Source organism: Polypterus senegalus, chromosome 5 (assembly GCF_016835505.1).
Source record: "Polypterus senegalus isolate Bchr_013 chromosome 5, ASM1683550v1, whole genome shotgun sequence".
Taxonomy (NCBI): Eukaryota; Metazoa; Chordata; class Cladistia; order Polypteriformes; family Polypteridae; genus Polypterus; species Polypterus senegalus.
Window position 1 is genome coordinate 172,497,504 of NC_053158.1, and position 144,179 is coordinate 172,641,682.

A 144,179-nucleotide genomic window follows, 5' to 3' on the forward strand; every position below is an offset into this window, starting at 1 on the left:
TGACCAGAAATTCATGTGAATGAAGATTAAGGAGAGACATTACAAATGGTACCATACATAGGCTATAATTTAGCAAAGTGAAACACTGCCACAGTCTATAATGACAAGTGTCAATGAGAACATGGATCCAGGCAGGAGTCTACAGATAGCAGCATGTTAGTAAAAGCATTTAACAGGTTTATGTTTAGAGAATAAATGAGCTGATTTAGTGGAGCAAAATCACTCCAGGAGAGAGTCTGCTCCAAAACATTTTTGGTTTTCTACTGTAAAAGTCTAGTACTTCTAATAAACATAGTGTGTCTGAATAGTGACCTCTTGATTGAGGAGACTATGCAGCACAGGGAATTATATCAGTAATTAAAAAATAAAGGGAACATTAATAATAATAATAATAATAATAATAATGTACCATCACTAGGCTGGACATTGTGTTCCATGGCAAGATGAGCAAGTCATGCGTCTTTATCGATGTGACAATCCCAGATGACAACAACATCCTGAGCAAGGAGGCAGAGAAGGCAGAGAAGATCATCAAATATAAAAATCTAGATATCGAAGTCAGACGCATGTGTAACATGAGGACAAGGGTGGCTAAAGTAGTCGTAGGCACACAGGCAACCATCAAGACCAGGGGCCTCATGTATAAATGGTGATTATGCACAAAAATGTTGTGTATGCCCGTTTCCATGCTCACTTCGAGATGTATAAAAACTAAACTTGGAGTAAAGTTACACACATTTTCATGGCAGGGTCTCTCCTTATGTACGTGCATTTCTGCTTTTTTTGCAAACTGGCAGCACCCAGCATCAAAGCAGTGCTACTCTTTCTGAGCTCTGCTTTTCTTTTTTAGATTCAAACCTATGATGTGGGTTTTATCAAATGTACCAAAATTAATTGTATATTGTTTACAAAGTTAATTTATTTGATTGTAATCATTCTGTAACAGTATAATGGTGCACAGACTGGCCAAACTATTCCAACTACCACTGCTGTTTTAGCATTGTTAGAAGACATCGCAAATGGAAAAATTTGAAGAGAGCACGTATTTATAGATGATGATGACTCACTTCTAAGTTGATTTCGATTTCAAAGAGCTATCCTCTTGGAGCTGTGTACTGAACTGGCACTGGTTTTACAAAGGCAGACTTTAAGGAATTGTGCTCTACCTGCTACTTTGTAAGTTCTGTCCACTCTCGGGTTTTAAACACAGGAGCTCTTCAACATGAACTTACTAAATGATCGGGTATTTCTCAGTCATCACTGAGTGATGCCATGCCAGCTGTATAGGATGGTATTATCTGCTTGTCATTCAAATATATAAAATTTCCCTACACAATTTTTTCATGTGCTTTTTACATTGTCTTTTAACCAATCACTGAACGGAAGGTGATATTTATATTGATTTGCATATTAAAATATTAACAATTCTGGGAGGAGTAGGGGTGGGGAGGCAGGCGTGTGCACGTGTGTTACATTTCACACTGACCAGGATTTATGGGGTGGAAGTGCGTGGAAGTTGGCTTACGCATTGTTTTGTGCATCTAAATATTTTTGTGCGTACGCACATTTCCACTTTTGTCTGTATGCCATGTTTTAGTGTGAATTCTACGCACGGCGTTATACATGATGCCCCAGGTTCTAAGAGCAGCTGGACAAACTGTTGTGTCGAGTCAAGAGAAACAGATCCAGAAGGTTGTACTCTTTGGTACAGCCGGCATTCTTTGACAAGTCCTAAGCTGAATAACAAGCTAAATTCACAGCCTGAGAGGTCTGGTTGACCTCTGGCAAATGCCCTAGAGGTCTGACAGGTAATAATAATAATAATGTGTACAAGAGTTAACTTTCAGTAGATTTAAATAAGACTCAATTAAACGTATCAGCAGATCAACATTGTCAAGTTTATTTTACTCTTTTCCCATCAGAGTCATTGGAAACTGCAGTCTCATCTTCAGTTTGCATTTCCAAGCAAGACCTAATTAGAGATTACTTTAGATTCTGAAATATTTATTAATCAAAAGTTAAACAACTAAATCCTGAAATCCTTCACACATTCAATTACACGTTGTATGACAATGTGTCACTGTTCAGTCATCTTAGTTATGCAACACACATAACATATCCACAGCTCGAGAGGTGTTTTTAATCAGCTAAATTTCATTCTCCACGACTTTCTTTCACCATTCCATTGCCTTCAATTTGAATTGAAAAGGTGTGATATGTCTGTGTCACTTCCCTTGAAAAATGCTGTATGAAATAACTTGCTTTTTGATTACTACTTGCTCCCTGCCGAAGACCTTCTGCGTGTCAGAAAATTCAGCTCCAGCACACATCCGGAGATACACTGAAATAAATGATGTTCATGTACCAAGAAATCAAAAATGGGCTTCTTATTTCATCTCTTGTCTTTTGTTGCTTTTGAACTTCAGTAAGAATCATTCTGCATCCTTCCTGGAATGAATTTGGACACAAAAATTGATATTGATGACATTGATTATTTCTGAATTGTCTAAATATTATTAATAATAGTGTCAAATCTGGACCTTTGCGTACCGGCTGCTCATTCCTATATCAGAACAGGTCCTTGGTTAACTGGAATTGCAGCCTCTCATTTCCTTGCCTTTACTTTAAGGGACAACTGAGTTTGGGATAAACATTCTCATTCTGTTCTTTACCACGTTTTTAGAAAACAAGCTACCTAGGCTCGGCTTAAGAAATGATTAAGGTGAAATATATAATGGTAATACACAATGCATGTAAATTAAACAGTTAAAAAAAAAAATGTTAGAAATCTAAAAAGCCCTTATTGACCATGAAGAAATATCATGACAGTAGTCCTGACTATCATATACATAACCATAGGGATAATGTCTCCTTTTTATGACCTACAGTTTATTAATTAAACTGCTTATTCTATTCTGTAATGCCACAAAAAGCTCAAACTAATTAGTAGTAATGTAATAAGAAACCTATTCAAAGTAATTAAATAAAAGCTTAAAACCTTTTGCTAATTGTTACAAAAAAAAAAATAAGTAAGAAAATGTAATTAAAAAGTATATTCACAGAATGATGTGTTTTCTTCATATATATTGTTACATTTTATGTATATATTATTAAATTAGAGACAAGGGAAAAGAAATTACTGAATTGCAGGACAAAATGCCTTAGGATCAACATCGTTTTAAGGTTAAATCTTTTTAAAAATAAAAAAGATTAACATGTTTTTTCAGAATTGAATAATAAAAAAGACTGGAGGGTTTGGAATAGACAGACTTCTCCCTAGAAGATAGAAGAGACTGGAAGAAACTCAGCATCAGGGCTATAAGAATGAGAATAAAGATGTTAGCTTACTGTATATACAACACGGTACTTGTGATCTTCTTGTATTCTAATTCACCATGTGTCTAAATAAATATCATAAAATCTTTTTAACATTAATTAAGCTGTGATTTAATAATTTTACTTGGCCTAAGAGGTGTAGGTGGGCGTGTCAATCAGTGTAAAGCAGGGTTAGGGATAAAAACTACAGGACAATAGGGACGTCAGGCCTACAACAAGTAAATAAATATGCTAAATTCCCACTCCCAGTCTGAGACCCACTGGTCTGTAACTGCAGGTTGAACCTTAGCATTGACCACAAGACAAATGCCCATTCTCAAAGAAGGACTATAACATACAATAAATTAAATCTATTATGAAAAAAATCTTGGAAGGAGATGAGACGCGATTGTCTCAGAGACACTTTTACATCCCGTGTGACGGGTCTTCTTGCCAAGCGATGTAACCATGCCCGGGACCAGAAACACTGTGAGACAAGAGCTTATGTAAAGAGATTTGAAAAAGTCCTGTTTGGTTATGTCAGACACATTTCTTGTAGAGAGAAGGAAACAATATTCACTCACAGGCAGTTATACTTTGCGTTGTCAAGATGTAATTCCAATGCGATATTGATGGAAAGGTAAAAGCAAAAAAAGATTGAATATATGGACATAGGTGATATGACAGAGGTGCACCACGCGAAATGCAGATCACACGGCACAGCTGCAGCAGCAAGCCAGCAGCTTATCACGTCTCCTTGGGGTGCGTTCAGCCCCCCTCTTCACAACGTGAGCGGCAGAGATGCAAAGTGGTTGGCGCATAGTGAAGACGGTGAGCGAAGCGATCAGGGGGTGAAGTCCCCTATTTCATATTAAAATATTTATTTATAAATATAAATTTATTATTTATATTTATAATTATTTATTCAAAATGGGTTAAAAATTTCGGGGCTACCTATACATTTCCCTATGAGATACAGAACACTAACAACCAAAGTGGTTTTCGCAAACAAATTATTTGCTAAAGTCAGTGTCTGGTGCTCAATACCATTTAAAGTTTTGTGTTAATTAACCTCAAAAAAAAATCCTGTATCCAGCCATTTCAACAAATTTCAAGACTTCCTTTAGATTAAAATTTTTACTTTCCATAAATAGGTGGAACATAGATAAATATCATAACATAGATATATATAAATAGAGACATTCAAGTAAGAGGTTTAAATTAAGTCATCAATGGATTTATACATTTAGACATTTTTTGACCTTCCGATCCAATGTCTTAGTTGTATTTATGAATGAATGAGTAGTAATTTCCTTAAGCTAAATAAAGAAAAAACAGAAGGTTCCATTTTTCATGTAAATTCAGATGAGAGGCTGCTGATGAGGCCTCATTGAAACAGAAGCCACCATCTTGGGGACAGGTTTTGCTAAGTCAGGAAACCAAACAAGAACATATATAATTGGAGATTATGTTGCGTTTAATGAAAATGGTTTATTTATAGTAAGATGTACACTACTGTATTTAAGCACATTGATTGATAAGTTAATAGTAACGCTCAACAAGATCACATATATTTTCAGCTGTTGTAGTGGGGTAGAAATCAGGACTGGTAGTACAAGGCAGAGGAACTGCCACACCATAGAGAAAGAAACCCAAAAGGTCTTACCAATAAAAGAAAATAGGCTCTGGTGACATTGATACGTATTATAGTAAAGGAAAGGGTGGAATACTGCCAGGAAGTCCATGTGTTATAATGACTGCTCAGGCAGTTGGTTACTTCAGAGTAATAACTGTTGGAGAGCTCAGTGGGGAACAAATAGCAACACTGAATGATTTTATTTTCAAAAGTTTTGCTTCCAGAAAAAAAAAATTGTTGATTATGATAGACACCTTCAAGCTGCGCTCAATTATAATTTCAGATTGACTATCATGTAGGAAATTGGAGAAACATAAAATTACCTTTTACTGAATTTAGCATGTTCAATCACTTAATGATGATGACACATTGCATTAGTTCAGTGAAGCTGAAAATGTTTTGCTGCTGATTTTCCTTTGTGTTCAACATCTGATGCTTCTTGTTTCAGTTTCCAACAATAGTCAGCAGGCACTGATAGATTCTAATTGCAAGGTCTCCAGGACTCTGAACAAATCCAAATTGTATTATGTAATATCAGCTCCTGTTGAATTCTGCTCTTTACTTGTAATATTTCCATTGCACTATTATATTGTATTGAGGATTACTTGAGTTCTGTTCTTTGTATTGTATTGTATTGTATTGACCCCCTTCTCTTTGACACCCACTGCACGACCAACCTACCTGGAAAGTGGTCTCTCTTTGAACTGCCTTTCCCAAGTTTTCTTCAATTTTTTTCCCTACATGGTTTTTTTTTTGAGTTTTACTTGTCTTCTTAGAGAGTTAAGACTGGGGGACTGTCAAAAGACAGGGCCTGATAAAACCCATTGTGGCACTTCTTATATGATTTTAGGGTTTTACAAAAATAAATCGTATTGTATTGTATGGTGCCTTGATCAGGTGGTGGTGGCACAGATTGCCACCACAGAAAACCAGTAAAAGAACAGCAGAGAAAGTAGGGGTTAGTACGAATTATGGAGCCATGATAAAAACGATAATTAAATGCATATAAAGAATATCATGGTTACACTAAAATGAAGCTATAAGAAAGCTATGTTAAAACAATGGGTTTTAGCAGTTTTTTAAAGTGTTCCACATATTAGCCTGGCAAATTTCTATCTGTAAGCTATTCCAGATTTTAGATCCATAACAGCAGAAGGCTACCTCACCACTTCTTCTAAGTTTAGCTCTTGGAATTATAAGCAGACACTAATTTGAAGATCTAAGGTTATGATTTGGAGTGTAAAGTGAAAGGCATTCCTAAATATAGGATGGAGCGAGATTATTTAAGGCTTTGTAAACCAGAAGCAGTATTTTGAAGTCAATTCTAAATGACATAGGTAACTAATGTAGTGACATCAAAACTGGAGAGATGTGCTCAGATTTTCTTTTACTAGTTAAGATTCTGGCAGCTGCATTCTGCACTCGTTGCAACCGATTGATGTCTGTTTTTGGGTAGTCCTGAGAGGAGTGCGTTACAGTAATCTAGTCAACTAAAAACAAAAGCGTGATGTAATTTTTCAGCATCTTGCAAAATTATATGTGATCTAACTATTTCTTAAATGAAAAAATGCTGTCCTGCATATGTCCTACATGTCAGACAATATCACAGAAATAGGCAATTGCAATAACATGGTATGCAATAAGAAAATGCAAGGGTGATTTTTGTGATCAAGAGGCCAAAATCCAAATGATATACCCAAAAGTGTTCAGGACATAAAATATTTGTTATCCAGTGTAATTTAATAGAAGCTCATGTCTCCATTAGAAGACAGTATGCTGCTCTCTATAGTATATGTGAACCTGTAATATATATCGGAGAGAACAATCTACCTGGGAGTAGCTCAGAGATGCAATTGAAATTTAAAGGGCTACTTGTAGCTGTTGGGGTTACTCTAGAACATTTTCCAAAGGACAATCCTGTTTCTGAAAATGGCAATGAAGAATTTCCCCAAAAGCAACCCAGAAATTGAGCTTAAGACTGCTTTGAGCACACAGGACAGTTACAATATTGATCAGGTCAAGGGTTTAACTAGCAGGACAAAAGCAAGTGTCAGGATTTAGGAGAGAAAGAGTAATAGTTGGAGAGACTGGTGTATAATGAGTTGGGTAATTGATCAGTGTTGCCAAGGAGGACATGGTTTACCTGCTTAGTTGAGCATATTAATTGCACATTTTTCTTGTATTGTGTCTTCTTACTGTTCTTATATTTCCAATAAAGTGTTTATAATCTGTTGTTTTGGTCTCATTGGCATTATTTGGATTCATGGATGGTTCAAAAGCATTTTCTCTCTTCTGCATTTAAATCTAGGATGAAAATGGGCAAAATGTTTTACGCAACAGCTATTAAAACTTTGAGTGGATATTCAAATGATAAATAACCTGAGGATACCATATAATTTGAAAATGAATAAGAATATAGAAATCCTGCACTGGTTTTATGTGCTTTTACTAAACATGTCTTATCTGAGACAAATGACAAGGCACATGTTCTATAAGATGAACGCTGGGAAGTCTGATAAGTTCTATGGGCCACATGTTTTCCAGCTTCTGTTTTATAGTTACATGAAGTGGATTGATTTGGAAAAAACTATTATAAATCAAATGTCAGGCTGGATTAAAAAGTTTTGAAGACTGGAATTTACAAATTCTGATCCAGGAGCATAATAACTGCATCAAGGGATAGGAATACATAATTAATGATGGTAATTAACACGTTTCTACACTGTGACTGGGAACAAAGCCAGACTGAATTTTTAATAAACTGCTTATTTAACTGAGGCTGGAGATAGTATGCTTTTTTGTGAGACTTTAGAAAGAAACAAGTGTTCAAAAGAAATGTATAGTTTTGTTATTGGAAGAAAACCAGGGTTGGTGCCTTCCTTACACATTGTGTTGCCAGGAGAGACTTTGGTCTCTCAGGTGGTCCACATGGTGACCTTGTTATCTTTCCAAGGCTAACTTCCTAACAGATAGGGTCAACTTTAACATTACCAACAAAGGAGTACTCTGTCTTTATTATAGGCATTAACATGTTGCAATACTCTCATTAAAACCTAACATTTGGATTTACAATCCAAAAGTCCCTCTTTATCAACACTTCTGTCCAAACAAAATCCTTCATTAGGATTCATCCTTCATTCCTTTGTTAGGTAGAATGCCCAGAGGGGACTGGGCGGTCTCGTGGTCTGGAATCCCTACAGATTTTATTTTTTTCTCCAGCCGTCTGGAGTTTTTTTGTTTTTTCTGTCCCCCCTGGCCATTGGACCTTACTCTTATTCTATGTTAATTAATGTTGACTTATTTTGTTTTCTGATTGTGTCTTTTATTTTTCTATTCTTTATTATGTAAAGCACTTTGAGCTACTGTTTGTATGAAAATGTGCTATAGAAATAAATGTTGTTGTTCATTATGCAAAATTCTTTTTATCAGTCCACCTTGACACCCAATTGGGGAGCTGACCCCTGGCAATGGCAGTCCTTTATCTCTATGCATCTGCTGATGCACAATGCTCTTGCTGCATCAGTTCCCTCTGTCTGCCATACAGTGCATCCAGAAAGTATTCACAACGCATCACTTTTTCCACATTTTGTTATGTTACAGCCTTATTCCAAAATGGATTAATTTTTTTCCTCAGAATTCTACACACCACACCCCATAATGACAATGTGAAAAAAGTTTACTTGAGATTTTTGCAAATTTATTAAAAATAAAAAAATTGAGAAAGCACATGTACATAAGTATTCACAGCCTTTGCCATGAAGCTCAAAATTGAGCTCAGGTGCATCCTGTTTCCCCTGATCATCCTTGAGATGTTTCTGCAGCTTAATTGGAGTCCACCTGTGGTAAATTCAGTTGATTGGACATGATTTGGAAAGGCACACACCTGTCTATATACGGTCCCACAGTTGACAGTTCATGTCAGAGCACAAACCAAGCATGAAGTCAAAGGAATTGTCTGTAGACCTCCGAGACAGGATTGTCTCGAGGCACAAATCTGGGGAAGGTTACAGAAAAATGTCTGCTGCTTTGAAGGTCCCAATGAGCACAGTGGCCTCCATCATCCGTAAGTAGAAGAAATTCGAAACCATCAGGACTCTTCCTAGAGCTGGCCGGCCATCTAAACTGAGCGATCAGGGGAGAAGGGCCTTAGTCAGGAGGTGACCAAGAACCCGATGGTCACTCTGTCAGAGCTCCAGAGGTCCTCTGTGGAGAGAGGAGAACCTTCCAGAAGGACAACCATCTCTGCAGCAATCCACCAATCAGGCCTGTATGGTAGAGTGGCCAGACGGAAGCCACTCCTTAGTAAAAGGCACATGACAGCCCGCCTGGAGTTTGTCAAAAGGCACCTGAAGGTCTCTCAGACCATGAGAAACAAAATTCTCTGGTCTGATGAGACAAAGATTGAATGCTTTGGTGTGAATGCCAGGCGTCACGTTTGGAGGAAACCAGGCACCGCTCATCACCAGGCCAATACCATCCTTTCAGCAGGACAACGACCCTAAGCACACAGCCAAGGTATCAAAGGAGTGGCTTCAGGACAACTCTGTGAATGTCCTTGAGTGGCCCAGCCAGAGTCCAGACTTGAATCCGATTGAACGTCTCTGGAGAGACCTTTAAATGGCTGTGCACCGACGCTTCCCATCCAACCTGATGGAGCTTGAGAGGTGCTGCAAAGAGGAATGGGCGAAACTGGCCAAGGATAGGTGTGCCAAGCTTGTGGCATCATATTCAAAAAGACTTGAGGCTGTAATTGCTGCCAAAGGTGCATCGACAAAGTATTGAGCAAAGGCTGTGAATAGTTATGTACATGGGATTTCTCAGTTTTTTTATTTTTAATAAATTTGCAAAAACCTCAAGCAAACGTTTTTCACGTTGTCATTATGGGGTGTTGTGTGTAGAATTCTGAGGAAAAAAATGAATTTAACCCATTTTGGAATAAGGCTGTAACATAATAAAATGTGGAAAAAGTGGTGCGCTGTGAATACTTTCCGGATGCACTGTATCTCCACCTTCAAGTCCAATGGTTTATTATGGATCACTGGCTGAAATCTAAGACTATGAAATGTAAATTCAGCAATAATAGGTTTCAGTGAGTATATTGTAACATCCCAAATGATATCAAAAGAGATGTATTGAAACTGGACCTGGTAGAAGTCTTTAGGTAAGGTGTAGAGACCTGCAGGTAAAATGGTAAAAACAAATAAAAATGAGCCCATGGGGTAGCTCAGGGTTTTTCTGCCAACTTGGAGTAGGTCTGCGAGAAGAAGGGTGCAACATAGAAAGTGACTCTGGGGAAGGCAGCGAATGTTTGACAAGGTCCTGTTCATGCTGGGGTTGGTGGCTGGGAAAAACAAACAGCACAATTAGAGCAGGTGCAGTGCAGACATTTAAATTAGGATAGTGTTTTCCTGTAAACTAACCAGTTACTGCATGAAACATTCATATTTGCACTTCTGGTTGTTATAGTATTTTTACACTACATGCATTATAATAATTAGAAATACTGTACTGTAACATAGAATTTATAATAATAATTGGCTGTTGGGTGCAAGTGGTCCACTGTAACTTTGACTTTAACAAAGTAGTCCTTGGTATAAAACATTTTGAGGAAGCACTGCTCTATAACAAGTAACACAGTTTGCCATGTGTAAAAACTGGCAGTAACAAATGAACACCAAGAATGTGTAAATTTTGCACAGCCATGGAGACCGAGGAAATGGCACATGTGTTTACAAGTCGAAATGTCTCTATTATATAAAAAAATCTTGAGACGAAACAAAACTTTTTCAGAGAGATGATAATTTCAAGTCCTGTGAGAGGAGGCTTTGTGCCAAGAGATAACTTGAAAACCTAACAGGCCCAAGCTGGGGTGGAAAAAAAAGACAAGTAGAATGTCAGAAAAAGGTTAAAAAAATGTTGGCATGATACACATGCAGAGCAGGTTAGAGATTATGAAAATACTAAAATTCGAAAGTCTCAAAAAACTGATAGTAAAGATCGCATTGGTGCTAACAAACGGAAATTATTACTCGGTGAAATAACGGAACAGCGTAAAGATCAAGATCAATATAGACATAGGTGATACGACAGAAGTATGTAGATATTGCTTGGCTTTAAAGTTTAAGTCGGAGACTTGTAGATCATCTGGTTGCAGATCATGAAGTTGCTATCAGGGAAAAGTAGTGTTTCTTCCCAATGAAAAGGCGTATCCGCGAGAAATAAAAGATTTGTTATTTGGTAAAAGTGAAATCCACAAACACTACAGGCAAAATATCCGAAGCTACAATACTGTAATCTGTTCGCATTCACTTCATTCAATGCTCAAAACGTAGATTTGCATGATTCAGGACCATATGCTACGAGAATTTGTGGTCCCGCAATTATTAAAGCTACTACAAGTTTAATTTCAAAGAAACCATAATTCTGTTAGGTTTATATTTATGATCACTGAGAAGCAACGTAATAGAGAATTGAAAGAGTTGAACAATTGGATGTATTAGAAATTCTACAGCCAAAAATGGATACAAATACATAAGTCCAAAAGTATCGCACTTTACACAAAATTTATCTGAAAAACAGGGACAAAGAAGTTTTCTTGGATTTCTATATGAATCCGAAAGATCACGCTCGCATACTGTATATAATAAAACAACATGTGACAAATTGTTAGCGACAATAGTTTCGAAAGACGGAGATATCAAAGACAGAGTTGATATTCGTGTTTATGCAAAAGCGCAGCATGATTTGTCGCAAGCAGCAGTTCCGGGAAATGACTAGCGCGTAGGGCCCGCACAGGGGTTGGCGAGCAAAGCGAGCAGGGGCAGAGCCCCCTAGTAGTACAAATATTAATGCAGTAACATTGTCAGACACACATATCTACATCAGCCTTAAAATCTGTATTCTGTATGCAGATTGTCCATACTGAAGTTTCTGGTGTATGTTTACTACAATCTACACATTCACGGCATTTGTTTCCACATGTTGCGTAATACATTCTTTTCTGGATGTTGTGGAAGTTTTATGCCACATCCTGCTTGGGAATATACAGTACAGGCAAGATTCAAAGTTGTGAAATCTAAAGTGTCATCCATGAGCCATGCATTGATAGAAGGGTGAGCTCATCAACTCGATGTAGAAACACCATCTTGGTTGATAATACTAGGAGATCACTTTCTTTTAGTCAGCATCCAGAACTTATAACTATAGATGAGGGGTGGGTTGTAGTATGACTGGTAAATCAAGCTTTGTCCAAAGACTTAAATCCTGCAATAATACCAGAATCTGTAACTGTACAGCATTCACAAAACTACTGCTGCAACACTAATGTGTTAGTCACTCTTACAATCATTTCTTCCCTAACTCATGAACAAGAACCTCTACTTGGGGCAGAGGCTTGTCCCTTAGTGAATGCTGGAGAACACTGTATAATGCAACCAAGAGGACAACTTAAACCATGTACAGAGGAAATACAATTTTAAAGTTTCTAAATTGGACACACCCTGTCTACTGTAGTTTGATATTCTTTTTATGAAATTAACAAGCAGGAAAAGAGACAAGATAGAGCAAAGTCCAATGCCTGCATTGAAGAGACTTAATGTCAAGTATGCCGTCACAACTCTACTCTATAAATGCAGAAACTGAATGATGCGCAGAAGTGGCTCTGGAATCCAATATTGTTAAAGTAACTTTCAGAAGGTGTAATAGTGAACACGGATATAAGGATTTTTTATGTGGACAGCATTAGCAAAGCCCAATGAACCTTAAACAATAGGAAAAGTGTAAAGAGTTAGCCTGATGTTCCATGGCCAGGATGTAATCAGTTTTTTCTACTGGATCCAAAGTTTAGGTATTGCCATGCCAGTACATAGTCAAAACTGAACACCCCCTTGATAACATTGCACAGAAGACCTCTTTTACTTAACAGCTTCCTTCATCACTGGTGTACTCCAACGGGGTCCTAGGGTTGCTGCAGTTACAAATAACAATCTTCTAGGCCATAGTTCCTTGCAACTGTCTTTACTACTGATGTCTTATGCAGTGTGGGACACTTCATCTGTGAGATACACATGCATACCATTTTATATTGTGCACAGCTGTGTTACATGGATATTGCTGGCTTAATTCAGGAGTGGTTTTTTTTGATGCATCAGGAGTGTGAGATATAAAGTCCTCTGGTAAACTGAAAAGATTTTAAAGTGATTTGTTAAGCAGTCATGCATTGTGGTATAAGAGGTTTTGTGTCACTTTTGATATACTGTATTTTCTTTCCATTAAGGGCAGCAACACACATGAAGTTTGCCAAGAGATAAAGGAGTAGACATATCTGCTGAACAGTAATTGTATAAAGTTCTGAGATAATGCAGTTCTGAAATTCTGTGAAGTACGGGACAAATGTGGCAACAGAAAATTGTGTTTATTCTGCAGAATCATGTAATAATGGTGTTCCATAACATTATGCTCATTCTGCCTTTAAATTAAAAATCATGCAGCATAAGATGAAAGTGTTTATATATAGCATTTAAGTTACAGTGATGGGCTATGATGTCATCTCTTGCTGTTAAGGTCCATTTGGTACTTCATGTAACTAGATGCACAGTCCCTTTATTTGCAGTTTTGTCTTAAGATGTGTTACATTAGGAAAATTAAGTACATGCACAGTATAGGTGGTGGTGTGTCTTTTCTGATAATGTGACATAATCAGCAATCATGGACAAACACTTTTTGTCATGTCGGTGAATACTGTAATGCTGCTGAAGTGAAAAAACGTATGAAATTCTGTCTGGTAAAGTGCCTCTTCGGCCCTTTGTGAGCCACTGCCCACCACAAGGTCTGTGCATGTCACTGCCTGGCATCTCTGAGAGTAAGGCAGAAAACAGCTCTAGACAGGTAGCCAGTCGATCATAATGCACAGTACTTTGGGATTAAAATGGAAATATATTATACATTTATTTAAATAACCAGTAATGGCGCACTGCAAGATAATGTGCAGTGAATAAACTTGACTTGAACATTCATAGTTTTCATACTCTTTCTCTGTATGTTTAGCATTCATTTGCTCAGAGGTTGATGCGCTTGCTGCTTCCTGAGCAGCTCTTCTTTTCTCCACCCTAGAGGCCCACTTCTTCTCATCTTTCGTCGGCATCTTTCGCGTTAAAACTGATTAAGTCAGTGTTTGTGTTGCAATTACTTAGTATGTTTTCCTTAATTTTTCAATTAAGCGGACACTTAACTCTTCAATCTGCCTCAAGAATGATTTAAGATATGAAGAAGTAGGAATTAGAATGGTGCCTGTACGCATGTGCCACACGGCCGCCCTGCTGGCCTCTGCCGAGAGTTGATTCTAGAATAAAATAAAATGAGGAATAACCTTGGCGGTCAATCGTCACCCCAAAAGTGGATAGTAGATGTCGTGTAGTATACGTGTACCAAATTTCATGTCAATAAGTCAAACGGTTTGTGAGCTACAGATGATTTAAAATCCTGGACAAACGGACAGCCATTGTAGCATATTATATAAGAAGAGTGTATGCATTAAATCAGTTTGTATTCTTGTATGACACAATTTATGTCACCAGTTGCTGTTATACTGAAGATTTCAGCAATAACTAGCAATGTACACACAATCCAACAATTCAGCTGAAACTTCTATGGTCCGGTTAATTGGGGTATATTGTGAATCAGCCGAGCATGTCATTATAATACTTAGCTAGCATATCAGATACTTGCAAAAAAGCATGGGATGAAACTCAATAGCATAGTGTGCTAATTTGTCTTTATATCTACCACAGAAATGTTAGATATCCACTAACCTCTACATGTGGTGGGATATTTGCCTCCAGTGCTGGAACAAGGTGCCTTTAATTCTGAAGACTATCTTTGTAAGTTTGGCAGGAACTTTGATCTTGAACCCCATACAGAGCTGGCTCTTCCCTTATGCAAGATGTACTTGGAAATGTCCCCGACAACTACAAATAAGACACGCCCACTTTGTAAACAGATGGTTTTGTTGGCGTTGTCAGGGTCTGTGTGTTCTTGGGTGTATTTCCAGCAGTTTCAACTAATGATGAACAGTGCAAGGCTAAGAAGGCCACATTGTACATGGGCTAGAAATTCTCATCACGAAGGGTCTTGCAAGAGGTTTAAGTCTACTCTGGCAATATTAGGTGGAAGGCAAGAACTCATCAGGATGAGAAACCAGGCCATTCCAAAAGACATTTCTATTTCCCCATACTTATTCACGCAGTTTAGAGATGCATGCCTAAACCTGAATTTTCCAATATTGGTCTCTTTTTCATTAAACAATGATAAATGGTTTTCAGTTTATTAAGCTACCTATTAAATGAATTACTATACCACACTTAAACTAATTAATCTCAAGGCACTTTATAGTAAAACCTCTCATAAGTAAAACAAAAATAGATTTAAACAAATACTAAAAATAGACCAAGATATGAATCAAACATTAATGGTCCAAAAGTATAGATCAAGCACTGTGAATTGGTTCAATGTACATGTTAAAGAATAGTCTTTAAATTTCTAATGATAAATGATTAATGTTTATTTAAATATTTATAAATTCCTGATACAGATAAGAGTTTTGCAGGGCAAACCATTGTGACATGCTGTCCATTAGACCTGCTGTGTTGAATTATCTGGGACAAAACTTAGAAACAGTAAGGAAAGACCTTAGACCTTTTATGTTAAGGAAAAAGCCTAGTGGAAGCTGGATGGTCTTTTGGCCTTGAAACACTTGCAGATTTTATTTTTTTCTTCAGCTTAACTGAAGTTTATTTTGTTTTTTCTGTTCTCCTGGCGGGGCGGCACGGTGGCGCAGTGGTAGTGCTGCTGCCTCGCAGTTAGGAGACCTGGGTTCGCTTCCCGGGTCCTCCCTGCGTGGAGTTTGCATGTTCTCCCCGTGTCTGCGTGGGTTTCCTCCGGGCTTTCCGGTTTCCTCCCACAATCCAAAGACATGCAGGTTAGGTGGATGGGCGATTCTAAATTGGCCCTAGTGTGTGCTTGGTGTGTGTGTGTCCTGCGGTGGGTTGGCACCCTGCCCAGGATTGGCTCCGGCAGACCCCCGTGACCCTGTGTTCGGATTCAGCGGGTTAGAAAATGGATGGATGGATGGATATTCTCCTGGCCATCTGAACTCATTGTACTCAGTTTTAAAGACTTAGAATACAACATTATATGTAAGGACTCTACTTTTGTACTAATCATTTATATGTTATGTAAGCTCCTGTTGATTTATTTTTTATTATAGGTTTATTATTATTCTTGCCTAATTTAATGTTTTTATTTTCTTGTAACTATTTCCTTGACATCCTGTAAAGCTCTTTGAGCTAAATTCTGTATATAAAAATGTGCTATGGATATACAGTACATGTTGTTGTTGGAATGGAAGTATTAGGTCAATTTTAAGTCCGAAGTTTGTAACCAAAGAAAAGAAAGGAACATACTGTCCAGTAACATGGGCAGTGCTTTTCTTTTATTTTATATTTGGCAAGGAAAGCTCATAAAAATTACTCCACATTTTCTGGAGGTATTTGTCACTCATCCATGTCACTCAAACTTAAGAGCTGCTTGTGGCAATGCATCAGGAGAAGTCTAAAAAATAAATATTGGTTTCAGCATAGCAATGAAAGGACAGATTATGCTGATATAAGATTTTGCCCATGAATAACAAATAGTTTAAAATAAGATTAGCTCAGGTGTTAACCCTGAGGAACTCTAGAGAGAGTGACTTAATTGCTGTTTATTTGTGGCAACATATTTCTTCCGCCCATTGAGGCAAGAGGACAACCATGCCAAAGCACTAACATGAAATTTTAATGTGTTTTAGAGTTTGGTGTAAAATGTCATGATAAACAGTGGCTAAAGCGTTATTTAGATATAATAAAATGAGGAGACCTGAAGACTATAAATCTACTGCCATAAGGAGGTTATTAACAGCTATAAATAATGCAGTCTGCATGGAAATGCCAGGCTGTTAGACTTTATTTTACTCATTGGAGTCAAAGTGGGATTACAACTGCAAATCAGCAGTTTTCTAAAGCAATGCATATCACTTGTTCACTGACTCAAAAATGATTCTTGTATTATGGTGCCATTACTCAGCTGACCCAAATTGGCTTTACTGAAAATGAGTATTGCGTATCACATTAAGAAGCATTATTTACATAAGAATTATATTAATGGATTTCATTGTTTTAATTAACTTCATTATCTTCCTTGAAAATAATCTAGTACACGTGCCAACAGAAAAGGGAAAAGACAAAATTGTATTAATTGCAAAACTACAACTAAACAACTAAAATGAATTCTTCAGTATCATGAATCTATTTCACTTGCACACTCACTTAAATCAATCAATCAATCAATCAACATTTATTTATATAGCACATATTCATAAAAAAAAATGTAGCTCAAAGTGCTTTACAAAGTGAATAGAGAAATAGAAGAGACAATAAAAGATAAACATAAGTCAACATTAATTAACATAGAATAAGAGTAAGGTCCGATGGCCAGGGTGGACAGAAAAACGAAAACAAATAAACGAAAACATATTAGGTGCTTTTTATTAGTTTAAAGTTTAGTGTGAGAATTTTACTCATTTATTCAATGTAAGAAAACAGCAATGCTATGACTGACACGTTGGCAGCAGTAACGATGCTTATATAAAAACCTGAACAAACAAATATGCAGTGTCCTGAAAATACACACACACTTTAAACTTAAATAATTGAAACAAGGAGAGTGATTATATTTGGCAGTTAAGTCTTACACGTTTAAGCGCTTCACTACATAAGTTCAGATGACGGCTGAGCCAAGACTTGAACCCAGGTCCACGATATGCGAGACTGGGCTTAAACCATCAAATAAACACCGATACATTATCCATTTATCTTCTTAACCCGCTTATCCAGGGCCGGGTCGCAGGGCAGCTGGAGCTTGGAAGCAATTAACTGTAAAAGGTTGATGTCGCAAGTCGGCACTGGATTATTACAGCGATTGCTACTTAGTTACCTTTTTACTGCGCGATGGCATATGTTCCAATCTTAGAAAAAAATAAGTTTTTTAGACATGTGCTGAAGCCTCGATCACCAATTATCTCACGAGACTACCCACGCAACTACGTAAAACGCATAAAATATCAATATTTTCAAATAGCCGAGTAAGTGCTTCAGGTCCTCTTACCACAGATACCTACCTGCTGCACTCACTATGCTTGGACTGTACACAACGCTGAGAAAAAAGCGCGCCTGAGCTGCTGTTGGAATGGGAGGGAAATACATTCTGACCACGCCCACTTTTTGGAACGGCTCATATTTTTTTAGGGGTTGCTGTAAATATATTAAAACAGTTGAAATACATTGAAACCACTTTCACCGGAAACGTGTAAGCTAATTGGTCACAGTGGAAAACTAATATAGATACACGATGGTTATAAATGACTTCGTGGAAGAAAAATAGTTTTTAATAAAACAATTTCAACACAAAAGAGCAGCCGACAATACACTTCCCCACATTGCAAATGCTTGACATCTGAGAGCGCGCTCTGTATAGTTTGGCGGGTGTTGTTGGAGAAGAGGGAAAGGGAGCATTAACTTTTATCTTCTGTTTATCATTTTTAACTTTGTGTCTTGCTCCGTTTATTTTTAAATCGCTCGAAATATGACAGAGCCAGATCTGACTGTACCGGACGAGTTGTTTAAGGATGTGAAATTTTACGTGGTGGGAGATATTGACCCAAAGGTAAATACATGTTAATGCTATTGAATAACTATATACAGTAGTTGTGATTGATTACTCGGAGACACGACCTTGTTGGATAATTACAATTTGTGCTTAATATTCTTATCACTTGGACGGTTTAGGAAAATGCAGTTTATGTATATACGGACGGTAGGCTGGCTTGTCCCTAAGCAACTGGGCCTCCGAATCTCAAATCTGTACTAGAAAATGAATGCTAGAATGGAATCGGAAAACGTTAACCTATTGAAACCCTTCATGGAAAAGAAAGTCGATGAGTTTCATTTAACCCTATGCAATCTGCACTTAATTCATGTCTGCTCATTAGCTAACTCTGAAACTGCCTGCCAAATTCTGAGCTGCGCCTGAACGCATAGACATACTTACTTCGACTCCGGAGGATGTTGTGAGAATCGACTTCCTGCTAGATTGTGCTCTATATCAGCTAACCTTATGAAGGGCTGGGGGGTGTGATTCGCTTTTAAACGTGCAAGAGACGTGTTGCATATTTTACAGCTGGTGCAAAAGACTCTTTCAAATGAGTATTTTGGAAATGTTTTTTCGCTTCTTTTCTTTAATAGCAGGCCATTGGCGAAACCTTTTCTTTGAAGTGGCTGTATTGTAATCAAATGTTTGTACCCTCGGTTCTCCTTTTGACTCCCTGCCCCCCAACTGTTTACTACCGCTATATAACAGCAGTTGTTTAAGACTTTATTACTAAGTTAGCCAGGAGTTGCTTTATAGTACGTTTTGTCATTTAAGCAAGTAAAATGTATGTTGAACAACATACGGTGCTATCAATAGTGCAGATGCTAGATCTGAACATTCATTTAAGCATTAGCGGCTGCTTTTCTTGTTTAAAAGCGATTTGTTCAATGAATACGGGTGATTCTTACTTCCTGTGATTTTGGTGTCTGTTAACAGTTTGTTTGAATGTTATTACTTAAGTTGGCTACCACGAGTCAAGTTATGTATGGGACAGCAATTGAAAACCTTTTTATTTAGTAAAGTATGAGATACAAGTTTTTCTCCGGGTGCTCCGGTTTCCTCCCAAAGTCCAAAGACATGCAGGTGGAATTTAGGTGAAAATAGGTGGATTGGTGATTCTAAATTGGCCCTAGTGTGTGTTTGTGTGTGTGTCCTGCGGTGGGTTGGCACCCTGCCTGGGATTGGTTCCTGCCTTGTGCCCTGTGTTGGCTGGGATTGGCTCCAGCAGACCCCCGTGACCCAGTGTTCGAAATTCAGCGGGTTGGAAAATGGATGGATGAAATACAAGTGAAGTATCACGAATGTAACAACAAGATGCGTGTGTGCAGTATGACATGATTAGACTTGGAGCAATCATTTTTTTCCTGGCAACCGCTGTAATAGACCCATTACGTGCCAACGTGTTTTGGAAATTAAACGAAAAACAGACAGTTTTGTGTTTCTTTTGTTATTGTATTTACCTGTATTTGAGTAACACTGCTATCATCACCTCACATTATTATTATTTATTTTTTGGCTAACGCCTTTATCCAGTGTGGTGTACAGTAAATGAGAAATCTAATAGGCTGCATTTCTTTTATTTTGCTTTTTGTCCCAGTTGGAGTACAGGCAGGTGATGTCATTTCCTAATGGTCACACTGTGTTAGTAACAGGATTTGAGCTCACAGCCTTAACAGTTTAAAGTCGAAGTCCATAACCACAGCACAACACCAGACATTACTAGAATCCTCCTCTGATTTTTAGTGGCTCTGTCTTCTGTGTGAAGTTTGTATATTCTCCCTGTGTGTTTTTCTGTTTCAATTCCCGGAAACCTTGCTGTCAGTTTTATTGGAGACTCTGCAATAAGACTAAATATGATGTTAGTCTGCGCTGGATTATTAACAGCAGTGTTTCAAGAAATGCCACTGGGGCTCCTTCATTCAAATGTCGAAACTGCTTTATATTGCCTCGCTGTGACTGCTCCTTTTTAATCTTTAGCAAGAATTTTAAAAGTTTATGTTAAGCAAACTTATTCTTTCTTTTTACATACAGTAATCCCTCGTTTATCGCGGGAGATAGGTTCCAAGGCCGGCCGCAATAATTGAATTTCCGCGAAGTAGGGACACCATATTTATTTAATAATTTAACGTGTATTTGGACGTTTTTAAACCCTCCCTGTACTGTTTACAACCCACCCTTTTCTCTATTAATAACAGGGACAACTGTTAAACAATATGAAATCGGTAGATAAGTTTACAGTTACTGTATAGCGAAGTACATGTACCTATATATGACGTGATGATGGTGATGAATATGCTGTGCAGTAAAAATGATGACGATGAAGGTGATGATGACTTTTACTGCGCAGCCAATGACTGTATTTTACGTCTCTTCAGACGGCTGTGCCATTTCCTGGGGCACCTCTTCCACGGTTTCCGAAGGTGTATCCGTAGTAGTAGTAGGAACTGGCTCTTTTTTGCGAGGCTACAAAAACATTGTGATCGGCAGATGCTACCGCTGCTTCTTTTTTCGGTCGATGAGCAGCTTGTAGGCGGTCATGACGTCGTCGATCTTGTTGCATAATAGGACCGATCGAACCATATCGTCGTCCCATTCCTGTGATCACTCTTGCAGATCCTTAGCCAGTCTGCAGCCACAGCCGCGAACGTTCTCCCTTCCTTCAACATATCCAGAAGTTTCACCTTCTCAGCGATCGTCATCGTTCTTCTTTGGCGTTTAGACTCAGCACCAGCCTTGGAAGAAGGAGCACGTTTGGGAGCCATTGCAGGGGGTGAAAATTGAAGCGAAGTTCAACACAAAGAAACTACAAAAAAATCACACACAGTACAGTGTAAAGTAAACCGCTCGGCGAGAAAGCTTGAAGCGAAATGGCCGTGACAGAGAGACAAAGGGAGGTGCTGTGGGATCTGGGCATCAGTCAAAGCACCAATCACGGGCCCGATTAGAAAGCGGGAAGCTGTGATTTGTCGTCTCCCTCCCATTTACCAATCACAGTCCGTGTTACAACGCACTTAGTCACCGAACTTGTTTTGTTGTTCTTAGACTAGGAAATACTACTACTATATTTAAAAACCTGCGAAGTCGTGAATCCGCGAAAAGTGAACCGCGAAGTAGCGAGGGATTACTGTATTCTGAAATATGTTTGAAGAGGGTGTTTGTGGTTTGTTATAATTATTCATTGAGTTTTTGAGTTTCTGTAAAAAGCTACATTTGTGTTTTGGGACAAATATCTATCTATCTATCTATCTATCTGGTTCTGCTATTTTAAAATGTGCTGACCTCTTCAGTAATTTTTCATCAGTTTTAGGTTTTTGACAGTTTGGGATATCAAACATGTATTTCATAATTTGTGTACCATAATGTAATGCAGTACTGTATAACATAGGGTAGCGCAGTGGGGTACTGGGTAGTGGTGCCACCTGATTAATCAAACATCCTTGGTTCAAAACTGGTGCCTAGTTGTTGTCCATGTGGAGTTTGTGCTTATGTGTTTATGGATTTACCCCGGATGCATTTGTTTTAGTTCCACTTCCCGAAAGGTGTGCAGTCAGGTAGTCATTTTCTAACCTGCCTAGCCATGAGCAGGGCCACGGGGTGTTGCTGGAGCATAAGGTGCAAGGCAGGAACAAGCTTTGGACAGGTCGCCAGTCCATCGCAGGGCAAACTCTCACACACACACGCCTTCCCCAACCACATAGTAAGGCCAATTTAGGATCGCCAGTTCACCTAACCTGCATGTCTTTGGACAGTAGGAGGAAACCGGAGCTCCCAGAGGAAGCACACAGACACAGGGAGAACATGCAGACTCCTCTCGGGGAGGATTCAGGATGTGAACCCTTGTCTCCTTAATCCAAAGCTGCAATGCTGCCACTGCATCACTGTGCCATCATGAAAGATATGCAGATTAGGTTAATTGGTAATTTTAAATTGGCCCTGTGTAAGTGTGTGCATGAAGGGGTCAAGCCTGTCTGGGACTGTTTCCTGCTTTGTACCCAGTGCTGCCAGCACAGAGAGTATAAGAGTATCACATTATGCTATAATGTAGTTGTGGCACAGTGGTTAGCAGTTTCTAACTCGCAGATCAAGTATCATTGGTTCAAAACCCATGCCAGTTTTTTTTATCTAATTGGAGTTTGTACAAAAGGAGTGTTTTTAAGGCCATGATGGGGCGCTTACCTCGTCGTCTGTGTGTGGATCCCAATCTCCCAGTACAGTGACAGGGACACTTTGCTGTAAAAATGGCACCATCCTTCGGATGAGATGTGATGCTGAGGTCCTTACTTTTTGTAATCATAAAAGATCCATGGGAGCCATTCAGAAATAGTTGGGTGTTTCCCAATGTCTTTACGAAATTGCCCACCACAGACTTGTCCATTCACCACCTAATAGTTCAAGAATGATGCTGTCGCATCATACAGGTGAATGCTGCACATTGGTGATAGATAAAGTAGTTTTTCACTTTCTGTGTTAATCTCTTGGAGTAGGTTAGAAGGCTATTGAACCTTACTCTTATTCGATGTTAATTAATGTTGATTTGATTTATTTTGTTTTCTTATTGTGTCTTTTATTTTTCTATTCTTTATTATGTAAAGCACTTTGAGCTACTGTTTGTTTGAAAATGTGCTATATAAATAAATGTTGTTGTTGTTGTAGAAAAGTGCTATGCATTTAATTAATTATTAATTCATTCATTCGTCTTCATGGGCTCTGGGTGTTCCAGGTTTCCGCCCACATCCCCAAAATTGTGTGTAAGGCTAATTTGCAATTACAAATTGGCCCCGTCTGAGAAATAGAACCATGTGTGTATGTGACTTGGCCTCTTTGACTCAAAATTGACTTAAAAAGCTTTGGTAAAGTATGTACCAAAAAGATACTAGAAAAAGTTTTGATTAATTCATATCCATCTTGGAGAATAACTTTATCTAAACATTTAATTCTCTGCAGTATTTAAGTATGGGAGGAAATTAAACATATCTCTGTAAACATTAGAGACTGAAAGGGAGAGAATCCTCTGTGGCCTCATTCTTACAAAACTCTGTTTACATAAATAACATTTTTTATCTCTTTTTATTAGCTTCCTTGTGCCAAGAGCCTGTTTTCTTTTTTTTCTTAATAATATTAGAAGACCATTAAAATATAAAAGTAACATTTAGAAAAAACATTTATTGTTCAGCACTGCGGTCTCCCATTACCAGAGTCCAGGCTTCAAATTGACTGTCTGCCTGGAGGTTTGCTTGCTCATTTTTGGTTCACCTGAGTTTTCCATGGATTCACATATTTTCTACAACATCCCAGAGATGTGCACGTCAAGTGGTGACTCAAAGTTTGTTCAGTATGAATGAGAAGTCCTGCAATGGACTGGCAAGTTATCCATAGTTCATTCCAGCTGTATGCTAAGTGTTGCCACCGTACAAACTGTGTTAATTTTTAATTTAAATTAGTTAAATTGGCTTTGCTGGAAGGCTGTCAATCCACTGTGGGTATCAAAAGAGTCAGTTACTGTTGTTTTTAGAATGCACTTTATTTTGTATGCACTGTATCAATGACATCATGAATTTTTTCAAATCATATATAGAAACGTCAGTTCACAGATTTTTAGCCCCTGTTAGATTCCCAACTGGAGTACCTTCTGTGTGGAGTTTGCACACAGATTTAACTGGAATCCTTTGGAAAACTAGAAGACTTGCCATTTGGTGGGTCTGGAGTGAGCAAAAGCACTTTTACACTAACAGTTGTAATTTGCCATTATTCAAGCCAAGTAACTATATCCAGGTGGAATGGTGGCACAGTAGAGGCAAGAGTAGCTTGCTCCTCTAGCAGGCTGTATTGACCTAGTCCAGTCACTTATATAATATTCGTCCAGTCACTTATCTGATTAAGGCTTTCTCTGAGCACATCGATTTGTTCCTGCATCCAAAAAAGTAAGATTTTTTTGATTGATTGACATCTACAGATTTGCTAGGCAGGTATAGTTGGGATTGTACAAGTGGATAAGCGTGTAGCGGCGCACTGTCCCAAAGTTGGTTCCCTCCTAGTGCTTGATACTGTTCGTTAGTTTCTGTCTCCCAACAGATAATTAACTCTAAAATCCTTGAAGCCTACGAAAAAAGTTGTAATGCCGGGCCACCTCAAATTTCCTCGCACCTCCTCATCAGTGTCTTGGTTTTGAGCTGCAGGCAGCCTCCCCACTCATCCTCCCACCAAGGCAGCTGAAGTCAACTCGGACTATCTGGCATTGAGGTGTTTGGAATTGTATAGGGTCAATAATATACAGGTATTGTTATTTGGAATACATGCATTTCATGTGTGTTCCTTGTCTACAATGATTTGGGTAAATGTAGGATGACAGGAAATGCAAAGCAAGAAATGTTGAACACATAACTAAAACAGAAACTTTTTCATCCTACTGTAATAATGACAAAATGCCAACGTGAAGTGTACAATGTGTGAAGGCTGAAGTCCAAATATCAAATAAACACTTTCACAAAAGGTACAAGAAAACAAGTGCACTTTTATTCAAGAACTAGCTGTGTAAGCCCATACTGTAAAAACCACGGGGTCCAAGAAACTATTGAAATCATCAGTAAAAAAATGTAAATGTAGAGATGTCCGTTGATTGAAAGGAACTAGGTTAGGTATCTGTCTCCTTGGAGGTTTCGCGTTGGCAACATGCTCGCATCGTTTGTGCATTAGTGGCTAAGTGACTATCTTTCTTCGGAGGTTACCTTTTGTTGGTGTGCTTGCCTTGCTTGTGTATTAGCAGTGGGAGGAAAATTAAAAGGGATACCGTTTTGCCGATGTGCTTGCTTCACTTCTGTATTAGAGGCTAAGTTCATCAGAGGTTTCACTTTGCCGATGTGCTGGCCTTGCTTGTTTATCCTTGGAGGTGGAGCCCTTACCCCGACTCCACCTCTCATTTCCTTCCGGGACAGACAGACAGACAGACAGACAGACACACACACTTCCACATGTAGACTTTAATATATAAGACTAAGGGGCTTTGCCACCAACCCCCAAATCAACCCCCGGCCATTATGAAGAGATGGGCTGAATGCACCCCAAGGAGATGCAGCCTCTCCTCCGAAACCCCTCTTAAACGGTGATACAATGGGAAACAAATATATATATATATATTTTTTTAACCTCCTCTTTGTTCGATCATCTGCTGGCTTGCTGCTGCTGCCATGCCGCGTTATCTGCATCTTGTGCGGCACTTCGAACATGTAAAAGCCTGTACAGCAGCTATCTTTTTGTATCACTGCCTTGTCTGTCTTCTCCCCCAGACATCCTCGAACACTATTCGATCTCTTTTCGCTGTTCTGTTATTTCACTGATGTAATATTTTCTGTTTGTTTGTGATCTTTACTATCATTTTTTTGAGCCTTTTGAATTTTCCTACTTCCATTATTTATAACCTGCTTTACATGTACATCGCGGTAAAGTTTTTGAATTCTTTATGGAGTTCTGCTTTGTCATCTACTCTTTGTCTTTTTCTGGACCCGGGTCACAGGATGTGAAAGTATCCCGCTGAGAAGGTCACATCCCGTCTCTTCCCAAGTTTTTTTTTAATATAATAGAGTGATATATCCAAAAAAAAAAACATTCAATTTACTTTCTGTTGTCAATGAGTAAAAACCCAAGTTCAAATATCAATCTACACAAAACCGACTTGCCTGGCATCATCCCAACTGACTGGAAAATGAGACTTGTCGTCCCTATCTGGAAAGAGAAGGGTGATCGCCTGGATTGCAGTAACTACAGGGGGATAACACTGCTGTTGGTGCCGGTGCTCACCTACCAGTGACCGAAACAGTCTGGTTTTACGCCTAAGAAGTGTACCATCAACCACATCATGCGAATATCGGCAGGGTTACTGTGCAGCCTTTGTCGATTTTCACAAAGCGTTCGACTCCACTGCCCTGTGGAGCATCCTGAGGGTTCATGGGATTCCCTTGAGGTTGCTGGATATCATGGCTGGTCTATACACGGGTACTGTGAGTGCTGTGCGGAGAGTGGAGGCAGAACCTCTCCGTTTTCCCCAGTTGATTCTGGGGTTCATCGGGGTGCGTTCTATCTCCTACTCTCTTCAATGCTTGTATGGACTGGGTGTTGGGCAAGGTCGTGGGGTCCAGCGGCTGTGGGGCATCTGTTGGTTAAGAAAGATTCACAGATCTTGACTTTGCTAACGATGCTATGATCATCACGGCGTCAATGGAGGCTCTCTAAAGACTGAGTGAGGAGTCTGAGTGTCTGGGCTTGCGAGTGTCCTGGATAAAAATCAAGATCCAGGCCTTTAATGACCTCTTGGGCACAGCCATCAGCAGTTTGTCTGTCTGCAGAGAGAGTGTCGACCTTGTTGAGAGGTTTACTTATCTTGGCAGTGACATTCATGTCTCTGGTGACTCTTCCTGTGAAGTCAGTAGACGGATTGGGAGAGCATGGGGGGTTATGAGGTGGCTGAAAAGTAGTGTGTGGCGCTCCCAATATTTATGCAAAAGGACAAAGGTCCAAGTCTTTAGAGTCCTGCTGCTTCCAGTCTTGCTATATGGTTGCGAGACATGGATGTTATACAGTGACCTGAGATGAAGACTGGACTCCTTTGGTACTGTGTCTCTCCAGAAAATCCTTGGGTACCGTTGGTTTGACTTTGTGTCGAATGAGCGGTTGCTCATGGAGTTCCGAATGAGGCACCTGACCTGCATTGTGAGGGAGCGTCAGTTACGGCACTAAGGCCATGTGGTGCGTTTCCCCGAGGGTGATCCGGTTTGTAAGATCCTCATTGTTGGGGACTCGAGTGGCTGAACCAGGCCAAGGAGTCACCCACGTAACACCTGCCTACGGCAGATAGAGGGTCATTTCTGGAGGGCGGGACTGGGCCGTGGGTCTGCCTGGGGGTGATACCAACCGGGATCCCGAGCTGTTTCGTTGTGTGATAGGTGAGACAATGCACTGTACCAGTGCATGCTCCTTGACTTGACTTGACAGTGAACCTGCCTCTTCCTCTGTCCAAGGCTTCAGAGATTTTAGTGTTAAGTTATGAGGATAAGTGAATTCATGAACACTAACTCTGAGTAAATATTTGTTTTTCCACCACATCAAGCAAAGTCATACCAAAGCGATCCTGCACCTACTCAAAATCATATGGAAGCCAGAAGAATGCATGCATGCTGCCCTTAACAAATGAAAAATGTCAAAGATTAAAATTAATTCTGACTGGTAGTTAGCTACACTGCTTTCAAAACTATTTTGCTTAGCCAGTAATTTATAATTTGGTTAAGTTTGTCACATTACATGACAACTAATTGGATGGTACATCAAATTTGACTGTAGTTGCCGATCTCTTTGCTTGAGTGTGTCAGTTTATTTGAGTAGAAATCACTGTGGATGTCAAAATGCTCAACTTCATCACGGCTTGCTAGCACAGTTTTGCCTTTCCAAACAATCACATGCTCACCACTTTTTCTGACCACCAATAATATGCTGCTTGATGGAGCCAGTTCTGTTTGAAGGGTTTACAGGTACAGGGAGTTTAGCTGCAATCTTTGATTCTTCCACCCTTAACTTCTCTTATGTTACGTAAAACATGAGGCATCATGAGCTTCTCTGTGAAGTCCAACATGCCCACGTACCTTACTTTTCATCCCTGCATTATATGCATTGTACAGTATTTCTGGGTGGGCGCTTATTGGTTGTCATGCACACAAAGCCTGGTCCTACGAATTAAGACCGAGACATAGGCACTCCTACATAGGCATATTCTGCCAGTATTGGGCAGAAAGCATGCACTAGCCAGTTCCAGGACACACAACGACTCACACCCATTCTAGTCTATACATTCCAGATTGAGTTAGCAATGCTTGTTTATGGCATTTTCTTTTGGATTACCTTGAGAAAATTCACACAGGGATGCATAGAATACTAGCAGTGGAGATGAGATACAGAAAGGTATTCAGGGACTTTGTAATGTGCTGAGTGCAAATGAACATTATCAAGACAAATGAGTTGCTGGTGTATATTTGCTATTTTAGGGAGCCTGTGAGATTATTCCCCAACAATAGGGAGGAGGTAGAGATATTGCAGACATAGTAACATAGTAATTAATTACAGTTATATAGTGCTTTTCTAACCTACTCAAAGTATTTTACATAGACAATGGGAAGCCACTTCAAACACTACCAATATGCAGCAGTAGCCATTAATTTGCCACAATATTACCACACATCAGCTATGAGGGGATGAAGGGAGGAGAGAGAGACAGTTAGGTAATTAGGGACATGGGATGATTAGGGGACTAGAAAACACTAGGCTAAGATTAGCAATTTAGCTAGGACATTGGTGTGGACCCTACTCTTTTTCGAAAGATGTCCGGGGATATTTTATGACCACAGAGAGTCAGGACCTTGGTTGTGTGTCTCCCAAAAGAATGGCATCAGCACATTATGTCTGTCACTACACTGAGACTTTGGGATCCACACACAGACCACAAGGCAAGCGCTTCTTGCAGATCTCACCAACAGCTTTTCCAGCAGCAACTTAAACTTTCCCTAGATGGTCTCCCATTCAAGTCCTGGCCAGATCCAGAAATGCTTTAATTTCTTTAAATTTTTTTTGAGCAGTATATACAGTATATATCAGGGGTGCCCACACTTTTTCATCTTGTGAGCTACTTTTAAAATGACCACGTCGAAATGATCTACCTACATTAAAATGATTATATATATATATATATATATATAAACTGCTCAAAAACGTTAAAGGAACACTTTGAAAACACATCAGATCTCAATGGGAAAAAGAAATCCTCCTGGATATCTATACTGATATAGACTGGGTAATGTGTTAGGAACGAAAGGATGCCACATCGTTTGATGAAAATGAAAATGATCAACCTACAGAGCCCTGAATTCAAAGACGCCCAAAAATCAGAGGAAAAAATTATGTGGCAGGCTAGTCCATTTTGCCAAAATTTAATTGCAGCAACTCAAAATTGTATGCAGCACTTTGTATGACCCCTGTGTTCTTGTATACATGCCTGACAACATCGGTGCATGCTTCTAATGAGATGACAGATGGTGTTGTGGGGGATCTCCTCCCAGATCTGGACCAGGGCATCACTGAGCTCCTGGACAGTCTGAGGTGCAACCTGGTGGCATTGGATGGACCAAAACATAATGTCCCAGAGGTGTTCTATTGGATTTAGGTCAGGAAAGTGTGGTGGCCAGTCAATGGTATCAATTCCTTCATCCTCCAGGAACTGTCGTGCACCAGGAGCCACTGTACCAGCATAGGGTCTGACAATGGGTCCAAGGATTTCATCCTGATACCTAATGGCAGCCAAGGTGCCTTTGTCAAGCCTGTAGCGGTCTGTGTGACCTCCATGGATATGCCTCCCAGACAATCATTAACCCACCACCAAACTGCTCATGCTGAATGATGTTACAGGCAGCATAATGTTCTCCATGGCTTCTCCAGACCCTTTCACTTCTGTCACGTGCTCAGGGTGAACCTGCTCTCATCTGTAAAGCACAGGGCACCAGTGGTGCATCTGCCAATTCTGGTATTCTATGGCGAATGCCAATCGAGCTGCATGCTGCTGGGCAGTGAGCTCAGGGCCCATTAGAGGACATGGGGCCCTTGGGTCACCCTCATGAAGTCTTTCTGGTTGTTTGGTCAGAGACATTCACACCAGTGGCCTGCTGGAGGTCATTTTGTAGGGCTCTGGCAGTGCTCATCCTGTTCCTCCTTGCCCAAAGGAGCAGATACTGGTCCTGCTGATGGTTATGGACCTTCTATGGCCCTCTCCAGCTCTCCTAGGGTAACTGCTTGTCTCCTAGAATCTCCTCCATGCCCTTGAGACTGTGCAGGAGACACAGCAAACCTTCTGGCAATGACACGCATTGATGTGCCATCCTGGAGAAGTTGGACTACCTGTGCAACCTCTGTAGGGTCCAGGTATCGCCTCATGCTACCAGTAGTGACACTGACTGTAGCCAAATGCAAAACTAGTGAAGAAGCAGTCAGAAAAGATGAGGAGGGAAAATGTCAGTGGCCTCCACCTGTTAAACAATTCCTGTTTTGGGGTCATCTCATTGTTGCCCCTCTAGTGCATCTGTTGTTAATTTCATTAACACCACAGCAGCTGAAACTGATTAACAACCCCCTCTGCTACTTAACTGACCAGATTAATATCCCATAAGTTTGTATATATATATATATATATATATATATATATATATATATATATATACACACAGTGGAACCTTTAGATACGATCACCTCTGTATACGAGAAATTCAAGATAAGAGGAAAGTATGAGCGAAAAATTTGGATCTAAATACGAGCATTGGCTCCCAGCAACGAGCCACGAGCCAGGCTGTGGTTATGCATGACGCGTTTCCCAATCCGCCTCGACTCGGGGATTCACCCAAACTGACGTTGCCAGCCCGTCGGCTCACACAGTGTTCCTTGTTCTCCCGTAGCGTGAGGATCTACGCGTTTGTGCGCTTGAGATTTCATTATTTTTTGCTGTAGCAGTTCGCCGTATAAGCGTATCCAAAAATATTGCGGACATGCAGACGGAGAATAGGAGACGATTGCCCTCAGGAGAAGTACTAGGGTGTTGTACCGTGTTAGCCATTATGAATGGATTAAAGCTGTTAAATGACACCTTTTATTAGCTAACTAAAAAGATTACAATATGCAAGCTTTGATTACATCTTGCCTGAAGAAGGGGCCCGAGTTGCCTCGAAAGCTTGCTTATTGTAATCTTTTTAGTTAGCCAATAAAATGTGTCATTTTGCTTGGCTTTTCTTTACCCTCAAGAGGAGAGAAAGAGAGGCGAGCGAGCAAGAGAGATAAGGAGAGAGAGAGAGAGAGAGAGAGAGGGGGGTTGCGAGCCAGCAAGCAACAGAGATAAGGAGAGGGAGACGCGCACGAGAGAGAAGAACCATCAGCTCAGTTATGATCACATAATGCTCAGTAGACAAAGTGTATCCACACTTATTTATCAGTGTTATTTGTTAGGAAAATTGATTTTTATGTTGATATTTTTGGGGGTGCGGAACGGATTAACTGGATTTCCATTATTTTCAATGGGGAAATCCATCCCGGATTTTAAATGTAAGCATATCTAAATATATATCACGGATTTTCGCTGGTTCGATTTCTGCGGACAATGGGTCTTTTAATTTATGGTACATGCTTCCTCAGTTTGTTTGCCCAGTTGATTTCATACAAGGGACGCTATTGGCAAATGGCTTAGAAGCTACCCAATCAGAGCATGTATTACATATTAACTAAATCTCCTCAATGATAAACGATGTGCTACCTGAGCGGATTGTTTGCTTTTCTCGGTCTTTCTCTGACGTTCTCTGCTCCTGACGGAGGGGTGTGAGCAGAGGAGCTGTTTGCACAGAGGCTGTTTGCCTAGAGGATATGGACGCTTTGTCGGCGGTGGCCCAAAAGCATGTATTGATTTTTTTATTGTTTGCTTTAATCTTGCGCGCTCTCTCTCTCTGACGTTCTCTGTTCTCTACGGAGGGGTGTGAGCAGAGGGCTGTTAGCACAGAGGCTGTTTGTTTAGAAGATACGGAGGCTACTTTAAAAAATGCTGAAAGACTACCTTCACATTGCTCCCTTCTTTGCGGCTGCTTTATCGCTGGTGCTCATACTTAAAAGCCCAACAGCACGTATTGATTTTTTGATTGTTTGCTTTTCTGTCACGCTCTTTCTATCTCTCTGACATTCTCTGCTTCTGACAGCTGCTTGAAGAGAAGATATGTTTGCATTCTTTTAATTGTGAGAAAGAACTGTCATCTCTGTCTTGTCATGGAGCACAGTTTAAACTTTTGACTAAAGGGTGTTATTTCATGTCTAGAGGGCTCTAATAATGTTAACAATGTGGGAGAGTTTATAAGGGCTTAAAATATATAAAAATAACCATACAAACATATGGTTTCTACTTCGCGGATTTTTACCTATCACGTTTGTCTGGAACACAACACCCGCGATCGAGGAGGAATTACTGTATATATATATATATATATATATATATATATATATATATATATATATATATAAAATATAATATAATATAATATATATATATATATATATATATATAAAATATAATATAATATAATATATATATATATATATATATATATATATTATATATAATATTATATATATATTATATTATATAATATATTATATTATATTATATTATATATATATATATATATATATATATAATATTATCTATCTATCTATCTATCTATCTATCCTAATAAAAGGCAAAGCCCTTACTCACTCACTCATCACTAATTCTCCAACTTCCCGTGTAGGTAGAAGGCTGAAATTTGGCAGGCTTATTCCTTACAGCTTACTTACAAAAGTTAAGCAGGTTTCATTTCGTAATTCTACACGTAACGGTCGACAACGTCCGCCATGTTGAACTTTCTTATTTATGGCCCCATCTTCACGAAATTTGGTAGGTGGCTTCCCTGCGCAAACCGAAATCAATGTACTTACTTATTTCGGTGGTATGATGCCACTGTCGGCTGCCATATTGAACTTTTCAACGGTCTTTGTTACTTATGGGCCCATCTTCAAGAAATTTGGTATGCGGGTTCCCAACGCTAACTGAATCCTACTTATGTACATATATACGTCCATAGCCTGCAGCTTGGTCACCGTGTGAGGCGGCATTGGGTCCCCCATCCCAACGCCTCCCACATTGTTGGCTGCCTGCCTATATAAGACTGTCCGTCGCTCCAGTCTCTACATTCCCTTCCTTGCTTCGCCACGGGATTCACGTCTCCCTGCTGATAACTACAGCCTTTTTATTTAATCCACGGCTTCTCAGCTGTTTTATTGTTTATTTATTACGATTATAGTTATTGTGTAGGTATTTTAGACTTAGTTTACATTGTTCAGGTACCCGTTTCCTTTATCATTTCAACCGCATCTCCATTAACATGTCTATCGAGGTGATCACCATTGATCAAAGAACTGTCACTTATCGAGTGGTTTCCATGCCCGGAGATAGCACCTACCTTTTCAATTCTCTTTGTTACATATTGCACGACCGTATCAGGCTCACTCTTGATATCCGGAGGAACATTCTGTCTTATGTATTGAATGACTGGGACAGGTTCAAGGTGTGGACTGATGACGGTACAGGAGATAATTATACTACACAGGAGCACTAGAAGAGTGAAATGCTTAAGCCCTTCAACTATGGATCTGCATGCGAGTTGATGGCTGCCGCTGAATTGTTCGAATGTCGCTTTCAAGTGTACCGAAATGGCCAGATATTTTGCACCTTTCAACAACTGCCTATGCCTCTTAAACATCTTGGATTCACAGGTGACGATTTCAGTAGTGGACACTTTGATGTTTGTGAATGTTTAAACTCTCAAAAGCTGGATGTGAAGTTATCAATGAAACCGGTTGTATACTTAGAATGCTTGACAGATGCCGAATGTCACTTCAACACAACAAGTCCTGCAAATACTGTCGTAATTGAAACAAACCATGAAACTTAAATTGATTATGAGAGCAGCAATCCAAGCTGTGAGATTTGAGGCAAGATTACTTTTCACATGGCCAACTGTACATTGCATGTTCAAGATTAAGCTCAGCGCACAGCTTGGTCATATTACAACCGGAGGGCCGAACTCACAATGTAATATACAAAGAGATCCTTAACAAATAATTATTGGTATATTTTCCCTCAGTTTAAAAAGGTTTAATTTTCTTCTTAATAAAAATTTTAAGGCAGTACTTCGCCGCTGCGAAGCGCCGGTATTTTGCTAGTATATATATATACAGGTATATAATGGCAGCTGCATGTTACAGTTGACTGTACAATACAGAAGTGAGTTCAAACTTTTAAATTACAATTAGACATCAGTTTTAATTAAAAGAAATGAGTTTTATATGTTGATTTTAAAAATGACGTACTATCTTTCTTTCTTTTCCTACTTTCAACCTATAAACATTAATTTAAATAAAAAACCACTGCACTTTTTATAATGGCAAGTATTTTTATATTTTGATTATTCATATTATTTTTTTAAAGGTGGTGCAGTTGCTGAAGACTGGGAAAGCCAAAGAAGTGTCCTACAATGCATTGGCCACACACATTATTGCAGAAGATGGAGACAACCCAGAAGTTGGAGAATCTCGGGAGGTGTTTGATTTGCCAGTTGTTAAGGTATAATAGTGAATATTTTTAAAGGCGGAGTATGATGCCCTTGGGAAGAGCAGTATGGTCCATGACTTATTACATTTCAGTTTCTGGGGCTGACGCTCAGAAATTAATAAAAAGGCAGAGCTACAGAAGAGAGTGTGTTGTAAGGGCTGTTCTTCACAGGGCTTTTCTCATTAATGAGGCTATCGTAAGTTCCACAGTTTTCTTCTGTGTTTTTACTATTAGTTTCTACACGGCTAGTTTGCTGTCTCAGACCATGTCTGGCTTGCTTGTTTACTGTATGGAGGATTTATGTTAGGATATCATTTAGATACAGTATAAGGTCAAACAGTCTGCACAATTTCTTAGTTCAAAAACACACATTCTGACATTACCTTATAGGCAGTTTTGCATTATCTTATTATCTTGTTTATGTTCTGCTAATGCAGTGATAAGATGCTGTATTTTGCTCTGTAGTTGCCCTCAATGTAGTTGATAAAGGAAGAAATTACAATTGACATTTAACCTGTCATTATCTGAACAAATACGGCACAAGAGGGATAAGTATTCCTGCTGTATGCAGTGGTCTACATTTTGATATTCTCCTTTCTAAAAGATACCCATTAATTATCTAGGCAACGTTCATCTCATTAGATTAAAACTTTGTCTTGTACCATACATTTTCCACCATCTACTTCCTTAAAAATTAAAAGCATATCACTTAAATTTGATCTGGTAATTCACTGGAGCAAGCTTACTTCTTGCAATAGTATAAGGTGCTAGATATGAGCGTGGTGGAAAGTCTGTACCAACCACCAACTATCAGTACATTAAGACAGGATGCTCTAGATCATTTCCAAAAGTCCAAAATGCATTTGGATAGTATTTTGGATGGCATATTTTCAGTGAGGAAGTTAGAAAATATAAATGTTGTCATTCCCACTTCCTAAGGTATTATGAAAATCATTGCTAGCTTGTGATTCTCTGGGATGGTGTCTGTGCTTGGGAAACAATGGCAGTGCATTTTGGGAGTCACTTATGCACACGATATTAATACTTTGTATGTAGAATTATTGAACACACACACACACACACACTCTCTCACATATATGTTATGTATATAATGGACTGTAGGGTTTCCTCTTACTCCATCCGCAAACCCAAACAATGCCACAGGATGCAGAAGTAACAATTAAAGGGTGTTTCTTAAAACTAATTGATTAATTACAGAAGGTGAGTAACATAGGAACAGATAAAAGGTATAACAAAAGCCTATGCCCTCTGTGCTTACCTAGACAATAGAAGTCCATATTTACTCCTTGGGGTGGCTGATCTACAACCCACAATTCAGTTATCTTGCCACACCTCATCTTCTGTACACCACACTTTCCACCACTTTGGCCTACCCTCATTCCTTTAGTGAAGCCGTTGTCCAGCTTTCTTTTCATATCTATGATCAACAAGACTCTAGCTGCGTGGGGATTTCATAGCCAGATCAGTGGATCACTCCCATGTAGAAGCAGAAGACGGCTTCTGGGAGTCTAGGCCACATCACATAGTCATGGTGTTATATTAATAGAATTTCCCTAGCAGCACCAAGTGTTTGTGCTTATTCTCCTTGCATTACAGTTGTACTGGAGAGAGCAGGCTGGCCATCCTCCCTAATACACTTGTTTCTTCTTAATTATTTCAAATGTGTTTATCTAAAGTAAAAAAAAAAATGTAGAAAATAAATGTATTCAAAGAATAACCAGATAACTATGTAATCATAACGTAGGCTCAACTAGGGATATCTTTGGGTCCAACATTGATAAAAAGAGTTTATTGAAAATAATAGACATGTTTTCTACCTTGAATTATTTATTTATAAAGTTGGAATATGGGAGAACCATTCTCATTTGTATATAATTATTTTACTGTAAGTATTTTCATGTGAGATTGTAATTTTTTGTTTTATTTTTCTTTTCAGCCGTCCTGGGTTATCCTTTCAGTGCGATGTGGAGATCTTCTACCGTATCCTTTATGCTACTGCTGTACATCTGCTGATTGATATCATAGCAATTATAACTAAAAGTTGTGTGCAGTTCTAACATTCAGATTTATTATATTTCTTATTAGCTCCCCAATCAGGTAGATTACAATTTTGAAAACCAAAACCTTTAAATATTTTAAGTGTGGTTTTACAGTGGACGATAGCTTCATTTATAGGACCAGTCCACATTTCTTTACTTATAATTGTACATTATTTTCAGGCATCACTTTTTGTGAAGCACTAGACTGAAGCTTAGCTTTGTATTAGTAAGGCAGTGCAAATCAGCAATATGTGGTAGGTCTCTGGATCTTCCAAGAAATTCCAAAATAAATTAATATGAATAATTTGTTTTCCATTATTCTTGAAATTAAATTCTCTTTGAAATGTTGTATATACGATTATTTAGCTATTTGAGCTTTATACTTAATAGATTTTTGAAAAAAAAAAGCCTTTCTAAGGAAAAAAGTATTTGTTTTATTTTTCTTTAATAACATACACAGAGTAGCAGGTTTTTCACCAGAAGCGGGACAGGTTTTTTATGGAGTAACAGCATGTTTGCCAAAGGTATGTACTGAGAAACTTGTATTAAAAAAATATGTGTATCATGGTTGACTAATTTATCTATGATGTGAGAATTAAGTGCATATTTGGGATTAATTGTTTTTGTAAATTGCAATGGGCTGGCACTTTGCCCGGGTGTTATTCCTACCTTGTGCACTATGATTGCAGGAATAGGCTCCCACTGCCCCATGACCCTGCCCTGGATAAGCGGGTTAGGAAAATGAATGAATGGATGGATGGATGTTTTTGTAGAACCCAGTTAGCACATATTGAGCATTTAGTTGTCTTTCAAGGTCAATGTGTTACCCATTAACAACATTATATGAGATGCACTGTAGTATCTTATAAATTAATCAATTATACCTATTACATTTTCTGCATATATTTAAATTTGCATGTCTAAAAGTAATGTAACTGTGTTTTTAGGTGTGGTAGATTTTGAGTTTGTGTGCCACTCTCGTATTCACTGCTACTGTAGTATCAATAATTCTGCTGTTGACATCCATTTAAATGGGTACCAGCTGTAAGACTGCGCCAAGTCAAGCTGATTAAAGATAGCAGTAAAGAATGTTTCTTTGTGCTTTATTCATAAACACATTAACTTGACTGTAGCTTTTGCATCAAATTGGTCACTTTTTCTGATCTAATTTTTTATATATTTGTATGTATTTATGTATATACAATGCGTGTCTGTTAATAAATATATATATATATATATATATATATATATCTATCTCCAGGTAGTCCCCAGGTTACGGACATCCAACCTTCGACATACGAGCGGGCCGCTGCAACGCATGCGCTCAGTAACTGCTGCTCTGTCATCTTCGCCTGGGGATGCTGCAAGCAGTGGCAGGACGGAGGCTGGAGGGGAGCTATTTCGCTGCCCATTCAGTGAAATGTCCCTCGGCAGCTCCCGGTAGCAAGCGGTTTCACTGAACACGGCTGTCCCGTTTGTTCTCGTGGGCAGCTGGTAATGCTGCAAGCGTGGCAGGATGGAGGCTGGAGGGGTGATTTCGCTGCTCGTGCAGTGTAGTGTCCCTTGACGGCTCCCAGCGGCAAGTGGTTTGATATACACACACACACACATATATATGTACATATACACATGACGGATGACTGATCAAGAAAAATTGGATGGGTTTGAATCTCCCAAATAAATGGAACAATCTCACCGTGTTTCCTTGGCGTATGGTGGATAATGAAGTCCAACCCCGGGGTTTCTGGCGATGATTGAGCTGTAGGGAATCCAGTCGGAATGAGAAACAAACTGGTTACAATGCTCGATGTGAAAAATAGTAGGAATAGTAGGATGATCTGTTGTCATTAAATGAAATCTCCATCTTTCTCCTTCCTCCTCCTCTTTCCCTCCTGATCGTTTAAATAGTAAAGAGCCGGATATAACTGAATGTGTAGAGGTGCTTTCCATCCTGGGTCTCATCCACCCCTTCTGCACTTACGGGGACAACATTCGATGACGTACACATAACGAACAGTAAGCGGGACGATGGAAATAACACGCAGTCAGCACACACATCAAATACATTATTACTATATAGCCCCACCTCAAGCTCATCCCCTGTTTTCACTTAAGAATTTTCTCAAGCACTTCCTGAGCCCCACCGATCACTCCACTCTTTTCAGGAACAGGTTCCTCCCCAGGCCATAAGGTCATTGAACACCCATTAACCTGATCCTTCCTGCCTTGCACTGTTTACTGGACCCACCTTCTGGTTTATGTATGATTGTACTGTATGTGGCTTTTTTAGTTCTTCTCTTATTTACTGTATTTATTGATTTAATGAATTTATGCGTTTGTGTGGTTTATTAATGTGTTTATCTTCTGCTACTCCTATTTATTTACTGTATTTATTTATACATCACAGCAATTGTGGCACAAAAGAATTTACTATGCTTTACTATGTGACAATAAAAATCTCAGATCTAAGAGCGCTAATCTTGAAATGGAAAACACGTATGAAAAGTATTGGTTTCAGTTTATGGCAAGTGCATCATACATATCAACTCTGCAAAAATGTTTGCTCTTATAAATTAATATGTCAGCTATTTTTAAAATCCTTGAAACAATCTTGAAACTTACTTAACTGTGTTATTTTTAAAGGGGTCTACCAAAGCAAAAATAGTATTGATTCATGTATGTACTGTATATTTTAATATTAAGGATACTTACTTACTGTGTAGGAGTAGGTTTTCAATAATTAGTTGGACTTTCATAACACAGAACTTTTAATTGGTGAGTGCCTTTGAGTATAGCCCTTATTTAGCTGAACATCTTTGCTCTCCATATTAATTTTCACTGGTACTAAATATATTGCGGCATAGGGACACAATATTTTAAAGGATGTCTGCTGTGGTGATGTTATTAAAGTTTAGTTTTTGGAGACCGAACAGGGCTTAGGGTATATTAGAAGTCCGAACCTAGACCAATTGCTTATTCTGCTGAATAGAAGCAACTGCAGCTGGTTTGCTTATTTAAGTTTAATGCGTTGCAGGCATGAATGAGCAGGCACCAATTCATACATCATTCATTTATTAAGTTGCATAACACAAAATTTGTTACAACACAAAGTCAGATATATGGAATAGTAGGGAAAATAAAAATATGTATTTAAATTTTTTTCAATTAGTTTACATATGTAGTATAAATCCAGCAACAAGAGAGCACATCTCGCAGCCTAATTAGAGAAGAAATGCACCGCTGATGGCCTTCCTATTTCTGGGGGTTTCCCGCAGGGAGAGATTGATGAAGATTGGCTGTAGGTGTCATGTAAACAAATTATAAGCAAGAAAACAAGAATTTGTGTTTTTTTAAGTTGGACATGCATAGAGAGGCAAATTTTAATACACATCTGTTGAAAGTTATAGAAATATTTTCTGATGGGTTTTGTGGCTTTTAATTCATTAACCCTTTAATAATATTTCAGGTCTTGGGTTTTCAGTTCAATTAGGTTTTCTGTTTCTTGATTTCTTCCCTAAATGCAGTGCATTTTTTAAACCATGAGAAAGAAGTCATAATTTTTGGTAATATAATACATCTGTAGACTGTAATGCTTATTTTACTCCATATGAGAAAGAAATTGTCCTTAAGTGAGACACATAAATTCGTTTAAAAGTGGAGTCTTTCATTGCAGTGCAGGAAGTGTAAATATATTGGAAGTATATTGAAGTCTATATTTCTTTTGAATTGTCAGTAGAAAAAAATAAATTCACACAGAAAAAAATGGATGAAAGGTGTAAATACATTTTCTCTTGAGACAAATAAAACGCTGTTTCTGTTTAAAATATAAATCAGTAGTAATGGGTAGTTTATTTGAAATGGAAAGATGTTTTGCAAATAATGGCATAGATTTTGTTTAAAGGTGGAATAAATGTGATTAATTTTTTTCTTCTTCTTCCTTTTGTTATGATTATTTCAGATGTCTTCAGAGGACCGTAATGCACTGTGGGCTTTGATAACTTTTTATGGTGGGGAGTGCCAGCTGACCCTGAACAAGAAGTGCACACATTTAATAGTACCTGAGCCAACAGGGGTGAGTAATTATTTTACAACTCTGCCATTGTTGCCGCAATTTTGAGTCTGTTTTCATATATGTGGGAAGGATATAGCTAGTCTTGAGAACTTATATTATTTGTTGAACTAAAAAGCATTTTTTTTCTTTCCTTGTTTTACTGACATTTAAAACCCAGTTTAGAAATCCATATAGGCATTAAAAGAAATCTGGACCTTTGTATTGATACAAATTGAAAAGCACCATTTTCCCAAAATTAAAGGAATCTTGCTCAAAATCATAATGTTTAAAACTACTGTACATATAGTACACTCTCAACAAGCAACATGTTTCTGTAAAGTTACACCCACAATCTAGTAACTCAGTGTAATACATTCATCATATCTAACAAATAACGTAATGTCATTGTTCTTACTGTGGTTTGTATTTTTGCTTGTATGTCAGTGTGCAAGTTATATACAAGAGACATGATACCTGCAACACATCTTAGACTCGTTTGCAGTAATTGTATTTACTGTAGTCTTTACCTACATTCATGAAAAAAAGAAAGAAATGCTGCAAGTCAATATCCACCAGTACAGCATATCAAGAACTGTCCTGTTGCATCTCACAAAGAGGCCAGTGAATTTCATCAACATCCTGGTAGATTTTGTTCCTTGTAAATAAGTGGGGGAAAATATCCCCTGAAGTGATGAATTAAGGTTTTGCAATCAAAAACTTATTTTGCTGGGCACAACATATTCTATTATGTTTAAGTAGTGGGTATGTGGAAGGTGATTCACAATGCAGAAGGCTGTTTGTATTAAACCAGTTATTAGTGTGAACAGCTTAGTGAAAGGCTAGGTTGTCTCAATTGATAACATATGCAGGTCTACAACTTTTCTCCATTATGTAAAGGATAGACAGCAGTACAGATGGCACCAAGAAATGCGATTGGATGTTTGGGCTTACAGGCACCTATGTTTGCATGGAAATAGAGGACACTCCTGTGGATAATAGCAGCATAGAGAATGATATTTCCCCCCACACTGGCCAGGAGCTTCCAACACAGCATGTTGATACCTTATGTTCCTTTCACATTTCCTCATCTTTTAAAACACTGCCTCATCAATAAAAATTTACTTCTGGATATCCAAACTTGTATCAGGTTGAAAATCTGTGTAAAAAAATAAATAAATAAAATAATAAAGCATTTGAGAAAGTACAGCAAAAATTTTTTACATTTTTCCAAGGTCACAGAAAAAGCCAGATGGATTGTTGGTTTATTCTGTAATTTGGCCTTTACAATAAAGTCAAGTTCTGTTTGTCAAATAGTACAAGGAAACCTGAACCAATACAAAATGCTTAACTGTGTAACAGATTTAGAGATTTAGGGATTTATACTGATACAAAGTCTTCATCCTCCAGTCAAGGGGCACAAGAAGTTAAGACACCTGATAAAATATAAAAAGCTGTTGGTCTCAAATTTCATAATATAGTAGGGTGACTTTATCTTTACAGAGCTGGCATTTCCTTGCTTTTCCTGTGCTCCCTTTTTGAGACACAAACTTCAGTCCTATTTGGTTGCTTAGCTGTTGCCAGGACATGCAAAATTAGCTCTTTAGCAATCTGAGATGAGAAAGATACATTTTCAGATTCAGAATGAGTAGTGATGTCTGTTGGCAGATATTAAGTGTTGCCAGTATAGGTAAAAATGGTAAACAAGGCATGCATATAATTTGTAATTTATGATGTTTTAAAAGTATTGCTGCCGACAAGTGATTTATTAGTATGTTATTGTCATATTCATGCTACTAAATTTTGCATATTTACACCTCCAGTCGTGATGCCTACCACTACCACCACCAAACCGCCACCCCCCCATCCAAACCACTCAACGATTGCTGTACTGCAAACACAAAGGGAGAGACGCTGGTCTCAGATATTGAATTTCTAATGGAGAAGCCACAAAAATTGTGTTTGCTGCTTTGTGCCCCTTGCTTTTCCCATTAATGCATCAGTGCAACACACAGGATACCGACACATATATTTACATCAAGCACTGCTTTGCATATACAGAGGCACTTGCATCATAATGCTAAGTGAAAAATGTATTTTTAGGCATCTGATCCCAAACAGCATCTTGTAAAAAATTTGAATATATTTCTTTTCTGTTTCTAGCAGCCTTCAGAAAAATTGAAGAGTATAAGTAAAATTGAGCCTACATCATCTGACACTTTTCAGATATTTAAGTATCAGAATGAAGAGAATCATCTGTATTTTATTAATAATTTGTTTTCAAAAGTGTACAGTGCAAACTTTTAAACCACTGCAGGCAAACATATATTCAACCATTTAAAATTCACCTATATAGTCCGGTATGAAGGTTGCATTAAATTTAATGAAGCAACACTTACAAGTTCTAGAAACATTAGGTCCACGATTTTCAGATAACCACTAATTACCTGTTTACTCTATATAGCAGGCTATTAAATGTAAAATCAGATAGCAGTAGTCATCATGTTTTATTTATGAAAAACAAGGCTCTGGTTAAAACAACAACAACATTTATTTATATCATCACATTTTCATACAAATAATGCAGCTCAAAGTGCTTTACATGATGAAGAAAGAAAAAGACAAAATAAATAAGAATTAAAATAAGGGAACACTAATTAACATAGAATAATAGTAAGGTCCGATGGCCAGGGAGGACAGAAAAACCAAAGAAAAACTCCAGACGACTGGAGCAAAAATAAAATCTGCTGGGATTCCAGGCCTCGAGGCTGCCCAGCCCCCACTAGGCATTCTACCCAACATAAATGACCTCAATCAGTCCTCATAGTATTCAGGGTTCACATGGAAGAACTTGATGATGATGGCCATGTAGACATCTGGCCTTTAATTTATCAATGCAGGGACATCACTGGGCTTTGATCAGGTGGTGGTGGCGCAGGTCACCACCGCAGAAAACCGGAAAAAGAACAGAAGAGAAAGTAGGGGTTAGTACGGATTTTGAATATGAATACCATGAATAAAAGTGTGTGCAGTGAGGGTTTTAACAAATGACCAGCAGTCAGGGTAAGAGAAGTTATCCTCTCCGTCAGTTATTTTTCTAAAGTCCCATTGCATTCACTTTATTTCAAATATTAGACATCCACCCTACTCTTTTAAATCATGCAATGCCCCAGCGCCAGTCTTAGATCGTGGCACTTGGATTTGTAATGGGAAAGCCACAGAAATTTTGTCTGGATGTGTAAAGCTACCGCTCTGTGCTCCTTGCTCTTCATGTTAATACATCAGCCAAACATAATCTTAGGTATGTCATGATATTCGCACACAGCAACATTGTGTGTTCACAGTGACTGATCTTTTAATTAGAGACCTATTATTGCAGTAACTTGATGCATTTATGAATTTTAAAATATCTAAACATTAACATTTTCTTTCTTTGATTTAGGACAAGTATGAATGTGCTCAGAAGCACAGCAGCATTAAAGTAGTAACTCCAGACTGGGTGTTGGATTCTGTTTCTGCTAAATCCGGAAGGGATGAACTTTTGTATCATCCACGCTTAACTGTCCAGGAGGAGGAGGAAGAAGAAGAGGAGGAAAGTGGAGATGACTATTATGACCGAGGCTCCCAGTCAGATGACAGCTACACTGACAATCGCTCCAGGAAATCGAGCCCTGTCTCCTCCCGTGAAAGGTCTCCTGTAAGCCCTCAGGAGTTCTCTCCAAAATGGAATAAGAAAAGTAATAAAGTAAAAGGTGAACTGATGTTTGATGACTCTTCAGACTCTTCTCCTGAAAAACAAGAAAGGAACCTAAACTGGACTCCTGCTGAGGTTCCTCAGTCCATCTCTGCTAAGCGGAGATTGCCTCAAACCAAAGACTCAGGACTTATAAATTTATGTGCAAATGTTCCTCCAGTTCCAGGTAGTATCCTTCCATCTGAGGTTCGCAGTAATATGGCAATAACTGGTCAAAACACTCAAGGGCCGGAAAGGCAGGATATTGCAACAACATGGAGTCCTGCTGTACGAACGCTGAGGAATATTACTAACAATGCTGATATTCAGCAGGTCAACAGACCATCAAATGTTGCACATGTGAGTAAAAAAAGTTTTGACTCTTATAACTGTTTCAGTGTTTTACCACTTTTAGAAGTATCAATCAGTTTAACCGAACATACTACAAGCCAGGCAGAAGTAAATACATTGCAGTAATCTGCATTACTTGGTACTGACAGAGGTCATTTATAGTGTTGGTCACAGGGTCCAGTTAAGGTTGCTTATGTCATGCATCATAAAAAGGATAAGCAAAAATCTAAATTAAATAAAAATAAAGAAAGCTCTGCTTATATTCTTAAAGTTCTTTTAAGCTGTTTTTTTGGAGCTGAAATCAATTGCCACTTCAGAAGACTTGCAGCATTACACATTTAACCATTAGTCAAATATAACACAAGTAAACACAAAATGCAGTTTTTAAATGATGGTTTTTATTATTTAGGGAGAAAAAATATCCAAACCTACATGGCCCTGTGTGAAAAAGTAATTGCCCCCTTGTTAAAAAATAACCTAACTGTGGTGTATCACACCTGAGTTCAATTTCCGTAGCCACCCTCAGGCCTGATTACTGCCACACCTGTTTCAATCAAGAAATCACTTAAATAGGAGCTGCCTGACACAGAGAAGTAGACCAAAAGCACCTCAAAAGCTAGACATCATGCCAAGATCCAAAGAAATTCAGGAACAAATGAGAACAGAAGTAATTGAGATCTATCAGTCTGGTAAAGGTTATAAAGCCATTTCTAAAGCTTTGGGACTCCAGCGAACCACAGTGAGAGCCATTATCCACAAATGGCAAAAACATGGAACAGTGGTGAACCTTCCCAGGAGTGGCCGGCCGACCAAAATTACCCGAGCGCAGAGACGATTCATCCGAGAGGTCACAAAAGACCCCAGGACAACGTCTAAAGAACTGCAGGCCTCACTTGCCTCAATTAAGGTCAGTGTTAATGACTCCACCATAAGAAAGAGACTGGGCAAAAACGGCCTGCATGGCAGATTTCCAAGACGCAAACCACTGTTAAGCAAAAAGAACATTAGGGCTCGTTTCAATTTTGCTACGAATCATCTCAATGATTGCCAAGACTTTTGGGAAAATACCTTGTGGACTGATGAGACAAAAGTTGAACTTTTTGGAAGACAAATGTCCCGTTACATCTGGCGTAAAAGGAACACAGCATTTCAGAAAAAGAACATCATACCAACAGTAAAATATGGTGGTGGTAGTGTGATGGTCTGGGGTTGTTTTGCTGCTTCAGGACCTGGAAGGCTTGCTGTGATAGATGGAACCATGAATTCTACTGTCTACCAAAAATCCTGAAAGAGAATGTCCGCCATCTGTTCATCAACTCAAGCTGAAGCGATCTTGGGTGCTGCAACAGGACAATGACCAAAAACACACCAGCAAATCCACCTCTGAATGGCTGAAGAAAAACAAAATGAAGACTTTTGGAGTGGCCTAGTCAAAGTCCTGACCTGAATCCAATTGAGATGCTATGGCATGACCTTAAAAAGGCGGTTCATGCTAGAAAACCCTCAAATAAAGCTGAATTACAACAATTCTGCAAAGATGAGTGGGCCAAAATTCCACCAGAGCGCTGTAAAAGACTCATTGCAAGTTATCGCTAACGCTTGATTGCAGTTATTGCTGCTAAGGGTGGCCCAACCAGTTATTAGGTTCAGGGGGCAATTACTTTTTCACACGGGCCATGTAGGTTTGGATTTTTTCTCCCTAAATAATAAAAAACATCATTTAAAAACTGCTTTGTGTTTACTTGTGTTATATTTGACTAATGGTTAAATGTGTTTGACGATCAGAAACATTTTGTGTGACAAACATGCAAAAGAATAAGAAATCAGGAAAATAATAGTTTTTCACACCACTGTATACTACCAACTAAGTATCTGATTTATTTGACAGTACTTTAATTGTTAGTTGTGAACCGACTCGTTACATATGAGTATTGAGGAGTGTATGTAAGTGTTTTGAATTAACCTATCTAGGATTATATCCTCCCTTTTCTCAGTGATGACAGGCTAACAATTGGCTCTCCAAAACCTTGACCTGTTAAAAACAAATTCTGAAAAGTGAAGGATGAATAAATGGTAAAAAGAAGTGCAGTACATTAGGGCAACAACATCAGCATTTATTTCTACAGCTTATTTTCATATAAAGGTTATAGCTCAAAGTTCTTTAAAAGAAAATTAAAAATGAACATTTAAAACTATGTAGGGTGAGAGGTATGCATAAAGCTGTGGTCAGATGAACAGAGAAGAGAAGAAAATAAAAACTACAGCTAGTGTTAATACTGTGGGAAATAAACCTCTAGGGCAGTGTTTTCCAACCTCGGTCCTGGGGGCACACTGTGGCTGCAGGTTTTTGTTCCAACCAGATTCCTAATCAGTGACAACACCTGATAACACTGATCTTATTTAATTAGCTGGTATTATGTTTCTTTTATTCGACATTCAGAAAAGCACAGCAGCATGATTGTTACATTTATAAGACATTTAGAAATATTTCTGCTTTTGCTATAAATTTAAATGCTTAACTCTTGATTTCATTATATTTTGCCCTTTATCTCTGCAGTTTTTCCCCTTCATTGTATCTAGTTAATGACAGTTAAAAATGAGCAGAGCAGACATGCTGGCAAACAACATGGAATAATTAAAGGCTGCAACTACTTTAGCATCAGACCCACTAATTAGTGAATAATGGATTAATTAAACAATTAGAATACCTAAAAAAGTAGATTAAAAATCAAGATGAACATATTGTTAAAAAGAGAAAAAATACATTATTATTATTATAATTTCTATATTGTTCCAAAAACACAGAACCTGGGAAATAACACATCGCTTAATTAGCCCAGGAGTCCAATTAAAAACAGAAGCAAGTTGGAATAAAAACCTGCACCCACAGTGTGCCCCCAGGACTGAGGTTGGGAAACATTGCTCTAGGGGTTCCAAGGCCAAATGACTGCTCAGCCCTCCGGGGAATTCTCCAGTCATTAATGCCTACGTATGACAATAAGAGATTCCATTTTACACAGTAATGCAGAGGTAAGACAGCAGGGAAAAAAATTGAGGTTGATTTCCAAAGCAGACAACGTGAGCAAGACAGGGATTTTCAGATATAGCAATTCAGAAATAACATTCTCACATGAGAATCATGGGGTCCACAACTCATCCTCGCTGCCCTGGGAATGTGCTACGCAAATTTTCTTGAATTTGTACTTATCATTATTGTGCACAAAGCCATTTCATTTTTGGCCAGTGTCACAGGTGACTTATTGTCAACCTGAATATTGCCTGCCCAAGTCTAGTCAAGTTGGGGAGCATGCATTGGTAAAGTGCATTGCCGCACCTATCACACAACGAAACAGCTCAGGATCCCGGTTGGCATCCCCACAGGCAGACACGTAGTCCAGTCCCATTCTCTGGAAATAACCCTCTATCTACTACAGCCAGGTGTTATGTGGGTGACATTTTGGCCTCATCCAGCCACTTGGGTCCCCAACAATGAGAATCCTTATGAACTGGATCAACCTCGGGGAATCACGCCACATGGCCATAGTGCCGTAACTGACGCTCCCTCACAATGCAGGTAATGTGCTTAATTTGGGATTCCATAGAACTGCCTGCCCTTATATGTGTATATATTTGCAAAGCCCTCCTAAATTTATTGATTTAAAAAAAAATCAAAAATATCTTGGTAAAATTTTGCTAACTGATGTCTCTCCATGCAGTGACCTGCTATGCTGTTTAGGTTTGGGTTATAAAAGGTCATGGGGATGCACTGCTGAGGTAGTTATAAGATTTTAGTCTTTGTTTTTTCATAGCAAACAGGACCTTCAGAGAGTCCTCAAACACTGAGCAAACAGCTGTTTCCTTAAAGTTATAAAGCTGTAAAAGCAGTTCAAGGTCTGTATCATATTTGACACATTCCTCTTACAAAGACTGCCAAAGGGAACTTCATTAGATAAAGTTGAAATTGTGAAGTTTGAAATGTGGAGTTTTAGTGATGAAGAAACATTTTGTCTTAATTCAAATTTTACACAGATTATTTTTGTATTTTTTTCAATATTTACCTACTGTATGCTGTGTACTTTACAGTATATGTTTCTTACAGATGTAAACTAAGCAGGTGTTCTTAATATTTGCAGCATTTAGCATTATCCTAAGCTAAAACTATTGACTCATAACATTTCTTTTTTCCAACTGCAGATCTTGCAGACTCTTTCTGCTCCTACAAAATCACTGGAACAACAAGCAAATCAGAGCCAGCAGGGTCATCCCAATGCACTTTTGTTTAATCAAATGAAGCCGCAACTGCCAGCAGAAGCACAGCACCTACTTCAGCAGCAGCAGCAACAGCAACAGCCACAGATGCCACAGCAGACACACCAATTGCAACAGCAGCCACCACCGCATCATCACCAACAAGGACATTCTCTCTTGCATCTCCAGTCTCAACAGATTATGCAGATGCAGCAGCAGCAGCAGCAGCAGCAACAACAGCAGCAGCAGCAGCAGCAGCAGATACCCCAGCATGCATTTCCACAGCAACAAGCTCATCCGTTTCTGCAGCAGCAACAGATAAGTCAGCCATTGTTTGCCCAGCAGCCACATCAAATTGCGCAGCAGCAACAGCAGTTGCGAATACAACAGTTGCATCGGCCACAAATGCAGCAGCAGCAACAGCATGTCCTTCAACTGCATCAGCTCCAACAGCAGCATAGACTACAGCAGCAGGTACAGAATCATCAGCCGCAACAGTTGCATCAGCAGCACCCTCAACACATTCAACAGCATCTGCAGCAGCTTCAGCAACAACAACAACATCACCTGTTACAGCAACAGTTGCAACAACAACAGCAACATTTGCAACAGTTGCACCAACAGCAGTTGCATCAGCAGCAGCAGAATCTGCAACAGCAGCAGCAACAACAGCAGCAGCAACAGCAGCAAATGCAAAGCCAGAACTCACAGCCACAGATGCATCAGGCACCAACGCAACTTCCTCAGCCACAACTGCATCTGCTACAGCCACATCAGCTATTTGGACATGACCCTGGATTGGACAGTAAGTGTGATTTAAGTTGTGTCCAATAATTACAATATGAAATCTTAAGAGTTGTATTTATCTTACAATTTCTTTGGAAAATCTTACTTGTCATCTTATTGACAATGACAGAAAAGAAAACATGAATTAGGCATTTATGTTTATCCAAGCATCCATCCATTTTCTGAATAATTTATAGCCCCTAATCAATCTAAACTTAAGATCATTATATTGAAATACAGTACCTTCCAAAACTATTCAGGCCTCTTGCCTTTTTACACATTTTGTTATGTTGCAGCCTTACAGTAAAATTGTATAGATTCATTTTTTTCCATAATCTAACAACCCGCAGTACCTCAAAATGCCAAAGTGAAAAGAGGGTTGTAGAACTGCTTGCTAATTTAATTAAAAAATAAAAAAACTGAAGTCTCACCTTGACACTTGTATTCAAATCCTTTACTCAGTACTTTGTTAAAGCACCTTTGGCAGGGATTCTAGGCTGGAGTGTTTTTAGGTGTGACATGATGAGCTTTGCACATCTGGATTTGGGGATTTTTCTACCATTCTTGTAAATTATCTTGAGCTCTGTTAGGATGGATAGAAAGGTTTCAGTGGACAGCTATTTTCAGGTCTTTCCAGATATGTTTGATTGGCTTCAAGTCTAGGATGGACCACTCAAGAAAATTAACAATAGTAATAATAATAATAATGGTGAATTTTATTTATATAGTACCTTTCCTATGCTCAAGGAGCTTCGCAGAGTTTCATAAAGAAACTGCAGGTATAGTTAATATTGGATACAGATGTTTCCTGAATAGAATAAAAACAATAAACCAGATTACAGAACACAGAATGAGATGTTACTATCCTTGTGCAAGCACGTACAATAGGTTCGGTTACGCTTGTCGGTGAATGGTAGACTTGGAGAAGTTTTTCAGAATATTGGGATGTATCATTAGTAGTGTTCCTCTGACTCATGGGGTGTTTCGGCCTTTCACACTATACACCCTCACCAGAGGCAGCCAGCTATTGGGTGATCAGCCCTAAAGTGGTTGCGTCCCACTCCCAATTAGTCATGAGAGTCGCTTTGGTATCAAATTACTGACATCTCATGAACCTATGTATGGCAGCCTAAGTTTGTTAATTGGGGGCCCAACAGAGGGCATTCCTCTTCATCCAAAGCCACTGGCTACTTCTCTCCGCTGCCTCTGATGCAGCTTTGATGGCTGCACGCTGGCTCTGGCCCCTAATTTCCAGGTCTCTAAGCAGTTTGATGCTAGATGTTGCCACAAACCCTCTGCATCCAACTTCCACTGGACGAACTTCCATGGTCCAGCTGCGATGTTGCACTTCAGCAGCTAACTCCTACTCTTTAGGACCTTGTTGTGGCGCCAAGTGTATCGCCCTTGGGTGAGACTGGTCTTACACCCTGTGAGTATATGTCGGTGGGAGGCTGGCCTGGCGGGACGTCATAAGTGGTTCTGATGGTGAAGCTCACACTCCTTGTCTCCATAGCCCACACATCATTCCAGCTAAGCTTCCTCCTTTCGACACTGTCCCACCGTGTCCATTGCCCCTGTTTGCCAAGGGAAGCTGCATTCGCCCACCTTGCAGCCTCCTCCTAACGAAGCACTTCCTCCTCCGTACTTTACCAAAGTAAAATACTACATTCAATACTAAAAGAAATTCTAGCAAATAACATCATTTGTGATGTAACATACACACACACATTGTACTGAGCATCTGGACAGAGAGGAAGAATGTCAGGTTAAGTTAAAAGCCTTTTTAAACAGTTGAGTGGTAAGTTGTTTTTTTAAAAGAATGAATGCAGTCAGGTGATCTAATTAATTTAGGGAGGTCATTCCAAAGTCTTTGTGCTATACAGCTAAAGGCCCTGTCACCCATAGAGTGGAGGTTAGTATGGGGCACAACAAAATCGCCAGAATCGGAGGACCTTGGTAGGTGAACAAGAGCATAGCAATGGAGAAGGTCATTGATGTAGTCCTGTGCAAGGCCATTTAAAACCTTATAGGTTAATAATAGAATTTTATATTCACTTCTGTAAGACACAGGGAGACAATGGAGGCAAAGCAGGATGGGTGTTATGTGATCACTATTCCTGGTTCGCATTAGGACTCTTGCAGCAGATTTTTGAATCAGCAGTAGCTGTGATAAAAAATTAGAAGTGCCACCTTCCAGTAAAGTTACACTGCTATAAGTGTTGCCGACAGATAAGCCAGATATACAGATCAAGTTCAATATAGGACCACCAAAGTGAGTAGGAAAAATCAACATGCTGCACCAAGTCAAAACAGTCCAGTAAGGATAGGAGTTCATTTCTCAGTTTACATGTAGTAATATCAATATGGATGTTGAAATTGCCAAGAACAACAACATTTATTTGTATAGCACGTTTTAAATGATGGCTCACTGCCTTGTCTAAGTGACGTTGTAAAAACAATACTTGTCCTTTATTTCCGGTGGTGACCTGACCCGCCATGTAAATATTGTGGACGCCACATGCTGCCAGTGTCTTTTAGGACATTCCAGTCTGACCACTTACTCTGGACAAAGTGTTTAATGTGAAGGAGGTTGTCACAAGAGTACAGTCGACCCTTGATATACGACCGGCCTGACATTCGAACAACTTGATTTACGACCAAAATTTTTGTTTTGATTTACGACCAACATCTTGCATTACGACCCAAATGCGGTCGCGTGTATCCGCTTGTGCGATTGTAAACAAACAGCCAAGAGCGTTCGTGTGACCAATCTCACTAATATGTACAGCAATTCGAAATCCACCATCTCGACAATTTTACAAAGAAAAGATTTGCATAAGGAGGCTCCTTCTAAACAATAACCATCATCCGTTTCATTCTCCTCCTCCTCCCTTCCTGCAGCCCAAAGATGTCAAATTAAATGGTGAGTACAGTGTGAAATTGTTGTTTCTGGTAGGCTACACACTTTTTATAACTTTGTGGTTTGTACATTAGAAAAATTATTGGTGTTTTGGTAAATTATGCATATTATACAACCCTTTTTATTATGAAAAGGTTAAGTAAGTGTTGCTGTGGGAGGTTCGGAGCGCATTATGGGTATTTCCATTATTTCTTATGGGAAAAATGGTCTTGACTTACAACCAACTTGAGTTACAACCAGCTCTCGCAAACGAATTGAGTATGTAAGTCAAGGGTCCACTGTATTTTATCATAGTTGAGAGCAATACTTATCTCATAGTAGCAGAGAAGCAGCACAGCGGAGAAGGTCAGATGGGCGGAGTGGGTGGCTCAGATAAGCGGAAATAGCAAGCTGCAGAAAATGCATAGTAGGAGATATTATAAGATGCCCCTGAATATACCAGAATTCGGAGGTGTGACGATGTGGGTTCTGGCTGCACTCTCCCATGGCTGTTTGGGAACCCTTGAACCCAACACCGTCGATAATGAAACCGAGTGAGCTAGTCAGTGGAGGCAAATAATTCCAGCAAGGGGAAGGTAAAAAGTGCAAAAGTGCTTTTATTAAAAGAAACAATCAAAACAGTGTTCCATAAATAGTGCAGTTTCAAAGTTCTTCATTAAATAAATCTATACTAATAAAAGGCAAAGCCCTCACTCACTCACTCACTCACTCACTCACTCACTCACTCACTCACTCACTCATCACTAATTCTCCAACTTCCCGTGTAGGTAGAAGGCTGAAATTTGGCAGGCTCATTCCTTACAGCTTACTTACAAAAGTTGGGCAGGTTTCATTTCGAAATTCTACGCCTAATGGTCATAACTGGAAGGTATTTTTCTCCATTAACTGTAATGGAGTTGAGCTGGAATGACGTGGGGCGGAGTTTCGTGTGACATCATCACGCCTCTCACGTAATCACGTGAACTGACTGTCAACGCAGTGCGTAGAAAACCAGGAAGACCATCAAAAAAGCCCTTAAGAAAACATGCATTATATAATTGAGAAGGCAGCGAAACAATAAGAAGCGAGCGAGTGACATATACTACCATATTCATGACTGCTGCTACCTCGGAAAGAAAGCAAGGTGTAAACCTAAACTTTAAATTAAGTTCATAGACAGGCTACGCTGGCGTTTCACATGCCCACAGGTAATGCGGGATACAAGTTTAATGAGAGGACGAGGATATAAACGAGTTTTGATCACTTTATAACTAAGTTAAAATTGTAGGTGAAGGGGTGTGCTTATGCAAATTCCGAGAGACTGTGTTTGTGCGGGATTGACAGTTAAGGCGGGTGGGGAGTCACGTCATCATCTCCCTCCCATTCATCTCATTTGGCTCTGAGCTGAGCTCTGCAGCTAACGCCGTCTTCCGAAGCAACTTGGTCAGACTGCCACCAAATACTCACAGAAAAATCCACAAGTTAATACACACGCTGTCTCTATAGAGTTTCTCCACACTGAATCCTCCAGGCACTACTTACAAAAGGTTACATTGACAATCGTGTTACGTTATTTTTAAAATCTTTCCTTTTCTTAGCACAAGCACAGCTGAGAAGCTTCATGCATGTGCTCCATAACGCTTAAAAATAATGCATTTAATCACACTTTGCATTACAAGCAAGGGAGCTTTTGTCAATGCATGATTTCCTGGTACACCGATTACTTTGATCAGCGCATCCCGATTCATTTTACCCTCGCACACCTTAGTTTGAGAAGAAGTATGAAAAATATGAGGTTAACACAGAAAAACATCACCAATTCAAGCTTTATGAATAATCGATTCGCCATCAATAATTGTTTTGGTAAAGCCATCCTCCTTCCATTTTATAATTTTTCCGCCACTAGCCGTGATTAAATGAACGGTAAATAAAGTAAGAGCAAAGCGAGGGTGACTTATTTAGGCAGGCATATATATGACAGCAACACTCATGACAATGTCAATCATGTTACGTTATTATTAAAATGTTTCCTTTTCTTTTCATTACTTCTTTAACACACTACTTCTCCGCTGGGCGGTATTTTGATATATATATATATATATATATATATATATATATATATAATATATGAATGACCTCCAAAGAGCTGAGACTTTTGATATCATGAACGTGTCTGCAAAACTGTGGTCTCCTGCCCTGCAAAAGTCGAGCAGCCAGCGCGCGGCATAGCTGTGCCGCCTTTGAGACGCTGACTGCGCTTCTGCCTTAAGTCAAAGTGAGCACTTTTAATTTTTTCATCCTCCCCTGCGCTATAGCCCAGACAAGTGCAAACACGGGACCCCTTTTCTACACCACGGCAAAATAATATTAAGGCGATTCACACTTTCTTTTGCACGTATACGATTATGAGGTTCTCACCCGGATTATGAAGACACGCACACGAGTAGAGGACTGACAGTGCCATCACAGCCGATTAATGGCGGGACGCCTCACCAGTCTACACAAGACCCACGCGACTGTCCCAAAAGGCGATCATAACGCAGCGAACACATCTCTCTATACTATATAAAAGAAAAAGGCAACTTTCCTTTCTTTACACCTTTTTTCCTTTTATCCCAAACCAAAGCCTTTCTCGCTTAACACTGCAGAGGACACAAAACTAATTTTCTTTAAATGCCGGTAAGGCACATTACCAGAGGCACAAATTTGAACGCTCACATAGAAAATGTAATTTCTATACCACAGCCGTCGTGTAGCGCCTTTCAAAAGGGATCTACTACCGAGAGATGATCCATATATATTTTAGCTGCTGTTAGTTACTTACCTGTTGTGTTACACAGTCTTTAAAATGTAGTTTACCCAAACCACTCCAGTAGTGCTCAATGTACCTGTACTTCTTAAAACGTTAATGTTTTACTGTTTAATAACTTATAGACTATATTTTATTATTTCTCCCTTGCACTCAGTGACCAAAGCTATACACACACATATATAAAAGCTATACACACAAGTATATGTATGTGTATATATATGTATGTATGTATGTGTGTGTGTATATATATATATATATATGTATATATATATATATATGTGTGTATATGTAGATATGTATATAGATATGTAGATATGAAGATATGTATGTGTATATATATGTGTGTGTGTGTGTGTGTGTGTATATATATATGACAGCAGCAATCCAAGCTGTGAGAAAACAGTAAAAAGGAGGCGTGTCAGACGTCGTGGTACATTTTCTGATGCAGCTAGACGAAAAACTTTGTGACACTGCCGCCAAATACACAAAACAATTACTTTGACAATCATGTTATATTATTTTTAAAATGTTTCCTTTTCTTTTCATAACTTCTTTAACACACTACTTCTCGCTGCCAAGCGGGTATATATATATATATATATATATATATATATATATATATATATATATATATATATATATATATATATATAGATAGATAGATAGATAGATAGATAGATAGATAGATATGAGAACAACATATATATATATATAGATATAGATATAGATATATATATATAGATAGAGATATATATATAGATATATATATATAGATATATAGATATATATATAGATAGAGAGATGAGAACAACACTCATATCAATGACAAAACAATTACATTAACAATCATGTTACGTTATTTTTAAAATTTTTCCTTTTCTTTTCGTACCTTCTTTAACACACTACTTCTCCGCTGCGAAGCGCGGGTATTCTGCTAGTAATCCATAAAATGAAAAAACGTGGAGGTTAAAACAATAATAAGAAAAAACAATCCTTTAAAACCAGAGGTTAAAATCTTCTCTAGGAAGCAGTCTTTAAAACAACAAATCCGTTGTAACGTTTCTGTTAGCGTCTCACCTGCTTATCCCGTTTGGGCTTAGCAGCAGGCAAGACGCTCTCTGCAGCTGCCCTCCTCTTACACTTTCACGAGACTGGAGACCTCCCGATCCGTGGCTTCGGTTTTGCTCTCATCCCAGTCCCCGAGACTTGATGTCCACCAATGACCAGGACGCACACATTGGGGACTCCACCACCAAGCCTCCCGACTTCCGCTGCCTTTCCGCGGCTTCTCTGCGGCCCGTCGCTTTCCTCTAGGCACTTCCGCTACCTGGTCACTCAGCGGGAGCAACATCAACTCAAACGTCTGGTTGTTGGCCTAACACCCAGCTTCCTAACAGCTGCCCTCGATCGCGCGCTCACCACACGCACGCACCGCCTGTCCGTCTCTCTTGCCCCGCATGCTTCCTCGCTCCCTGTAACCTCCGTCCTCTTTTCCTCATCTCTTTTCTCCTCTCTCCATTCCCCCAACCGACTCGCTTCTTTATAAATAGCGTGAGGGGCCATCACAGCTGTAGCATTAGCCACGGGAGCAATCACGAATGTTGGCAGTTCCTCACCTGTGCACACGGTGAGAAACGGCCACATCGACGACTGCCCGCTGCTCGCACAACAACGCCCCCCTCACGAAGCCGCCTCGGGTGCAGTGATTATTTAAAAATGGCCTTTGCTCAGTGAGCTGTGGACCCGCTATACCACATACCACCCCCCATAAAACTCCAGTTGCATGGGAAGGCTCCACACCACTGCCAACCCAATGCAACTGGAGCTCAGGTCCACAGCTCGGCCACTCTACACTGCACTAAAACCAATAAAAGCACTAAAACAATCCCACTAAAACAAACCAACCCAAGCCCCCTTCATAAAAACAGGACATTAAAAGAATAAGAACTTTAAAAGACAATTAAAATGACAGCAATAAATAAATGTGCTTAAAAAGCTCAGTCTCTTAAAAATGTCCTCCTCCGGCTTGGGTACGTGGGTCCTTCCAAAAAGTCAGTTACCAATCCCACTTGCTGCTCTGTCTCCTCTTCTGGCCTCCACTGCTAGCTCATCCCACCGCTGGGGAATCCCACTTCTGCCACCAAATGTGACGATGTGGGTTCTGGCTCCACTCTCCCATGGCTGTTTGGGAACCCTTGAACCCAACACCGTCGATAATGAAACCGAGTGAGCTAGTCAGTGGAGGCAAATAATTCCAGCAAGGGGAAGGTAAAAAGTGCAAAAGTGCTTTTATTAAAAGAAACAATCAAAACAGTGTTCCATAAATAGTGCAGTTTCAAAGTTCTTCATTAAATAAATAATCCATAAAACGAAAAAACGTGGAGGTTAAAACAATAATAAGAAAAAACAATCCTTTAAAACCAGAGGTTAAAATCTTCTCTAGGAAGCAGTCTTTAAAACAACAAATCCGTTGTAACGTTTCTGTTAGCGTCTCACCTGCTTATCCCGTTTGGGCTTAGCAGCAGGCAAGACGCTCTCTGCAGCTGCCCTCCTCTTACACTTTCACGAGACTGGAGACCTCCCGATCCGTGGCTTTGGTTTGGCTCTCATCCCAGTCCCCGAGACTTGATGTCCACCAATGACCAGGGCGCACATTGGGGACTCCACCACCAAGCCTCCTGACTTCCGCTGCCTTTCCGCGGCTTCTCTGCGGCCCGTCGCTTTCCTCTAGGCACTCCCGCTACCTGGTCACTCAGCGGGAGCAACATCAACTCAAACGTCTAACACCCAGCTTCCTAACAGCTGCCCTTGATCGCGCGCTCACCACACGCACGCACCGCCTGTCCGTCTCTCTTGCCCCGCATGCTTCCTCGCTCCCTGTAACCTCCGTCCTCTTTTCCTCATCTCCATTCCCCCAACCGACTCGCGCTTCTTTATAAATAACGTGAGGGGCCATCACAGCTGTAGCATTAGCCACGGGAGCAATCACAAATGTGGGCAGTTCCTCACCTGTGCACACGGTGAGAAACGCCCACATCGACAACTGCCCCGCGGCTCGCTACAACAACGCCCCCCTCACGAAGCCGCCTCGGGTGCGGTGATTATTTAAAAATGGCCTTTGCTCAGTGAGCTGTGGACCCGCTATACCACAGGAGGTTCCAAATACATATAACGTTGGGTATTACAGGCATGATCACCCCAGAGCTACAAGCCAGGTAGGTGTAATATCAGATCATTTCTTAGTCTTTAAGTATATATAGAAGTAATCGAGGGCAATCCAGCATATCCATTATAATACAGAAGACAGTCCATCCCAGCACCTAGATCGTCACAGTGTAAAGAAATGTTCATAAGACTCATCCTGGGAATCCCTAAAAGATTCAGTTGTTCTGGAGGCTGAAAGCCCAGTTAAGGCGAAGTCCATGAAGTCTATATAAATGAATCCAAATCAGTGCAGTTCTAGTCATGGGTTTGGCAAACACACGCTAAGGATATGCCGTCGGATCATCTGCTGTCTTTCTGCTGCTGGTGAGCTGTCTGTTCTGCTTGTCACATGTCGTTGTTTTAAGTTGCTGTGAGCACATAATGCTTGTCTGCCAAAAGTAATCCAACAACTGCTAGGTTAGATGTCGGTGAACTTGTTTTAAATGATGGCTCACTGCCTTGTCTCACCTGACGTTGTAAAAACAATACTTATCCTTTATTTCCGGCCCCGGGCATGGTTAATTGTCTTTCTCGCATGATGTATAACGCTGCTCGCGTTGTGAAGGGGGGGACAGCGTTGATCATTTTAAAGCCTGTACAGCCGCTGTCCTTTTTGCCTCATCGTGTCTCTGCTGCTCACGTTGTGATCGCTTCTCCGTGATCATAAATATACACATGACTGAATTGTGTTTTCTTTGAAATTAAACTTGTCATTGCTTTAACTGTTGCGGGACCACAAATTCTCATAGCGTATGGTCCATTATTTTGTAAATCTACATTTTGTGCATTGAGTGATGCAAAGGCGAAAAGACTCTGTTTTCTGCTCTTTGCCTTTTATTTCTGACCTCACTTTGTCCTGCTGTTTTTTCAATTACACCTGGTCCTGATGATTAATTTCCTTTTGTTTGTGCTAATGCGATCTTTACTATCTTTTTTTTGATACTGTAGCAACTGACGTAATAAAGTGTAACAAAAGTTTTACTAGAACAATCGCCGACTTCGTGACCCCAAATACAACTTTCTAGCACCCTCTCCAACCCCTCATCCCCCGGATCTCGCCCAATTTACAATCAATCAATACCCCGCTATCAGTCTTCCATGCTGTACTCCATCTTCCCTCAGTCACTTAAAACAAAAAAGGCTTCAACCTGGCTGGGACACTAGAATACTTTTGAATTTTACTGCTTTTATATTCTTTACCTTTCTCTGTATGTTTATCGTGCCATCATTTGTTTGAGCCTTTCAAATTCCAATGCTTTCATCATCTCTTATTTGCCTTTTTTTCTCTCCAGCGCTTTTGGGTCTCTTTTCTCCGCGCTGCTGTTTCTTCTTTGCTTAGTCGTTGATGTTTCATCTACAACGTATTGTCCTTATACTCTTTATATGTGCTGAGAGCCCAGGATCTGTGTGTGCTACGTGCCTTTACATGACTGAGTGTTTGCTGGCTGTGCTCTCTTATTTGATATTGTTTGCGTCTCTTAAGTGTCTTCTGAGAAGATCACGTCTCGTTGCCCTGCTTTTCCTGTCCAGGATTTTTTTTTAATAGAGAGATATGTCAAAAATGTATGTACAGTTAAAAACAAGTTAATTTTATATATTTGTTAAACTTTTTATTCTTGCATTTTCTCCTTCATTTATAGATGGTTTGATTATTGCTGAATTACTTGATGATGTAAATATAACCATTTAGGTATATTTCTGAGCAAATTTAAGCAAGATGGGTGGCATGATGGTGTACTGGTAGCACTGCTGCCTTGCTGTAAGGAGACCAGGATTCACATCCCAGTGTAGAGTTTGCCTGTTTTCTGTGTGGGTTTCCTCTTAGTGCTCTGGTTTCCTTGTGTCCCTTGTGTGTTTTGTGGTGTGTGTTTGTATGTGAGTGTGTTCACACTGAGATGAACTGGCACCCTGTCCTGAGATGGTTCCTGCATAACTCCCTATGTTTGCCTCATATGCCCTACCTAGGACAGAGTGGGTGAGAAAATACAATGAATGAATGGATGGATGGATAAATAAATAAATAAATAAAGCAAGATTGAAACAAGACCCAATGATAAGATACACCTGTCAGTGGCACTTTTTGATAGTTCCAGTCAGGTGACAGAAAAAGAATCTTAGCACGAGTGTCCCACATTTTATATGTTGCCATCTATTTTAAGCCATAGGCAGATGTTTCTGTGACTTTTACATTGATGCCATGTATATATAGCTTTCATAAACAGAGATGAGTGAAGACTCTGGTCTGTGTATGTTTTAGTCGTTTTCAGAGTGATCTCATCTTTTTAATTGAAAAAAGAAAGGGGGAAAATAGGTAACACATAATATACAGATTCAGTCTGTTTTCCTGCCTCTGTTATAAAATAGTGCTTTCACATTTATTGTATGGATTTTTAAAAATTGTTTCTAAGAACAATAGGATGTCACCATGTAATTCTTTCAAACTGCATATATCTACAGCCTCCTGGTGGCAACATTTGCTATTGCAGCCAAAAAGTCACCATGGCAGAGATTAAATCTTTTTTAAATTGTTTTTGATATTCTTCTAGTCCCAGAAGAAAGTTTCCTAACAGGCTGTGTCTTTGCTATTGCTGATTATCCAGAACAAATGTCAGACAAGCAGCTTTTAGCCACCTGGAAACGGGTAAGTGATAACTTTAATAAAATTTCACTGACAGGTCAGCATATCAGCATTAGAATATTTCATACCTATGCAGTGTCAAGATGTCTCATTTAGATTTGCTTCAGTATATTTTATAATATTATGTTATATGTACATACACATTAGAGTGCAGCCAATATTCAATGTTATTTAACGATTACATGCTCTGTTTTCATATCAACAGTTTTGTTCTATATTAAGATAATCAGAATTTAGACTTACTATTTTCTTAAACTGGAGAGTGACTTTCAGCGTGACTTTAGACAAATTAGAAACAAAAAAATATAATTCTGAGTCTGAAAAATTGCTGAGAAACTATCTTGCACACAAAAAAAAAAAACGATTCCCTATAATAATGCCAGAGCATGCAAAAAAATCAATGGATGATCTCGGGTGTAAGATCCCACCCCCCAGAAAAAGAAACAACACCTGGCATTATTGGGATTTTTTGTTGACTGTGTAAAAAGCAGTAAAACAAATTGGCTTGTGCATCTGAGTTCTATGCATCTTGTGCAGTATGTTGAACTGAAGATCAGCATCAAGTCTTTAAGTGGAGGGAAATATGCTTTACAGGGCCTGCAGTGTCAAATATATGAATTTAACCTGCAAGTGAAAAAATATAAACAAAAAAGTTCTGCCATCTGATTTTGGACTCGAGGTATACTCCATTTCAGAAAGTGTTTGATTTGAGTGCCCTTCTAAAGTTAAGAGAGTATGACGCCTCCTAAAGCCTCTGTAAACCAGGTCAGGCACCCTTGCAATCCCAGGATAGGTCTCACCACAAGTAGTTTGACCTCTTAACTCCACAGAGAGGCCTTGACCTACTAGGCCCAAAATTAGTAAATGACTTTCAAAGTTCCAAACAATTCCTTTAATGTCCCCTAATATACCACAAATACCATTTTTGGGAGAGGAACTGTCAAATCTTGGGCTAGTAAAGACAAAGTATCTTTATAAATACAATAACTTATTTAGATATAGCAAAAAGGATATGCCTAAAAAGGCAATCCAATGTGATATAATCCAATAGCCCAAATCCACAAGACACAGGGGAAAGAAAAATAAACACGACTTATACTGAACGGAGTCACTTAAACTTCATTGGACCACTGAAGGATCTGCTGGATGGTCCTTCAGCAGTGACATCATATACTGTAAATAAATACAAAATACAAGGTAAATAAGTGAACACTTCATTATACATAGATAGTAAATAATAAACATTTTAAAAGGGGGTATAGAATTAAAGAATAATAAACAAAACCTACAGAAACAACAAAGAAACATGAAAATGAATGATTTCGAGACCACAAAAACCACAGAAATACAGAAAATAAACAATCCAGAGAGTAAAACTTAGACAAAAAATGATCAATGTATCAAAACAAAAATGATCAATGTATTGCACACCCAGTAGGATGTGTAAATATTCTTTGTGAGAACTGCAGTAGTATAAAATTCATAATGTCATAACCACAAGTGGTAGAAAGGTTATTTTAATTCATTATTAATTATATTACAGACATTTTCTGTTACAGTGATCATCTTTTAAAATTTCCCTTATTGAGCCATCCTTCATATATATATCCCGAACTTTTATTATTAAAAACTTCAAATTTGTTTTTTTTTTTGTCATTGCTTATTGTGAGTCTTTTAATCAAACTTTAAGCTTTCTGGACAGTGAAATGCATCATCCCTAACAGATAATATTTTTTTTAATATTCTTGTACATGCACACCAGATTAGTGCAATATTATGTGAAATTGAAAATTGATAAAATAAACCATTAAAACTTTTATTTGACTTAAGGAAATTATGGAATTAACCTCCAGGTCTTAACCCTGCATGTGACTTGGACTTTGGATTACAGCTAACCTCGAGTCACGTTCGGGGTGATGTGTTATGATACGTCTTGTAGTGTTAAGCCCAATTAACTCTGCAGACAGTATTCTGTTGCCATCTAGTAGTGAAATAACATCATGCTAAAAAATATATATATATATTCTTTTCTTTCTGACACTTTATGGTAAATATAAGGTAACTCATCAATTTTCATTAGTGGGGTATAGAGCCTTCAACAAAAGCCCAAATACATAAAGATAGTTGTAGAATGAACTGTAACCGAATCATTACTCAAATCAAGAGATAGTGATGACAGTGTAAATTGGCCATCAAATGTTGACATGGAGAGTGAAACTGATGCGTGACATGGTACTGTATGATCAAACCACTGTGATATGCCCAATGAATTTGGTCGTATGAACCTTGAGCATGGTGCGATAGTAGCTGCCTGACAAAAAGGCTAAATTATGATCAAGTTGATGAATAAACAAACCATTAGTCCCCTATGCTCTGTTCACAATGTGGCAACTTCCTCTGACTCAATTTTCTTGTCAGGGGAAATGTGAAAGTCACTAAGCCTTGTGCTGTGGTAGACTGCAATGCCACAAGGCACTGACATTATACCTTCTCATCTGCAAGCAACAGAAGAAACGGTGTAAGAAAAATGTTCAAAGAAACACACTTCTACTGACCCAGTTGAAACATCAGGCTATGCATTGGTGACTAAATCTGCATCAGTACAGCAGCAGACAATACACATATCTTTTCTACTCTATGTTAATGCTATTTACAAGTTTGTTACATGCATTTTCTTGCTGATAAAAATTAAGTGCTTTCAGATCCATTTTCCTGTGGTAAGCAATGGCAACTTCTCAATTCACTGACTTTTTCATGATGCAGTCAGGGTGATTATAGTCTTTTAATTTAAAAAAAAATCATAATTTTTATTGGCATTTTACACTGGATTGGCTTATAGCCTTTTTCATTTTTGCATACCCATTTTGGAAAAGACTATAAAAATGTAGACTGGGGTGTCAGTCAGGTGGAATGTAATTGACTATTTTATCCTCTTTGTACAGGTAAATTATGCTAATAATAATTATAATAATAATTATATATATATATATATACACAGTGGGATGCAAAAGTTTGGGCAACCTTGTTAATAATCATTATTTTTCTGTATAAATCGTTGGTTGTTACGATAAAAAATGTTAGTTAAATATATCATATAGGAGACACACACAGTGATATTTGAAAAGTGAAATGAAGTTTATTGGATTTACAGAAAGTGTGCAATAATTGTTCAAACAAAATCAGGCAGGTGCATAAATTTGGGCACCACAAAAATGAAATGAAATCAATATTTTTACTAGATCCACCTTTTGCAGAAATTACAGCCTCTAAACGCTTCCTGTAGGTTCCAATGAGAGTCTGGATTGTGGTTGAAGGTATTTTGGACCATTCCTCTTCACAAAACATCTCTAGTTCATTCAGGTTTGATGGCTTCCGAGCATGGAAAGCTCTCTTTAACTCACACCACAGATTTTCAATTTTATTCAGGTCTGGGGACTGAGATGGCCATTCCAGAACGTTGTACTTGCTCCTCTGCATTAATGCCTTAGTGGATTTTGAGCAGTGTTTCGGGTCGTTGTCTTGTTGAAAGATGCAGCCCCGGCACAGCTTCAGCTTTGTCACTGATTCCTGGACATTGGTCTCCAGAATCTGCTGATACTGAGTGGAATCCATGTGTCCCTCAACTTTGACAAGATTCCCAGTCCCTGCACTGGCCACACAGCCCCACAGCATGATGGAACCACCACCATATTTTACTGTAGGTAGCAGGTGTTTTCTTAGAATGCTGTGTTCTTTTTCCTCCATGCATAACGCCCTTGTTATGCCCAAATAACTCAATTTTAGTTTCATCAGTCCACAGCACCTTATTCCAAAAAGAAGCTGGCTTGTCCAAATAAGCTTGAGCATACCTCAAGCGGCTCTGTTTGTGCTGTGGGCGGAGAAAAGGCTTCCTCTGCATCACTCTTGCATACAGCATCTCCTTGTATAAAGTGCGCCGAATGGTTGAACTATGCACAGTGACTCCATCTGCTGCAAGATGATGTTGTAGGTCTTTGGTGCTGGTCTGTGGGTTGACTCTGACTGTTCTCATCATTCGTCACTTCTGTCTATCCGAAATCTTTCTTGGTCTGCCACTTCGAGCCTTAACTTGAACTGAGCCTATGGTTTTCCATTTCCTCAATATGTTCCTAACTGTGGAAACGGACAGCTTAAATTTCTGGGACAGCTTTCTGTATCCTTCCCCTAAACCATGATGGTGAACAATCTTTGTCTTCAGGTCATTTGAGAGTTGTTTTGTGACTCCCATGTTGCTACTCTTCAGAGAAAATTAAAGGAGGAAGGAAACTTACAATTGACCCCCTTAAATACTCTTTCTCATTATAGGATTCACCTGTGTATGTAGGTCAGGGGTCACTGAGCCAATTTGAGTTCCAATAATTAGTTCTAAAAGTTTTGGAATCAATAAAAATGACAACGGTGCCCAAATTTATGCACCTGCCTGATTTTGTTTGAACAGTTATTGCACACTTTCTGTAAATTCAATAAACTTCATTTCACTTCTCAAATATCACTGTGTGTGTCTCCTATATGATATATTTAACTGACATTTTTTATCGTAACAACCAACGATTTATACAGGAAAGTAATGACTATTAACAAGGTTGCCCAAACTTTTGCATCCCACTGTGTGTGTGTGTGTATATATATATATATATATATATATATATATATATATAGTGAACATTGCCCCGGACACAGACAGGCAGACACGCTCAGGTCACCCAAGATACGTTTATTTTTCATTCCTTTACAAAAGTTCATGCTAACCAACCCCAATACCCTTCAGTCCAGGCCAATCCAATGCCTTCTCTTTCTTCTTCTCTTTTCTCTCTCTCTCTCTCTCTCTCTCTCTTTTCTTCAGACCGCCTCCTGCCTTCTCCAGACCTTGTCACTCTTCCACCCGACTCTTGTCCCTTCTGCAGGGAGGCAGCCCCTTTAAATAAGCACCCGGATGTGCACCAGGTGTGTTCCCGGCAATCTCCCACAGACACGCCCCAGTGTGGCGGAAGTGCTGGCTGTCTCCTTAAAAGCACTCCGGGTGTCCCCGTTTTCTCTTTCCCCCCAGCACTTCCGTGTGTGGCGGAAGTGCTGAGGTCTAGGGTCTTCTTGGTATTGGGGTCCCCCTGGCGGTAACCCCGGGTCACTACAGGGTCGAGCTTCCCAGCTCTTTACCCGAAGCCTCCAGGGCGGTCGCCCCCTCGAGGTCTGGAGTAGGCATCAGCCCTCTTTCTGTCTTCTCAAGCGTCCCGGCTGGGTACCACCTCCCTCCGGTTGTGAGAATATATATAATTAGAATATTTACAAAAGAACAGTTTGTCACATTCAGTGCTTTGTTACACAACACTGTAACCTTCCAATCATCACAAATGCAAAACAACTGTCATTCTTATTGTTATATATAGTATTCAGCCCGTTGTCCTACCAGCACACTACAATTAAAACTTCCATTCAGAGGTTAAAAACAATATGACTGGCAATAGTGTGGGCTTTTAATTTTGCATTGTGGAATTAGTAGTGAATATGCAGTACTGTCTCTCTCAATCCTATAAAATTCGATATTTTTAAAATTTGAGTAAGCGATTCAGTGTTCCTCATTTCTGATATCCGTTACAGTTAATTCTCACTAGCTTCTTCTGCACTTTGCTTCAGCTGCACTTTAAACAAGCTTGCTTTTTTGTTTTGTTTTTATATTAGATCATTCAAGCTCATGGTGGCATTGTGGATTCATCACTTAATGCACGTTGTACACACCTTTTGTGTGAAAGTCAAGTTAGCAGTATGTATCTTCAGGTAAGTTGTGTTGTTTTAAACAATTTGAAAGTGTTTTAAAACTAGTAAAATTGTTCAGTGTGTAGAAGACATTTTTAATAGGTTATTTACTCTTGTAGGCATCATTACTATTTTGTTAGTAATTTTTAAAATGCATTTAAATACATTTGAGAATAAAATTTGCATGTCTGGAACCAAAATACAAGCTTTGTACTTTATTTTGCATTAACTGTTAGCCTATACTAAGATTGCTAAAAGCAGTAGACCACTAAAGATTTTAGTAGGAGACACTTAAATGCCAAGGTTTAAAAACCTATTTTGGCCTTATAATATGTGGGCTTAGAGCTGGGTGGCTAGGAGACAAAGGTCCTAATGATGGTAGGTGCTATGGCCAATGCAATAGAGGTGGAAGATGAACAAGGTAGCTTCCCTGACTTACTAAATTGAAAAGGTGTTTTAGGCACCTCATTCACTAGTTTGGGGACAAATGCTGGTCTAGGTAGGACCAGTAAGGCCATATTATTTAATTTGTTGTTTATTTACTTTGTATACTACTTAGGTTCATTGATCTTTCTAACTGCCTGTGTTAGTGTGTAGTGCACAGAACCTTTAATCAATTATTAGTAAGACAGTAATACTTGCAGAGTCGTGACAGGTTACCTGTTGATAAGCACATGCAATGAAAACTTTAATTACTTTGGGTACATGTGTGTGTATATATACGTACATTTATATACCTTATTGTTATCTTTGTGTATTTTGTACAATAAGATGATATATTTTAGATTCTTTGGCTACTTTGGCTGTTGTTCCAGGTTCTTAAAGAAACCCTTCTAAGTTGAATTCTATCCCTCATAGCTTTAAAATACAATTAACATATGTCTCAAGAGGCTGTTTTATGTATTCCTGAGGCTACATTTATTGTCCATTTTTACTAAAATAACATCCATTTAAAATGAACAGTTATTTCAATTTTTAAAAGTAGTTGTACAAGTTCATACAAATTTGGCAATTACCTTTATGAATTACTCTATATAGCTGTTTACCCACTTTCATTAAGCTTGTTTCTAGCCAGGGCTGTGGAGGCGGTAGATAAATGCTCCGATTCCGACTCCTCAGTTTCTAAATCTTCCGACTCGGACTCCCCGACTCCGACTCCTCTGTATGTATATACTATGCTAATGTATTTTCTACATCCATTGAAGGAAAGGAAGGCAACATACATGTCATTTCACCACAGAACTACTGGCTAGGAAGCCAACACTCTACTATAATGCCAGATTAAAGACAAACATAATTGATTGGCGGCGCGGATTGCGGGTGTCCACATGGACGGCAGATCCAGCTTGCCGAAAATCTCGACCACCGCCCCCATCCAAAGTAATGTGATGCCTCTGTCTGCTGCAGTGGCTGTCTCCTCTGTCAGCCAGCCGGAAGTTTAGTGCATTGTGTCACTCACCGGCCAGCTGATCAGCAGAACGAGCCTCTGCTGGAGACAGGTAGGGAGATCTGTGTTCTCGGCTCCTTCCCCCTTCACTAGCGCAGCGAAGGGGAGCCGACGGAGCTGAGAACACCCAGATGATTTTTCAGGCGTTTGGCGTGATGACTCGTTGAACGGCCGAAAAATCGGCAGTGCATCTGTAAATGTATGGGGGGCTTTAGGCTAGGTTCACAGTTCCCTGTAACAGTGGAACACGACACAATGGAAAGCGGTGCCGCACCTTACCTGTGCATTACATCCCATATAGTGACGCATACAGTCAATGAAAAGCATGCTTCATGGTTACTTGACATGTTCGTTTTGTGGTAACATTATGCACTGCATGCATTGGGCTTTATTCTTACACCAGAGAAGTAGTTCATTATGACTGTTTGTGAATTGGGACATTTCAACTTACTTTTTTAATTCCCATTTAAATTTAGTAGGAGTCGGTTACCTTTTTGCCGACTCCGACTCCAGGTACCCAAAATTGTCTCCGACTCCTCGACTCCGACTCCGACTCTACAGCCCTGTTTCTAGCTATTATACTTTGTTAATTTAACATTTATACTCATAAGCAGAAAAATCATGATAGTTATTGTTAATGTGTAAGTTATTTATTAGTTTAAAAAATGACAAAAAAATAATGCCATTAATATTACACAAAATCATTGAACATTGTTGACATCTAGTTTAAGAGATGAGGTGACAGTGGTGGGATCGCTAGTCAATGCAGTGTTAGCAATGGTGTCAGTTAGTGAGAGGTTTTATGGATAAAAATGACAACAAACAAAATTATCCTTTTGACCCCTTTTTTTTTTATTGTTTAGGAAAGTGATCAACTTGCTTTATTGCTTTATCGTGCACTGTGTATTCTTCCCATGTAGGCTTGGGATTTCTGTTTGCATCCCCAAAGATACGCATGCTATGTTAGCTGGGCATTCCTGGTTGGTCCTGTGTGGGTGTATGCATGTGTCAGCTCTGCGATGAGCTAGCAGCTTGTCCTGGGCATTTCACCTAATACAACTAGCAGTCTTTTTGGGAGTAAATAGTGGATTGGTAGGTGACTTCAACGTGTCACAGTGTTTTAGTCCTAATCTCATTGCTCTCTCTAGTAGCTTTGACTACCTCCCACTTAAGCAGGTAACTAGAGTTAAATTTATTAGCCTTATTTTGAAACATGTCTTATTGTCATGTAGTTTGGACTGTGATCTTCTGTGCTCTGATAGAGCCTGAAATCCTTTCATCAAAGTGCAGAAGCTTGATAGTTAAGCCACTGTTTAGAATTTCATTCTTCAGTCTGAGCCCCAGTTTTGATTAAAATGTTTGATTTGAGTCTCTGTTCACAAAGAAAAAATAATTGCCCGGGAACAAAAAAAATGTTCACATTCCAGATTTAGATTTTAGTACATTGTCATCCTACATTTACAGTTAAAAATATATTTTTGTTATTATATAAAACAGACCAACAGTAGATAACTTTATGGCCATAGATATAAGTGAAGTGTGATTATAGTAATAACATTGGTTTTTACATAACCTCAAGTATTAATATTTCTAGAAGAACAAATTATTATGTCAGCATATGATCAGAATTAACACTAAAAGATTTTTTAAGCTGTGTTTGATTAGAGATACCACACAACATTTGATCACACATGCACCAATACTCAGCTGTAATAAATATGCTTTGATTAACAGCTCTCCTTTTATCTAAAATCATTAAAAGATTTTTTTTAGGCTGTGTTTGATTAAAGATGTCACAAAACATTTTTTTATCAGACATGCATCGACATACTGCTATAATAAATACACTTTGATTAAGAACTACTACTATCCAAAATCATGCTGTATTTCTACTGTTAGTAGTAACCATGATTAGGGTTCATGCTCTGCTTTGTAGCATTAAGCTTAAAGTATATTAATGGTTGACCTTGTCTTAAAAAAGTTTGGGAACCCCAGGACTAGTGCTGTGTAACGTGTGTCAATCCTTTCAGCCAATGTTTCTGGTATAGCCCACGCTTTTCCCACTAACTTAAATTAGGGTATGCTTCTTAGCATTATGTTTATCCCCCTGTAAAATCAAAAACATTTAATTTTTTTCAGGAATAAAAAATTATCATTATGTGTAACAGAGACACATAAATACCATAATGTCAGCATAACTACAGTAGAAGAAGTATAGCTAGAGTCCACTGCTGTAGTGATATAAATTTAATCAACATCCTTCATGTAATATGTTTTGAAACAGTCACTAATGCACAGTAGAAGTGTATTTGTTTACACATTTTTCTTATTAAATTTTTCCGTGACTTGCGCATAAGAGGGTCGAATGACAGTGTGTGAACTGCAAAATCAAAACACCCCCTGTGTTTTTGCAAGCTACTCAATCATTTTTTGTTTTGCCCATGCACATGCTCACACTATAGTGAACCTTAAGGTAAACAAATTCACTGGGCGTATCAGAATGGTTTAGTCATTTTACTATCCCTGTGAGTTTCTGATAACCAGTTCACACTCTCAACACTGTCATTTGATTCAACTAACAGTTCATTTTCAGTTTGTTATAAAATTGGCTTTACAACTTCTTGTTTACATGTAATTGTATCTTGGTTGAAGGCTCTGCCCCACTCATAAATATTCATGAGTTACCTTAAGTTTTAATTTTCATTAGAGATACCACACAACACAAAATGGCGGAATGCATAGACATGTTCATGATTTTTTTGCAGTGTGATGTTATTTCATCCACTAAATGGCAATAGAATACTGTCCCGAGAGTTATTCTGGCTTAACATTGTAAAAGCACATTATTACATGTCATCCAGCATCTGACTCTGGCTTAACACTAGAATTCCTGAAGCCTGCAAAAATATTCGTAATGCCGGGTCACCTTAATTTTACTCACACCTTCTTATCACTGTGTTAATTGTGCACCGATAGCGCCTTTGTTTTGCAAATTTTTCAATTGGCCTCAGGCAGGCAGCCTGCTATCCCATCCCCCACTGATGCAGCTGATGTCAGACACAAAATTCTCACAGCTGAAGTCTGTAAATCTGGGAGTGAGGCGTCTGGAATGTTATAGGAAAATAATATATTGTTATTTGAAATGCATACGTTTCATGTATGTTCAGTGTCTACAACAATCTGTGTAAATGTAGTGTGATGTTTCTTGTGATTATATTGCTTGCAATTAATTGTTGTGATTACCTTATGGATAGATCCATATCAAATACTACTGAATGAGAAAAGTTGAGTTTTTACTATAACATTCTGTTCATCCACCCTGAGGAAGCAAGATGGCTTGACATAATTTACAATTTGTTGTCAAAACTCTCATTTTCTTATGGTGATCACAACATTCAGGATAATCGATTTTATGTATCAGTTAGAGAGCAAGGAAATAAGTAAGAATTTTTAATTATTCATTTCATTTTATAAGGGTGTGCAAGGATACGATTCAGTTATATTATTTGGTCTACCGTCTGAAATGGATCAAACGTTGCTCCCTCCAGCTGATCTGCTTCAGTTAAACCTCACCAAAAGGTTATGTCAGTCTGTGGAACTGTCCTACTGTATGTGGATTAAATGCTACAGTTAGTATTTCAAATTGATTGCAATTTGCAATGTAAATACTGCTATTGCCAAAGTTGAATGATGAAATTTTGCGTTTTCTCTAATATGTTAAAATTTGTTTCTTGAACATAAATGTGGGTATTTTAATGTAACCCACTTTCCAATTAATTTAAGAAAAATGTATTTTACAGATCCTTTTCTCCAAAAGAGGAAGAAGTAAAATCTTCCTGTGCAAAAGACTTTGCCAGATGAGTCTCGCTTCTGTGTGTATTAGTGTTGTACTGGCTGCCTAATTATGGACTCTGAGACCTTCCCTGCTCCAGAGCTTATAAGCTTTATCTCAGCTCCTCACTCTGTCTTTTGGTTTACTGTCTTTACTGTATAGTCACAACGTGTAGATGCCATACTTTAGTTAGTGAGCTGCTTTAAAAAGAAACAATTAACCAAAATCAAAAAATGTTATTTTGCCTTGAGTGTTCAATGTCACACTCATACACAGTGAAGGAAAACATCAAAAGTTCAACTGATTGAGAAAAATGGATATTTTGGCCTACAAAATATCCTGCTACACATCTTGCGACAGCTAAATAACACTGTCTTTAGGAAAGGCATTCCCTTGGTAATACACATCTTATTCTTGGAAGCACACTAGGACATTTGTCTAAAAAATGAATATTCTAAAACCCCAGTCGCATTATATGATTTTCCAGCGATTGTCAGTCACAGTCTTCATTTACATAATCTTAGAGAATCATTAATTTGCAGCATGCTGCCATGACCGCCATTAGTGTAGTCTGACATACCCAATACTGCAAGTCACCGCAATAGAATCAAACAGGTTTGATATTAGTCTTAAGTCGTAGGGATGGGCTCTGTTTGTGCGGTAGGAGAGAACTAATGGAGGTATATGTGATGATGTGGGTTCTCTCCACACTCCCATCTTGCCTCTGGGATCACTTGAACTCAACAGCGTCGGTAATGTTACCGATGAGCTAGACAGTGAGGCAACAACATAGCAAAGGGGTGGTACAAAAGTGCAAAGTGCTTTTATTTATAACAACAACAAAACAACAAAGTGTTCAAAGTTAAATAAAGTGCAGTATCCAAAGTTCAATAAATAATCCATCAAAGAAATGTGGAGGTTTAAAATAATTACAAAAACAAACAATCCTTTAAAATGACGAGGAGGTTAAAACACAATGCAGGAAGCAGTCTTCTAAAAATCAATGTCAAGCCTGGTGCTTCTTTTACACTAGACGCTGTCTCTGCAGCTGACCTTCATACACTCACATAGGTCTGGAGGCCGTCCGATTCTAGCTTCGTTCGTACTCTCATCCCAGACCATGACTTAGCTTCTCTCCAAAAGGCCAGGACTCCCACGTTGGAGATTACACGCCCAAGTCTCCCGACTCAAGCTGTCTTCCACGGTGAGCCACCATCCTCACTAGTCACTCCCGCTCTTCTCCAAATGCTCAGCGAGAGTGACTACATTCAACTGCCCTCGGTATTAACTACACATTTCACTAGGGCCCACAGTCCAGCTGCACTCGAGCATGCTCTCGCTCACTTGTTTGCCTTCGCGCTCTTTCTCTCACCAGCTTTATTCTCACTTCCTTCCAGCAACCTCTGTCTCTCTTTCCATTCATTTTTCTTCCTTTTCCTTGTTCATCTCTCTTTTTTGTATTCATTCCAGCTGACTCGCGCTTCTATATATTGAGGGGGGCCATAGCAGCTGCAGTACATTAGCAGCCCCAGGAACCATCATCGATGTGGGCAGTCCATCACCTGTGCACTAGGTGAAAAACTCCCACACCGCAGATCACCCTGAGATCCGCTACAGCCACCACGCCCCCTCGTTAAGCCACGAGCGCGGTGATTATTTATTTTTAAAAAACTGGCCTTTGCTGTGAGAGCTGTGGACTCACAACACCACAGTATATTGCATAAATTTCAGCTATGAGGAATAAGGATAAACTTGGTGTTTTGGACCTTGCAAACAGAATAGATGCTTGTATTTCTAATATCTCATGCTTTACATACTACAACGGATTGGAAAAAGTAATAAAATAAAGGAATGAGATTGTGGCTGAACTAGCCCTACCTGGAAATCATTCCTACACAACCAGCTTTGTCCAGCAAGTTATTATTGGCTGTCAGAAAAAAAGGGATTAGCTTGCAATATGTGGAATCGCTAGAATGGTTTTTAACAGAGTGGTGTACTTGGCCATGCTCTGCATAACCTAGTTGTGTAATCTGACAGCCTCAGGTAGCAAGATCAGCAATTGCAGTTGTGAAGTATCACGTTCCCTTTACTACAACTTATATAATGTGCTGATCATCTTAAATGGTTACTGTAATTGTTTTTTTGCCTAGATATAGGATTTTTGATATGTATTATGACGTTTCCGTTCAGCTGTTATTTAAACCTTCATCAATGGACAGTTTTTTAACAGTACTGTAGGAAAAAAGCACATGTCTTCAATACAACATAAAGATTGTGTTTAGCACTCTAATTATGTTCCACTACTTTGCATGGGTGATTTAGTTTTCTCCATTTTTTGACCTAGGCTTTAAGAGAAGGAAGGCGTTGTATAACAGCTCACTGGCTAAATACTGTCTTGAAAAAGAAGAAGATGGTTCCACCTTATAGGACTCTCCATTTTCCATTTGCCTTTCCACCTGGAGGAAAACCTTGTTCCCAACATGTAAGTAACAGACATTTAAATTATAACACTGGATGATGCTAATTTTTTTTTGTCTCCTTCTTATTCTTGGTTTGAATACTAGTTAAGCTGGATTTTGGCAGGTAATTTTTAAGACATTGTGGTGGCTCAGCTAAATTTTATTGAAGCTACTTTGGGCCCTTGCTTCTCATATTAATCCAATAGAGTTGCAAAGTTGTGGATCTAGCATCCAAGTGCAAGGATTACTGACCTTTTGTCAACACTTTACATGCAGTCTCTTGTTTCACCATCCCTGCTATCTAATTTTAGCCCGGAATATAACGAGTAGCATGTCATATATACTTCATTTAAGTTCGTATATGCCTATCCCTGTGAAAATATTTTAGACTCCCTGCTAAGTAGAATGTCCTGTGAAATGATGAGTGTTGATCAGGAATGGGGGACTTCATTCAATATTGGCCAAATAGAAGTTTTACATACAGTATGACATGATATACTGATTGTTTTATTAATTTACTGGCTCTGGACAGTGTCAATGAACTATTTTGTCATATTTGTAAGTAAAATAGAAGATAAAAGGCAGTCTTCATCCAATAGTAGTAGTAGACCTTTAGGGTAAGAAACAGGTGATAGTCATAGTGTATAGTCCAATCCTGGACAGTAAGGGTAGATGTGGCATCTCTTTAAACCCATGCATTTTCTGAGCATATTTAGTAGATCATGCATTAACAATGGGCCCATTGTTGTGAAACACAAGGTGGCTAGTAGACTCCTTTCCTTGTCTTTTTGCCTAGAGTGACTGCCACAACTTAAAATGCAATTTTTGGTAATACTTAGTCTAACGGTAATCTGTGGCATATGATTCAAATCAGACTACTTCCTGAAATCAGCATTATAAAAAATGTGCCCATGATCTTACTGGCACCAGCTCAGTAGATTTTCTATTTTATTAGATGACCACAATACTTTCATTGTTAAAACTGTTGTTTATACTCAGGGTAGTTGTAAATTTCTTCCCCATGTATGAAACCAGGGCTTACTATTCATTTTTGAGACAGGGGGGAATCCCCCATTAAATTTAACACAAGGGAGGATACTGCCTAGGCGGTTACAAACCCAATCCCGAGCTGTTTCGTCGTGTAGTGGGTGCGGCAACACACTGTAACAGTACATGCTCCCCAACTTGACTTGACTTGACTAGTGAAAACATCCATTGATATTACTTTGGACAGTTGTCAAAACCAAGTGACATTTCTAGAAGTCAATAACATAAAGTAAAGGTGTATTGTGGCATCATAGGAAAAGCATCCTACAAAGTCCTCAATTTTCTGCTGAAATGGTCTTCTTTCAGTTAGAGAGGTTTATTCTCTTGAATATTATCCAATTCGTTGAGCATTATTTCTTATATTTTTGTGAGAGTCACTGATTTTACTTTTTAGATTTAGTTTTAAAGGTAGCCAGTCCACCACAAACAATTTAAAGAAATGACAATTGAGTGTCTTTGTCATATAGCACAACTACAAATTGGCGAGGTCAGTCCATCAAATAGCCACTGTGTTCAATCTTTATGGATGGAGCTGTAAGAGATTTAAGCACTACTGGATCCCATTGCAAACTTCAAGCTTACCTAGAATTTGAGTACCCTGTGATATAGTGCCTGCGACAAGATCTCCCACATTTCTGATCAGGATTGCACTTTTCTGGAGTGTATTTACCTTTATGAGACTCTGTAGTGAAAGTATTTAAGTCCCCTTGGGGTTGTCATAGTTAAGAAGAAATATTTTTCTTTCAGTTTTGATTTTATTGACTAAACACATAAGAGAGATTAACAGGTAATGTTGTCTTTGGACTATTAATAGAGTTGGAACATTCTCCAGACCAAACTGCTCAATGTCTTTATTTTACTAATGAGCAAAATCTAAGCAAACCGTTGGAAGCTCAGGTTAATTGTGTATAAAATGTGTATGAATTCATAATTTTTTGCTTGCTGTTTATATTTTGCTCTTTGTTAATGTTCAGGTTTTTTAAGCCATTATTTTATAATAAGCCATGTTATAAGGGTTGGAGACGGTGGCACTGACCAGAAAGCAGGAGACAGAGCTGGAGGTGGCAGAGTTAAAGATGCCGAGATTTACATTGGGTGTGATGAGGGTGGATAGTATTAGAGATGAGTACATTAGAGGGTCGGCTCAGGTTGGACAGTTGGGAGACAAAGTCAGAGAGGTGAGATTGCGTTGGATTGGACATGTGCAGAGGAGAGATGCTGGGTATATTGGGAGAAGGATTTTAAAGACAGAGCTGAAGGCCTAAGAGAAGGTTTATGGATGTGGTAGGAGAAGACATGCAGGTGATGGGTGTGACAGAGCAAGATGCAGAAGACAGAAAGATATGGAAAAAGATGATCCGCTGTGGCGACCCCTAACAGGAAAAGCCGAAAGAAGAAGAACAAAAAGTTTTATAATAAGTACACATGGGGATAACTCTGAAGTAGCAGTACCCTTTAGCAGCCAGTGTTCCTTATACCCGTGTCCACACTACTAATCGTGTATTGTCAGCTTTTCTGCATTTTACTTTCTGAAAAATTCCTAGTTATCTGCCACTTTGGTTCAGTATCGGTTCTGAGGTGCCAGAGCTGGTATCAGTACCAAACTCATAACTTTACTATCGATCCAGCATTACTCCTGGCTAATTAGTATAACATGCACATGTTTGATAGAAACTTTTGGACAGGAGAAAAACGGAAGGAGAGTGTGTAAACTTCACACAACTCAATATTTTTACTCAAAGCTCTGAACACATCAGATAGTGGTTATAAACAATATGCTACTTTGCCCTTTGCATTCAATGCAAGTATTATTTCATCCCATTTAATGCAGGCCATTTTATTAAAGACACTGCTTTGAGTGTACAGTTTATTCTGTTCCTGTAAAGTTTACTGTATATTTGCTTTAAATCAAAGAAAATTTTTAACAAAAAATAAAAGCTGACGTAACACATTGTATGTAAATGATGGCCTTGATTACTTTTTAAAAGCATAGCTTCTTATTAAAGCAGTTTCTTCTCTACCACACAGCTGTATCTCCTAACCTTTCTGTTTAGCAATTTTTCTGAACTCGTCTGTGGGTTTTGGGTCTGCTGCATATTTTTCTTTTTGCAAATATTCACTAATACCCACAAGATTCTTAGCTGGAGGACTTCTTTATTAAAACACTTTACATCTAACTCTTGATTCATATGTCTTTGCCTGCCTTCAACACTATAAAGGCCATGTCTAACTTATAGCTGTGTGGCACCTCTCTACTGCCAAGGCTTCAGCCTTTGAATTTGAAAAATGTCAGTGCTGGTTTCCCCTGCCTGCTGTGTGAGCCCTAGGAAATGCAATTGATCCGAGTATCTCTCACACAGCGAGGAGCTTTAATTGTGTGAAGCTGTCTGTTTTTTGTGGATTACTGGATAAATGTGCTGTAGAAAACAACTATCTTGTTGAGTATAGCACTGACTGATGTATAGGGAAATGAGTTTGCTGTGTGAATTTGAGTTATAAAGCAACAGAAATCTTTTAAATCATTGTTAGTCTTATATTCTGTTGAAACAGTCTGTTTGGAGGTGCAGATTTAGCACATTTTATGATTCGGTTATAGAGCTATCAAAGTAAGAAAAAAAAAAAAGAAAAATCTAAAAACAACTGAATCGTATTTTAACAATTATAGATTTGAAATATATTCACGTTCATGCCTTTGAAATTCTTTTTTTGCAGGATCTCAAATTCCATTTTGTTGATTGAGTGCCTATCAAAATGTCTGTCTTTGTTTTTTTCTGTTAGCAAAATAGTGCCTGTTTTAACAAATTTTTTATTCAGTAGAAAATGTGTTTTTATTCAGTTTTCTAACAGTTTTTGAACTTTGTTTCCTTGTGTGTTTGATTTGATTTCTAGATGTTTGAATACTTTGAAGAATGTATGCTTACATTCCTTTCTTTTATTAGATCATTTCAGTAACTGGGTTTGTAGATGCAGATCGGGATGACCTTAAACTGATGGCCTATTTAGCAGGAGCCAAATATACTGGTTATCTCTGCCGCAGCAATACAGTTCTTATTTGTAAAGAGTAAGTACTCACTTTTGCATATTTTTGATTTTGTTTTTAATACATATTTTTGATTTGTAACAACTTTATAAATATTGCCAAATGTGAAGACATGTTATTTATTAAACTGAGCAGTGTAACCTTTTAACCCTTAAACCGCCAGTACTGGCTATAGTCGGTTTACAATGCAATTTGCCAGCATGCTGGAGCCAAGTATATTCTGCAACGTACATTCGTTGAGTGCTGCAACTGGCTATAGTCGCTTCCCATTGCAATTTGCCAGCACGCCAGAGCTGATCAGTCAGTGCCGTACATTCGTTGAGCAGCCAGCTCATGACCACTGCCGCACCCTGCAGCACTGCAGCATCATTGTCCCTGGGATTCAGTTGCTGCACTAGACTAGCCTGCAGGCATCAGCGTTTACCTCTGTGTTCTTCCGTGCAGCCAGTTCAAGTGCAGTTGGCTCGGTGATTAACTGAATTTCATCAATGGCGTCAGTTGCACCTTGTACATATTGTTCCAGTAGTTTTTATAGTTCATTGGCAGTGTGTTAAATGACTAGTGTTGTAGTAATTGTGATGCTCTTTGCATGAAAAAAAAATGTGTTCCATTAAAATTTCATTTTTTCTTTGTGAATTGTGACATTTACGTAAAAAGTGCAGAAAAAAGTATTTGGCATCCAGAGGTGCATTAACCCCCAAGTATATAGCAGTTTAAGGGTTAATATTACTTGCTTTCACTGTAAGAAAAAGGATGTGTCAAAGTTTCCTCCACTTATTTTATCCCTACATATACTTACTCAGCAAATGATTAGGAACACCTGTACACATGTTTATCCATGTAGTTATTTAATCAGCCAATCATGTGGCAGCAATACAATGCATAAAATCATGCAGACACAGGTTGGGAGTGTCAGTAAATGTTCTCATCATACACTAGAATGGGGAATGAATGTGATCTTCCTAATTTTAACCATGATTGTTGGTACACGATGGGCTAGTTTGGGTATTCTAGTAACTGGTGATATCATGGAATTTTCACATACAGCAGTCTCTTGAGTTTACTCAAAAAGGTGCCAAAGCAAAAACACCCAGTGTGTGACAATTCAGCAGAAGAGGTCGGAGGAAAATGGCCAGACTGGTTCAAGTAGACTGAAAGGCAATGGTAGCTCAGATACCTAATCTGTATGACTGTTGTGAGTAGAAAAGCATCTTAGAATGCACACACTTGAAGCAGATGAGCTACAACAGCAGAAGATCATGTTGGATTTCACTCCTATCAGTTAAGAACAGAAAGCTGAGGCTGCAGTAGGCACAGACTCGCCAAACCTGGACAGTTGAAGACTTGGAAAAACATGGCTTGATCTGATGAATCTCAATTTTTCATGAGGTACACAATTGGTAGGATCAGAATTTGACTCCCAACACCTTGAATCCATGTACCCAAACTGCCTTGTGTCAGCGACCCGTTAATACTAGTCAGTCATTGTTTGAATGCCATGGCCTATTTGAGTATTGTTGCCAATCATTTGCATCTCATCATGGCAAAATTTACCCATCTTCTAATGGCTACTATTATTATGCACCATGTCACAAAGCAAGTCATCTAAAACTGGTGTAATGAACATGGTAATGAGTTCAGTGTTCTTCCATGGCCTTCCCAGTCACTAGATCTGATGCCAGTAAATGCCTTTGGGATGTGGTAGAAAGAAAGCTTCACAGCATGAATGTACAGCTGACAAATCTGCAGAAATAGCATGAAATAATTATGTCAACATAGACCAAAATATCAAAGTAATATTCTTCATGGAATCCGTGTCATAAAGAATTGAGGCTATTCTAAGGGCAAAGAGAGCCTCTATCCAGCATTCGTATGATATTCCTAATAATTTGCTCAGTGTGTATATATATTCAATTCAGTTTATTTTTATATTGCACTCTTTACTGTGAGTGCACGCAGGGTGCTGTGACATGTTCTCAGGTAAGATGCAAATGATAAACTTTACAAATTACCAATTACATAATGAGTACTCATAACGACACAGATTTATTTATACAGAGAGGAAAACAACTGATTGAAACTGATTACCATAAATACAACCCAGCAATATTTGTCTATTAATTAATTTTTGAACTATAGCCAACTGACAACAGGGGAGAGGAAAACAAAAGCTCCAGTCGGCAGCATTCTTGGAGAAAATAAAACTCTCGAGGGTTCACTGTCAGTTATAACAGGAAAAGTCAAAGACAAAGTCAACAGAGTCACAGTTCTGGAGACCTATGACTATATAGTTAACAATACTGAAAAAAAAGATGTTAATTAACAATAGATATGCCTACAAAGAAAATATATGTATTTGGCAGATTCAAGAAAAACAAAGAAAAATTAATTAATTTCTAGGTTACTAAAAAAAAAATCATTTAACTTCAAAATTAAAGTACACTACGTAGTATTAAAATCATAGATCTAAAATATTATAAAATAAGTTACCACTTTATTTATTTAGTATCCAATTTTAAGCCTCTAAACTATGCAGATTATCTTTCCAAGACCTGTACTGAGTGCAAGCCAGAAAATCAGCAGGCATAATATCCTAACGAAATGGTGTAAATTTAATAATGCCACTCTTTGTATCTGTAGTACTTTGTATTTTTGAAATAGTTTTCTAATTTTTTATGATCATTATTTATAATAGCTTATTTAAACGTCTTTTAACATCTTTGTTTTCATTTAAATGAAATGCATTAATAGTTATAACTTCTTTTATCCCTAATTTTTTTTTCCCATTATCATTTAGACCAACTGGGTTAAAATATGAGAAAGCAAAGGAGTGGAGGATACCATGTGTAAATGCTCAGTGGCTATGTGATATTCTACTTGGCAATTTTGAAGCTTTGCGACAAATCCAACACAGTCGTTACTCATCATTCAACCTTCAAGATCCACTAGCTCCAAATCAACATTTGACTATAAACCTTTTAGGTAAGTGTTTTTATCCCAAAATGTCTTTCTTTCCCACTAGTGCTGATCCTCATATATGTTTTACTTTCTGGTTTTCCAAGATCATTAATAGCAAGTGAAACAAAAACTTTGTCTTATTTTAAGAGTTCATGATCCATATCTTCTTATGGGTTTTACCTTTTCATTAGGGTCTGTTTCACATTTCACATCACATACAACTCATTGACAGCCAGGGTGTGTCTTACATTCAGGTGACACAAGCAAGGAGGTACAAAATAATCTGCATACTGCTATTCTTTTAGGAACACTGGTGCTTTCTGCCTTTTTACTTTCTCATATATGAAGTATAGGGAAAGTATTGTAATCGTCCAGATTCGATGTCAAGAGTTTGATGAATCTCTTCGTTTTAGACCTCCCTGACTTTCTCATATACGAAGTGTGGGGAAACTATTGGAATTCTCCAAAAATTCCATTTCGAGGTTTTGATGAATCTCGACGTTTTAGACCTTCCTGAGTCTGAAAATATCATTTTTGGAATTATGTCTCTGTGTGTGTGTGTGTGTGTATGTAAACATGACAACTTGAGTGCACTTTCAGTTAGGTCAACCAAATTTTGCCTACAAGTATTAGGTACAAAACATAGATTTCTGTCAACTTTTGGGCTATTTCCTTCAACCGGATGTGGTACTTTATCTTTTTATTTATGCATCTGCAGAGTCTGATTTGTTCAACTTTATGTTTATAATAATTGTTCAATATATGATTGATTTGATTTGTTGTTGATGGTTCTTTAATGTACATAATATAAAAATATGATCATTGTCTTGCAGTTTCTTCTCAAATATCCATCCCCATATCTGAGTATACAAGAAAGTCGAGGGGAGACCACTCCCCATTTTTTCTTTTGTGTGTGCTCCTGAGCTGCACTGGATCATTATATTTTTAAAAATAAAATGTCGCTAAAATGTAATTTTGGCATTCTGGTACCAGTATAATTTGTAATATGCTGTAAAGCCAGCATTATATACTAGTCGTTCAAAAAAAATAGCCTTGGACTTATGCACTTAAGCAAGAATAATAATAATAAATTGTTCCTGCCTTGTGCCCTGTGTTGGCTGGGATTGGCTCCAGCAGACCCCCGTGACCCTGTATTCGGATTCAGCGGGTTAGAAAATGGATGGATGTATTTATATAATGCCTTATCCCAAACCCAAGGTCATTTTCCAAAAATGAATTGCCAGATAGTTACACTAAAAAGACAAACTGGTTCAGGTGACAAACAGAATGTAACTAATTTAAAAATAACATCAGAAATTTACTGGCAAAAAAAGGAAACGCAAAAAGTTCACAAAGCTCTATATCACTCAAGGAAAAATAAGTGACGTAAAGGTCAATTCCTGACTTCTGAACCCACAGTGTCTAGCTGATGCCTTCCATGCTTGATCTTTAGGCCATTAGTACTTTCTTAGGTCTTCCACTTGAAAACAACATTGTATTTTGAAAGTTTAGGAGAATTTTCACATTGATAAACCAATTATAACTTTATGATAACTTTTTTTAAACCACAGGGGCTTGGCGGATACCATTGAAAATACCACAAGAAATTTTAATGGTAAGTCCTATAATTTTAGAGTTCTTTTTTCCCTTTCTTGTTTCTCACTGTCTTTATGTCTTAAATTAGTAATATGCTGTGGCCAAACATATTTCTGCATATCACACCCTTATTTTAAGTTTAACAACATAAACATTTCAAGATTTTATGCTCAGTTTTATGCCCAGCTAAGGTTTGGTTTGCAAGGTCCAGATGCGACCTGTATAGCTCTTTAATGTGTTTTAAAGTTAATGTAATAATTCATTCAACCACACTTTGGTTGTATTGCTCAAATGATAGTCTTGGTAATATAAACTTTGCCTGTATTTTCTCAAATAATAATCTTGCTAATACTGTATACAGTAAACAAGATTTCAAATGTATGCAAGGGTTAACATTCAGGTGTGTTTATTAACTGATTTGAAAGTTTGAGCATTTTACACTTTTTTAGTAACTTCATTTAAGAATTAGTTGTTGGTTGGGAGCATGTGCTGGTTGTTGGTTGGTGTTAAATATTGTAACAGTGAGTCATATTCAAAAATAATAGCAGTAATAGAATTCAAATTACATGTGTTAGTTGACTGCATTAAAACATGCTTTTAATAGTACTTTACAGTATCATGTAGTTAAACACATTCTTCAAATAGGCTTGTGGTGGCTAAATAGCTTTCATAGACAGCAGGTTTCTAATTCTAGTGACGTAGAAATGGCATTGATTGATGTCCTCATGTTAGTTGTTGGTTGTGGATGGTCTATGTAGTTCAAATTTCGTAAACATGATGTTTTTGAAATCTATACATGTAGATATGTTGGAAGTCTAAAGGTAAAACTGTTGGCTACTTTGAACAGTGATGAAGATCATGTCTAGGGCTTTGCCAATAAATTATAGAGTCAGAAAAATATGTGATCATAACGTACTAGGACTGAGCTAATGGTCGATGATATTGTATATGTAAATAAACATGGTCATCATTTTTATTTATTTATTTTTTTATGAAATAATTTTCACGCTTCACATGGAAGCTGTCATTCAATCATATTGCCCACAGGAGACACATGAGATTCATGTGCTTAGCTACGGTGGTTTAGCAGAAATGCACTGTAGCTGAGAAAAGGCAGTCTGATCAGTGCGTCACACACAAAGTTTGAAAGGGAAGAGCGCAGGTTATTTATAACACTGTGCTGCTGCAGTATTTGCAGACTCCAAGTGCCCTTGGTTTCTTGCTGTTTTAGGTACTTCATTGTCCTTAAAATGATCGCTCACTATGGATGCACAAGTTGGAATACTTTTGCAGCTTTGGCAGGTTTTTCCCTGAAGCTGTTCATTTTCAGGTTAATGCAACTTGTCAGCAATGTTGCAATATTTTTTATTCACCATCCGTTTTCCTAATCTATTTATCCTAGACAGGATCATGGGGCAACTTGAACCTGTCCTTGTGGTGTTATTTTGCATAACTTATACAGTGAGATTTATATGTCAAACTAGGAAGGTGTTGCCATGGTGGTACTTGAAGTGGCCTGGTATCCTCCACTATCATATTCTAATATATGGGGATGCTCTGATTAGGTTTTATAAGGCCGATACCAATCACCAATTTCATGTTACTTGACTGGCTGATTCTGATACCGATTTCTTTTTCCTTTGTTTCTTTAAAAAAATCATTTATACTAAGCTCCTGCATAAACAGATGCATAGTAGTGTTATGTCCAATATTAAAGTGTTAACTTTCATGTTATTATAATTAAACTATAGACCACAGGTGTTAACTGTTCTTTTTTTATTAACAAAATTGTAGTATTTTTTCAGTGACAATAAAAATACTAAAATAGATACAATTTCCTTACAATGAATACTTTGGCTAATAAAATATATATAGAAATATTTACCTATAATACATATGGCATAAAATAATTCCAAGCTGTGATGTTTTTAAAATTTTATATAATCTGCTTATCTGAAGTAAAGTTTAATTAAAAAAAGTAGTTTTTACGATTTCTCTGAAAGAAAAAAATATATATATTCTCCCACAATCGATTGATATTGGCAATTACACACTACTTAAAATCTAAATATACATGCACTTAGAGGTTTTAATCATTTCAAATCATTAATTGCACTACAGCTATTTGCTGTTAAAATATACAAGGTGTGACACAAAAATAACCGGATTGGTAAAAAAAAAAAATTATTTATGAATTACAGCATTCTAAACATTGTCATCTATATACTCCCCCTACCGATCTCTACACCGCTCCATATGTATCTTCCATTGATTGAAACAGTGCTGGAAGTCTTTTTGCTTGATGCTCTTCAATAGGCTTGCCGTTTTTGTCTTCATTTCTTCCATTAAAGAAAAATATGTTCCCTTCAGGTCACTTTTGATTTTCGGGAACTAGTAAAAATCACAGGGAGCTAAATCGGGCGAATAGGGAGGATGATCAAGGACAGGAATGTATTTGTCCGTCAAAAACTGCTTACGGAAAAAAGCATTATGCGGAAATGTGCGAGACAAACTTATCACTGTACACTGTTTTCATCATGTCATAAGTTTCTGTGGCCGTTTTGTTCAATATAGTGAGAAATTTGATGTTGATCCGCTGTTTGATTTTTTTCTCACCCAACATTATAGCAGCAACTCGCATAGCGATTGTTGTGCAAATACTGACTGGGCTATTCACAGGATATACGTGCCTAGCCAATTAACAGTATGAGAGGGCGTGTAGGAGGGGATATAGTTCTATGATTCACGTTTGGCTTTCCAGGAAAGCCCCAAGCCCAGTCCGATGATTTTTGTGTCTCACTTCATACATTTACTACATTTACACCGGTTTTTTTTTTTTTCAGTGTATCAGCTAAACATTCGTAATTCTTGAAGTGTAATTAACTTGCTGTCCAATCTCAAACGGTGTCCATCTTAATTTAAAGGACAAAATAAAAAGGTCTGAATTCATTAAAGTAGTCTTTCTTGCCATTTGTCAAATTGCACAAGACGACTTCTCTGATTCCTTCTTCTCTGTTTATTACTCCACTTTCTTTAACGTAAAGGCTAATATACTAATCGCCACTCGCTCTCAGATAGAACAAGCCTCTACTTACTGCTCTTTGTTTATACTGCAAAAAAAAATAAAAAGACAAATGTGCTGGATGAACTACCATAATACCTTGCATAATGGAGCACTACATCTAGGTTACTGTAAAGCTTAGAAAAGCAGGGACTGAAAGTATTGTTTTTAGTGATATGCCAATATACTAATCACCAAGTCTTTTTTTAGTGAATGTCAGTTTAGGTCACCATGCGCTGGACACCAAGGAGGAACAAGGCACTGAGTAAACGGAGTACTGCCAGTAATTTGGTCCACTTTAGGCACTGTTTATGGGCAAATAGGAATGTAATAAATCTTAAATAAACTGATTACTGTATACTGTAGAACTATATATCAAAACCGTGTCTGCCATTTTAAAAAAATCACATCCTATATATTGCAAACTTGCAATACCAATCAGCACTCCATGTTTTGCAGCATGTCATTTTCACACATAATAAGAAGGGGAAAATCTGTGTTATAGACAATCCACGATGACACGCAACAAAGTACAGTTTTTTTTTTAATATAATGCATGCTGGGTTGCTTTTTTTGTTCAGAAGATTTTAGAAAGAGAACAACAGGTCACTGTGTTTGATTAAGTAAAAGCAATTAGTAACTCTTAGATTTTTGTTGGTAGACATTTGTTCATATCCATCTTATGGAGTGCAATACATTTGAATCCTCACATAATAAGAACTGAATACTGTTATGTGTCCTGAGTTGTAGCAGTCTTTGAGACAACAAAACTTTTCATGACTTGTCTTGTCAGGAGCTAAAAATGCCCTTGCACCATTTGTATCAATGTGGGACGACATTGCAGTTTTCAAGGAGTGTAACATTAGTCATTCTTTGTCAAGCAAGCATTCAAATTATGCAAGCAGTTTGTATGCTTAGGAAGGGCTAAACTTGCAGTGACATTGAAAAGACATTGGTGACCTTATAGCCATCTTTTGAAGTACCTGTATCAAAAGCATGCAATTGGTAAATGTGGAATGGACAGGAATTTTTAAAAGACGGTGTGGTAGAGACAGCTAGCATAGTGTGACCAGATAATGAGCCAATTTGAGAGCATTAGCTTATCACACCGCACCACGAGTAGCAAGTAGTTTTAGAAGGGAGCTGATTGATAATTTGAAAGAGAAGACCAATGACTTCACTTATTTTTAGTTTCACTGAGTGAGATTTCAAATACAATAAAATGATAACTATGGTAATTTTAGTCTGTGAATGATTCATTGACTAAATGTTGATCGTTCAATTTAATTGTAAATTTATTTCACATTCAGACCCTGATTCTGTTCATTTTATTTTTAATGTTCTTTGTAGGAAATTATATTAAAAACTGCTCTGTAATATGTTTTTGGACTGATGTGGTTTTCAAATTTGATATTAGCTGTTTGTGGCACAGGCTCTACTGTTTTTACAGTGCTGTTTTTTAATGTTTGCTCTATTGTGTCCTACTCTGTTCTTCATATCAGCTTGGTAAATATTTTCAGCAGTGTATACAATCCCAAATGAAACTAGAATTTGTATGTCATTATGGACAAGCAAAGCTTTACGTGTTTGTGTTATATGTATAGTATTTGGTTCCTCACATGGTTTTAAAAATATTGTCAAAGCAAAAAATTGCCTACCCCTGGCCTGCAAATTAGCACAATGAAGTTATGTTTTCTTGTTCTAGTTACAAAAACATTTATTTTGCGCCCCTTATTGGTTTTTGACCAGCAAATACAGAAATTCTAGTATGTTATTAATATTGTACTAAGGGCTAATTTTGGATTAATCAGAAGACTATCCTTGAAATATAAATACAGTATGTAGCACAAAGACAAAGCACACAGGCTTTCCTTTTCACTCAGTTTAAAAACCCCTAACTATGTAATGTACCTGCGACATTGATAAGGGTCTAATTAATGTGTGATGTGATTCACTGCTGTTATTAAGCAGCTTCTAATTAGATGATAATGAAGCCCTAAAATATTTCCCTAAAGGGAGAACAATTATTTTGGTCAATTTGTGCGGGTTAAAAAAAAATTAAGATTTTTTTTCAAGGAATCACCTCAAGCAAAAAATGCAGAACCTGTATTAATTTTCAGAGCTTTTCATTTTGGTTTCATGTTTCAAAATATAAATGTGATCTTTTCTATATCTTCAGGTTATAGAAAAAATGTCCTTATCTAACAAGCAAGTCATTATTTAAAGCTTATTTAAGATTATGTGGGAAGATGATTGCTTTACTGCATTTCCCTCTATCGTTTTTGTTGGAATGTTGGCTTATATTAAAGAATATTGTTTATATTAAGCATGGTAATCAATGTTACTTTTTGAGCTTTTAATGATGATGCATGGCATACAGTAATATCAATTGTAGTGGAAGATGCACCCAAGCACACCTTGACCCTTATACACCAAAAAAATGTAACAAAGATGGTCGTTTTGGGGAACCTTCATACCACACAGACATGTTTTTTCTTTATTAAAATAGTTTCTTCAACATTATATTCTGTTTACTTTAGATATTAATCTCAACAAAATAATTCAAGTTACTCTTTTTTTATATAGTGATGTTACACAGAGTACAGGCTCAGAGAGTCTGTATTTAAAAAATAGACAAATTACATAAAACAGAATGCATAATAATATACATTATACATTATTTATTATTATTATTGATGATGATTATGATAATAATAATTAATAATAAATACCAAAAACAAATTGACAATATGAACTTTACCCTTATCATGAAATATCACCAGACATCAAAACAAACATTTCATTCAGCAGTTTTTCTGGACACAATAAATCTTAAGCAGTCCACAGACAAAGTCAGCTATCAGTGTCAGAAAATGTTTGATTCTCTAGGCCAGTGTGCTACCCTTCCTGTCCTGGGCATTTTATAATGTCAGAAGTACTGTATACATGCTTAATATTTTTATAAGACTATTATTACAGTAAATGTAGCATATCATATGTAACACCGTGCTTCATATCATTGCCAGCTTCTGTGCCATCTCCAACACATTAACAGATCTATGGAATCTGAGTAAACACTTCTATTCTTTTACCACAATTTTCCAGTGGGCAGATCATAATTTTGTAATATATTCACCTTATTTTTCACTATGAAATATTATCCCCTCTGGTAATATATTTACTTTTTTTGCTTAGCAGACATGTTTATTCAAAATGGCTTAAAAAAGAGGTCAGTGTAATCGGGTAATCATCAGTCTAAGACAGGCATGTTAAACACGCGGCCCACAACAGAAATCTGTGTGGCCCACATGACAGATCCTAGTTAGCACTAAACTTATACAAAATGATTACTATCGTTCGTGAATGAATCATTCTGCATCTTCGGTGTTACTTATTGACTTTTCTTACTTCCGCCTTCTGACAAAAGCGCGTGTTCCCATGGCATTACGGTACCAGAAACGTCATCTGCTAGTATTGTTGCAGCTGTGCCGTCAGCTCCTTGATACCCTAGACATGACACTGCCCCAAACCAACATTTCCCCACCCCCAACGAGCCTTGACCAAACTTAATGAGCCGTGACATCGCAACTGAAGAGCTAGGCTGGCAGGCCACACTACTGGCTGGGCTGCTGAGACTAGCCACTGGGCAGAACTAACCATCACAAGTAGTAATAGCTTGCATATTTTCACGTAATGGAGCAGGAGATTGACAGGCGGATTGGTGCGGCGTCTGCAGTGATGCGCGCTCTGCATCAATCTGTCGTGGTGAAAAAGGAGCTGAGCTGTAAGGCAAAGCTCTCAATTTACCTGTCGATCCACATTCCTACCCTCACCTACAGTCAGGAGCTGTGGGTAGTGACCGAAAGAACAAGATCGCGAATACAAGCGGCTGAAATAAGTTTCCCCAGCAGGGTGTCTGAGCTTTTCCTTAAAGATAGGATGAGAAGCTCAGTCATCCGGGAGGGGCTCAGAGTAGAGCCGCTGCTCCTCCACATCAAGAGGAGTCAGATGAGGTGGCTCGGGCATCTGATCAAGATGCCTCCTGGACACCTCCCTGGTGAGATGTTCCAGGCACGTCTAACTGGGAGGAGGCCCTGGGGAAGACCCAGGACACACTGGAGGCACTATGTCTCTTGGCTGGCCTGGGAACACCTCGGGATTCCCCCAGAAGAGCTGGAAGAAGTGGCCAGGGAGAGAGAAGTCTGGGTATAAAGTAAAATTAGATTTTTGGAGGATTTGTTTTCCAACTTAAATTGCTGAGCATTGATTTCAGTAAGTGTTTTCATGATTTCAGTTCACACAGACATGACTTTGCGCTGTTTACGTCACCATACTCTTACAACGTTGAGAATGCTCCTGAGAATATCCAAATGGAATTGATTGGACTGCAGTCAGATTCTATTCTGAAGGCAAAATACAATGAAGTTGGTGTGCCAGGCTTGTATGCTTACCTGCCACCCTCGTATGTGCAGATCCGTAAGTTGGCATCAAGAGTACTGTCTATGTTTGGAAGCAGTTACCTTTGTGAGCAATTATTTTCGTTAATGAAAACTACCAAAACCCCAAATCGCTCAAGACTTACTGTCGAGCACCTGTCATCCCTCATAAAAGTTGCAGCTGCACAAGATTTCAAGACTGATATTGATGAACTGGTTACTAACAAGAGATGCCAAGTGTCGGGACAAAAGAAATAGATCTCAGACTGTAAGACTCCTATATAAGGACCTAGCTAAGAGGCTAAGACTCTAATTATATGGAGATTGTATGTAAATAAATTGCTTTTCTTTAAACTTAAAGTGTTACATTTTATAAAGTTTTCAGTATTGGAAATAAAGCTACAGTAACTTTGTATAATAGTATAATAGTATTTGTTACAGTGCGGCCCGCTGACACATGTATGGCAGTCGAAGCGGCCCACCAATGGTAGTGAGTTTGACATGCCTGGTCTAAGAGACTGTTTTGGAGCAGATACATAGAATACAGCCATAAGTGATTTGGGAGTAATGGTAATTTCAATACAGTCTAACAGGTAGAAAGTACTCGACCCATTATGGAGTGAGTTTTGGAAACTCCTGAAAGATAAGTGGGTGCCTGACAATATCGTTCAGAATTGGTGTCTTGTCCTGGACACGTTTTAGATAGTCGAGTCAAGATGAGGGCATGAGTTACAAGATTTCTAAGTTCAATTATGCCATACTACAGAGATTGATGAGGTGTGCATCTTTTCAATGAGATTTACGTTCTTTATTCAGTTTCTCAGAGCTGTGAATGAAATATTGAAAAATGGTGGTAGCGTGTTAAACTATTACTAGTATAATTGTAATTGTAAGAGTATATATGTTTTTCCAAAAAAATGCTTGGTTTCATTTAATTGAAGAAACATTACTGGAAGGTTAAATTTGAGACTTAAATGTTCAAAGCATGCATAGTATCCGTCTCCGCCATAGTCAAAATAAACAGCTTTCCCTTTTTTTTAAAAATAATTTCTGTTTTGAGAAGCTTTTGACTGTCAAGGCTAGGCAGTGTTGTCTAACAGTTGTCGCTCAATTTGACATTAATACAATAGTTTGTGGAAAAGAAATGACCAGATCTCATACCAAAAGTGATTTGACCATAAGATTTAGGAACATAGCCATGGAGAACCGCCTCGGCCACTGGTGAAAAGCAAGAAGAGCTGCAGTCTAAATTTGAAAATCCAACAAGACACTGTTCCTTTCACTTTGTGGAAAAGAAGCCAGTGATGAAGCCAATTAAATGACTAGAAAAGAGAGTATGCTGATAAGATTTAAATCTCTTTCATTTGGTGAGTCGATTTACTTAGCAAAATTAACATTGTAGCTTTGAAATTTTATTCAGTATATTGGCAACTACCTATGCTTTCATGCGCATTATACAGACAAACGTGAAAGTCCATGCTGTTTTGACTTTACCTAGACTGCAATGCAGGAGCATCCTGCTGCTTCCACAGTATCCAGTCTAGCAATTGCACTCCAGTTTTCTTATGCACCACTGTGATCAGCCTCTAAACAACATACTGCAAGCATATGATGATACCTTCAGGAAACGGCAACTGCATTAAATAGTCACCACCATTTGTTTTTTGAAATGGCACCCAGAAAGCAAATTATTCAAGTGTGTAAAATCGTTCTCACCTCACTGATCCCTTACAAGACAGCACTAAACACACTTATTTCATGAGTTTGTACTTGGGCCTTCAAATAACTGATAGTGTAATTTAGTGGTCCGGTCACCTGCTGTAGCCTGGAAATGGCAAAATCTTGTTTCTCAGAGTCAGTCTTGCTCACGTAACCAAACAATGGACTCATTGTCTGTAACCTTTAGAAACACTTTGGTATGGTAAGATGTTGATGCATGGTTTACTACTACAAAGAAATGTCTTGCAGGTTAGGGGACCCTTATGTTACACTCTCCTAAACCACCTCTGTATCTCCCACCAGTATCTTACTCAACCTATAGTGTTTCTATGACAGAAAAGACAGAGTCAGGTGAAATCAGAATAGAAAAGTCTGAGGACCTGCAAATGTAATTAGACCTCTCAGACAGCTGAATGAAGCTGTTATACTACCTTGAAGAAATTTGACTAAAAAACAGTAAATATGCCTTTTGACTGTTTATCCAGGTTAATAGCTTATATTACCTTTTATTCTTCACTGATTATCTTTGTTGTTATTTGTAGCTCTATAATAATAAGCTGGTCAAGAACAAAATAAGCATTTACATGCAATGTTGAGCAAATCATCTAAAATTTAACCACATGTCCTGTAAAAAGTAATGACTATAATAAAAACCTTTCTTAGTTTCATTTAGAAATAATGCCTGCCTTTTTTGTAATTTATGATAAACCTGATGAGACATTATATCAAACTGAATGACTTGTTCTTTTGCCATCTAACAAAACTGCTGCAGTTAAAAAAAAAAATGCCAGTTTAGACCTCCAGTAACAAAATTATCATGTTCCTACAAAGACTGTCTTGGTGTTCCTTTCAAAAACTGTAGGTGATAAATATATTAGTCTTCCCAAAACACAAAGAGAGCAGCATATCTACCTCCTATTTATATGGCGTCCATATTAAAAGTTGTAATACAAGCAGAGCTAAAAAGGACAATATATAATAAACCAAAAAGCAGTTTTGGCATTGCATTACATAGGTAATTTGTCATAAATAATGTTTTGTCCCCTTTGTAGAGCATACGTCTACAAGCAAAACAAAAACAGAAACCTAGTGAACCAGGCCTGCAGCCTCCTGCAAAGAAGCCAAGGTAAGTTGTTGCCTAAAAATTCAAGCTGAGATACAGACTGATAGATATCATTCTTGTGTCATTGTCCTGTTTCTTTCCCTAATATACTGTGCAATGGTCCCTTATTCTGTCATTGTTTATTCCGAAATGTCTCCTAGTGTTTGCCTAAGCTGGTACCACCACTTTCCTTAGAGAAACATTTTGCTGATATTGTGAATTCCCAACATTCCATAGATCTTTGCCATGGTTGTGTCTCTGCCTTCACTAGCTGTTTTATTGCGGAATGGCTGTATAGTGACCCCATCTCAGATATGTCCTGTACCTCACCTTGGGCAAGAATTGCATGGTATGCATTATTTCTTTATTAAAATAAACATTTAAAATGAGGGTGGAAACAAAAGAACCTTGAGATAATTTGCAAGACCATTTGTAGAATATGCAGTTTTTATACTGTGCTAATAGTGCAGTGCAAAACAAGAATTACATGAACAAAATTTAATTAGGTAAACATAGAGTCCTAAAAGTTAAGCCTACTGAACCAACAATAGGTTTCTTCTAGTCTGGGTCTTACATAAAAGAAACACAAGTACTTCTTCAAGAGAATACTCCCCTAATTTTACCCTAATTCATTTAATCTGGAAAATTGATTTAAGCTGAAGGAGGATACTTTTTTTCCTTTCTTCTTTTGCTAGTTTGCTAAATAGTAAATGAATGGCAAGTTGTCAGAACTATAAGAAAACTAAGCTCATGGTCAGACCTAAAATGAAATGAAAATGAAAGCTTAGTTTGTAACTCCATGTCTAAAAAGTTCACTAATAAGCTACAACTAGTAAGCTCTTTTTTGCTTTAGATTTTTTAACTCTTTTATGCTTATCTTATTCTTACTAACAATAATTATGTTCCCTCTTTCTCCACCTCCACATCACAATTTTTGTCAAAACACCACCTGGCTCGCTCCCTTTCATTTCTGACTTGATGGAACGCGCCACTTGTGGATATGCTCCTAACTCTCTGGATACATGCAGGGTACTGTATTTGGTGCTCAAGCAAGTTGTCTGCAGCATCTCCCTTTTGGCATTTCTCAAGATTAAGTGCTTGGCCGACTACTTTTCAACAATGATACTAGGCTGATTCTGCAACATGGCCATTTGTAAATGTGTTCTATCCTATGATGATGACACCCATTTCTAGATGTAAACAGAGCATAGACAAGTTCATTGCCTATATACTGTACAAGACACCCATGCCTGGATGTCAGCTGATATGTATCTTATACTAGCTGTCCCCTGCGGCTCTGCCCACATGGTTGTGAAACAGGACAAAATTTAAAAATCAATAGAAAATGTTTTTTAAAAATTGTAATAATTTGTATTGAGAAGAATTTATATTGATAGCTTTCATATCTGAGGGCCTCTTGATATAAGATATTTTAGGGTTGCGAGAATGTAGCTGTGATCTCATGCCAAAAATGTAAAAATTTGGCATGGTATTTCTGGCCAAGCGGAACGTAGGTACGCTCCAACATCAAACGTTGCCACTGTATCTAATCATGTTCAGCTCTGATGGCATAGCGTCTTCCATGTGGAGAAAATAGCTTGTCGCTGTGATATCTCTGTCAATGAGCAGCTAGCCTCTAAAACACATGTAGCTGTTATCTCTCTCTCAAAAAAAAAAGGTATCGCTAGCTAAGCAGAGGCATGGTGCGCTTCAATATGTGTCAAGAGGTAGAGCGACTCAAATGGAAGCTGGCACGTGAGTGAGGAGAGCCCCACCTGGCTCCCTACTCCTGAGGTCCCGTCTTCCCCCTTGGCCCGCAGCCCGTCTTTCGGATTGACGTGAATAAATTGGTGCCACAATCGAACTATTATATATATTATATATATATATAAATATAAATATAGAGAGAGAGAGAGATTCTACAAAACCTACAACTACACTTTATACAAACTGTCTGATAATACAGTGCTCATCTCTTGATACAGTGCAATATATAATTTATCTGTTCAATATGTTAGTGATTCTCTACTTTAAACTTGTTATTCTACTTGTTTTTCTTGTTTATTTTTGTGTCTGTTCTTGCACATAATCGGGACAGGTAACATAGTTTCATTTTGTTGTTCACTGCTGTGTTTGGTTTTGAAAGACCTAGAAATAACAAAAAAACAGAACTTTCTTATAGGTTATCCAGCTACAGAGCTTTGATTCTTTAGTCATTGATAATGGTTCCTGTAGTTTACACCAACACCCACGGTCCTAGCCTTGGGGAAAATTTCAACAGCACTTTCAGTTTCTTTAAAAAAAAAATAAATCGTTTACTTAACCACAGTCAGAATTTCCCTTTACCACTTATAGAACATTGCCAGATTTTGGCCTTTCTTCTCTTCTGATGTACAAACACTGTGTCATGTCTTTACCACCTCTAGACTGAATTATATTCTCAGTGTTCTCACAGCTCAAAATGCTACTGTAAGAATTTTAACAGGAACTCTATGGAAGGAAAGTTCCAGCCCCAATCTCCCAGCTTCCTCTAAAACTTTTCATGTTGAAAACTCTCCTATTATTTTATGAGTCTAGAGGAACTTGCATCATTAATTAAATCTCACCAATTAGCTAAAAAATAAATAAATAAACCAATACCCACTGATGCTAGTTTTTTCATCCTTTCAAAGCCTTGTTCATTTAGGTTTTTGGCTTCTACACTCTTGCCTTTTCACTCATTTTCTGGCTATGTTTATGAAGCTCCATCACAGAATTTGTTCATTTCTCACTTATAAAAACACACATCTTCACTTGCATTTTAATCTGTTTTACTTGGAACTGTATTTACTAATTATATTTTTCTGCAGTGATAAGTAGATTGTGCTGAAAAATGATTGGGTGCATAAAAAGCTGACTAGGGAACGCTAGGCAAGTGAAAATCACCCTCAGACAACATGGACTGTTATTGTCTTGAAAGGGCAATGACCTCCAACTTCCCTACAGTGACACGGGAGACAAAATTTATAAGTTATTAGAGTCAGGACTGTCAGGCAGGTTGCCATGGGTTTACTGATAAGGATAAGTGGAAATGCTTGCTGTTCCACCTGCTGAGTTTGACTTTTGTTTAGCATTATAACCTTTTTCATTTGAAGGTACGTCTCACTGCAACTGCAAAATTAGGATGCATGTGCCCCACAGATACTTTAACCTAGTTGAGTACAGCTTCCTAATATGATATTTTCCAATTAACCCGTGATAGTACATAAAAGCATTATGTGACTATTGTATATATCCATACAATAGTGTTAATGCCTCGTTCCAACAGTGAGGTCTTTGAAGAAGCAGGTAGGAAATGAACTCAGGTGTTGAAAATTGAACTAAATTCACTATGGTAGCTTCCAGCCTTCATGTATTACAAACAGGAGCTTGAGACATTGCTTCCCTGCCTATGAACGAGGATGTTTAACTCTTCATAAAGAAACAGTGTCTATATACTAGTCGTAGCAGCAGAGAACATCTGCTTTCAGACATTTCTATGGTTTCTTTATTAATTTGGGACATAAGTGCAGACATGACAGCTTGGAATTGATCACATAGCTTAAACACCTGTCACAGCTGTAGGAAGAATAAAGAGAGCAAAAACTGTAAGAGTATAAATGTAACAAATGCTTTTGTTTTAGATGCAATCTTTTTTAAAATTCACATCATTTTCTTTTACAAAAACTAAAAGGATAGACAACATACCAATCTTTGCACTGCCAGTCTACTAAACATGCCTGTAAGCAGAAAAAAGCAAACCAGCATATGTTTATATAATACTAGCTGTACCCTGCAGCTCCACCAACGTAGTAGAGAAATGGGACAAACTTTAAAATTCAATTTAAAAGAAAAAAAAATTTAATTCTGGCCAAGCGGAAGGTAGATATGCTCCACCGTCAAACGTTGGCATTGTATCTGATTGTGTTCAGCTCTGACAGGAGAGCATCCCCCGCGTGGGCAGAGAAGCACGTGGCCGTGATATCTCTGGCAATGAGCAGCTACCATGTAAGACACACATAGCTCTGATCTCTCTCTCAAAAACGTCAAATGTTACTCCTTAACAATCTGTAGATCAGTGTTTCTCAAACTCAGTCCTGGGGACCCCCTGTGGCTGCAGGTTTTTGTTCCAACCAGATTCCTAATCAGTGACAACACCTGATAGCACTGATCTCATTTAATTAGCTGCTTTTTTTTTTTGTTCAACATTCAGAAAAGCATGGCTGCATGATTTTTACATTTATAAGACATTTATAAATATTTCTGCTTTTGCTATAAATTTAAATGCTTAACTTTCTTTTGTTGATTTCATTATATTTTGTCCTTTCTCTGTGCAGTTTTTCCCTCTTCATTGTATCTTAATGACAACTTAAAACGAGCAGATCAGACACATTGGTAAACAACACTGAATTGTGAAAGGCTGTAACTACTTTAGCGTCAGACCCACTAATTAGTAAACAATGAATTAATTAAACAATTAGAACACATAGAAAAGTAGAATGAAAATCAAGATGAAAATACTGTTAAAATGAAAGAAATACATTATTCCTATATAACTGCTTGGTACATTTTAATATATATATATATATATTTTTTTTTTAGCAAACTTAGTTTTCTAATTTATTTATTGTTCCTTGAACACAGGACTTGGGAAATATCAGTTCACTTAATTAGCCCAGGAGTTCAATTAAAAACAGAAGCTGGTTAGAACAAAAACCTGCAGCAACAGGGGGTCCCCAGGACCGACGTTGAGAACCCCTGCTGTAGATGATAATGTCTGTTGAACAAACAGGTATTGCTAGCTAAACAGTGGCAAGGTACGCTCCAACACGTGGCAAGAGGTAGAGTGACTTGTATGGAGGCTGGCGTGTGAGTGAGGAGGGCCCTGCCCCCTGTCCCTCAGCCTGCAGCATCTCTCTCAAATTCGCACAAATAAATCGGTACTGCAGGCGAACTATACTTAGCACAATGAGAGAAGTCGCAAAATGTTCAAGCAAATAATAGAAAAAAACCACCCGATTTAAAGACAGACACTGGATTTTATTTATATATATATAATAGAGAGAGACACACACACACAGAGATACAGTCATATGAAAAAGTTTTGGAACCCCTCTTAATTGTTTGGATTTTTGTTTATCATTGGCTGAGCTTTCAAAGTAGCAACTTCCTTGTAATATTTGACATAACTTATGGAAACAGTAATATTTCAGCAGTGACATTAAGTTTATTGAATTAACAGAAAATGCATCATAACAAAATTAGACAGGTGTATACATATGGGCACCCCAACAGAGATATTATATCAATACTTAGTTGAGCCTCCTTTTGCAAATATAACAGCCTCTAGACGCCTCCTATTGCCTTTGATGAGTGTCTAGATTCTGGATGGAGGTATTTTTAACCATTCTTCCATACAAAATCTCTCCAGTTCAGTTGAATTTGATGGCTGTCGAGCATGGACAGCCTGCTTCAAGTCATCCCATAGATTTTCAATGATATTCAAGTCAAGGGACTGTGACGGCCATTCCAGAACGTTTGTACTTCACCCTCTGCATGAATGCTTTTGTAGATTTCAAACTGTGTTTTGGGTCATTGTCTTGTTGGAATATCCAACCCCTGCGTAACTTTAACTTTGTTACTGATGCTTGAACATTATCCTGAAGAATTTGTTGACATTGGGTTGAATTCATCCGACCCTCGACTTTAACAAAGGGCCCAGTCCCAGAACTAGCCACACAGCCCCACAGCATGATGGAACCTCCATCAAATTTGACAGTAGGTAGCAGTTATTTTTCTTGTAATGCGGTGTTCTTCTACCACCATGCAAAGCGCTTTTTTTTATGACCAAATAACTACAGTTTTGTCTCATCAGTCCAGAGCACTTTGTTCCAAAATGAAACTGGCTTGTCTAAATGAGCATTTGCATACAAAAAGCGACTTTGTGGTGTGAGTGCAGAAAGGGCTTCTTTCTCATTACCCTGCCATACAGATGTTCTTTGTGCAAATTGCTCTGAATTGTAGAACGATGTACAGATACACCATCTGCAGCAAGATGTTCTTGCAGGTCTTTAGAGGTGATCTGTGGGTTGTCTGCAACCATTCTCACAATCCGGCGCATATGCTATTCCTGTATTTTTCGTGGCCTCCCAGACCTGGGATTAACAGCAACTGTGCCTGTGGCCTTCCATTTCCTGATTACATTTCTTACAGTTGAAACTGACAGTGTAAACCTCTGAGATAGCTTTTTGTAACCTTCCACAAAACCATGAAATTGAACAATCTTTGTTTTCAGATCATTTGAGAGTTGGTTTGAGGATACCATGTGTTGACTATTTCAGAGGAGAGCCAAAGGGAAGCACAACTTGTAATTGACCACCTTAAATACATTTTCTCATGATTGGACACACCTGTCTATGAAGTTCAGGGCTTAACAAGCTAATCCAACCAATTTGGTGTTGCAAGTAATCAGTATTGAGCAGTTACATGCATTCAAATCACCAAATTTTTGCACAGCCAGTTTTTCACATTTGATTTAATTTCATACAACTAAATACTGCTTCATTAAAAATCTCTGTGCAGAACACACCCCAGTACTCCGATGTTCCTAGGAAATGAAAGACATACCTCTGTTATCTTTCTTTGTTGAAAGTATAGTTAATTATTATGCAGGCTGAGAAGGGTTCCCAAACTTTTTCATATGACTGTATATAGAGATAGATAGGTATATATATATATATATATATATATATATATATATATACTGTACATTAGAATATATATATAGATATAGATAGGTATTTATACTGTACATTAGAAGATATATATGTAGATATATTGATTGATAGATAGATAGATATAGGTTTAAAGCAACATGTGCTTACTGACATCAACAAATGTTATTATTGTATTTGCTAAAATGTATTTTATTTATGTTGCACCTTTCCCATGCTCAAAGCACTTAATAACACTTTTATTTAGTTATCCCATGTTACTCCAGTATCTCAGTCTCACTAAGGTGCACTTTCTGCCTTTGCTCATTGCTTGACTGCAACCTCACTGTTGTCTCCATGTGTTATAAAAGGCTCCAGTGCAGGAACACTTATATTTTTAAGTACTCGTTATGTGCAAAATAAGGAAGAACCAGCTAGAAAAGACTCGACAGACCGTTTTAACTGTATCTGTCAGAGGTCACTTTGTAATTTATAATATTTGATTTGATTCAGTTGTGCAATTTTCAGTGTCAAATTTCATGTCTGCTATATTGTAAACTGTTTTTCTCTGTTTTTTGAGGAAGGGTAATAAAGGGGTGGTGCCAACAATTTTTTTTTTTTACATTTCCTAAATGGTTTTCATCTTCAGATAGGTTTAATATTTAAAAGTTTTTATTATTCTGTCTAATTTGGAAACACTTATTTCAGGATTGTTATTTCTGTGTTCTCCATGCTTGATATTTAAAACCCTAAATATGCCATGAGACATCAAGCAAAGTGACACCTTTATTTGGCTAACTAAGCAGATTACAATATGTAAGCTTTTGAGGCAGCTCAAACCACTTCTTAAGGCAGTTGTCATTTTACTTGACTTCTTATTGCATCCATAATGGCTAACACGGCACAACATCTTACTACTACAAACCCCAAATGTATCATTTTACTAGCTTCTTTAACTGGTAAGTTTTTAATGATATCAAAATTATGGTGTATTGGTTTAGGATCGAAGATTTGCCACCTCCAACTAAGAAGCTGCCCCCTGAGTCCACACCTTTTGTTTTGTTCACTGGATTTGAACCAGCACAAGTTCAACACTACGTTAAGGTGAATTTTAATTCTTTTTTTGATTGTCCCGTCTTATTTCACTGTTAACATCTGAAAGATTAGTTAAGCTTAAGCCTGAGGCTTTGGATTCAAATATGTTACTGAAACTAGAATGGGTTTGTTGTTAATTCTTAATAACATAATAATTTTTCTTTTCAAATTAGAAATTATATGTACTTGGAGGAGAAGTTGCAGAAAATGTACACAAGTGCACACATCTTATTGCAAGCCGAGTGACACGCACAGTGAAATTTCTGACTGCAGTATCTATCGTTAAGCACATTGTTACACCAGACTGGTTGGAAGAGAGTTGTAAAGGTCAGAAGTTTATTGGTAAGCCATTCTGTTTCTTGTGTATTCCATTCAGTGCATGTTAAGCCGCTTATGAAATTATGCATAATATCAAAAACAAAGATATACACCTGGAAGAACAACCATGTGTTATTTAATTGTGGAATCTATGTGAATAATTCTGTTTGTCAATAGAGCATATAAATCAATGCTATCATTTATTGTTAGTACTTTTTGTGAGCAACTATTATTTTTTTTCTGCTAAAACAACTTAAGTGAGAGATGCTTGACAGAGCTGCTTATAGCCCGATAGCCAGGTAAATTTCCTCCCCTCTCATTCCATAATAGGCATGTATTTGAATAATTAAGCTTGACCAAGATCCTTTTGCAACTGTACCATTAGCCAGGTAATTAATTCAGGTAGCTTTCTTGAATTCCATCTGATAGCCAGCTGTGTTAATCAAGTTGAAATGATATCTCTGCAGAGACCATAAGGCCTAGAGGTGCTTGAAAGGATATTCATCTTAACCTTTGTAACTGGAGGCAAACCTTTTGCGTATTTTGATGGTCACATTTAAGGCCCTGTCAGATTACTCCTATAGTAATTTTTCAGTTGCAGACTTCATTTACATACTCTTAACAAATTGGATTCAGTCACCATCTGCTCCTGGGAGTTTCAGTATTGTAGTTTAATATATCCAGTGACTCAGTCCAACTAGTCTGTGACTGTCCCCGACAAAATTGCTCCAGGGAAACTGTATAATGGCTGACCCTACGCTCTGACCCCTAAAGGTCCTGCAGAAAGACATCAGGGATTAACAGATTATATCAAAATCAAAATGAAATTGGTTTGATTTTTGTTATATGATCTAGGGATAGACGTGTGTGTGTGTGTGTGTGTGTGTGTGTGTGTGTGAGAGAGAGCTGACAACCAATGGGCACTTGCCTAAAAGTGCAATGCGTATATTGTACCAACAAGGATTAAGTAACACTTTGTTTTGGACCTAGTCTGGACTGCGTTTGCAGCTGAACTCACTGTTCCTGGAAAGCATTTGTACAAAACTCCTTTAATGGGCAGCACATTATTACATGCCAGGGAAAGGGCCATGTTTCTGATGCTTTAGAAATATGAAACTGTACTGGAAATTATCATGGAGTCTTCTCATGTAATCTGACATCCTCGGATGACTAACAACATTCCTTTCGCATTGAAGTCGTGTAACGTACAACCAGCTTTAGACATCAATGAGAAGGCCTTGACCTATACCTTATGGTAAATTCTGAAGCAATCAGTAGAAGCTATAGTTGCTCTTAGAAACTAGGTGCATCAATGTTCTACCACGTCTTGGAGGCAAGAAGGTCACTGTTTGAAGCCTCCGGGGTTAGACACTTATTAGACTCTATCTGAAAATCCTGCTTGTGACTCCTGTTCTGTAACAGCGACTGAACCCAGTCTGGGAGATGATGACTTAACTGCTTGATGAAACTCTCAGCACGTACAGTAAATTTAGAAGGTATTCAGACCAGTTCACTTCACACACACTTAATTGTGTAGTAGACTTTATTTTAAATGGATAAATTTGCCATTTTTGTCTATCAATCAAGATAGACAGATAGATACTTTCTTTATCTCCAAGGGGATAAGTCACATACCAATTGTAACAAAGTGAAAACACGTTTTCAGAAAGGTTTGCACACTTAAAAATCCATAATCTCTCATTTATATATGTATTTCTGCCTTTCATTAAGTCCTCGTCCTCAGTGTCTTTGTCTTCTCTACATAGTGGTCATCCACTATAATGAAGAAGTAAATCTAATAGAGATTGTGAATGTTCCCCAACGTGCTCTGCACAATGTACCTTGTACAGAAGCTGGTAGAAAGTATTGATCCAAATGCTATGGCAGCATGTCCCACAATCCTTTGCCACTTTATGGAAGTGCTCCTATAGCCATTGTCACCAGCACTATCCTATTGTCATATCTGTCCAGAAAGCATGTTGTGCTGTCATGGCATTATAAGCTAAAAGATGATCAGCATCAATTGTTGGTTTACCTAATCGTGTTTCTCTTACTGGAAAAATGAAGGTTTAGAGCTTTCTTCTTTTAAGTGACTTTCAGGAAGATTCTACCCATACTTATTTTAATGGTAGAATTTCCTTTTGCAATGCCATGAAGCCAAATCATAAACAATCAGGTTTCACCTCTGGGCTGGTTGTGTTTACGCAGACATGTTTTTTTCTTAAATACTTAAAGAAATCATTGTATTCCCCATGAGCCGCACTATTAACTAGCAGTTGTGGAAGTGGATTCAACAGGTTTGAGAGTGTAATGTCACGTTACATATCCGATTGCAGATCCTAGGCTTGGTGTAGAAATAAACAACATTTCTGTTGCCTACAGCTAATATTTTTTAAATAATGTAACTTCCAGCTATATTATTGAAATTTGATTTGACTGCATCACTTAAAAAGGAAGGAAAATACCCAGTGTTATACACAAGACAGCAAAGCATTTCTACTGCTTAGATGAGTTTTTTTTAAATCTAATTGATGAATGTTCACTTGGGGTTTTCCGCCACTTAAAACGTATCCTGCGGTGTAATCACTGAGCTTGTGTTCAGATTTCTTTTTTTATTTTCTAGTTATTATTTTCTGTTTTAGTGTTGATTAAGAAGTTAAACAATTAAAGATGGAACAAAAATCTGCTGTCCTTCAGGTCCGAACATGAGGGTCCCTGGTTTAGACATTAACTAATTTCTTTGGAGATGATGTTATTTCTTTGCAAAATGATTTTATTATACATAGTAAATTACATTAAATTTAGCTATTGTTGCTCAGCTTGTTCCGTTTATTTTGTTCTCATCTGGATTGCCTTCAATGTGGATTTTGCATGTCGTCGCAGCATTCATTAGGTTTACCCTGGAGATTCTAGTTTCCTTTAATATTCCAAATTTGCTGCTTAGAGCTGACCCAGCACAGAAGCTTGTGGTGAACTGGTGTCCCCTTCAGCTCCAACACTGGCATATAGTCTCTGCTTCCACAAGACTTGGTTTGAATGAGCAGTAAACTAATTTTCCATTTCTTCTTTTTTTTTTTCTTTCTATCGATAATAATAAGTACAACAAGAAAAGTACATTCATTTGAGTTATAGTATTACAGATGAAAACTCTTTTTTACTGTTTGGATTGGTGGAGAGATTTTCATCATATTGATGTGTCGATTTGTAATTGTTTCTGTTTTTCTAGTACATTAGGTATAAATTCCTTGAAATAATGAAACTCCTATTAAAAGGGTGAGGGAATGTATATAAAGACATTCATCCAAATCTGCTATAAACTTGTCAAAATTGTTGCATATCTTTGAAAGAATCCTGAACGGTGTGATACAGCTAGATGCTTATAATGACACTGAATGGGTTTTATTCTTGTAGATGAAGCGAATTTCATGCTGAGGGATGCGGAGGCAGAAGTATTGTTCTGTTTCAGTTTGGAAGAAACCCTAAAGAGGGCTCATGCTGCTCCTTTATTCAAGGTATGGAGATTGTTATTTATTAGTATGTTATGAAAATGTCATTTTAAAAACTTTTCTAAACCAAATTTGGAATTGTACTGAGCATTATGCCTGTTATTATTTCCTGCCTGTCTGGGATGCCTTTGCATTTATCAGGATGCTTATATTAGCCAAGTATCTTACCAGGTTTGCTTATGAACATTTCCTGCTGCATTATACACAAAAGAATAGCCAACCATAGCTGTGACAGACAGACAAATTCACAGAAACTGAAAGTATTGTAAAAGCTCAGTACTTGTTATTACTTACTTGACAGTCTTTGGCATTCATTTTTGTCAAGAATGTCAGTATTATATGCTATCGGTGTAAGGATCTGGATTTGTGTGGCCAATTCTCAATGTCCATTTAAGCAATACCTTGAAATGAAACCCAAGTGCTGAAGCTATCTTCAACAACCTGTGGCCATTCAAGAGGACCGATAAAATGTAACCAAAAAGTTCACATTCCTGTTGAGTGCCACAACATAACCTTGGCTTTCATTTTTTTATATCAGATAGAGGGCAATCCTTTCCAACAATATAATAATCACAAAGAAAACACAGATTCAAACTGCAGTCCAGTCCAAAATATGACACCACTCTGTACTCCATCATCCATTCCAAGAGGGTTCTTTCATTTTGTGGAAAAGTAGACACCAGCCCCTGTTTGTTTTTACTAACTTACTAATTTAAACTTGCATATTTGCTTTTGAATGCCCAGTATACTGTTCATTATTATTTATTTTATTTTTTTTTTTTTTGAGCTAACAGAATACAAATGATTGCATGGTGTTAGTTTTTTCTCTATCGTTGGAGCCTTTATAAGTTCAGTAATTGATTTATCTATTAGTGGTGAGAAGCAAACAATCAATCTTAGATTTTTCAGTCCACCGCTTAGACTTTATGCCATACTTCTTAACATCTGGAGCCTTTTTCTAGTCAAGTCCAACCAGACAAGGAAGTCATTCTCTGGCATGCCGTTAATGGGTGTGCTGAATGTCATAACTGCAGTGTAAATTTTCACAACTTTATGAATGTGAGAGTTATTGCAAAATTTTAACTTTGGTGTTTAGGTGAGTAGTCTTCCTACAGAGAAATAATTTTACCTTTTCTAAAGACCGCTTGTTATCAGTTGTGAGTTTTTCATAGTTACACTTGTTGTTTGTGTGTAGATCTAGGCACTTTACAAGTTTATCGCTACTATACAGTTTATCGTTGTGTTGTGTTGCACATGTACTGTATAGTTTTTAAAGTTTAAGTATACTAAGGCTGTGTGACTTGCTCAGTGTCACCTGATGAATAAAGCAGACACTAAACTAGCAGCTTCTTAGTGTAAAGTCTGCAATATCATGGATAATGTTTTGCTTTTCACACTGACTCTAATCCTTAAGTTCTTTGATATATGGATGCATATACTGCACATTTTAGTAATATATAGCCCTTTCACCTGGACAGGATTGTTAGCCAAAGTGTGCCTCTTAGGCAGTTGGGATTTTAGCCACTAAGGTGCACCCTCACTCATATAGTGCGATTTCACCCAAGCCTACACTCTTCACAGACCTTATTGAGGATGTCCCCTCTCGCATCTACTGACCTGAAATGAATAATGAGAAACTGCAGGAAAAAATGGCTGTGGAGACACACTGTTCAATGTTATCTAAGTGTAATAAAACACACAGAAGTATAGGCAGAAGTACTACTACATCAGATGTACAGTCTGGGTTCTTGTAGCTGCAGCTGGTTTAAGATGATTTTCATTATCTGTCCAGGCTGCACAATTCTGAGTTATAGAGTTTCTCCAAAGTCATACTCAGAAGCAACAGGAGACCCTCTCTCTAAGTTATTGTCTGGTTTATATGTCCTTGAAGTATTTGGTGGAGGGATAGAGTCCACATCAAAGACAAGCTGAACTGGTCTTGTAGCACAGAGAACTATATAAAAAACAGCAGAGCTGGCTCTTTTTTCTTAGCAAACTGCATTTTCTAATGTGGATAATAATGTACTTCACATCTTCTATAACTAGGTGATGGCCAGTGCAGTTTTCTATATTGTGATGTGCTGGGCTGGTAACATCACTTCAAGAGAGGCTCACCAAATCAACCAAGACTTTTAAAGGGCAGGCTTGGTTATAGGACTCGCTCTCAACTACTTGCAAGTAGTAGCAGAGGAGAGAATTTAAACCAAACTGAGTGCCATTATGAACAATTCTGCGCATCCTCTCTTCGACACACTAACACTGAGGACTTTTGGCCTTTGAATTATTCAGCAGAAGTGTGTCAAGAAACCCTACTGGGGCTCATTTATACCAACAGCAATATGTCTGCATAATGTCTCATTGTGACTGTGACTATCAAATTGGATGTTTTCTTTCTTTTTGGTCATTCTTGTGTGTACTGTATGTATATATCTATCTGTTGTGAGCCATGCCCGGACACCATCCGACAGACACTGCATCTTTATAAAAAGGTCTTTTATTTTTTCCTCCATCTTAAATACACACAACTCAGTCCTGCAAAGTCCACTGGGCTTTCTTGCCCCAATCCCCTTGATACTGGGCCTCTCTCACTCTGTCCCTTGGACTGCCTTTCCTCTCTTCATGGGAGCCTCGTCCTGCTCCCACTCCCGACTCTAGCTCCCAGACTGTAGGAAGGCAGGCCCTTTTATTTTCACCCGGATATGCTCCAGGTGCTCCCTCTGACGTCACTTCCTGGTGTGGCAGAAGAGCACTCGGAAGCACTCCGGTCGTCCCTGGAGGAATTCTCCTCCATCTTCCCGGGTGTGGCGGAAGTAAATCAATCCCGGGCCCTCTGAGACTCGGAGCACCCCCTGGCGGTGACAACAGGTTCCAATAGGCGTAAGCCTCCTTGTTCCTCTCCTGTGGTCCTCCTCTGTTCCAGGGCGGTTGCCCCCTCGTGGCCCGGAGGACGTACATGCCATCTTCCGCTCCTTCCAGGCATCCCGGCCGGGTTGTAGCCCCAGCAACTCGCCACACTGTCAAACAATCAACCTCTCTATGTCTGGCATGTATATCCGATGAGTGCTCACTCATACTTCCTTGTTATCCTTTCTCCAAAGAAAACCAGTCAGCATATCTTTAATTTAAAAAAAAAAAAATGCTTAACCAAGATAACCAATTCTAGCAGTGTAAGGTCTGCATTTTAGTGTACACTTCACAGTCCATGTAATCCCTCCTGTGGGCGCGCCTCCATCATCAGAATGGTACAGAAAAAACTTAAACGTAATTCAGAATTGTGAATGTTTTGCAAATTCCAAAATTTTTGTGCAAATATCAAAGCTCAATGGTTAAACATGGTATTACAAGAGTAATAAGCTTCCCCGTAGACACTTTATTTTGCTGTTAATTGTTGTTTTGGTCAATTTAAGTTACTTTTTCTGTGGCAGTTTTTCTAATCAAAGGTTTATAGAGTACTTACACATTTTCAGGAGTAATATGGCAAATTAGATTACATGGTCACAATGGTTATGTATATAGACTCAAACCTGTCCAGTCAAATAAACAATAATAAATACATACTGTATAGTATCTCAAGTTAAAATATAATCATGCTAATAAGACAAGTCCATTTGACAGCGCAAGAGAGTAAAACAAACTTTTTAACAGCATATATAAAGAAAATCTTTTAGGAATTTCCCATCTGTTGGAGCAAGCAATGTCTGAGTTGTGCTGAGCTAGCCCAACTGGCCACCTTCTCCCTCATAGACATTCTCTTTAAAATTGACATGACCTTAGGCAGAAATTTGAGCAGCATATTCTGTGGGTGTATATCATACTTGAAATCAAATTGTATATTAACAATTTTTCTCTTGATCCAAAGCAGAAGAAAAAACAAATAAATGTCTTCAGTGAAACATAAGTATTCTACGGGAGAGTTAATTTATTTATTTATTACTTTGAAGGGAAAGTATTTCTATATTACACCTGGAATCTGCCCCAGCCTTTCAACAATGAAGGCCATTGTAGAGTGTGCAGGTGGGAAGGTGTTAACTAAGCAACCTTCATTTCGTAAAATCATGGAACATAAGCAGAATAAGGTAAGAGTCCATATAAAAACAATTTAAACTTTTATAGTGGCACAGATATGATCAATAATTGTATGTTATGTTGGGATTTTCAGCAAATTGGCAGTTCAGTTGTTTTATTTTTTTTCCCATGGCTGGTGCTTGCTAGTTATGGGCCGAGGTGCAAAAGTACATAGATACCAAAACCCTAAACCTCACTGTTGTCAGTACCATATTATCCTTCTAAGTATGGGTGCAGTTGGAATGGAGTGTATTTTATTGTGTTATCAATTGCAAGGTACAAACTAATCTCTTAGGCCCTTTTCTTAATGGGAACAGAAAGAAATGTCAAAAACAACTATACAACTTTGCCAGTAACCTCTTACCGGTCTCATTGTCCTAGCTGTATCTTGCATATTCGACACGTAGGACCTCTGTAGTGAACTGTTTGCTGACTACAGCTGTTGTTCCTTCCAAACCTTTACTTCAGCCCAGTTTACCACCATTAGAGAGGTTCACAAGAGTGTTCTCTCGTGCCCTTAAGGTACCACAGCTAGGTAAGGAATGAACAGTCCAGTTTCTCAGCTTGCTAACAACAATCGGACAAAAGATATTGATTTCATTTTCAATTTAAAGTCGTATTTATTTGTCTCAAAAGCATTTGCAGCAAATATAAAAAAAATGAAGTATTATACAACTTGGGTGGCCTCATGCAGTCTTCACTTAGTACAGGATAACAATTACCTTCTTTACTTTAGATGCAAAGTATTTACCCTTAATCAAAAAATGAAAATAATGAAAAGAGAGAGCTCCTTGGAAAGTGCTAAACAGCAGCAGATAGCAAGTTCCATGAAAGGGTCTGTTTCAGGAAGAGAAAGGCTCTTAGCAAGTGTCCGTTTTTACAAGTGCACTGAGCTCTTTGAAAAAAAAGTGTCAGAAAAACAACAACTGATCTAAAAGAGAAATCCGTTTTTACAAGCTGCACCAGGATCATTATCAAGAAGTAGTTTAGCTGCGGTGAGGTGGCACCCTGCCTGGGGTTTGTTTCCTGCCTTGCACCCTGTGTTGGCTGGGATTAGCTTCAGCAGACCCCTGTGACCCTGTAGTTACGATATAGTGGGCTGGATAATGAATGGATGGAAGAAGTAGTTTAGAGAAAACTAAGTAAAATAAAAGGCAACCACTCTGTCCAACACTTTGTATCCAAAATGAACACCTGGCTTACTTGTTTTCAACTTGTTGTTATAAGCAGAGCTTGCTGTTTCTCAAAACACACAGAAAATATTATTGAAGCATTATCACAAAGTCAAGGTTATCTTCCAATTAAAGACAAAAGCTGCATTTTATAACTTAGCAAATAGTTATATCTTTAAAGTTCTATGTATTCCCAGAATACATGATACTTCTGTTTATCTTGAAGAGAATTTCAGGCTAAGGCATTATTTCCTGAAATTTGTCAGGTTAATAGGTTAAAGTACCTCCCATTCAGGGCGATACATAATATTTTAAATGAAAATAAACGTCTCTTAAAAAGAACAGTTAGCAATATTCCTAAATAGCAAGGTGTTCTTTCCTGCTATTTAACTTGCAAAATGGGCACATTCAGACACCTCTGTTACATTCTTAACTGTTTAGAATTGGATGCCTTGCATTTCCCTTGCACAGGTCGTGCTTTCATTTTTTTGATTTGATGATGCTTTGAAACATAAATTTCTTTTAACTGTAAAGACCATTTGGCCTTAACTCTCAAGCCTTCAGTTCCTATTTACCTAACATTTACAGCATAACTCTTTTACTCATTTTGATTATACTACTCCATAACAGCCTCTCTTTGTGAAGACATATTTTTCTGTTGGCCTTTGCAATGTCAAAAATGTCATCTACATTAAAAAGAATGCTGCATTCTAAACATATTAAACCCCATGATAAAACAAAATTCACTTCCGCATGTGAGTGAACTGAAAAGACTGGGAACTGCACTGACTCAGCAGTCTCACAGTAGGTCTGAATGCCTCCATCCAGGCAAGTTATCTGCCAGAGTCTGCATTCTTGATGATGATGATCTGTGCAGTACTAAAGACCCCTAGTTAGCAAGTTATTATTAAAATGGTGTGCAGGTTTGTTGAGGACCATCATGGTCACACACTTGGCACCAGCCTTAGTTAACTAGGTCCAGTGAATATGAAAAACACAGTTCGATAATTCAAATTCAAGTTTATTGTCATGTACAATCAAAGTAAAAAGTATGTGAACCCTTTGGAAGTATCTGGTTTACTGCTTGAATTAGTCATAAAAGGTGATCTGATCTTCATCTAAGTCACTGGTACTGATATTCACAATGAGCTTAAGCCAACGACACACAAAAAATTCTACTGTTTCATGTCTTTATTTTACAAATGCATTCAACGTTCACAGTGGTAGTGGAAAAAGTAAGATAACATTGGGATTTACTAACTGGTTTTACCCTCCTTTGGCAGCAATGACCTCAACCAGGCACTTCCTGTTACTGCAGATCAGACCTGCACATCGCTCGGGGGGAATTTTAGCCCATTCTTCCCTGCAGAACTGCCTTAACACTTCCATATTCTTTGGTTGTCTTCTGTGTATGGCTCTCCAAGTCATTCTACAGCATCTCAAAAGGATTGAGATCTGGGCTCTGACTGGGCCACTCCAAAAGGGGGAGTTTGTCCTGTTGCATCACCCTGCCTCTTCTGAGCTTAAGTTGATGGACAGACACCCTAACATTATCCTGGAGAATTTGTTGATAAACTTGTGAATTCATTTTCCCCTCAATGATGACAAGCTGTCCAGGACCTAATGCAGCAAAGCAGGCCCAAATCATGAAGTTCCCTCCACCATACTTTACTGTAGGGATGATGTTTTGATGTTGATATGCAGTGCCCTTTTTACGCCAAATCAAGTTCTGCTTGTTCCTCCCAAATAGTTCAATTTTGGTTTCATCACTCCACAAAACATTTTCCCAGTACTGTTGTGGAGTGTCCACGTGCTCTTTCGCAAACTTGAGGCGTTCAGCAATATTCTTTTTTGATAGCAGTGGCTTCCTTCTTGGTATCCTGCCATGGACTCCTTTCTTGTTCATTGTTTTGCTAATAGTTGACTCATGAACAGTGATGTTAGCCAGTTCTGATGACTTCTTCAAGCCCTTTGCTGTCACTCTATGTTCTTCTTTTCCTCATTGCTGACTTTGCGTTGTGCTCTTGGGATCATCTTGGCAGGGCGCCCACTTCTAGGCAGAGTAGCCACAATACCAAATTGTCTCCATTTATAGACAGCTTGTCTAACAGTAGACTGTCTAAAATCTTTGAGATGACTTTGTAACTCTTTCCAGCCATATGTAGATTAACAATTCTCGATCATAGCTCTTCAGACAGCTCTTTTGTGCGAGGCATGATTCCCATCTGGATATGCTTCTTGTCAAAAACTCAAACTTTATAGTGTTTCCTATCAAAGTAATTTTAGGGACACACCCCTAAACTCATTTCATTAAATGGACTCCAAGTGTGCTAAATTCTGACAGCAATTAGCTTTTTAAAAAGTCATTACCTTAGGGTTCACTTACTTTTTCCAACCTTCAGTTTCACAGTTTGAAATTTATTCAATATAGTCAAACATTCTCTAAAAATCTGTGTATCTTTAGTTATAGGAAACTGCGTTTGTTCTTTATTGTGACTGACATGAAGATACGACTATGTTTTATATGGGAATTACACATAAATATAGATAATTCCTAGGGGTTCACATACTTTTTACTTTGACTGTATGTCTAGTACAATTATATTCTTTCTTGTATGTCTCATTAGAACAGAGGCAATGATAAACAAGTTAGTTTTATGTTACATTATTTTGTTTTTATGATTTGGCTGTTCAGTAACCTTACAATGTAAACTGTCCGTGAGTTCAATGGTTGCAAGTGCCAGTGGTTTTATACAGTTAGAATGATGGAGTGAGAAAAGTGACTGTGCAAGATGGCTGAGGTCCACTGCATGCCTTTGTAAGGCAGTTTATGCTGTACATGCACTGAGCAGAAAGCAGTTATGTTGCCAGTTAGAAAGGACCTTACTGTACATCTATAGACGTTTGCGAGAAATGATGAAGAAATCTGCACTCCTGAACCCAAGTAATTTAGCAATAAATTTCCACCAGTAGTGGAAACATATGGAAAAGTTTTCATAATCTGTGTAAAGTGTGTAATTTTTGCATGTGCTTTTTTCACCTCTTTTACAGAGCTTACCTGAAATAATTCTAATCTCTTGTGAAAATGATCTTCACTTGTGCAGAGAGTACTTTGCCAAAAATATAGGTAAATGATCTTTTTGTTACATTTGGCTGTGGAAGATTTAAAATATTTTACTAAAGAATTGTGTTTGATTTTTCAATTAAATTTTCTCTAACAGATGTTCACAATGCAGAGTTCATCCTGACTGGTGTGCTCACACAAACTCTTGATTACGAGTCATATCCTTTTTTCTATATCTTGGATTTTAAGTATATTTTGGATGCAAATTGAATTCAGTTTGAGGCAGTGCCAAAACTTTGTTAAAGGGCATCTCTTTCCACTAAATCATGCGTTTTAGTAAGTATTATTTTTAACTGTCTCTAAATAGAGAGAAGTTTAATTACGCTGAGAATTCTTGTACCAGGGAGTATATTTTATAGGGGGCTCATGCTACCTAAAAAATAGGCTCTTTTTTATAGCAGCAAAAAGCAGAAAGTTTAAAACACTAATCGTCATTAGTACAATCTAGACAAAAACAGGCCATTCAGCCCAACAAAGCCCGCCAGTCCTTTCCACTGAATTCTTCCAAAATAGCATCAAGTCTTCATTTGAAAGTCCCTAAAGTTCTACTGTCTATCACACTACTTGGTAACTTAACATCATCAACATCATCATCAGGAGGTTTTTCTCTTTACACAGAGAACCGTAGAAGAATCGAATAATTTGCCAAGTAGTAGTGGGTGATACAGCCTCAAATTTATATCACAATATTTCATGGCATTTGCGATAATGTTATTTATGATAATATAAAAAAAATAATTAACATCTTATCAGTGATTGCAGCTTTCAGGCAGCAGTATTTATTAGTGCAAACAAAATGAAGGGCATTTTCCATCCGTCTTTTCCAATGAGCTTCTGTCATTGATGACAGACTACCTAATTCAAAGTGTGAATCTATTGCCACAAAGTGCCAGCAGCATTACAGTGCAATAGTAGTGACACAGCAAAAGTCAAATGTAAGCACAAAAGGTAGTGTTTTCCCTGGAAATCTTAAGTAAAAGTATGACATCTACTTAACACTTTAGTTTAACAGTAATAAACAATAACTAAAGTAACTTAACTTTCAGGAGCCTAGCACAATATTGTCATCTAATAAAACTGACCTCAGATTTTAAATACAAATGTAAAGAAACAGCAGCAATCCAACAGACCTTCACTCAAATTGTAAACAATCACTGCTTATAAAATAAAACAAAAAGCTGTCAAAACTTAAATAATAGTGACCTTACATCTTTATTTTTCTTGCATAGTGTTCTTGCATATTTTACAAAGTATTGTGCTTTGTTAAAGGTCTGACCTGTTGTAGCCAAACCACTTCCATACTATTGAAGTTGCTCCCTTTTTAGGTACTAAATCTTCATCGTAGGCTTACACGCTTCTCTTGCTCTCAGACATGTTTGGGCATAAGTCGTCATTGGAAATATAAATGTATCACATTGCTATATGATTGATACTGCGAGATCAAACTTTTTTATCGTGTAAAAATCTATACCGGTGTTACCGTGGACGATATGATATGGCTCTGTCCTACCAAGCAGTGTGGTAGACTGTAGGACTTCAGGGACTTTCTAAACTTGACTTGATGTTATTTTGGAAACACTAAGTGGCTAGAAATGATGAGCTTTGTTGGGCTGAATGACCTGTTCTAATACAGATTGTTCTAATGTTCAAATCAATGAAAACTAGCACTTAGCTTGATTTGTATTGCGGATTTTAACTTTTTGAAACAAATAGCTGTTAGAGTGGTACGTCACCAATACGATGTCTGTTACAGTGGGGACATGGGCATGTGTGTTGTCAGTGACCGAAGCCTTGGCTCTTCTGCATTATTCATGTGGCTTAGTTTATAGAAAAACAAACCCTTGGTTCCTTGAATTTCAGCAGGACAGCACTTAGATGTTAATTATTTTATCAACAGCCAATGAGAGTGAGTGTTAACTGAATTATATGAATGTGTTTACAAGAGATGCTCCAGTAAATCCTGCAGTTATCAAAGATGCCTCTTCTCACTCCTTCATATTCTGGAATGTTCCTGCTTATATAAAATGTGTTGCGCCTGACCATATCATTAAATTTAAATGTGCATGCAATGTTGGAATAAGAAGAGAGATTCTCTGGTACAACAGGCTTCTTCCACTCAGTCGAGTTTCTTCATCAAGTCTATTGATATGGTGCTGTTTGTGATTGCACTGCAATCGTTTTTGAATCCTGTCATGTTGTTCATCGATTAATGGACAGGCTCTAGCTCTTTACATAAAATGGAAGAAAGTATATGCATGAATTTCATATCCTACGTATCAAAAATTAAGTGTAGTTTTTAAAAGGACAAAAGTAACAAGAAAACCTCCACTGTCCTTTACCTGCTTTTTAGAGTGCAGTGTTTTCTGGAGTGAGGAGTCTGGCCCTTGACAGATGGATCTAACCCTCAACCCAAAAGTTTTACTTTTGTTAATTAAATTACATTTTGTTGGTGTTGATTTTGTGGTTAACAGGATGCATTTGATTAGGATGGCATATTCATAAAACATGCAAGGTAAAATTAGGGTGTTTGTAATTCTTGAATCCATGAAAGTTTTTATTACCGAACTAGAGGGGTTCGCCACCTGCTTGCTTCACTTGCCAACCCCCCTCTTAAATGAGGATACAATGGGAAACAAATACAGTTTTTTTTTTATCTCCTCTTTGCTCGATCAACTGCTGCTGCCATGCCAGGTGATCTGCATCTCATGCTACGCTTCAAACATTTAAAACCTTGTACAGCAACTGTCCTACTCTTTGTCTTTTATTTCCGGCCCTGGGCATGGGTAAATCTCTTGGCACAAAGTCTCGTCTCGCCAGATGTAAGTTCTTGATATTTTTTAGTTTATAATTTAAAAACAGAATAAGAATCTGAAAATCTAACAACATCACATTAAAGTTCGATTAAATTCTGAAAAGAATGACACCAAACCTACATATATGTAGGTTTTAAAATAAATCCAATTTAAAGTGTGACAAAAAATATGACATAAAAACGTCACATAAAATCATTGCACAAAATCTTTGCACTTTTAGGCTTAGGATTTTATGTATATAGAGTAGATTCTACACTACAATTAAGTTTACACATTGATATCAGCGTTATTACAGTACTGATCAGCCATGTTTTATACCTTGAAATTTTTGCCTAGCTTGCAGGATGCTAGTTTATACATTCTTCTTTTTTTCCTTAATTATCACACATATAAATTTACATGATTTCATCAGTGAAGAATGAGATGAAGACGGAAGATATGGAGAAACCCCGAATCTGGCAGTCTTAAGTGATGAAAGGCAAAGTAGCAAAAATCTATTCTGTTAGATTTTTGAATATTATTTTGTAAGATAATTACTGATTTCAACATACATTGTTGTTAATGTTCTGTTTTAAGTAACAGTACTGTTGTTGGACTGGAGAAAAGTTGCACCATTATAGTAAAGTGTAAAGGGCTACTGTTTTAAATTATGTATGTTCAGATGATCTTAATTATTTTATATTGTACAGTTTTTTAATTCACTGCAATTGTTTTACTGTTTGTGCCCTATTTTGAAATAAAAAAAGTTTTCTGTTTCATTTTGCATTTTTTGAAAAATTCTTTATTTTACACCCCCTTTGGCAAAAAAAAAAAAATCACAGCTTCCAAATGTTTTCTGAGCCTTTGAACTTTTGTTTTGGAACATTTTCCTCATTCATTTTTGCAGGTCACGTCCAACTGTGATATCAATGGACTGTCTTTCATGCACAGCATGTTTAAGATCTACCTGCAGATTTTCAATGATGCACAAGTTCAGGAGACTTCACCTTGTGTTTCTTGATGTACTTCATAGCAGATTTCAGTGTGTGTTTTGGATTTGTTGGGTTGTTGTAGAAGCCATCCTTTTTTCAACTTTAATTTCTTGACTGAGATTTAATTTGAATCCATCCTACAATGTACTTGTACGATGGATTCCTGTGATGTTATCAGACTCACAACCCCGAAGTGTAATAGATCCACCTCATACTTAACATTTGGAAAGGTCTTCATTTCTCAAAATGCTACCATCTTTTTTAATCCAAAGAAACCTTTTGTGTTTTTTGTCAAAGAGTTTGATTTTAATTTTATTTATCCACAGGTCTTAGTTGCAAAAGCCTCTTATACACATGATGGTTGAATACATAAGATGTTTTTTTTTGTGATGAGATCGCAGGTGAGGTTTCCTTCTGACGGCTCTTCCTTGAATGCCATGTCCATGTCAGTTATGCTGTGCAGTAGAGCAGTGCACCATTGTTGCTTTCTCAGCTAAACTTCCCTTGCAGTCTTATGAGGGTCTTGCTTTGCCTTCCTGCTCAGTATACGAGCCATTCTATCTGGCAGATTTCTTGGTCTTTTAGGTCTTGTCTTGACCTTCATGGGTCTCCTTAACTGCTGTATTTTAAGGACATTTTTGGCTGTGGAAATTGCTAGCTGGAAGCACTTTGATGGCTTTTTATAGCCTCCCCCTGCTTTGTAGACATCAATTAGTTATATCTTCTGATCTGCGGAAGAGTCGGTGGATGTTGAGTGTTGCACAATGTTTAAAGTGTCAAAGAATTTATTAGGCTCTGCAATTGTCATCAGAGGAAAATTCCTAATCACAGTTCTTGACTAGACTAATTACCTAACAAGTTCTGAAACATTACAAGTGAAAGGATGTCAAAGTTTTTGCATATGACACATTTACTTTTTTATTCAGCACTAGCAAAATACCCGTGCTTCGCAGCGGCGAAATACTGCATTAAAATTTTTATTAAGAAGAAAATTAAACCTTTTTAAACTGAGGGAAAATATGCCAATAATTATTTGTTAAGGATCTCTTTGTATACCATGTTGTCAGTTCGGCCCTCCGGTTGTAACATGACCAGGCTGTGCGCTGAGCTTACTCTTGAGCATGTAACTTACAGTTGCCATGTGAACAGTAATCTTGTTTCAAATCTCACAGCTTGGATTGCTGCTGTCATAATCGGTTTGAGTTTCATGGTTTGTTTCAATTACGACAGTATTTGCAGGACTTGTGTTGAAGTGACATTCGGCATCTGTCATTCGTTGTAAGCACACAACCGGTTTCATCGATAAAATCACATCCAGCTTTTGAGAGTTTAAACATTTATAAACATCAAAGTGTCCACTACTGAAATTGTCACCTGTGAGTCTAAGATGTTTAAGAGGCATTGGCAGTTTCGAAAGGTGTGACATATTTGGCCGTTTCAGTACACTTAAAAGCGACAACCGAACAATTTAGCGGCAGCCATCAACTCACATGCAGAACCATAGGTGAAGGGCTTAAGCATTTCACTCTTATAGTGCTCCTGTGTAGTATAATTATCTCCTGTACCATCATCAGTCCACACCTTGAACCTGTCCCAGTCATTCAATACATAAGACAGAATGTTCCTCTAGATATCAAGAGTGACCCTGATATGGCCATGCAATATGTAACAAAGAGAATGGAAAAGGTAGGTGCCATCTCCGGGCATGGAAACCACTCGGTAAGTGACAGTTCTTTGATCGATAGTGATCATCTCGATAGACATGGTAATGGGGGTTGGAATGATAAAGGAAATGGGTACCTGAGCAATGTAAAGTAAGTCTAAAATACCTATACAATAACTATAATTGTAATAAACAAACAATAAAACAGCGGAGAAGCCGTGGATTAAACAAAAAGGCTGTAGTTATCAGTAGGGAGACGTGAATCCCGTGGTGAAACAAGGAAGGGAATGTAGAGACTGGAGCGAAGGACGGTCTTATATAGGCAGGCAGCCAACAACGTGGGAGGCTTTGGGATGGGGGACCCAACGCCACCTCACATGGTGACCGAGGTGCAGGCTATGGATGTATATATGTACATAAGTAGGATTCAGTTAGCGTTGGGAACCCATGTACCAAATTTCTTGAAGATGGGCCCATAAGTAACAAAGACTGTTGAAAAGTTCAATATGGCAGCCGACAGTGGCATCATACCACCGAAACAAGTACATGCATTGGTTTCGGTTAGTTCAGGGAAGCTGCCTACCAAATTTCGAGAAGATGGGGCCATAAATAAGAAAGTTCAACATGGCGGACGTTGTTGACCGTTATGACCATTACGTGTAGAATTTCGAAATGAGACCTGCTTATCTTTTGTCAGTAAGCTGTAAGGAATGAGCCTGCCAAATTCAGCCTTCTACCTACACGGGAAGTTGGAGAATTAGTGACGTTGGAAAGTTCAATATGGCGGCCGACAGTGGTGTCATACCAACGAAATAAGTACGGATATCGTTTTCCGTTAAAAGTTCAATATGGCGGCCGGCAGTGGCATCATACCACCGAAATAAGTACAAAATTTCAGCCTTCTACCTACACGGTAAGTTGGAGAATTAGTGACGTTGGAAAGTTCAATATGGCGGCTGACGGTGGCGTCATACCACCGAAATAAGTATGTACATTGGTTTCGGTTAGCGCAAGGAAGCCGCCTACCAAATTTCGTGAAGATGGGGCCATGAATAAGAAAGTTCAATATGGCGGACGTTGTTGACCGTTCTGACCGTTACGCGTAGAATTTCGAAATGAAACCTGCTTAACTTTTGTAAGTAAGCTGTAAGAAATGGGCCTGCCAAATTTCAGCCCTCTACCTACACGGGAAGTTGGAGAATTAGTGACGTTTGGAAAATTCAATATGGCGGCCGACAGTGGCATCATACCACCGAAATAAGTACGTACATCGGTTTTGGTTAGCGCAGGGAAGCCACCTACCAAATTTCGTGAAGATGGGGTCTGCCTTCAACCTACACGGGAAGTTTGAAAATTGGTGACGTTGGAAAGTTCAATATGGTGGCCAACAGTGGCGTCATACCATCGAAATAAGTAAGTACATCGGTTTCGGGTAGCGCAGGGAAGCCACCTACCAAATTTCGTGAAGATGGGGCCATAAATAAGAAAGTTCAACATGGCGGACGTTATCGACCGTTATGACTGTTACGTGTAGAATTTCGAAATGAAACCTGCTTAACTTTTGTAAGTAAGCTGTAAGGAATGAGCCTGCCAAATTCAGCCTTCTACCTACATGGGAAGCTGGAGAATTAGTGAGTCAGTCAGTCAGTCAGTCAGTGAGGGCTTTGCCTTTTATTATTATAGATAAACTGCAAGACTGACACTTTACAAGAATCCTTACTCGTATCGTTTTTCATTTCTTATTTGCTGTGTACAGCTCCTGGCATTTTGTATTAGTGACATAAAAATTGATTTGAGCTTTGAGCACAGAATTTTCCAGACATTTCCAGGTAACATCTCAAAGATTAGGTAGCATGTTGGTGCAGTTGTGGGCTTGAATTTTGGTCGGTAATTTTCAGTGTGTAGTTTGCACATTGTCCTTAATGGGGTTTTCACTAAGTATTTGTGGTGCTGTTTTATTTTTTTTAAACTTTGTTGAGTAAAGTGACAAATAATATGTGCATTTTTAACACAAGAGAAAATGTACTCTACAGTGCCCTCTGTAATGCTTGGGACAAAGACACATTTTTTCTTGATTTCTGCTCCACTGTTTAAATTGCAAATCAACCAAATGGGACGTGATTAAAGTGTAAATTACAACACTTTCTATACACTGTCTCCCCCTATTTCAGGGCACCGTAATGTTTGGGACACAGCAGTGGCAGGTCTAATAAAGCAGTCATATTTAGTACTTTGGCGCATGTCCCTTGCATGCAATGACTGCTTGAATGTCTGCAATTCATAGACATCACCAGCTGTGGAGGATCTTGTCGTTTGAAGCTCTGCCATGCCTCTAATATAGCCATCTTCAGCTCATGCTTGTTTTGGGGGCTTGTCCCCTTAAGGTTTCTCCTGTGGATATGGAAGATTTAAATCAAGTGACTGACTTGGCCATTCAAGAATTTTCCATTTTTTTAGCTTTGAAAAGCTCCTATGCTGCCTTGGTAGTATGTTTGGGATCATTATCTTATTGTTGGATGAAACGTCCAACAAGTTTGGAGGCATTTACTGGAACTTGTGCAGATAAGATGTTTCTGTACACCTCAGAATTCATTGTGCCACTGCCATCAGCAATTCCAGTATCAATGAAGGTAGGTGTGCCAGTACCTGTGGCAGCCATACTTGCCCAAGCTGTAAGACCTCACCACCATGTTTAACAGATGAGGTGGTCTGCGAGAGAGAGAGAGAGATCAGGATTATATTTTAGTATTCTGTTTATTTCTGCTTTTGGAATTTTGTGTCCTACATTTACTGTTTTAAACATTTGGCATTCATGTACTTCTAATGCACCTAGGTATGTCAAATCTAGGATAAGACTCTGGCTGAATGGAAACTCATATAAAAACTAATGAAGGCCTAAGCCACCCAGAAGGACACTTTAAAGTAAGGCTTATTTATATACACAGCTACAAAATTTGGAAGTCAATCTAGCGCAGAAGTTAAGTTTTAATTGTAGTTATTTTTATTCCTATTTATTATTCAAAAATGATCAGATCATATTTTCTGTCTTGCATCTGACACTGTAAATAGAGAGTCTGCTTCCTTGCACCCTTGAAGTAGTTCAAAAAATGGATACGTTTCTAGGATTATAAGATGTATTGTCCCCTGAGCTGGTTTATCAGTTAAGTAGTTTTAGTTGCAATGGTGCTTAATTTTTCTATTAGAACCTCAATATTCTGCGCCCACCAGCATGCTGGTGCACAGACTAATGTGAGTAGCGGTGATGGCTTGTCAATAAGCAAATCCTGATGTGGCATGAATGCCAATTTCAGAGCAAGTGTTAAGTTCTCCAATTTTCTTTCTTCTTAATTTTCTTCCTTTTTAGTCATTGTGATGTGTGTTCACGCTGTATTGTGTGTGTGTGCGTGTTTGTACTGTATATATTTATCTATTATCCATTCATCCATTATCCAACCCTCTATATCCTAACTACAGGGTCATGGGGGTCTGCTGTAGCCTATCCCAGCCAACACAGGGTGCAAGGCAGGAAACAAATGCCGGGCAGGGTGCCAGCCCACCGCAGGGCACACACACACACACCAAGCACACACTAGGGAAAATTTAGAATCACCAATGCACCTAACCTGCATGTCTTTGAATTGTGGGAGGAAACCCACGCAGACATGGGGAGAACATGCAAATTCCACGCAGGGAGGGCCTTATCTATTTATGTATTTATTTATTTAAAGAGCTTCTGTAAAAAGCCAAATTTCCCCCTGGGGACATATCTATCTATCTATCTATCTATCTATCTATCTATCTATCTATCTATCTATCTATCTGTCTATCTATCTGCCAGTGAAACAAATTGCTGTTACAAGCGGAAGCCATTGCTTCCTTTGAGTGGCTTCCAGCTGTTTAGTTCATAGGTGAAAAACAACCCTATAACACGAGTGACCCACCAGTATTATTCATTAAACTAACATCCTGCCCATGTAGAAGAACTCCAACCAGGCACCTTGACATCCATGAGTTGGGTATGTTTGACCATCAAGAATATTATACAGTACATATAAGTCCAGTAATTAAGTCTTGACTTTATCTAGATGTTCTTGCAGATGTGAGCATTTTAATTTCTTCTTCATTCTCTATCTACAGTATTTATGCATTATTTTTCTTATCTAATTTTAATTTGTTTTACTTTGCATGTAATTACTTTTTTGACATCTTGTGAAGCACTTTGAGCTACACTGTTCGTATGACATGTGCTATACAAGGTAGCTCAATGTTCTTTAGAAAATGAAATAAAAGGAAGTTAATATAAAGCATAAACAAAGAAGATTAGACAATTATATTATACAAAGAAAAAGCTAAGGTCAAATGGCCAGGAGGACAAAAAAAAACCCAAAAACTCCAGTTAGCCTGGGGAAAACAAAAATAAAATCTGCAGGGGTTTCAAGGCCAAAAAACCACCCAGCTTCCACTGAGCAAAAGTCAGCTGTACAGTATCCAGAAACATTCAGCGACGACATTTTAACATTATTGCTGGCCAGATGCTCTTTTCTCAGGACACAGACTGTTTTTGACGTGTCCACCACAAGGCCAGCATACTGCATATGACAACTAGAATAGCTAAGCTAAGTGACCTTTGAACAATTAAATAACTGAGTGCAGACGTCTAATTTTTCTGAGCACTACAGTGTGATTATTTCGTAAGGTTAAATACATATGTGTGAAGTGCCTCCCCTTGCCAAAATAGCCCCTGGTGCTTCACCTGATGCACAAGCTCTGTAGCTAAAAGAAGAAAACTTACTGTTTAATACATGAGTGATGAGTAATAATACTTGATAAGGTCAGATTACTTGAAATGACTGATACAGTTTTGTAGTCAATCACACAAACAAGTGCCAAAAAAAGACATACCATTCACACTCCCTATACAATCGAGGAGAAGTTAGTCTGCAGCTGTATTAATACAGCCGCAATTTTCTTTGGTGCTGTTCGCATAGCTGTTCTGCTGTGGAAGAAGATATTCTCATTACAATGCCTAACTGGGGTGGAGGAAACAAATGCAGTGCTTGCCAGAGAACCGTGTACCATGCGGATGAGGTATGCTGTGATGGAAAGAGCTTCCACAAGAGTTGCTTTCCTTGTATGGTGTGCAGGAAGGGCCTTGATAGCACAACTATTGCCATACACAATGAGGAGATCTACTGTAAATCTTGTTATGGCAAGAAATATGGACCCAAGGGTTATGGCTATGGACAAGGAGCAGGTACCCTCAACATGGACCGGGGAGAGAGGCTTGGCATCAAGCCTCGGGACATGGAAGATCAGAGGCCAACAAGCAGTGTAAACACTTCAAAGTTTGCTCAGAAGTTTGGCGGTGCAGATAAGTGTCCTCGATGTGGGAACTCTGTTAATGCTGCTGGGAAGGTACTTGGAGCTGGCAAGCCTTGGCATAGAACTTGCTTCCGTTGTGCCTGGAGTCTACCTCCCAGACAGAAAAGGATGGAGAAATCTATTGTAAAAGTTGCTATGCCAAGAATTTTGGTCCCAAAGAGGTTGGATATGGACAAGGTGCTGGTGCTCTCATTCATGCAGAGTGAAGATTCTTCTCGGAGGGTTAAAAGCAGAGCAATTACTGGAGGCCAGACATGGCACCTTGTATTTGTACACAGTTACTGTGAACACCATGTGGCATTTTGCTTTATGCTGCTAAGTGGTTTGCAGCTTTTTTTGCATTTCCCTTTTGCTTTGGTCTAATCAAACAGTTGGCTTTTATCTTTTTGTACACACACTTGCACATAAACATTTTCAAAAGCATTTGCTCCCTTCGTGTAATCCTTTTTATGTGAATGTTTCTCGCTCTCCACTTATTGCACATTGCAAGAAGATTGCAGGGAGTTTACCGAGTGTGTGTGTGTGTGTGCCCAGTTATGTAAGTTGTGCACTCAATCAAGTTCTACTAAATGCCCAGCTTCCATACTGCCACTTTAAGTGTAGGAGCTTCCAAAACCTAGCTTGAGATTAGCACAGTTGTTTAGAAATATAAAAGTAATCGCTCTGTCTGCTTCTCATCCTGGAGTTTCAGGGCATCGGTGGGCTTGATGGTATATTTGATGTCTTAATGTTTTAGTTGTGGAGAGTCGATATTTCCTACCCGTCAACCCCTCCTCTGTCTAGCTGACATCAAGATTGAAGACTTGTGGCGCTCTGCTACCTTTACCTCTCATATTCTTTTTAAATGTATTCATTAGTTTATATTGTTACGCTGTGGGAGTGGCGGGAAGCTCAAATTCCCATTTTAGATCTCTTAGGTGCCCGTTTAGTATTTGCCACATGTTTTGGAGCCAATGTCATGTGTCATCTTTTCTGTTTTTGTTTTATAGCCATTTCTGTGTTCCCTTTTTTGTATTTTTTGAAATTTCAATAGAAATTTAATTATATGAATAAAATACTGTATATATATAAAAAAAAGACGTACCATTTTTGACTCCTTCATCAATGCAAAACAGTTAACTACCTTAATTATAAAACATTAGATTTTTCGGCATGAAGGATTCAAGTTTGAATTAAAATGTTTTCCCCTACATCCTGACTGGTTTTAGGTGAACTAGCAATTCCAAACCAGACTCGTATGAGTGTATATGGTGAAGGCCTGGCACCTTGTGGTATTTTTGCATTCTTCCTGATGTGGCCAGGTTTGCTTTTGCCCCCTGAAAGGCCAGTGAATGAATGAATAAATAAATGAATGAATGACTGCAACTAAACCAAACCTTGGATGACCTCTAGTGGCAGAGATGCGATCTCAGCTATACACTGCACTTGTTTTTAAACTCATTTTTAGGCATGTTGCAGTGTAGCATTATCTAGAAAGGTTTTAAATTGTTCATTCTTTTTTCCCCACTATTATCTCATGTGTTTTGAATACAATAACACTTTATTGAAATTTATAAATTAATACAGAACATTTATAGAAAAGTAAATATGTACCTTTAGGGCAGAAAGCAGAGCACTTGTGTTCCCTTAGAACAGAATGATCAATCAATCAATCAACATTTATTTATATAGCACATATTCATACAAAAAAATGTAGCTCAAAGTGCTTTACAAAATGAATAGAAAAATAGAAAACTACCTAACATAAGTCAAACAGTCCTCTTTGTATTTAGGGTTTACATGGAAGGACCTGATGACAAAGTGTTTAGAGTTGCTCCATTACAGCTACCATTACCAGCGATTATGTGAAGTTTTCCTGTTTATTTCCTCTGTGTTTATGGGTATTTCCACAGATTCTCTGGTTTTCTCCCACATCCCAGAGATACGAGGTACAGAAAGGTTTAGATTCAATGGCAGCTTTAATGTGATTCTGCCTGTGCTCTGCAGTAGACTGGAGTCCAGTTTGAGACTCGCTTCTACACTGTGTTTAATGCTACTGAGTAACAACAACAACAACATTTATTTATATAGCACATTTTCATACAAATAATGTAGCTCAAAGTGCTTTACATGATGAAGAAAAGAGAAATAACAGACAAAGTAAGAATTAGAATAAGACAACACTGATTAACATAGAATAAGCGTAAGGTCCGATGGCCAGGGAGAACAGAAAAAACAAAAAAAAAAACTCCAGACGGCTGGAGAGAAAAAATAAAATCTGCAGGGGTTCCAGACCACGGGACCACCCAGTCCCCTCTAGGCATTCTACCTAACGTAAATGAAACAGTCCTCTTTATATTTAAGGTTCTCTTGGAAGGACTTGATGATATTGGTCATGTAGGCTTCTGGCTTTTAATCCATCAATGTAGAACATCATGGTGCTTTGATTAGGTGGTGATGGCGCAGATCGCCACTACAGAAGACCGGGAAAAGAAACAGAAGAGAGAGTAGGGGTTAGTATGGATTTTAGAGCCACCATGAATAGTTATTATAATGAATTGAATACACAGAGTATCAGGATTAGATGAAGGTGAAGTTATCAGAAAGCGTAAGAGTAAGGCTAAGCTCTTCAGATACAGCCCTGCACAGGACAAATAAAATGTGAAATGTAAATTAATTAATCCTTAATCCAGTTCAATGTAGGAAATTTAAAACAAATCCTCAGGAAGAAAAATATTCTGCTTTGTAATGTATGATTTGTGCATACACATGAATTTATATTTTGAAGGATCGGTGCTTGTGCTTACTCGATGAAAAAGACTTAATATGAATTTAAAACAGAAGTGTGTGCCACCAAATACACTTACTAGAAACTGACAAAAATGACTCAGCCTATTAAAAAAAACATCTTCCTACCTACTTAACATGGCTGTCCTAGGGAAGGTTACAGCACAAGCAGAGTCCAAAGGTGAAAGCAGCACTGTCAAAACCTGAACCTTTCATAATCTGAGCACTTATTTATTTTCAGCTTTGCCAAGAGGGAGTGATGCTACACTCAAGTGCTATAGGAAAGATGGAAAATTGAACTTGAATGGCCTTTGAAGTGGTATCTCCTAGCTGGAAAAAACAATCCCACCCCGTTACCACAGTTGTGACATAGTATGGACCTTTCACTTCATTCCATAATTGGAGAAAAAAATAATTCTATTTGGAGCAATGTGATGCAAACTTATTTTCCATTTTATTTTACCAAAAAGCCTGAGGTTATCTTTAATTGTTTGTTTTTTCTGCTGAACAAATAACAATCCAACAGTGACTACTCTCACAAAATGCCAAACAGAATCATTCTAAGGTCTGACATTCTTCCTGCACTGTTCTTTCATTATTCTGGCATGTTATTTCCTATTAGAACCGCTCTACTTACTAGCTATAACTAAATAATACAAAGCTCAAGAGATGGACTTTGTTTTCTGGATGTAGCCATTTATGATTGAGACCTCTCGCTATCACAGTCACCTAATATTATGAATATGACTACTGTACTTCAATTCTGTCTATACTTTCAAAAAATAATATAGTGTATTGACCCTGATTTGACACCTATTGCAAGTCCAACCTACCTGGAAAGGGGTCTGTCCTGGAATTGCCCTTCTCAAGTTTTTTTCCCTGTAAAGTTTTAGAAAGGTTTTTTCTCTTGTCTTCATTGAGTTTTTAGGGGTTGTCAAACAGGGCCGATTAAAACCCACTGAGGCATTTGATGTATTAATTATGACAATTTAAAAAATACATACATTGTATGTTGACAAATGAAGATCTATCTATCTATCTATCTATCAAATGTTATATAGTGCCTTTCATATCTATCTATCTATCTATCTATCTATCTATCTATCTATCTATCAAATGTTATATAGTGCCTTTCATATCTATCTATCTATCTATCTATCAAATGTTATATAGTGCCTTTCATATCTATCTATCTATCTATCTATCTATCTATCTATCTATCTATCTATCTATCTATCAGTGAAACAGATTGCAGTTACAATCTATCCATTGCTGCCCTTGAGGGGCTTCCAGCTGGTTAGTGCATAGGTGAAAAACAAACATTGACAGCGGCCCTATAACACTCAGAGTGACCCACCTACATTATTGAGTAAACTAACGTCCTGCCCATGTGGAAGACATCCAACCAGACGTCTTGACATCCACAAATTGGGTATATTTCATCATCAAGAACATTATACATGTAAGTCCAGTAATCAAGTCTTGACTTTATCTGGATGTTCTTGCAGATGTGAGCATTTTAATATCTACTTCATCTATTTATTTATTTTTTTTTTATTTTTCATTATTTTTCTTCTCTAATTTTAATTTGTTTTCCTTTGCATGCAGTTACTTCTTTGACATCTTGTGAAGCACTTTGAGCTTAAACTGTTGTGCTATAGAAATAACCGTTGTTGTTGTTTGGCAGGGCACCTCATAAAAATGTGGTTTCATGAGTCTGGGTCCCATGCTGTACTATCTAGTAATTAGTGCATGTTGGGCCGGCATGTTAAGTAATGTCACCTGAGACGTGGCATATTCTTATCATCCAGCCTTCTCCTCATATCTTCCTGGAGATGAGACGATACGCTCAATCTGCGTATAAAACATATTTTAATACATGAATCACAAGATACAGTGCATGCTCAGAAAAACATACAAATCAACAAATAATAGATCATTTTCAAGAATACTATGAAAAATGAAAAATATTCTTTTTTAAAACCAGTAAATAAATGAAGACCTGGGTGTGTATGCAATTCTTATGGTTCATATTAACTCTCATTCTTTTATATTGTTTTTTTTTTTGTGTGCTGAGTATAAATTGGTCCACAACAAAGATATCCATAGGGACAATAACATTTATTTATATGGTACATTTTCATACAAACAAGGCAGCTCAAAGTGCTTTACAAAGTGAAATAAAATAAAGTTAATATAAAACATAAACAAACAAGATTTAGCAATCTATACAGTATATATAAAAGTCAATGTGTGTATTTATGTTCCAGCATCACGTCCGAACAGCCGGAGCGATTTTCATGAAACTTGGTGCACATGTTTCTCATTGGCCGACTACAAATACTGAAGGATTAAATCAACCATAACCCACCTCCTTCTGGGTAGGGTGGGGGTGATCTTGCAGTCATGTATGCATGTTCTCATCCAGTTGACACTCTGAACAACCACCAGACGCCGAACTGGATGTGACTGCCAGCATTCTTTATGTTTGAGCACCACCGCGCCCCTGTTGCTTTTCAAATTAAATACAGATGACTGGTTCCAAGTGTCAACTGGATAATAACATACATACAAGACCGCAAGACAAGCACATTAGTGAGTCTTTATTGTTTGTTAATTTATTTTTATTTTTAAAGCTGTGTTTCCTCCCGGGCAACGCTGGGTATTTCAGCTAGTAATATTATATAGTATGTAACAAAGAAAAAGGTAAGAATGAATGGTCAGGAGGACAAAAAAATAACTCCAGTTACTGATATATATAATATAATAAAATAATAACTACTTCAATTCTGTCCATACTTTTAAAATATAATATAATGTATTGACCCTGATTTGACACCTATAGCAAGTCCAACCTAGCTGGAAGGGGTCTGTCCTGGAATTGCTGTTCCCAAGTTTTTTACCCTTTTCTTCTGTAACGTTTTAAGGAGTTTTTTTTTTCTTATCTTCATTGAGTTTTTTAGGGTTGTCAAACAGGGCTGCTTAAAACCCACTGAAGCATTCGACATACGATTTATGATAATTTTAAAAATACATTGTTGTTGTATGTTGTTATATTTTATTATTGTCGACTTTGCGAGCTTTGAAGCACTCTGCGGTACATTGAAAATGTATGAAAATGTACTATATAAATTGATGCTGTTGTAGTTAAAGACTATAATGACATTTTTAAAGTGTATTGCCTGCTCCCCTTGCTTGCCTTGCTGCTCTATCTTGTTGTCTGGGGTACAGAGACAAGATGAGGCATCCCCTAATGGGAGGAGTGAAGCACAGTAGCATTCGGCCCTGGCTGCAGTTCACATCCATAGACCCAGCTGCATTGCGTCTGCTGACAGGTGAGCGCAAGAATAAGAGAACAAGCGCTTGGGAGGCGGACATATCTGGGAGGCTATATAACAAAGAACATGGCCTTGGGAATAAAAGGATCTATGTTTTAGGACATGGTCACGCAAAATCCTTCCACACACATAAATTAAATACAGGTTGACATTCAAAAGTCCGGCCATTAATAATCCAGTTCCTTCAGATTTCCAGCATGGATTTTGGAGCGCATTTTCAAATTTACTGTGTTGTCACGCCACTGTTTTCTGGAGGCGCCGTTTATGTTTTGATGGCGCTGTAGTCGATAATCAGTTGCTGGGTCTTGCTTGCACCTGCTAACAAGCATTCCTGCTCATTCCTTCTCATTTTATCATTTACTAGCTGAAATACCCAGCGTTGCCCGGGAGGAAAATAAAGTGTTTTTTTTTTAATTGTTTGAGAAAAACATAACTAAATAAAATACACAACTTTAAAAATAAAAATAAATTAACAAACAATAAAGACTCACTAAGGTCCTTGTCTTGCGGTCATGTATGTATGTTATCATCCAAATGACGCTCTGAACCAGCCAACTGTAATTTGAAAAGCAACAGGGGCGCAATGCTGGGCATCTCTTTGCTATGAGAAGTTTGGTTTCCGAAGTGCTCACATCGTTTGTGCATTAGCAGCTAAGCGACTGTCTTTCTTAGGAGGTTTCGTTTTGCCGGTGTACTGGCCTCGCTTGCATATCGTCAGAGCTGGAGCCCTCACCCCGACTCTACGTCTCACTTCCGGGCCGGACAGATACACTCTATTTAATTTCAAAAGCAACAGGGGCGCGGTGGCGCTCAAACATAAGGAATGCTGGCAGTCACCTCCAGTTCGCCCTCTGGTGGTCATTCCGAGTGTCAACTGAATGATAACATACATAAAAGACCATAAGATCACCCCCACTCTACCCAGAAGTAGGTGGGTAAGGGTTGATTTCACCCTACAGTATTTTTAGTCGACCATTGAGAAACATGTGTACCAAGTTTCATGAAAATCGCTCCAGCCGTTCGGATGTGATGCTGGAAAATACATACATACACACATTGACTTTTATATATATATATATATATATATATATATATATATATATATATATATATATATACTGTAGATTTGCTGCTGTATAGCCCCATTATGGATTCAGCAAAGAAAAAACATAGTGTAAAACGTAAACATCGTGCGCTGTCGATTGCAGAGAAACTGGAAGTTCTAAAAAAAACTTGATAGCGACGTGTCTGTGTGAACCATTTGTGAAACATATGACATTGGTGTGTATGTGTATGATAATAAAAAACAGAAAAAAAAATTGTTAAAATTCTTTTCTGACAGTGGATCAGTGTTTAATTTTCTTTCTTTAAAGGACTGTACAGGTAGTCATTTTCTGTTAAATATATACAGCATATATAATCATCCAAAATCCGGCATTTTCTAAAATCCGGCACTCCTCAGGTCCAGAGGTTGCCAGATTTTTGAATGTCAACCTGTACAAGATTGTTCAGTAATTTCTGCTGAAGTTCTTCAGCAACAATGACAAAAATCAAAAAAATTGTCTTTCAAACTGCAGTTTGCTTGCCCTTGATTCTTGACTTACCCTTTTGTATTAAAACACATTAAGCTCTGTAGTTTGAGAGCTGATAATGCTTCAAGTAATGCTTCACTTTTGCCCTGAAAGTTTTTGCCATTTTATATCCATATGTCCATTCATTTTCTGGCTAATTCATTTGTAGGTTTGAGGATAAACAGTGATAACATTGGGCACCAACGGATTGCAGGGTACCCAAATGGCCACAGGTACGCTCACACCAGCCCAAAGCAGAATCATCCATTAACCTAACGCTCATTTTTGGAGAGTGTGTGCGAGGAAAGCCAAGGTACCACCTAGACACATTGGGAACACCTCGTCACTGTAGGTAGGAGACTGATCTTCAAAATCAGCTATTAATTATCAAGTGCATTTTTCTCTTAGTGAAAATATATCAATTACTTGCCGCTTTTCTCAACAAGCTGCAAAAGTTTCAGAAATCCAAATCCAGCCAGCTTTATGCGGAGCAAAATGATAAATCTCAAGGGTCATTGAAATTTCAAGATGAGATCTGTTCATCAGTTCATGATTATTTTATCCTCTGTAATGGACACATTATTCTTGTGCTGTGAATATCTTCTTCATTTTAATACCTTTAGCATAATATAAAATCAGCGAGGTGAAGCAAGCTTCCAGGATTGCAAACATCTGACCTTTATACTTCTTGTGCTGATTATTTTATCCTTTGTCTTTTTACACACTGAGCATCGCAGAAAGCGATAACATTTGGCACGAGTCTGTCAGCATAGTATGGCATGGTGTATTTTAATTTTGTTTTATGAGCTAATGGAATGGTCTTCTATTGGATGATATTCCTGTTTTATTTATTTGTTTTATCGTGGAAAGGTTTTGAGGTGACCCTATCTCTTTGTTATCATATCTCATGTATTTCATATAAAATTAAATTAATTCTCCAGATTTTATTGCTATGTGAATTAGCCAGACCTGCTGCTGCTGAAACACACCATGCTGATCTATTAATAGGGAACATTTATTGTTGCTATGATTTTTTTCCTTTTATATTGACAGATTCTAAACACAATTGGATGAATGTTTATAAAGCAAACCATCTTTATGATGAGCAAATATGCCAATCTGAATCTTTTTCAGGAATTATAATCAGTGGTTTATCTCTACATTGTCCAGATCTGCTTAATGTAATTAACAGGTTATGGAGCTCCAGGAGCCATCCCAGCAGACAGAAACAAACTGGATGGGGCACAAGTTCACCACATAACACCCAAATGGGAGATGAGTGTGGGAAAATGTTGCCTGACAAGAAGGAAGGCAGGAAGGCCAGTGTATTAGACGACAGAAAAAGAACTGTGATGAATAGTGAGAGTGAGGGCATACATTAGAAAATTTCTGTTGGGAACAGTTCAGTCAGCCTAATATAACTGAATAAGGACTGAGGCACTAACTTTTGTAAAATATCATCATGTTTTGAAGGTACTCAGGGTGTTACTATTTACCACCATACAGTAGGAGCACTACAGTATCACTGGGTAGGGCCTCATTTTGCTCTCATAACAGCCTCAGTTATTCATGGCATGAAATCCACAAGAGGTTGGAAACGTTCATTTGAGTTTTGGGTCTAAGTTGACATGATTGCATCACATGACTTCTGCAGATTTGTCAGCTGCACATTCATGCTGCGTATCTCCCATTCTAATACATCCCAAAGATGTTACTGGATTCAGATGTGGGAAGGCCACTGAATAACGCTGGACTTGTTCACATGCTCATGAAACCAGTTTGAGATGACTTTTGCCTTGCGACACGGTGTATTATCATTATAATATGCCCGGAGATCAGCAGTTACTGAAAAACTCAAACCAGCCCATCTGGCACCAACAATCATGCTACAGGTGAAATCACCGAGATCACACTTTTTCCCCATTCTGGTGTTTGATGTAAATAATAACTGAAACTCTTGACTTATATCTGCATGATTTTACTGCTGGCACATGATTAACTGATTAGATACCTGCATAGATAAGCAGGTGTACAGGTGTTATAAATAATTTACTCAGTGAATGTATAATTATGATCTCCTGAGTAAGGAAACACTTTCTAATATTTGCATGAAATTTGCGCTTACTCAGCTTTCCTCTGTGTACTGGTGTTCTTGTTGATCGTCTCATTTTAAAGCAATAACTAGAATCCATTGTACTGATTCCCACATACTCTTGGACATTTCTGCTTTGGCACTGCTTAACATGAGTTTTCCCAAACTTGAAAGATCCAGATGTTTTAATATTCCTCCGTGTTTTGTAGTCTAAGGATTCGCTTAGGACTTTCTCTAGTGCATGGTAGCCATAACTGCACACAGTATTTCTGATGAAGACTCACTACTGCATCACTTAAGAATCATTGTACTCAATACATTGTGTCATAAAACGTTACATTTTATTGGCTGTAACTGTGTTTTGGGAGGTGGCACAAGAATGGAACTGACCCTATTTCATTCAAGGGGCAAAACAATTATTTAAAATGAAGGCTCAGTGAACCAGCATGAGTTTTTTTCAGTTTACTGTTTTTTGTGATCACCATGTTTATTTATATAATTAATACAATATTATAGAATGTTGTCCCTTGATTTTAATAAAATGTGCCATTTATTGTAGTGCAACAATGCTATATAGGTTTCTTCTAGCATAAAAAGTTGAGGAGGAAATAACAGTAAAGAAATGAATCCTCCGGAAAACAACCACAAATGGTGGGTACAAAAATGTAACATCAACAGAAAGCATTCAGAAGAATTACGTGATGGGCTTAAACACAAGGAGACTGCAACAGCAAAACGATGAAAATGTTTATATTCAGTCTTTAAAAAATAAGTCGAGGAACCCATAAGAATTTAAATATTAATATGCACTAATTTTTTATCCTTGTTTAATTATTGCTGTTCAGTGCAACATGCTTTATACTGAAGGTGCCCTTGATTTGAACTTGGCTGGTTGATGCTTAATATCACTTTGACACGCGGCCCTCAGTACTCAATGAGAGCAGAGCTCTGGCCTTAAATATTTTAAACTTTAACACTCTTAATGCATTGATCATGAAAAATTACAATTGGTGGAATTCTTTATTATTCTTGGCAAATGTATGAAAGAATTTACATGCCTAATAAATGTTCTTACTCTTCTTAACACCACTTAAAAAATGCAAAATAGGGCAGAACACTTTGATTAGATTTCCTAAAGTTTCATGGCAGTTGCTGGAGATGTCCTCACAGATTAGCCCTGTTGATGTGTTTCATTTGTAAAGAAGAGGGAAATGTCATTTCTCTAATTAACCTTAGATACAAAAGTAAATTAAAGTAGGTTTAATTACCACAATGGTTCATAGAATAAAATAACACTTGGACTATATCTTACAAGTTAAATAAACTCAAGCTACAGCTTTGCAATAATTAGGAAGCCATGCTGTGGGATTAATTAATTTCCAATTTGCATATGCATTAATTACCTTAAACAAGCTAATTAATGCTAAATAAAAAAAAGTGGAATGGCACTCTTGCTCATTAACACTCATCATATTTTATGTAGTTATTCCACTTCTTGTAATCTTTGTTATATTGAGAAAGACTGTTCACTACTTACATTAGGGACTCATAAACTTTGATTTCATATTATATGGTAATATTTGCTATAGTGAGGTGTGTTAGATGCAATTATGTTTTGAAATTCAAATAATGTTTATCAAAAATACTTAAGATAATACCCATATTTAATACTTATTAATTTGTACAGTTTTCCTTACATACACCAAAGCCATGCCAATTATATTAAGTAGAATGTGTAATTTAATCCAGTATGAGTGACTGTGAGTGATTTTGTCAATGAATGAATGACACCCTTACTGCCTCAAAGAGAATTTGACTTGTATACCAAGAGCTCATAAAAACAAGAATAATTATACACTCTTAGAGGCACAATAATCAGCATGTAAGTTTTGTCATGTTATTAGATCTCTCATGACATGTGTCTAACATAAAAGGTACAAGTTAACCTCTTAGATTCTTTTCTTGATGGGTGATTAGAAGAAATGTCAAGACTACCTATAAAGCGGTTACCTTTAACCTCTTACCTGTGTCACTGTCCACATATATATTACTGATGACTGGTGCTGTATTTTTCCTTCAATCTTTTATTTCAATCAAATGTGCCACCAATAGAGGGTTTCACATGAGTATCCTCTCATGTCCTTAAGGGACTCCAGCTAGTTAAGGAATATACAATATGTCTTCTCAGTTCACTAGTAACTATCAGACAGAGGTTCTAGCTTTACATTTTTCAATCACAAATTACTTTTAATTGTATCAAAACCAATAGTGTAAATATAAGCAATACAAAAAAATCATGCAACCTTGGTGGGTCAAGTTTTCCATTCAATCCAACATGACAATTCCCAGCTGACTTCTTTTCTTTAGTTGCAGATTACATACTGAATCTTTTGCCGGGGACACAGCTCTTTTTCAAGCGCCAGCCGCTAATAGAGAAGTCCATTTAATTGTCAGTTTCAGTTTTTACAAAGCAGCAGAGACAAAGAGACAGAAAGACTCCTTGCAAGTATTATTTTTTACAACTGAAATGGGCTCTTTACAAAGTTTAAAGAATTCAACAACTGAGCTAAATGTGTCCATTTGCTAGCAGCAGCTGAGAGAGAAAGAAAAGTGTCTAATAAAACAGCCAGTCTTCCTCCTCTCTTCTCATAAAAAAGAAACAACTCGCTTACTTGTTTCATCTCCATTAACAGAGTGTGCCAGCATTGACGGCTTCACAAAACACAGGAAATGTTATAGCATCATTATCACTAAGATCAAGGTTATTTTCTCTTTAGAATCAAAAGCTGCACAATCTATGTAAGCAAAATGTTCCTTTCAGCTTTCCCAGAATACACTGCACTTCCCTCCAGCTTGACAGATTTTTCAGGCTAAGGCCTATTACCTGATATCTGTCAGCTGAAAAGGTTAAAATATTCCATTACATTATACAGTAAGTAAAACATAATATTAATTCAAAAAATGTAAATAATAACATAAGAATGTATTACATCTGCCAAGGTACAGTTGTACACAAGTGAAATGCCTCTGTGTACCTGTGACTAACAGATCCTGTTAATTTGATCATTAAGGGCAAAGCCCATAGTTGTGCTGGAATAAGTAATGTTCATGAACTGCTTGGTTACTTGTCAGTGTCCTCCTGGTGCCTCTATGTAAAATCTTGCTTAGATTCCATACTAAAATTTTGCTCAGTGCAAAAGACAAAAACAACATATACAGACAAAAAAAAACAAAACAGATTAATAAAACCATGTGGATAATTGGTCTCACGCCAAATTCCTTTATAAATCTCAAATCCCTGCCCGTCACCACCTGTTAGTAACCATACATGGTGTAAAAGTGATTTTTTTTTTTTTTTAAATATTCATGATCTAATCAACATACATGTACCCATTTTTCCTGAGCAAGCTGTTTCCTACAAACTATGGAAGAATGGAGGAAAAAAGTCAGAAAACAAAAATTAAATGAATGTGTCCTTGACTCCATGCTCATGGAGTCCCGAATGATGCACATTACCTGCGAGACTGTGTCTCTCCGGAAAATCCTTGGGTACCTTTGGTTTGACTTTGTGTCGAATGAGTGGTTGCTCATGGAGTTCTGAATGAGGCACATTACCTACATTGTGAGAGAGCATCAGTTACGGCACTACAGCCATGTGGTGCATTTCCCTGAGGGTGATTCTACTCGTAAGATCCTCATTGTTTGGGGACCTGAGTGGCTGAACCAGGCCAAGGGGTCACCCAACGTAACACCTGGCTGTGGCAGATAGAGGGTCATTTCCGGACTGTAGGACTGGACCGCGTGTCTGCCTGGGGGATTGCCAACCGGGATCCCGAGTTGTTTCTTCGTGTAGTGGGTGCGGCAACGCAATGTACCAGTGCATGCTCCCCAACTTGACTGACTTGACTTGAACCTGGGATATTACTGGCTGAAGTGGAGAATCGCAAAAACATTCTTTTAAAGAACAAAAATAAACAAGAGTGGGAGCAGATGAATGGTGAGAGCAATAGCAAAGTGCCATCATGTAGTGCCTGGACTATAGCCACTATACAGTATGAATTGACACAGGGTATATAAGCAGAACTGCAAGATATTAAGAACATTCTTATGGAACTTCATTTTTCTATGTAAATGTCAATGTTGCAATATTAGTCTCTTTACATTCAACCTAACCATCACAATACAGCACACCTTTTTGGGGCTGTACAGCAGTGTACCAACCGACGACACCAAACCCCCCATCTACGTTGTAATGCATGAATAGTCTGTTGTTTCACCCAGCATGTGTGGATGTGCCTTTCATTATATCTCCTCTCTTGTGGTGCACCCACTATCACCTGAGAGAAAGATAATACAACTTGTTTGAAATGTACTATGCTTAATTGCAATCCTACCAGTTAGCCTTACTTACCAAGAAGCCAACTCTCACATGGAACATAACCTGCTTCAAACATTACTACTTGATAAAGTAAAGAAATCGTGAGTTCAGCTGTATGATGGCCTAAAGGCTTCTAAAAGCACTTGAAAGCTGGAATTTGGGCAAATAGGCAAAAGTCTTATAAAAGTTTAAATCACTGAATACAGAGATGCTGCTAGAGTAAAAAGTGACTGGAAGTCAAGTGGAAGTTCTTCTGTAGCAGTTATTGGTTCATAAAAAGAAATATGACAGACACCACTCAGAGCAAACTAATCTTTGCTTGAAATATTTAATTAAAATCTGTATCTGCCTAAGTAAAATGCATTGCAACCAAAACATATTTACTCCTGCTAAATGCTTTGGTTTATATCATTATATCATTCCTTAAGACTTTTACAAGGAATCTTCTTTTCTGTTACTTGTATGTCTGTGTTATGTACGTGTGTATTGAATCATTCCACTATTTTTGGTGAGTTATTTTTTCACTCTTATCTATTTTTATTTTGTTTTGTTTTTTCGTGTACCTTTTTCTTTGACATCTTGTAAAGCACTTTGAGCTACACTCTGTACAAACAAGTGCTATAGAAATAAATGTTATTGCTGTTGTTGATGTTGTATCCTATTAGACTAGAGTATAGCAGTCTGCCAAGTGCATGCTCATGGGAGACAGATTGGGGCGTTGGTGATGGTAATTCTCCTTCGATACAGGGGTCGCACTGTTTGATAATGGCCTCTCTTTTCCTCCCTCTGCAGAAAGGAGGATTGACAGCTCTCCTTGTCCAGCATCACTTCTGGGGTCCACTCACCGGGACCTGCCTCTTCCTGCCCGTACACATCATAACAGCAGGAGCTGCCATCTCAGTCAGTCACCCTGAGAGGACTCCGGGATGAGAAAGACTCAACTTATATTTAGCACTTGTTTTCTTTTGATTTGTCTTTATTTCAATTATATGGGGTTCGCCCCAAAGTGCCCCAACACATTGATGTTGTCTTGTCTTGTTGTTACACCATTATAAGGTCTGCTTCTCCAGCATCTCGGCATCAAAGTCCATGAACTTTAGTGTGGCTTGTGCTGCAACAGAAAACTAGAGGAACTCATCAGCATGTCCTTTACAGAAAATGATTTGTATCCCTACAGTAGCAGAGGTGGTGAATCCAATGTAGAAAGACCGTGGCAAGCACATCAGTGTGTATGCTGGTCAGCAGATGAGTGCTGACTAGAAACATCAGCCTAGTGTTTGAGGTGTAATACCAGAAACAGCACTAGTCCAGTCTAGAATCAATCAGTAATAATCAATGCTATCTACCGTATGTGTTAATTCTTCACATACTGTGAAACCGAACTTGGGTGTTATACTGTATTTCTGCATGTAAGTATACATTTATTACAATAACAGATTTATGGCCAAATCCAAGTGTTGGGGATACGCTTAACATAAACAGATTCATGATATGTAGAAATGACAGCTACAATTTAAAGAGTGTCATTTTATATTCGAGCTAATTTAAATTTAAATGGCCATTTAACTAGGATATATGGAATAGGTTAGTTATGATACCAGGGTTACATCAGAAAAATGTCCAGATTCTAAAACCCAACAGGCAAAGAATATTTTATATTATTTAAAATAAGAAAAAAAGCTAATTCACTTCTTTGGGACCAATTTAAATTTTTTTTAGAGTCTGATTAGGCTTTTAAAGATGTCATCAGTGATCAACTGAACATACTGAATGATTGCTAGCCTTTTGAACACCTTTGTTTATTTCAGTGATAACTTTAAATTGTTTTTCTTTCTTTCTTTCCTTCTTTCTTAATGGGTAGAGGGGGATGTGATCTGTTTTGAATAAACTGTGATATTTTATACATAACAGATATATATGTGCAAAGATGACTTCAACACTTAATGTAAGTTCTATCTGCTCTCTGCCCGTCGAGGGTGCGTTTATATGTTGTGTGACCTGCAGTATGTACAGTTCAGGTTTTCCCAGCCAATAGTGTAGACAGCTTCACCTGCCAAAAGTGTTTAGTTAATTTAGAGTTGGTCGGGAAAATACATGAATTGGAGGACCGCGTTAGGAATCTGATAGCGATTAGGCAAACCGAAAATTGGATCGACTCGGTTTGTTTAGACAATTCGGCTACTTCTGATTCGGCTTCAGTCTCTCCAGGTCCCACTGTAGTCAGTGCGGCTGAAATCAGCAGCACCAATTCAGCCACAGGGCGAGTGGGTAACAGTAAGACGGGGGTCTAAGAATCCAAAATTTAGTCCCCCAGCACCCAGGTCACCAATTCGGACCCAGAACAGATTCTCAGCTCTCCAGCGCGCCTGTGGAAATTGAGAATAATAAAGTGCTCATAATTGGCGATTCCATAGTGCGGAATGTTAGAATTCCAAACTATGTTAAACCAGCAGTTAATGTTAAGTGCCTTGCAGGGCCAAGATTTCTGGCATAAGGCCGCATTGGACCGTGTTGACATGAAGTATCTACCTTATTGCTGCATGTCGGCACTAATGATATTTATTTACAGCAATCTGAGGTATTAAAGCGGAACTTCATCTCTATGCACCAAAGCTAAAACAAAATGTCGGAATTTAATTGTATCTGGTCCCTTACCAAGATTATATAGAGGGGATGTGATTTATAGCAGATTGCATTCCTTTCACTGCTGGCTAGAAACCTGGTGTGCAAATAAAAGCATAGCATTTGTGAACAATTGGGATGATTTTTGGGAAAGGCCTGGATTTTTCAGAAGAGATGGTCTTCATCCTAACTGGAGGGATCTTATGTATTATCCCAAAATATGGCAGCAAAACTGCCTGGTTGACTGATTAGAGCACCATCCAGGCCGCAGTCATGTGATCTTAAATCACAGGCTGTTGTTTATCCCACCTGTTATTTTCCTGAAGCTGTTACCCATAATCCCTGTTGTGGGGCATCCAGTAAATTTAGTCTTGATACAAACCTTAAATTAATTGATAACCAAAAAATAAGGTGTATAATTAGACCAAGGGATAAAACCAGACCTCCACCAGGGGTATCTGTAATAGAAATTTAATTCAAATTAAAACAAAAAATATATCAGCAGTTCAGAAAGAACCATGCAGTTTTAAATGCTGTTTATTGAACATTCGCTCTCTTGGCACTAAAGCTGTTTTGGTAAATGATATATATTAAGTACAAAATCTGATCTGTGTCTTCTTACTGAAACCTGGCTTAGTAAATGTGACACTGTTCCCTAGCTGAGGCGTCACCAGATGGATACTGTTCCTTCATAAGTCTAGAGATTCTGGTCGAGGAGGAGGCCTTGGAATAATTCATTGTAACAAAATGCAAATCACTCCTAAAAATTTAGGCAACTTTACATCCTTTGAGGCATTCATTTTAAATATTAAAACAGATTCCAACACAATTATAGTGCTAGTCTACAGACCACCAGGGCCATATTCATTGTTCATGACTGAATTTAGCAACCTTCTGTCTGATTTGGCTATAAATTATGATCACGTAGTTCTGATGGGGGATTTTAATGTACACATTGATGTGGAAACTGACACTTTTAGCAAATGTTTTACTTATTTGTTAAATTCAGTAATTCATAACCACACATTATATTTAATTATAACTTACAAAGTTGAAATTCAAAATTTAAATATTACTCCATTAAATGAAGTTATTTCCGATCACTTCTTAATTACATTTGATTTAGTTCTGCCCATGCCAACGCACTCACAGATTAAAACAAAGACAGTGTGACATCTAGATTGTAATTCTGCTTCAAAATTTATAGATACCTTGAGTAAGTCGAGTGTAATTGTGGAAAACCATTTAGATCAGTTAACATCAAATGTAAACGTGGAAAACAATTTAGATCAGCTAACATCACATTATAATGTGACCTTGAGAGATGCTCTGGACACAGTGGCTCCCCTTAAAACAAAAGTGATCAAAGCACATAGAAACTCTCCCTGGTTTAATGAAAATACTCGAGCTCTTAAATTAGAGTGTCAAAAACTGGAGTGCAGATGGAGAACAACAAAGCTACATGTCTTTCAAATTGCATGGACAGAGAGTGTTAATAAATATAAAAAAGCCCTCTTTAAAGCTCGCTCAGAATACTATTCTACATTAATAGATAGCAATAATAAAAATCCTAGGGTACTTTTAGAGCAGTGGCTAAATTAACAAATGGGAATTCAGATCAACAGTGCAAAATACCAACAGATATTAGCAGTACAGACTTTATGAACTTCTTCAATGAGAAAATTAAAAATATAAGATCCCAGATCTCAGCATCACAGTACAAACCAAATACTAGCTTAGCAGACCCTGTCTCACATTGCATTCAGCACTTTAGTAATTTTAATCCTGTAACTGAGCAGGAAGTCTTAACTTTAATTACTAAAATGAAGCCCACTACTTGTTCCCTAGATCCAGTGCCAACAAAACTAGTAAAAAGTGCAATGGATGTTCTTGCAGCCCTATTCTAACCATTATCAATAGTTCATTACTGCATGGCACAGTACCTGATGCACTAAAAGTGTCAGTCATTAAACCTTTACTTAAAAAGTCAGACCTAGACCCACACATACTAAATAATTATAGGCCTATTTCAAATTTACCATTTCTCTCTAAAATACTAGAAATAGTAGTCGCCAGTCAGCTTCAGTCACACCTTAGGCATTACAATTTATTTGAGAAATTCCAGTCTGGCTTTCGACTGGTCATAGTACAGAAACGCACTAACACGGGTTGTAAATGACATTCTGATATCCTCTGATGAAGGAAACTCCACTGTAATTATGTTGTTGGACTTAAGTGCAGCATTTGACACCATTGACCATTCTATTTTACTGCACAGGCTAGAAAACGATGTTGGGCTTACAGGCCCGTGCTCGCTTGGTTCAGTTCTTATTTATCAAATCGATTCCAATATGTACAGAAATGTGCTGACAGTACTCCATCATTATACACAGAAGTTCAATATGGTGTCCCGCAGGGCTCAGTACTGG

The 144,179-nt window shown here is 38.1% G+C and overlaps 1 protein-coding gene and 1 pseudogene across 1 annotated transcript; both read left to right on the top strand.

The window, feature by feature from the left end:
- The first annotated feature begins 18,483 nt into the window (after positions 1-18,483).
- On the top strand, positions 18,484-117,725 carry paxip1 (PAX interacting (with transcription-activation domain) protein 1). Its single transcript, XM_039753632.1, has 21 exons — positions 18,484-18,706; positions 34,776-34,910; positions 36,856-36,899; positions 37,419-37,482; positions 40,917-41,030; positions 44,449-45,099; positions 49,285-50,143; positions 61,586-61,680; positions 67,372-67,467; positions 75,070-75,207; positions 79,171-79,292; positions 82,069-82,253; positions 83,801-83,844; positions 94,094-94,167; positions 101,876-101,978; positions 102,143-102,311; positions 105,699-105,799; positions 109,735-109,869; positions 114,082-114,157; positions 114,252-114,312; positions 117,355-117,725. Exons 1-21 carry the CDS (start codon positions 18,626-18,628, stop codon positions 117,368-117,370), a joined length of 3,363 nt encoding a protein of 1,120 aa, XP_039609566.1. The 5' UTR covers positions 18,484-18,625; the 3' UTR covers positions 117,371-117,725.
- A 6,870-nt stretch (positions 117,726-124,595) lies between these two features.
- LOC120530030 lies at positions 124,596-125,199 on the top strand (annotated as a pseudogene).
- Positions 125,200-144,179: the final 18,980 nt, after the last annotated feature.

Bases quoted from the DNA above. Each gene is read 5' to 3' on its own strand.
- paxip1 (XM_039753632.1), top strand. From the start codon at position 18,626: ATGACAGAGCCAGATCTGACTGTACCGGACGAGTTGTTTAAGGATGTG. The intron at 41,031-44,448 runs GTGAGTAATTAT...TCTTTGATTTAG, and splicing joins TAGTACCTGAGCCAACAGGG to GACAAGTATGAATGTGCTCA. The intron at 101,979-102,142 runs GTGAATTTTAAT...TTTTCAAATTAG, and splicing joins AAGTTCAACACTACGTTAAG to AAATTATATGTACTTGGAGG.